We start from the raw sequence: 144,179 nt of genomic DNA, 5'->3' as shown, positions 1-144,179 counted from the left end.
GCCAGCCTGGGCTACATGGATTTAAAAAAAGTTTTGACTGAACCAGTGCCTAAGTTCTCCTTGTCTATGAAAGTTGTAAAGCCAGCGTCGTGATTCAGACTCTGAGGAATGCACGCCGATCAGCCGCTGTTCCGATGCTGCTTTTCCTGCTCATTTTTGCACGTCGATCTTGAAGAAATTATAATTACTAATTTATTTGTGTGTAACTTTTTAACCAAAAGGTTTGTTTAAAAAAAAAAAAAACCTAATGAAGTTTTTGCAAGGCCAAGTTCTGTGATTATATTAGAAGTTAGTTTGATACAGTTAAGTCTTACAAACAGCTAAATTCTGTCAAAGAAAAAATCCATTTTAATGCATGATTGAATATTGATAATTAATGGCAACTATGAGGAAGTCATATGCAAAGATTAATTACCAACTGAGCTCTGCGAACGTTTTTCTTCCTTTGTAATCTTACCTCCTGAGAGAAACAGTCTATATTGGTCCTACAGTGCATTGACAGATACGTCCAGGAAAAAGAGCCGCTGACTTTAATCTTTATTGGTCATGCTCAATTGGGTGCACTCTTTTTTTTTTTCTCCCAGAGACAATATTTTTCAGTTAATTTTTTTTTCTGTAATGCAAGAATCAGAAGGTGAGAACCTGGAGGCCTTTCACTTTGTCATATTTTCTTTTATGTGTCTGGGTGTTTTTGCCTACGTGTACGTCTGGGCATCACATGTGTGCCTGGTACCCACAGAGGCTGGGAGAAGGTGTCCGATCCCCTGTGACTGGAGTTACAGATGGTTGTGAGTGTGGGCGCTGGGATTGTAATTCTGACAAGATGACCTCTGCTCTTAACTAGTGGACCAACCAGTCTGATAGAGACAAGTCTCAAACTAAGGTTCCTTTTCTCAGGGTGACTCCAATTGGCATCAGGTTGGTGAGAACTAGACAGCTCACTCCGCTGTAGGTGTGGATAGAAAGAGACAGCAAGCACAGGGTTTGGAATGCTTGACTTAAGAACCCTGCGATCAGGGTCTTGGACCACAACCTCTACGGATAAAGAGAAGCTGCTCTTTTTTGCTATCACTTCCTTCTAAAGAGAAATCTGACACCAGAGTCAGCTTGATCGGCCGAGGCTGACTCTTCTCATTGATGCCTCTAAAAAGATGCCCTGAGCCGCTCGCTTCGGAAGGAAACTGACTCCTCAAGACCAGGTTCATTAAAATGAGGGGAAACATTGTGAACCCTTCAGATAAAAAGGCAGAGAGAGGCAAGCTGTCTGCGCACTGGATTTGCGCACCCACCTCCGCTTCAGCTCAGAGTCCCTCCCAGCTTAGGGGCCTTGGCAGACCCAGCTGTGACTGGCAGCCTCTGCAAAGGTAGCTGGTGGCTGGTGACTAATTACACACTTGACAACTTGTTAAGGCAGTGCCACATGTGTCCTCCTTGGGCTGCAAATTGCCAGGTTAACTTGGTGGATTTCCTGTATGGGTACTAATTATACCTAATTCAGTCCCAAGATGTCCACATTTGCCTTTCTGTCGCAAAGTTTGGGATGACAAATAGCTCACCTCGTGGGGAGTGAACCTCATGGCTCACGTGCATAATAAAGCCGTTCAGGACGCCAGCAGCAAGAACAAAACAGGCTGTCTTTACAAAAACGAGGAGCATCCTCCTGGGTTTGCCACCCTGAGAAGAGTCTGCTTTGTCCTGTTACTTGTTTTCACAATGAATTAATTACCTGAGAAAAACAAATGTGACAGTGTGTGGATGTATGGGCACACGGTGGCCATTGTGTGACTGAGGGAGAGAGTTTAACCCAGGAGGGCTGGATGGCTAATTTTAACTACCACCTGGCAGATACCCCCTCAGTTCTCCTCCAAGAAACCACCTCTTGCAGGAAGAAGACTTGCAGGAACGCCAGAAGTGTCAGTAAGGCCCTGACAGCTGACTCCTTTGCCCTGTAGGCTGCTTATGAGCTCTCCTTGGCTCTGTCCATGAACCACTGTGCATCTGGGTCCCCAGTGTGGGAGACGGGAGGGAACATGGCTGTCAGCTAAGGCCACTCGCTCCTTTTCACACTGGCTAAATAGCTTTTGTAAGTGATCTCAACACTGGTTCTAAATGTTTTCAAGAAAATTCTAATATTTCCTTTGAAAAGAAGAGTGTTCTGATGCTTGCCTGCTGCTGCTGAGGTAGGATGGGAGGGTGTGGGTGCTGTTAGAGCCAGGCTGCACAGGCTTTGAGGTCTAATCTCATCGAGGGAAACAATGAGAAATGGCATCCCAGTGTCCGTGGCCATTCCGTCCTTGTCAGACCTCTAGGCTGGGTCTCGTGGCTCAGTCTTTAGGTATTTTTAATGACTTACAATTGCCTGGGAGTGGAGGCAAAACCTGGAAATTTGCCTGTGAGAAGACTATGCCCACTAAATCCGTGGGTGTTTGGAAGCTATTTTGAGACAATTGAGCACCGTTAAATGGCTCTGAAGCCTACTTGGGAAGCTGAGGCAAGAGGAGAAGTCAGGAGAATCAAAAGTTCAAAGTCATCCTCTGCTACATACACTCAATGCTGTCCATGGCTGCACGAGATTGTTGTGATGATGATGATGGTGGTGGTGGTGGTGGTGGTGGTGGTGGTGGTGATGATGGTGATGATGGTGATGATGGTGCTGGTGGTGGTGGTGCTGGTGGTGGTGGTGGTGGTGGTGGTGGTGCTGGTGGTGGTGGTGGTGATGATGGTGGTGGTGGTGATGATGATGGTGATGATGGTGGTGGTGGTGGTGATGATGGTGATGATGGTGGTGGTGGTGGTGATGATGGTGGTGGTGGTGATGATGATGATGGTGGTGGTGGTGGTGGTGCTGCTGCTGCTGCTGCTGCTGCTGATGATGATGATAATGGTGGTGATGGCTTCCATGTGACAAACATCAGAAGTTTGAAAGCCTAATGGTTTCTTAATCACCATGTTGCAGGATATTTGGTCGCACTGTGAACCCCACAGATTGCATTATTTACTGAAAAATCCTGTTCCTAGATGTGCTGTGGGCTCCGTCCTAGCACACACCTTTAATCCTTCTGGCTGGAACACAGACACCCCCTTAGTACACGCCCTTAATCTCGAACAGTGAAGGTCAAGTTAGTTTGTAGAAGGAAGCAGCCATGTTTGAAAGTGATGTCTAATTGAGAGGCAGATAAATCGATGAATCAGAGAAAGATTTGGCAGAATAGGATATGCTCAACTCTCATGAAAACAGAGAAATAGAGGCTACTTTAGGGGGAGGGGGAGAGGGAGAGGGAGAGGGGGAGGGAGAGGAAGAGGGAGAGGGAGAGGGGGAGGAGGAGGGAGAGGGAGAGGGGGAGGGAGAGGAAGAGGGAGAGGGAGAGGGGGAGGAGGAGGGAGAGGGAGAGGGAGAGGGAGAGGGGGGAGAGGGAGGGAGATGGGGAGGGAGAGGGGGAGGAGGAGAGGGAGAATGCAGAAAAAGAAAAGGGAAAGAAAAAGAAAAGGCACTTTTACCAGGACAGTTGTACAAAGACAGGTTGCAGAGAGAAAACAAGCTAGACAGGTGAAGATGGATGAAGCCAGAGAATGAGAAGGAGCCAGGAGATTAGAACAAATTGCCAAAGGCAGTATGAGGCCAAGCAGAAGAAGCAGAGAGAAGCCAGATTGACTCGATCAGCTTGGAGAAGAGTTTAAGCCAGAATGGCTGGGTTGAGTCAGCCAGCCAGAGTTCAGAGAGAACCGGGAAGGGGTGAGCTTACTCGGCAGGAAGTCTCAGAGGCTGAAAACACTCTGGGCCTAGATTAGAGTGTACGGAGTTAGAATTTTCTGGGACTAGGTCTAGGTTAGCAGATAGAGACAGTGAGCCTTGGAGGTGACAATTACATCAGGCAAATAAAAGTACTTTTACACTGCCAATGTTAAAAATAAGATAAATTTTTTTTCAGGCCTGAAGAGATGGCTCAGTGGTTAAGAGCACTGGCTACCTTCTCTTCTGGAAGACTGGGGTTCATTTTTCCAGAACCCACATAGCAGCTCCCAACTGTCTATGATCCTGGGAAAACCGATACCATCTTACTACCACCATGGGTCAATGATATCCAGACACACACACAGACAAAACAGCCATACACATAAAATAAAGAAAAATAGACCCAAGCAAGCTAAGCATGTTATCACAGGTGATCCCTGGATGTCTAGGAGGGAAGGAAGGAAGATCACAGGTTCAAGGTCTTCCTGGGCTAGAGAGTAAATGTAAGGCTAGCACGGGTAATTTATTGAAACCCTGTCTCAAAATAAAAAGCAGAAAGAGAGCTGGGGATATAGTTTGGTATCAGAATGTTTGTCTCTAATGGATGAAGCCCTACGTTCAATCCCCAATGTTCAAAGAGAAAATGGGGGGCGGGGAAAGGAATGGGTTGACCTTGGTGTTTGTAATTGGGTCCCACTTGTGTGTTCATCTAATTCCATGAACGTTGAATGTAAACCACAACCACATCGTCACCGTGACCATGATCAGTCACTAGGGCTTCCGAGTCACATGTGCTCTCCTGGCTGGTTTTGGTGAGGACACCATTTGTAGTGGGATTGGAACTGATCTGTAAGCAGCTGATGGCCCAGTCAGCTCTACTCTGTTCTGTTTCCTCATTGGCAGAGGGGAGAAGGGAGCAGAGAGACAGGCTGATGCCTGAATGCGTTCTGGTGTTTTGAGCCCAACATCTTCCACCACTTGCTCATGCTTTATTTGGGCAAGTCCCCTGAACAATGTTCATTCCTCTGGTGCCCTCGTCTGTGGGCAGGACAACTCTTGCCTCTGAGATGAACTAATTGACACCATGGGAGAGCGAGTGGCACTATTGGGAGGTGTGGCCCTGTCGAAGGAGAGCATTTAGTACGGGAGCAAAGCGCAAACCCACTCGCAAACACCATTCGTGCAGCTTTGACGAAAATCAAGCCTGCACTTCGAGGCTTTATTATCTCCCCTCCCCCATCCATCTCTGCCTTCCTTCATCGAGCACGGTTGAGTGTCATCGATTAGAATCTGTTACAACACTCTAGGCTTCTAGGCCTTAAACACGGCTGCAGGTAGGCGATGTTCAAATTTCGCTTAGAATACACCCTGTCCACAAAGAAATCTCAGACATCTCAAGACGTTTGGTCTAAACTTAGATGAAGGAAGGCTGAAACTACATCTTTCTATCTACTCAGGACATCAGATGTGAGGACGTCTTTTTTTTTAAGATTTATTTTATTTATGTAAGTACACTGTACTTACAGACACACCAGAAGAGGGCACCAGATCTCACTACAGATGGTTGTGAGCCACCATGTGGTTGCTGGGAATTGAACTCAGGACCTCTGGAAAAGCAGTCAGTGCTCTTAACCGCTGAGCCATCTCTCCAGCCCGTGAGGGCGTCTTTATTCATTCTTTATTCTCACACCCAGAAAGAGATGGGTCCTAGCCAAATACGTGCCAGAATTCAGCCATTTCTCAGTCTTTCTAGCCCCAGTTAGCATTGTCTTTCACCGGGCCTATACCAAGGACTTCCTTGTGCTTTCTTACTTTGGTCTATTCTTGGTTCGAGACCCGCAAGACTGTGGTAACAAGTACTTCCCACCATATCAGCCCTTGGTTTACAACCTCCAGTAGCCTCTCCAACCCCACCCCCAACTCCTACCCGGCCGAGCTTGCCCTCTGAAATACAAAATGGTTTCCTTTCTCTGGGCCACTGTTGTTCCTGGGCCACACCCTGGTTTTTCCTGATCTTATCTTCAAGAACTCATAGTCAGTGATTTTAAAGTCTGTCAAGGTTAGATTCACTAATTTCTAAATTTAGCCTTTAAGGTAAGAAAGAACTCAAGCGACCTACCTTATCTCAGGTGGGGATTGTCCTCTTTGTCCCTACCTGCCCAGGAATCACTGCTCAGTGGGCCGACCAGCACCTCAGAGCTCTTCCTATAAGACATGCCTACTTCGTTTGAATAGCCCAGCGGCTTTGTTCTCTTGGTTTCTAAACTCCTTTTTCTTCCCAAACTTCCCTACATCCAAAATAAAACCAGCCAAGCAACGACTGCCAAAAAAAACCCCTAAGTCCATTTTAACTTTTGGGCTTGACAGAAGAAGGACTGCACGATAATATTTTCTGGGATCAGTTTTTATGTGTGAATGTGAATCGGTGCTTGCAAGAAGGAGATAAAACTTGACTGTGTGAGAGACTCACTGTAGCAAGCAGCTCCTGCCAGCAAATCTCCAGCACACGACGGAGGCCTGGTCATTGTGAGCCAGGTAGACGAGACAGAAGGAGAGACAGCCCAGGCCTTCCTCATGGGCCTGCAAATGAATCAGTTGTTTGGCAATTACTGTTCCTGACAGCAGATCTGCGTTCGTGAGCTCTCTTAAGATAACATCTGAACTTGCTTCGCCCTCCTTACACAACGTGGGCGGATTCAAATCAAGGAAGCCCCACAGCCGGCAGACATGTTTTATTCACCTCACACTCGAGGGGCTCACTGACTGGAATTCAATAGAAAGTGTTCTCTGTGTGAAAGTAATTTCAGAAACTAATCTAGTTTATGGAAATGAAAGGCATCAAAACACAAAAAAACACTGTTTCTCTACAAGTGCTTTGCCTCAAATATTTGACATGGAAATTTGTATAATCCCTCTGGGGGCACATGGGTCTCACCAGTGTTAACATCTTTCGAAATGAATTTCACAAATGTTTATTTGCCATACCAGGCTGACAAATAATTTAGAATATCGAACTATCTTCCTGGAATCAAACGCGATGATATGGATCTCCAGCTGTGGAGGTTAAGAGGTGTGAATTTTAATTGGGTCCTGGAGATGACGTCATTTTCAACGACTGTTCCCACGGAGCAGAAGGTATCATCACTAACATGATCGGGGGCTCCAGATCTCCTGGCTATTTAGGTAACGCACCTCAGAAATGGTAACAGATCCTCAGCCGGGCATGATCTGCTTCATTTCCCACAAAGGAAACCATTCTTAGTGTACCAACCCGGAGGGACCGGAAAAGGAGGAAGGAAAAAGTAGACAATGTTGCCAAGTGGGACTGTTGCTTCTTACAAGGGCTTTTAAAAGAAGAGCAGCGGGAGATGACCCTCTCAAAATATTCCTGAGGGGAAGCTGAGCCAGGAAGAGGAGGAGCCTTATGGTGCCCCATCATCCACCGAGTCTGAATGTTCCCTGTTTTATTCCCTCGGGAAAGCACTGGATTCTTGTGTGCAAAGAAGGAAGTAAGAACAAGCCACGTAAGGTGGTAAGAAGGTTCTCCATGAAGTAAGAAGGTTCTCCATGAAGCCTGCCTCTGGAACCCACACAATAGAAGGAGAAAAAACCGAAAACAACAACAAAACCAACCCCCTTAAGTTGTCCTGAAATCGCCCAGCATGAGCTCTGACATGCATGTATGATAAATAAATCCGTGGCAGGGGGATGACTCAAAACCCATGTGGCCCTGGGAGAACCTTTGTCCCCTGGTGTGATGAGGGTCTTCCCTGGAGCCACAGTTTTATGAGTTAGAGTAAGAGAGTTAGAGTGGGCACCATCTTTACAGCTGGTCCAGCAATCCCAGCATGCATTTCTGCACACTAGCAATCCCAGCATGCATTTCTGCACACTAGCAATCCCAGCATACACTTCTGCACACTAGCAATCCCAGGATATATTTCTGCACACTAGCAATCCCAGCATACACTTCTATACACTAGCAATCCCAGCATACATTTCTGCACACGAGCAATCCCAGCATATACATCTGTGCAAGGGTCACAGCTTGCCTAATTCTGCTCGGTAGGTGAGGAGCAGAGCCAGCAGGAGACCCAGGGCTCGGCTCCATGGTGTAACATCTTTGCCACCTTGCGAGCATCATTCTCAACCTCCAGGATCTCTGAATACTGAGAATTGTACCCAGCCCTGAGGAGTCCTGAGGGAAGGCCTAAGTTAGGTCAGAGGGGTACATAGATCTGCAGGGATTTTAACAGGGAGGTGGGGCTATGTTCCCTCTTTTTGAGCCTTGGCAGGCCCTGTAACTGACCGCTGAAGCCTTAACCCAGCTTCTAAGAGGACAGATAGTTTTTATATCCTTACTTCATGGAAAGAGAATTCATGGAGCGGCCTGGAGACCCACAAGGCAGGAGAGGGTGCCCGAGAAAACTGTCTGCTAACTGTGGGTGCCGGCCACAGGAGTTACAGGTTTTCACTACTGCATTGAGAAGTACAACAAAAACAGATAAAATCAAATGCTTGCTTTGGTCTTGTTTTGGTTTTGGAGTCTGTCCTGGAGTCCAGACTCACGATTCTTCCTGCCTTGGCCTCCAGAGTTCCAGGATCACATTTACTCGTCTAAAAGTTAAATTTTCATTTGACTCAAATATTGAAAAAAGCTGGAGCTGGAGAGGTGGCTCAGTAGCTGTGAGTGCATGCTGCTCTTAAAGAAGACCAGAGTTCAGCTCCTAGCATCCATGGAGGGTGGGTCACAGCTGCCTGTAACTGCAGCTCCAGAGAATTTTTTTTTCCGGAGCTGGGGCTGGGGACTGAACCCAGGGCCTTGCACTTGGCAAGCACTCTGCTCTACCACTGAGCTAAATTCCCAACCCCCCACCCCCCACCCCCGAGAATCTTTAACCCTTTGCTGGCCTCTGGGGATACCTGCATGTGTGTGGGCGTTCTCACTCACAGACACATATACATAAATAAATTAAAAAAAAAAAGTCCAGCCAATAAGTGTTAAATACTAACATAGCAAAAGCTAACAGTAATAATTATTGTTCTTGGTAATGTTGGGGATTGAGCACAGGGCCGTATCAGGGTCCACTACTCAGCTACAACCCCAATCAACAACATTATCTAAGTGTTTTATATTTCTTTCTCACATGACGTCATCAAGGCCCAGAGATCTTCCTTACGTACAGTGTGCATCTGTCCAGAATAGCCACAGGCAGATGCTCGACAGCCGGACTGAACAGGTGTATTGATCTTGTCACTGCTGTATACTGGGACCCCTTCCCCAGTGCCACACAGAGGAACAGTTCCTCTATACATGAGCTCACATCAAAACGAAAACTCAGGCAATCCTCAAGGTGGAAGCCACCCAGGGTATGCCAAGATGCAAAACTCCCTCTGTGCTGTTTGGAGGCCTGAGGTAGGTGGAGAACTGCTCCACGCTTTTCTATGGGCCCCAGGCCACCCTCTTCCCCAGCGATGTCTCTACCCCTCTGTGTAAAGTGAGCCGGCCCTCCGTCCACCTCGATTCAGCAGAGCACCTGCATAAGCGTGCACACGTGCAAAGGAATTCAGCAACTTTTCCACTTAAGTTCACATCTGTCTTACTTAAACACTTCCGGTTTCTCTTTGTTTTATTACTGTTGTTTATTGTTCTTGGTGTCGTGTGTGTGTGTGTGTGTGCGTGTGTGCGTGCGCGTGCGTGTGTGTGTGCGCGTGCGTGTGTGTGTGCATGTGTGTGCGTGTGTGCGCGTGTGTGTGCGTGTGTGCGCGCGCGTGTGCGTGCGTGTGTGTGCGTGCGTGTGTGTGTGTGCGTGCGCGTGCGCGTGCGCGTGCGTGCGTGCGTGCGTGCGTGCGCGTGTGCGTGCGTGTGCGTGTGCGTGCGTGTGCGCGTGTGTGTGCGCGCGTGTGTGTGTGCGCGTGTGTGTGTGCGTGCGTGTGCGTGTGCGCGCGCACACTCGCGCATAGGCATGAGTGCCATGACAAGTGCATGGTTAGAAGATAACCTTGTAGAGTCTGCCCTGCCCTTCCACATTTCCTGGAGTTCTGGAGACTGGGGTCACCAGGCTTACACAGCAAGTGCCCTTATCTACTGCTCTCTCTCTCTCTCTCTCTCTCTCTCTCTCTCTCTCTCTCTCTCTCTCTCTCTCTCTCTCTCTTCCCCTCTCTCTCCCCCTCTCCTTATGAAACAGGGTCTCATGTAGCCCAGGCTGGCCCTGAACCCACTATATAGCTGAAGATGAAGTTCCGATCTCTTGCCTCAGCCTCCCAAGTGGCAGGATTATAGAGACGCACCGTGACGCCTGGATAATTCTGTGCTGGGGTGGAACCCAGGGTTTTGTGCATGCCGGGCAAACAGTCTAAACTGAGCTAGAACATTTCTCTTCTGTGTCTAGAATAAACCCACCTACTTAAAGCGTCCCATTCCATCTCACGCAGGGATCCCTCTTCCTCTGGGACAGAGCTTTGCCACGTAGTTCTGGTTTGTCTGGAACTTGTGTAGACCAGCCCCTCAAACTTGTGGGGGTCCCCCTGTGTCAGCCTGTCAAGTGCTAGGATTTCTACTGCTCCTGTCCCTCCAGCAGACAGACACCATAGGACTCTGCCAGTCTTTTCTTGGCCACTCCCACCGCTAGGCTTTGTCTATCTGCTTTTGCTGTGGGATATGGCCTCATACCACAGCCCAGTTAGGCTAAAACTTGCTTTGTAACCCAGGTGGCCTCAACCTCACCATAATCCCCATGCCTCAGCCTCCTGAGTACTAGAATGACAGGCATGAGCTACCAGGCTCAACAGTTTCACCTTTGCCTGGCTGATTTCCCTCCCTCCCCCTCCCCCCTCCTTCCCCTGCCCTTCTCCTCCTGTTCCTCCTCCTCCTCTGTGTTGGGGGTGGGGTGGGGGCTTCAATATATAGCCCAGATTTACTGAATTCAACAAGTAGTCCAGGCTAGCCTCAATCTCGTGTGTGACCCTCTTTTTTTTCTTTTCTTTTTTCTTTTTTTTTTTTTGTTTTGGTTCTTTTTTTTTTTCGGAGCTGGGGACCGAACCCAGGGCCTTGCGCTTCCTAGGTAAGTGCTCTACCACTGAGCTAAATCCCCAGCCCCGTGTGTGACCCTCTTGATCCAGTTTCCCAAGTGTTGGGGCCACAGGCTGAGTTATCCCTGGCTTCTGGCCACTGTTCTGAAATTCTCTAGGCTCCATCTCTAGCAGGTCCAGCCACATTGCGTGCCTTGCCTTACCTTACGGGGAGGGAGGCCCCGCCCAGGTTCTTTGCACTGAATAGACCAAAAGCATGACTGTGAGTACTTCAGGGCTACAGTTGTGAACCGATGAGCAGCCTCCGGAGATGCCTGGGCTCTTCCATCGTTTGGGTAAATCTGAAGGCTGAGGAGAGCAGGGGTAGAACTGAGCTGCTGAGCGCTTCCGTCTTGTGACGTCGTTCAACAGTTCTTCTTCCTCTGTACTTTGGTCCCACATGAAGTGGTCACCATTTAATAAGTACCGCCGCCAAATGAGTGTGCCTTGCCTTCTTGGAAAACCCAGCATCTGATTTAGGGGCTGGGCTGCCTCGGCTTGGCTTTCGTAGGCCCGCGGCTCCTAGAGCTGCTGCCCTCTGAAAGGCTCCGCTGCTTTTGATTCAGTGGCCCCGCCTTCTTCGTGTTTTACTGGATCCCACACATTTGTGTTTGGCCCCGTGAACATACACACTTTTGCTTTAGAAAAAAAGCGAATTGGTGCTGAGATGAAGTCAGTGCGGCTTTTAAAGTCTCAGGCGAGGCAGGTACTGGTTCCGGCAGATCCAGAGTGGGACCAAGAAATCCACATAAGGAGGTAAAGAGGGGCTGAGGAGGCGGACCCTTTGGTTTGTTTCTTCTTACGTGACACAGAAGTTCCCTAACTCCCAAATGTGGAGGGCCATCAGGAGTGTCCTCGATTTTCAAATAAACAAGCAAAGGAAGATGAAGGTAAAAAAAAGACGGGCCAGGCCACCGTTGATTGTTCTGCGAGGAGGAAGCATGCGCCATGTTGCCAAAGCCAACCTCTTTTCCCAATTTCCCCAGCTGCTTTGTTGACATAGCAACAGTGGATTCTGAGAGGGTTGTTACAATGTTAATATGTATTTCATGGTGGGTCGGCCCTGTGTTCTCCCCTCACCTTGGGATGCAAGCTGGAAAGGAGGCGCTTTTGGCTCCTGGCCACTGAAAATCCGAACGCCAAGGAGCAAGTGAATCCATTAGCTCTCTCCCACCACTGGGTGAAACTCCAGCCCCGCACCCTCCCAGGACACAAGGCCTTCCTCGGGGAAGGGCTGACTTCTTAGCTATTTGACGTAATAGCTGCACCTTGGGGTACATTTCCGTCCTCCACCTACTTGGGGTGTTAAATGTAACACCTGTGCGCCATTGTGCAGAAAATCAATTATACCTTGGGCCCAGTGATAAGAATTCATCCCCCTGAGCTCAATTTTTTAAAAGGTTTCAAAAGGCCTCCCACCTCTTTCCCTCTTTCCAATGCAAATGAGCAACGCTCGGGAAATTTGCATGCCAAATTCCAGCATGAGTTTCAATGGAGTAAACGGTCATATTTATTAGTCATAGCAGTCGATGAGTAAGCGGTATTTAATAAACGCACGTTGAATGGGCTGGCCTTTCTATAGCACTTAGTTTTCAATGCTCCCTTCTCCCTGCCCATCATTCATTCCATTCTTAAACAAGCAAACAAACAACCCAAAAAGCGGAGTGATGGGGACACTAGGGAATTGAGAGTTTCATTATTACTGAGGAAGAAAATAAGTTCTGAGAAAGATTTCTTTTTTTTTACATTTTTTTTTATTAACTTGAGTATTTCTTATATACATTTCAAGTGTTATTCCCTTTCCCGGTATCCGGGCAAACATCCCCCTCCCCCTCCCCTTCCTTATGGGTGTTCCCCTCCCAACCCTCCCCCCATTGCCGCCCTCCGCCCACCAGTCTAGTTCACTGGGGGTTCAGTCTTAGCAGGACCCAGGGCTTCCCCTTCCACTGGTGCTCTTACTAGGATATTCATTGCTACCTATGAGGTCAGAGTCCAGGGTCAGTCCATGTATAGTCTTTAGGTAGTGACTTAGTCCCTGGAAGCTCTGGTTGCTTGGCATTGTTGTACATATGGGGTCTCGAGCCCCTTCAAGCTCTTCCAGTTCTTTCTCTGATTCTTGGTTAAAACCACAGAGCTGATTCATGAGCTTGCTGTCTGCTTAGAGCTTGAATTTGCCTCCTAGGGCGCCCTGATTTCCTCTGCACTACAATGCCTCGTGCCATTTTCGAAGGGTCCTAGGGACAAAACAAGGGTTATGCTAAGTGACTGCAAAAAAAAAAAAAAAAAAGAGTATATCCAATAGTAGCTAACGTCTATTAAAGGCTTACTCCGCACCTGTCACGGATATGATCATCTCATTCCACTTTTTACATCGAGCTCTTTGGTTTGCACTAAGTGTAGTTTCACAGGCAACGGTGGGACTCAGCAGGAACGATGGCAGAAGCCCGCAGTTCCAGCTACTGGGGAGGCTGCAGTGGCTGGGTTACAAGTTCCAGTATTGCCTAGGCTGTGACTCCATCAAGTTCAGTGTGAGCTTGAACGGCTCAGTTGGAAACAGTGCCCAAAAGAATTGTTTTTAATTAACAAAAGAACGCAGGGATGCCGTGCTGGGTCCCACCCTAAGTTCCGGGTCTCTCCAGTGAGATCCTACGGATGCTTTATGCAGTTTTTCTCCAGATCAGGATCTTGCAGAAATACAAACAATGTCAGAACACTGGCATCCCTAGAGTCAAGAACACAGAATCCCATCAGGACACGGTCCCTCGTTGTGCTCTTTCAGGCCAACCCGCTTCTCTCCTACGAACACTTCTCCCTGCCTGTGACAACCTCGGTTCGCTCTGGGTACCTATAGTCACCGTAAGAGTATAGTTCAGACGGACTAAGCAGGAGGTGGGCTGTCATGTTCTCTCTCACTAAGGATCAGACTCATCAAGATTACTGCATGTGCTATAAATATCTTGCAGATGCCGTGTGGATGTACAGTGCCGGCTCTAACTCGGGATAAAAGGTTATCGGTTTGGTTTTATTTTTTTACCGAGTCACAGAGCTTAGCCGACAGAGCCCTCGCCTCGCATGCCCTCAGCCTTGCGTTTGGTCCCCAGCACTGAGGAAGCTGGATTTGGTGGCACCTGGAATCACAGCACTGGGGAGGTAGAGGCAGAAGGATGAGGGATTCAGGATCATCTTCAACTGTGGATCATCAGAGTCAGCGAGGAATAAGAGTGAAACCGCCCCGGAGTAAAAACTGCTGTAGAAAGCGATATTGTCAAGACATAGAACCCGAGGCTGGGCAGGGCTTCTAATTCAGATTCTTCTTTAGCTTTCCCGTAGCTTTCACTGGACTTTAAAGCAAAGGCTGGAGCTTGGGTTCTTACAATGATGGGCAGCTTGTCACATTTGCTTCTAGCCATTCTAATAGATGTGCATGGCTGCCTTTTTTCTTTCTTTTTTCTTTTTTTCAGAGCTGGGGACCGAACCCAGGACCTTGCGCTTGCTAGGCAAGTGCTCTACCACTGAGCCAAATCCCCAACCCCGTGCATGGCTGTCTTAACAGTGGCTTTATTTTGCTTTTCCCTAATAGTCAACCACAGGACATCTCCCCACATTCTTGTTTGTATTTGGATAGCCTCTCTAATGAAATTGTTATGTCTCTTGTCCATTTTCCATCAAACTGTTTGGCTGTTTTATTTTTTATAAATTGTTGAATTTTGAGAGTTCTTTATATATGCTAAATAGTATTGTTTTGTTTGTTTACTTGGTTGGTTGGGGATTTTGGGGGGGGGAGGTGGAAGTTTCGATAGAGTATGTGACTTTCAATATTTCCCCCTGTTCTGTAGTTTCAAGATAATGTTTCTCTGTGTAGTCCTGGCTATCCTGGAACTTACTTTGTAGACCAGGCTACCCTCAAACTCAGAGATGCCTGCCTCTGCCTCCAAAGTGCTAGGACTAAAGGCATGTGCCACTACCTCCTGGCTCCATATTCTTAACAGAATCTTTATTTTTTTTAATGATTTTTCTAAAGATTTATTTATTTCATGTATGTGAATACACCGTAACTGTCTTCAGATACCCACAAGAGGGCATCAGATCTCATTACAGATGGTTGTGAGCCACTGTGTGGTTTCTGGGATTTGAACTCAGGACCTCTGGAAGAGCAGTCAGTGCTCTTAACTGCTGAGCCATCTTTCCAGACCACGGAGCAAAAGTTTAACTTGGAGAGAGGTACAGAGTTTTGTATCAGAGTCTTTGAATAGCAAAAATAAAGAAATAATTAGTTTATTTTATGTTCTTAGGTGTTCTGCTGTGTGTATGTCTGTGTGAGGGTGTCAGATTCTTCAGAACTAAAGTCATGAGCCACCATGTGGATGCTGGGAATTGGACCAGGACCCTCTGGAAGAATGGTCATGACTCTAAACTACAGAACCATCTCTCCAGCCCACGGAACAAAAGTTTAACTTGGAGAGAGGTACAGAGTTTTGTTCACTTGGAATTGCTGCCTTCTGCCTCAGTTTCCCTAGAGCCGAGGTCATAGGCATGAGCCACCAGACCTAACAACATTTTTAAGTGTGGAGTGTCACTTCTTTTGAAAAATGTATTTGTATATATAGATCTTTTTCCCCCAAAATATGTCTGTGTACCTGAGTGCCTGATGCTCAAGGAGGCCAGAAGAGGGAGTTGGATCCCTTGGAACTGCAGTTACAGTTGGTTCTGAGCAACCATGTGGGTGCTGGGAACCAAACCTGGGTCTTCTTCAAGAGCAGCCAGGACCTTCAATCTCTGAGCCATCTCTCCATCCCTAAATCTAATACCTTAATTTTTTTTTCTTTTTTCTTTTCGGAGCTGGGGACCGAACCCAGGGCCTTGCGCTTGTTAGGCAAGCGCTCTACCACTGAGCTAAATCCCCAATCCATACCTTAATTTTTTCTTTTGGACATTCATGTTTGTGGTGTCAAGCCTAAGATCTCCCTGCCTAGCCCCAAATCTTAAAGATTTTCGTGTGTGTGTGTGTGTGTGTGTGTGTGTGTGTGTGTGTGTGTGTGTGTGTAGCAGTAAGTATTTAAAAAATGAATTCACTATCCCACACTATTGCTGGCTCCAGTGGGCCACACGACATCCTTTGGGTATTTTCATCTCATTCAGTAAAGCGTCTCAACTGCCTTGCTAAGTTTCCAATTTCCATCCCACACTGTCCCCAGCTACTCCCTGGCCCCAGCAGCAGCCACCTTCTTTCGACTCTCTGCTGTCATCTCTGTTCACAGTGCCAGCATCCGCCCCCTGTGATTACAGTCACAACTTCCAGTAACCTATTGAAATCAAAACACTAGAAACTTGTAATTTATCAATCGGATTTATATCGGTAAATTCTCACCCCACCAAAAAAAAAAAAATCCACACATTAAACTCTGAACCAATTAACATTAATATAAACTGCCCACCTAGACAAGACAAATTGTCCCATAAAAATCCATCCCTCATGAAATATTCATAACTACCGGTGGCCCTTTAAGGCCACACAGATCTGGGTCGTCATCGTCCTCCTCCATCTTGGTTCTTCCTCTTCCCTCCTCTCACTCTTCTCTTCAAAGCTCTGTGCCCGCCTTACTTTTCCACTGTCCAATCACAGGCCTTGTCTTATCTTGTGCCTGCCATCACCTGCGTATAGACAACAACAACAGCAGCAGCAGCAGCAACAACACACACACACACACACACACACACACACACACACACACACACACATTCACTTTACATTTTTTTTTTGTTTGTTTTTTTGAGACAGTTGTTACCATGTAATCCACGATGTTCTCAGTTTTCCAGGAATCCTCCGTCTCTGTCTCCTAAATTCTGTGGTTAGAAGCTGTTTTTGTTTGTTTTTGGTTGGTTGGCTTTTGTTTGTTTGTTTTTCACTCTCTACTTAACTCTGCAACTCCCTTTAGGGAAACTGAGTCAGAAGGCAAGAGTTCCAAGTCAGCGAACCTCTGTCCCGCTCTCCATGTTACAGTCGGTGGATAAGGAATATGACTGTGGGGGCTGGGGATTTAGCTCAGTGGTAGAGCGCTTGCCTAGGAAGCACAAGGCCCTGGGTTCGGTCCCCAGTTCCGAAAAAAGAAGAAAAAAAAGAAAAAGAAAAAAAGGAATATGACTGTGGTCGAGGGATTTTTTTTTTTTTTATCAGAGTTTGGGTTTAGCACGAGGTCAGCCAATAACTCCAGCAACAATTTTGTTTTGTTCCCCCCCCCCTCCGTTTTCCAAATATTTGAATTATAGTAGACCACTGCATCAGGTATATGTGATGCTGGGCACTGAGCCCAGGACTTCATGCATGCTAGGCAAATTGTCCTACCAATGGGGCCACGCCCCCGATGACGTCACAGAACCCGGCCTTCCTGGAATTCATTGTAGCCTTTACCTTCTTGCTGTGGAAGTTCAAGAAAATCTCTGCTCTATTCACTTTGTTCACTTTGCTTTGATTTAGAATTTTCATTAGTTGCAACCAAAGTCATCCTGATGGGGCTGGGATGTTGATCTGTGGCAACTGACACGCTCAGTTCCACCTCAGTGCTAGGAAAATAATCCCGATGAACCATGGTAGTTCACTGCCCCTGCCTGCGTCACGTACACGGGACTTACTTCAGGTCCCTGCCATTACTGCTTTTGTGACAGAGATGCTGTCGAATGCTCAGTTTCTCATCTAAGTAAGGGAGAAGCCAACTTCTTAAATATAATTTATTTTACTTTACATCCTACTCATTGCTCCCCCTTCCCAGGCACCCCGACCCACAATCCTCCCCCATCACCCCTTCCCCTTCTCCTCTGAGTGGGTGGGAGCCCCCCGGGTATCCCCCTCCACCTTGGCACTTCAAGTCTCTGTGAGGTTAAGCAGAGAAGCGGAATTTTAAATTAGAAGCCATGTGTGTTGTTACATGCCCATAATCCCAGCACTTGGGAGCCTGAGGCAGGAGGATTATAGTGAGTTTGAGACTTTGTCTCAAAAAGCCAATAAATAAATAAATACCATGACTTTGAAAACTCTGAGAATATCTGGGAAATACTAGTTTATTGTTTCTGAATCTCAGAGTAACACGCTAGGAAATTAAAAACATTGAGAGATTTATTTATTTTCCTCACTGTCTATGAAAATTAATTATGTCATTGTTAATGTCCCTTTTAAATGAAAATAAAAATAATAAACATTTATTTAATTAAAAATTAAATATAATTTAAAGTAAAATTAAATTAATAAATTTTATGTTTAATTTTGGTTTTTCTTTTTGAGCCAGGGTTTCTCTGTAGAGCTCTGGCTGCCCTGAAACTCACTCTCCAAGATGGCCTTGAACTTAGAGAACTGCCTGCCTCTGCCTCCCAAGTTCTGAGATTAAAGGCATTCCCTACCACTGCTGGACTAATTGATTTAATTTTCATTTTTTAAATTTAATTACATGAAAATAATTAAAATTTAAAATAATAAATAAATAAGTACATTGTTTTTAATGTGAAGATTTGCAGTTTTTCCAAGTCTTTCACTATAGTTAACTCTAAAGACAATTTGCTAGATACCATGGAACACACTGCCATCCTGTCACTTCAGAGGTGCAGACAAGAGGACCAGGAGTTTAGGGACATCTTTAAGTGTATTGCAGGTTCAAGGCCAGCCTAGCTACTTGAGATCCAGTTTCTAAAACCAACCAAACAACCGAACAACCCCATGAAGTCCGTGAGAGAATTGTATCTTGAGCTGCAGGATGGTGTCTCAGCTCTGTCATGAAGATCTTGTCCCCGACAAGGCTTTCCTTGCATTGAATTGCATAAAAAGTTATCGTATATAATGTTTCTGACATGAGCAGAGCTTGTGGACCTGTTTAAAAAGATCTGTCCCCTTCTTGCTACTTGCCTACCACAGGATGACTTTTGTCTTTTATCAAGGACTCTACACCGGGCTGCTAGAGCCCCGAGTGGTGTTAAAACCTTCGAAAAAAGACCCTAGCAATCTAGATAGAGTTCTCTTTATTTTCTCCATAGGAATCCTGGAGGAACCTCATATAGAACCAAATTATACACAAAGGCTGTGACTCATGTTTATCTGTCCCACCGGCTATTTATCCATTCATCTACTGAATGAATGCCTTTGATTTTGAGCAACTCTCTTACTTCATGGTCCATGCTGGCCTCAAACTTGGGCACCTCAGTTCCCTAAGTGCTAGAATTATGTTTGTGAGACTACACACAGCTTCAACATGGTGCAGATATATCTCTACTGTAGTCCAGACACTATAGCAGGCATGGGAACACATGAGTATACTGTCCCTAGACAGTGTAATATAGGAGACACAAAAGCAAGTCACGGCAATCCAATAGTAAGTACAAAAGCTGTAGAAGATTGTGCCTTGGTCAACGAGGAGACCTAGAGGTGGTCTACTGCCCTAGCACGTGACCTATGCATGCACATTCTACCCTGGAGGCAGCCGTAATCCTTGTATGGACACCCCAGCACTTAGAAGGTGGGAGCGGCACTTTGAGTTCAAGGCCAGCCTGGGCCACATAGCAGAGCTACGTCTAAGAACCAAATGAAGTCAAAGTACAGGCAAAAAAGACTCCTGGGTCGAGAAGGATTCCCTACCTTTAGTTCTTCCAAAAAGAGCCTGAGCTACAGAAGGATGGGCTGTTGTTGAGAAATGACCCAAGGCACTGGGAGAGAGACCCAGGAAGACACACAAGAAACAGAACAAAAAAACAAAACGAAACAGTATAAGAACACATAACAGATGGGTTGGTTAGTACAGCATGCAAATGGGCTTTACCCTCCCCCGTTACTCTCTTTGCCCAGAGTGGCTTTCTGAAGTTCCAGGTAGAAAGACATACCAAAAGATCTCCCTACACCGGCTCCTCTGTCTCCCCACTGTCTCCCTCCATGCAGCGTGGACTCCCTCACACTTTACAAGTGAGCCAGGTGGCTGTGCTGGTTCATGCTGGCAACGGAGGGAAAGAAGCCCCAGAGTAGAGTGCAAGAGAAAGAGAGCAGAGCTGGGGAAAGAGGGTGCCAGGCTGCAGTCGGGCATGGTGGGGTGCAGAAACAGTTGGAACTATACACTGTGCCTGAATTGACACAAGAAAATGGCGTTAAAGCCTTGAGTGGGGGTGGGGGGTTGGGGATTTAGCTCAGTGGTAGAGCGCTTGCCTAGGAAGCGCAAGGCCCTGGGTTCGATCCCCAGCTTCGAAAAAAAGGAACCAAAAAAAAAAAAAAAAAGCCTTGAGTGGGGCCCGTACCTTTCATCCTGGCACTTGGGAGGCAGAGGCAAGCTGATCTTAATGAGTTGAAGGCTAGCCTGGTCTACATAGTGAAACTTATCCCAAAACAAAACAGAACAAACAAAAACAGAAACAAAAGAAGAAAGAAATGGCATGGGAGGTGCCTGGATTAAAGAGAAATTTAATCTGTGGGACAGTTAATCAAGGTAATACCAGGCTAGTGCCAACCATGAACTTATGGGCATTCATCCACTGCTTGCTTGCTTTCTTCCTTCCTTCCTCCCTTCCTCCCTTCCTTCCTTCCTTCGTATGTGAGCACACTGTAGCTGTCTTAATATTCACTGAAAGAGGGCATCGGTCCCATTACAGATGGTTGTGAGCCACCATGTGGTTGCTGGGAATTGAACTCAGAACCTTTGGAAAAGCAGAGCTCTTAACCACTGAGCCATCGCTCCAGCCCCCCTTTCTTTCTTTCTTTCTTCCTTCCTTCCTTCCTTCCTTCCTTTCTTTCTTTCTCTCTTTCTTTCTTCCATTTTGTTGGGACCCACCCGGCAAGCATAGCTGTAGCCATTTTGTCCCAGCTATTTCATATTGTTGCTGTAGTGTGCCCGCCAGTCACTGACACAGAAACAACTTCACTCAGAGCAGGGTCACGCTGACCACACACCCTGTCATGTTCTGAATGTTATGAGGCTTGCTGGCCTTGAGAAATTCCACAACCATAAGCCTCACTCCTGAGTGACACTCCTAATTAGGACACTGCAAATTCAAGGTCGACATGAACTGTTATGTCTAAAATGGCTTGAGTCAGGGCCGACCACTGGGCAACACTGTCAGCGCCTGTCCATGAGCTCATTGTGGTTTCTGTGGTTTTCTTCTTTATGAGCTGGCCCTGAGAAATGTCCAGTGCACACAGCGTTTAGCTCTCGACTCTGAGCTCTTGCCCTGATGGGTCAGTCTTTAGGTGTATGTTCAATAACCATTCCTGTCTGACATCCGAGTTCATGTGGTTTGTGGGGCGACTCCTGAACCCCAACAGTTCTTGGTGCAGTAATTGAACCCAGGACCTCAAGTGTGTTAGGAAAATGCTCTACCACAGGACCATATACATTCAATTTTAACCAAGCTTTGTACTAGACTGAGTGTCCTGTGGCTTTAGGAAAGCCCTTCATGGAAACCATCCAGGTACAGGCAAGGTTTGATCAGTCAGTAAGGGAAGAATAATGTGGGAGCAGTGAACAGGGTCGGAGAGCCCCACAAGACCTGCTCAGATCACAGATTGCCAAGAAGATTCTGGAAAGAGGCCTGAGGTCTTCTGCGGAGAGGAGGGAAGTGCTACAGCATAACCACCCCTTCCGCCCCCCCAATGACCCCTCTCAAGGAGACATTCAAATAAATCAGCATAAAGACAGGAGGTCATCCGGGGTTTCACACAAAGCGGTCTGACAAGCGTGTAGGCCGTCGGAGAAGGTTGCGTTTTTTAGCGTGGCTTAGCACAGTTTCTCAGCTAACACTGCCTTGCAGAACACAGCAACAACACACGTCTGAAATATAAGCCACGCTTCCTCAGAAGGCAAGGCCAGTTTCTATGAACACTGGTCATGATGAATAGCCTTCTCCCTGCCCAACCGAACTTGGGTTTCACTGGAATTGAGTTACACCGCTGCAGCTCTGAACACACGATACGCCTCAGCTGGGAGGCGGGGCGTCACCTCAGTGGTCCGCAGCTCTGCACTTTAATAGGGTAGCTGTCAGAACCACTAGGCATCAACTCCGACTCCTCTGTCCCTGGTGTTGGAAAATACCTCAGATGCATTCAAAACTAAGTGCCCAACTGTTTACGACAGAAGACCCAACATCGCTGGGAATTCTCCACGGAACCTGGAGAACACGCCCGGCACTGGCAGTGTGCTCAAACCTGAACATTCAGGTTTTTAAAACTTAAACCCAAAGGGGCAAAGACATGTAAATGATTCACAGATTTAAAAGGAGTCCCCCACGTCTCCGAGGTCGTAGGTGTGTGGCTAGTTGGGACGGTGACTTCCTACTTAACTTTCTATGTGCCAGGCCCTGTATGAGATGTAGTTAATTCATTTGATCCTTACAAAAGAGTGGAACGGGCCAGTCTCCTTATAGCATAGCTAAGGAAATTTGACTAAGCAGATTTGCCCAAGATCACACAGCTCAAACAGGACCTGGGATTGGGAAGAATGATGTTTATAGGTCATTTCTAATACCCCTCCCCTATCCCCAAAGAACCAATACCCTCACCCTCTCCAAAAGGGCGAGTTTGTGATGTTTCTAATCATGTATTCTAATGTGTCAGGTTGGTTTTTTTGTCTGTTTCGTTTTCTTGTCTCTAGGGTTCTTGTTTATTTGTTCGTTCATTAGGGTATTTGAGACAGTGTCTTTCTATGTACCCCTGGGTTAGCTTAGAAGTCACTAGGTAGACCAGGCTGACCTTGAACTCACAAAGATCTATCTGTCTGCCTCTGCCTCTTGAGGTTCTGGGGTTAAAGGTTTGTGCCAACACCTGTGTGAGCTTTTGGTTTTATGGGTAGACACATCACTTTTTGTCCGTCATGGCCACTGTCCTGCAAAACTGAATCACCCCAAGGTCCCCATCACTCTTCGGTTCCGCCCTTTTGGAGGCTGTTGGAACGGTGGGGCTATGTAATCCTGATGTATCTTCCTTCTATGATTGGACTTCTCAAGGACTGTCATTGGCTGGCTACAGCTGAGGACAATCGTCTTTCCTTTTGGTCTTTGAAGGATATTTGATTGCATCCTGTGATACTGAGGATGGCTCCAGGTAGACAACTTATGACCTGGACTCTCCTCTCTGAGGAGGTATGACACAATGGGTTTGCCCTCTTTCCTATGGAGCCTCCGTGCTTCACATAGATGCCCACTGAACTCTTCGAACGCCATCTTTCAAGCCCAGCAAGACGTTTGAAATCAACTGAATGAACAACTTCACTTGTAAATCTTTTAGCAAGTTCTCCCATTGTGGTGTTCTTCTTGGTAGGCCCTTAGCGCCATAGCTGTGCTCTGTGGTTCTGTCATGCTCCCCCCCTTACTCCCCCCCCAGCATGTGGTGGGTTTCGCCTCCTCTCACAGAGCACAATCAATATTCTGTTATTCCCTGTCATTTAGACGTTACTTGTGCAACCAGCAGTTTTAAAAGAAATGACATCAGGAGCTCCGCTGTCTACGCAAATCAACAAGCAGGAGAAACAAGGAGTGGATTACTAGAGAAATCCTTTTTGTTCCCAACTGTAATCAACAATATTGGATGCGCAGGTTGTCCATTTTAAAAAATTTAATAATGGGTTTTGGTCTTCTCGGTTCTATAAAAAGGGCATTTATAAATATTAATATGGGATAGAATGGAAAGAACAATACATAACAATAATGAGACTCGCAGAATCCCATCACATTTGACACTACCATGTCACCAGCTTAAGGATTAGCAGGTTAACCTTAGAGTTAAAAATATTGCTTTATGATTAAAAAAAAAAACCCTCAGAATAAAAAAAAAAGCTCCTTATTGCACCGTGTGTTCCCTTTGGTTTCTTTATTCCTCCCCAGGTTATGGGATCATTGCTTCGATTGACATTTTGGGGGAGAGCAAGCAGGCTTAGAGGAAGGTAGGATCTGCATCCTTTCTTGCCCGAGTCACTCTGCGCTCGCTTGCCTTTTGTCTGACTCTAACCCCTGACACCACTTGAGTCAAAGCCCCCCCCCCCCCCCCCCCCCCGCAACTAACACCCTATTTAACTGCGCTTCCCCCACACCGGGCTCCAAAAGCTCTATTTTAAATGATAAAGTTACTCAAGGTGTCAGTTTTCCTCAGTATTTCTAAATGCATCTAGTTTAAAAAAAAAAAAAAGCAGCAATTTCATAGCAAATCCAAGTATTGAGATCTAATCACAGCCTAAGCTGGGGTGTTTTGTTTTTTTTTTTAATTCAAATCCGAATCACCAATATAGCTTAAGATGTAAATGAAGTGCAGAGAGAAACAAAGCAAGAAAATCTCCGATGGCCTTTCTAGCTGCTATTTGATGCGGGGGACCTTATCAGTCACTGAAGGAAGCTAAAAGGCAGTGGCGGTCTGGCTGCAAAGGCACCAATAGCTACCGTCCTCCCCGAGCCCCCGCCAAACAAAACACTCTCAGGAGCCTTAATATAAAACGGGGGTGGGAGTGGGGGGGGGAGGTCAAACCAGACAGGCTTTGCCAAATAAATCCTGAAGATCCATTCTAATTTCCACCTTCGGATCTTTTAAGTCGCCCTGGATGGTCCTTATCATACGCTTTCATTCAAACTTTGTGACTTGGTGTTTTTCAACCCGATAGCTTCACTTAAACTAGTTCTCAAAGTGTCCGCTAAGCCGCTACGCGCAAAACTACTTTGCCGTCATGGCGGCTTCTAATATCACCTAAACGCAGGCAGCGGCTCGGCGAATGAACCTGATCTACATGCGCTCCGTCTGAGCCTGGGAATTACTTCGCTTTGGCTTCGACTGGATGTTTCAGGAGGAAGGGGCACAGTCCTCTGCCGTCCAGACCCTAAGCCCTCCTGAAACCAAACACTAAATTATCTGCCACCCTGTGTTTGTCCTGGAAGCAATCTACACAGAACACGACTTTATCTGCTAAGATTTCCAACTGGGATTAACAGACGGCTAAAACATTCGGGGGAGGAGGAAGGGACCCACAGAGGAGGGAAAAAAAAAATGAAAATGAAGGTCTCCTCCAACAATGGTCGGGGGAATCCAGAGAAGACTCAGGCTAAGCTTCCACAGTGAGGGTTCTCGGAGAGGTGCATGAAGAACCAAGCTTTATTGACGTGAAGTTAGGACCTTTGGCCATCCTGAAAATGACTTCCGAGCTGGCTGGGTCTCTCTGGGTGAGAGTTACACACTCAGCTTCCCTCTACGCTGACTGAGAGGCGCCTTTATTTCTGTTTATCGCCGTGGTCAGGGTATGTTACTGCAGTCAATTATTGGCAAGGAGTTTCCACAGAGGTGGGGATCATTGTTTCTAGGGGGAAAGGGGGATTAAGCACAACATAATCAGGAGGGCAGAACAACAGATCCCAAACCCCTGTTGAATCTACTGTTGCCAGGGCTTCAGCTCATACCATGACCCCAGATGTTCTATCCAACACAACAGGACAGCCTAGTTCAGCATCCAGCTGCTGGGGGCTGGGGGGTGGGGTGGGGGTGGGGACAGAGTAGGAAATCAATGTCTCACAAGCTGGCCTGGCCTCTTTTCATGGGCTGTCTTCAGGTGTGGGGGAAAATTGTAAGCTTTGACACTAAAGCCTGTGATAACATTGATAAGCTCTCAGGTCTTTGCAGTCCACCTAACATGGCTGAAGCCTGTGAGCCATCAGCTGGGCGTTGGGAGTCACAGTATCTTCCTTCCAGGATGGAGAAGGAAAATACCCTGTCCTTGAAGCGTCTAGTCTGGCTCTTAGCACACGATTGATGTTGATATGCAAAATAAATATAAATAAATAAATAATAACATCAGGGTACTTATTGCTGTGACCTCTGACTCTGCAAGTGGCAAGGGCCAGCAGAAGTTTCAGTGCGCAGTGTCTGTCATCCTGTTGGGAAACTTCCCACTGTGGCTGAACCGTTCTGGATTCTCCTCAGGACTTGGGGATGGCAAGCATTTAATGCTCTATCTCTACCTGCCCCCCCACCCCCCAAAGCCTTATCAAATAGCGCACTGTAGAGAAATAAGGCACAGCGAGGCCTGGGTAATTCCCTGTGAACGCGAGGCAAGTGAAAAGGCCTGTGGGAAAGCTCGTACTATATTACTTCCTTCCCTCTTCCCAAGTCTCTTTCTAAGATGGCTGCAGTTGCTTCTCAGAAAGCCAGCAGTTACAGAGCATGCTCAGTGCTGCTCTCCCGGTTGAGTATCTCAACGCTTTTAGGAATTTCATTCAGATAACTGAAACTCTGTGTTGAGAACAGACGGGCACAGAAGCCAAAAGGGTGTGGGAGGAGTCCGTCCCTGGGTGCGATGCTTGCAGTCTGGGAGCACCCGGGTTTGGAATATCACTTCCTAGTTTTGATCCTCTTCGCTGATGCACCAGAAATGGGTTAATCATCTCTCACTACCCCCACAAGATGAAACCTAGAGACCCCTGCATGCTAGGGGAGCCCTTTACCAATTCAGCCCCATCCCCAGCAAGGGGTAAGTCACCTCTTTGAAGACTATAACAAAAAGTTCAAGAGCCTGGGTGGCTGGGAGAGGCTCTTCAAAGAGGACAAAGTCCTGGGCAAGGGGTCAGAACCCCTGGCCCTGGCTGTGTCAGACGCACTGTTGGATCTCTCAACCACATCCACATCCTTCAAATGAGGTGGCTGACACCATTAGCAGGGATTATCTCCGAACGGTGAGATTATAGGGAGAGCTTTCACTCCTCACTCAAAACGGCTTTACGTTTTTCCCCTTTTGAAATGACTACTTATTTTAACGATACAAACTTTAAAAAATGTTATCACCCGTTCACTTAATTGTGTATATGGGTGTGTGTATGCTTTCGAGGGAGCACATATCGTGACACATGTGGAGGTCAGAGGACAGCGTGAAGGAGTTCGTTGCTTCCCTCCATTGTTGTGAGTTTTCAGTATGGGACATGGTCACGGGCCTTGGCAGCAAGCGCTACTCACTGAGCCACCTCAGTGATGGACCCTACGACATAAACTTTTCATGGAATTTTTCTTCCAGGGAGACTACACTGGGTGTTGTGGAGCAGGGATGCCACCAGTGGCTGTCTCTGACCTAACGTGGCTATGGCTGGACATTTCTGTCTCAAGGTAATCTCCTTGGGTATCTCTAGGCTTGACACTTGATGCTTGTACCCTTCCGCCTTAAGGCCTCCGTAAAGTTCAGATCACTGGTTCTCTCAGACGTCTACATCTAGCGTGAGCACCTGCGCAGTGAGCCCCTAAGGATTCCTGAGCCAGGTTCCAGGGGCTGCTAGTTTGGGTGGCACCCAGAAACCTGCACTTATTCTGAAGCACTCTGGCTGTTTCGGTGCCACCAGGCTGCCACAGTGATATTGCCTGTGACATATCAATATTACTAGGTGATTCCTTTAGGGTGTCTCAGACCAGAAAACATAATCAGCCAAGGACAAACCATGCAGGCAGGTGACCTTAAACACAATCATGACCTGCCAGTGCCCCACACACAGGTGCAGGATTAGTGACGGGCCATGCACGCCTGGCCCGGCGTGTTTTGACAATACTGTGCTTCCTTATCCAATCCACAGAGCACTGTTCCTTCTCTGTCCCCACGATGGGAGGACAGCCGGCAGCAAAACTAACATGCAGTTACAACAAACCTCAAACAAACAAACAAACAAACAAAAAATGGCTGGGCACGAAGTGTTCTTGGTTTCCAGAGAATTCAGTCCAATTTGCCATCCATATCAAGGTTGGCTTTTGATGCTGTTGATGGGAAAGGCTGTGAACAAAACAGCCTTTCTCTGCTAATTAATTCCCTTCGAAGAACTCTAAAGATCTTTAATTACACAGTTTGAAAAGCAGCGGTCACCCGATCGGGGCGATCACCCGTGTGGCGTTCCTCACTCTGCCCACCTGAATGAAATATTTTCTTGTTTTCCCGGCTTCGAACACCTAGGATGGGCTTGCAGTAAATCCTGTCAGCTCTGTGCCTTACAAAAGTACTCTGATGTCAGGTATAAAGAATGCCACCTACAGCTTAATGTCTGAAAAAAAAATTCCTAGGGCTGCGAACAAGGAAGGGTTTTGTCTCCTTAATGCCCAGGGCTCGATCAAGTGGAGATACTGCCCCCATCCACAATCTATGAGTGAAATTAAAGTTGTTGAAAGACATGGAGTAAACCAGAAACCTTTGTTTCTTTACCAAACAGGAAAAAATTAAACCACTAAATGTTTTAGCAGATTTACTCAATTTCCAATTAAACCACAAAAATCTATTACTCTAGAGCTTCAGGTAAGCAGCACCTCTCTCTCTCTCTTTCTCTCTCTCCCTCCCTCTCTCTTTGTTCCTCTCTCTCTCTCTCTCTCTCTGTTCCTCTCTCTCTGTCTCTCTTTCTCTCTCTCTCCCTCTCTTCCTCTCTCTGTTTCTTTCTCTCTGTCTCTGTCTCTGTCTCTCTCCCCTCTCCCCCTCTCCTTCTCTCTTTCTCTCTACCCATCTTTAAATGCACACACATGTGCAATATGACATAGCGAAACAAACCATTATATATGTATTTGTGTGTGTGCATGGTGTGTGTGTGTGTGTGTGTGTGTGTGTGGTGGTGGTGTGTGTGTGTGTGTGTGTGTGTGTATCCTCAGTGTTTGACCTGCAGGGAAGTCGGGGTGAAGAGAGGGTTATACAAGCTTGAGAGTGAACGAGGCCAGCCCAGTGGTGGTTTGGGAGAGGGCCTAGATCAGCCTTTGGGAAAACTTGAATAATCTACCACCTCTCACCTCCCAAGTCTGGGAGGTTCCATTGCCCCCAGCAGGTCCAAGCAGCAAGCTGGAGAGCGGGGAGGGCATCAGATCCACTGTACAAGAGCACCCTCTGCCAGCTGGCACAGAGGACTGGCTGGGGAGGCCTGTGGGCCAGAGACAGGGGAAAGGGCAGAGCTGTTCAAAGCCTAGGAGGCCAGGCTGGAGAGAGACCCCATCTTCAAACCTAGACGGCACACTCACCTCTGAACAATAGCCGTGCAGGCGGGGGCAGCGCTCATTTCCAAGGGCTCTTCACATTAATCCTTCCCCAAAATCCAGTCCCTAGGAACCTGAATGGTCCTCCAGACACCCATTCAGTAGAAAATGATGGGTGATTTTTGCCCTTGTCTCCTGAGATCTCCGGTGAGCACCGCTCTTCTGGCTGACATGTGTTTGTGAAGATAAAGTACAGGGCTACTTTAGGGGCTCTCCCAGGCTATTACAAAAAGCAAATGGTGCCAGCTTGGGCTCTGTGTGGCTTTTCAGAATTGAGCTGTTACTTTTTTTTTTTTTTAAATATGCGACTCTTTCTGAAAAGGATTTGAAACAACTTAGAATAAAGACAAACACAATGAGGTCATTCAACCAAAATTAAAAAAGCAGAGCCTTGAAAAGGAGAAAGGGACAAGCCCTGGTTATTAAAATGTAAGGGAGTTCCTAGGAGTTAGCATCAGATCACACCCTGAGCTTCCTGGCAGCCAGTGCGAAAAAGGGTAGCCAGTTAAATAGTTTATACAGTCTACTGGCAGGAAGGAGGATGGTTCCCGGGAGGAGGTGAGTTCTTCCTTTCTGCTTTGTTTTAGACCGGTTTGCATAGGGAACTCTAAAAACATCATACGTATTATGTCTTAATCAATTCATGAAATTATTATTGTAGAGCTCCTTTCTTGCACAGCAAATACAGAAATGGTTCTGGTATACCTGTTTGCTTTTGTTTCCTTCCTTCCTTCCTTCCTTCCTTCCTTCCTTCCTTCCTTCCTTTCTTCCTTCCTTTCTTATTTTCGTTCTTTCACGTGTGTGTGTATTTTGTTTTGTCCTTTGTTTTTTTGTTTTTTGTTTTTTGGGTTTTTTTTTTTTTTGGTTTATTTTTTTGTTTCCCTCTTATTTTGTTTCTTGAGACAGGATCTCATGTAGACCAGGGTGGTTCTGAACTCACCACGTAGCCTAGAATGGCCTTTGACTCCTGGTCCTTTTGGCCTAGCGCCCCCAAGTACTGGGACTACAGAAGTGTGCCATGACGTGACACCTAGCCTTCATATACCTCTTTCTTGCATAATTTTCGGCATTTGTCGAGAGTCTACACCACAGCTCAGAAATGGTAACTTCGGAGGGGCAAAGAGCGAGGGAGGAAGAAACCAACTTGGCCGAGGCGATGCAGGCTTTGGGTGTTTCCTTAGCTGTTTGGGAAACACCTACTAAGTGCCAGGTTCTAGGGAGGTGTACAGATCAACAAAGAAGTAGACAAGCCCTCCTGTAGGGGTGTGGTGTGTAGGGAGGGGGTGTGATGATGTAAACAAATGCTTTAAAGCCCTCTGGGTCTCCCGAGAGGGGCGTGAGCAGGGGGAGCGACAGGGGCTTCCGGATTGAAGTCTTAGAAATCCCCCGCAGACCTGAATGCATGCTGATGATCGCTGGGTTCTGGCTGAGCAGGGTTAACGATGCCTACTCTGTGCTTTACCAACCTCACGGTTGGCTTCGCTCTGCGGACTCAGCAATTCTGGGAGTCTAAAGACAGAGGGCAAGATTCAGAATGAGGCGAGAGATGGTTTCTCCTCGCCTTGTTCTCACGGCTTGGCCTCTACTCCAAGTGGCAGGCTTCTTTTCTGTGTTTTGAGCCAGAATTATCCATTCCTGGTGTAAGTGGACCCGCCTTCAGACCAATCGACTCGCCACTGGCGTTAGCTTTCCTGCAGTGATGGATAAGTGGGAAGGGGTTGCCGGCTCTCAAGTACAGCCGTCGAGTGTTTCCGCGGATTCCCTGGGACTCGGAGATTTGAGTAGCTGAAGACTTGAGGAGTCTTGCGGAGGCTGTTGGGATATGTCTGTTGGACTTCAGTGAAGATATCCTAATCCTTGGCCTTACTTCTACAGTTGGATTTAATTCTGCTTCTGTTTCTTTAATTTTTCGTTTTCCTCTGGCTGACCTTGACCTCACAGCAATCCTCCCGCCTTAGCCTGCTGCCCTGGAATTACGGTTGTGTGTCACCAGTGTTTTCCTTTTGCTTTTGTGTTAGTCTGAGCTCTTTAGCAAAGCGGAACAGACAGCAGAACAGTGTGTGTGTGTGTGTGTGTGTGTGTGTGTGTGTGTGTGTGTGTGTGTGTGTCTGTGTGTGTGTGTGTGTGTGTGTGTGTGTGTGTGTGTGTGTGTGATATGTTCTAGGATTCCCAGAATGACGGAGAACTAATGGGGGAGGGGACGGCTGAGCATCTGCCCACTGGTAGGTAGCCTCTCAGTTTACATGAATACCTATAGTACCAATGTAGTGCTGACTGCCTGGAAGATACTTGGAGAGTGGCTTGTCTGAAATCTTGGGTGGAAGACAGAAGAAGCTAGATTCTGACATCAGTGGAGGATATCTCATCATCATCATCATCATCACCGCTGCCACCACCATCATCACCACCACCATCATCATCAACATCATCACCACCACCATCATCATCCTCCTCACCAGCAGCAGCAATGGTATAGCACATTGGCCAGCAAAGAGTGAAGGCAGGCAGGCACAAGCTGTGGCTCTTCCTTGAAGCTCTTTGTATCTAGGCCGCCCATCCAAAGGCAAAGGTGCTACTTACTCACTCTGGGGAAAGTCTTTTCTCCTCAGCTTTTCTTTCCCAGAAGTGCCCCCAGAGGGTCCAGTTGACCGGCAAGGTTAACCATCAGGGCAACTTGTTTCGTTTCCTCTCTTAGTCCTGCTTATGCCTATCACAAAAGTATAGCAACGAAGTCATCCTGTATCTGATTGTATCCACATTTAGTTCACCTTCCACACTGTCGCTATAATAATATTCTTGAAAGTAAATATATTAAACTGGGGGAGGGGGAGGCCTGGATGGTTTTATATGTCATTGACAAGGTGTCCTTGCTCAAGTAAATAATCTACCATCCAAGCAGGCAAGCATAATTAAATGCAGTGGGACACACACACAGAGAGAGAGAGAGAGAGAGAGAGAGAGAGAGAGAGAGAGAGAGAGAGGAAGAGAGAGAGAGAGAGAGAGAGAGAGAGAGAGAGAGAGAGATCATGCAGTCATGCAGGAGAGGCTAGAGAGATGGACACTGTGTCCTGACTGCTATTCCAACCAACTAAAATTCAGTTCCTAGCACCTACGGGCAGCTCACAGTCCTCGTCTTCTGGCCTCCAAGGACACTGAACATACAGCATAGACGCACCCATACATAGGTAAAGAGAAAAATTAACCTTTTTAAAAAAGAAATAGAAAGAGGATGACTCTTTGAGAAAAAAAGAGGAATTTGGTGGTTTGGGGAAAGAGATCAAAGTAATTCTACATATTATATTGCACATTATATATTATATATAATTATATATTTAATACATAATTCATTATACAAAAATACAATATATGTGTCATATATATAACATAAATTATTTAATATATATAGTATATATACTATATTATATATTATATAATTTTATATTATAAATCTTATAAAATATAAATATATTATAAATATTATAATATATATTTATATTATATCTATTTAAAAAAACAAAATTATGCCAAGTCATCTATTTCAGATTGTATCCATTTAGTTCATCTTTCACACTGTAGAATAGCTATATATTATTATATAATATATTATGTAATTATATATTATATAATACAAATACATATATATTGTATATATATGTATTTATGTATATATATATGCATGACAAGACCTGAGGCTTGAAGGCTTGGAGGTTGGAGAAACGAAAGTGTAGGTGATGGTTCTGAGACATCACCACACCAGGGAAATGGGCTAGACAGACATCAAGACCATGTACAAAAAGATCATTGGAAGAACTGACAGCATTGTCTCATTGGCATCAAAGAAAAACATCATCTGTCTCATGCCCCAGGACAGAGTGGAACACCTAGAAGATCGAAGAAGCAAGGTACCCACCACGCAGACGTGCCGAAGGTTGCCAATGACACACCGGACTCTGGAACATCATTTTTCCAAGTCGAGAGAAAGCCAAGTGGATTTCTGAAACTAATTGCTGTATGTCAAAAGGTTTTATAAAACATACATTTATATAATATATATGTATGTGGGTGTGAAATTGGGAGATAACTTAAAAATAAACATTATTCTCTTACTTAGCTCTTATTTGGCATGCTGTCACTTACCAAGTAAACACCTTTGCAGCCGCATGAAAATGAAATACTTAGGGCCTAGAGAGATGGCTCGAAGGTTAACAGCACTTGCTGTTCTTCCAGGGGACCCAGGTTCAATTCCCAGCATCTGCATGGAGGCTCACAACCATCTGTAACTCCATTTTCAGGGAAGCTGGTGCCTCTTCTGGTCTCCACAAGTGCCAGGCAAACACTCAGGCAAAGATGGTTACACATTAAATATTTTAAAAATGGAATATTCATCTACATACGAAAGTACACACACACACCACACACACTAATACACATACATACCACACACCACACACATATGCACGCACACACACATGCACACACACATATGCACACACACCCACAAACACACACCATACACACACACATGCACACACATGTACACACACGTGCACACACACATACCACATACACACACCACACACACACACACACCACACACACCACACACACACACCACACATCACACACTACACACACACCACACACACACACACACACACACACACACATGTACGTTTAAAGGAAGCTTACAAGACAAGGAAGAAGACCGTAGAACAGCTAGCCTCAAAAGAAGAACAGAGAGCTGATGGCGCTGAGCGTCACGACTCACGTAGAACTGTAGTCAATCAGCAGCATGGTGTAATACAGACGGCAGTCAACAGAACAGAATGCTGCCACAGAAACACACGGACGCAAGCAGTCAGCTGAGCTCTGACAGGAATTAAAGGCAAGTCTAAGACGACATCTACAATTCCCCATGCCAATCGCCATCCTTGAACACAGCCTTTACTTATTCTACAGAAGTTAATTAAAGTGGCCCATAGAAAGTGATAAGAAAGTTACCACGATAACTTCTACTACATAACATGAGAGAGCCCAAGTGACCTGGACTGGGTCAAGATGCTCTCTTTTCTTTCCTCCTCCTCCCTCCCCCCTCCTCTTCCTCCTCATGTCGTTGTGCATTCATGACATCATTGAATTCTCTCCAGCCCAAATGCACACAGTTTATGATAGAGAGGCAGAGGCATAGAGAAGTGTGGCACTGGGGGAGAGACAAATGAGAAAAGAGTTGGGAACACAAATCTCCTGCCTCTGAGCTCCCAACCATACACGATCCTTAGCTCTTCGTGTTTCCTGTGGTTGCCTGAAGCCACAGGAAGCAGGGATGATGCTACCTGAACTTATCCAAGCCCATTTTCCAGTTCCCGTTGGGAGTTTAGGGTGAATCAGAGGGCCACAGGTTTGCAGTTAAGCAGTCCTGGCCAGATGTAGCCTCCCCTCCAGATTTAGTACCCCCCATCTCATCGCATCTCTTTTGCATGCTCTCAGTAAGCTATCAGCTGTGCGAAATCTCTTCCCAGAAACAGGTCCTCCCTCTGGCTGGCACCAGCCTTTTCCTTTTTGCATGTGATTTCTTAGGAAATTCCAATTTCTTGGGGACCGCTGTTTCAATACTCTGACAGCCACAGGGAGGAATACAATGTCTCTTTAGAACATCCTCATTCCTGCCGATGGTTACAATATAGTCCTAAACTGGGTGACAAGGTCACAATTAGTCCTTCGTCTGTCCCATCCACAGCAGAGTAGCGTCGACTCCTGGGACACTTTTCTTGCTTACTCTTGACTTAGAGCTGGGCGGGGTGGGGGTCATGCCTATGCCAGTGGAATGTTGGCAGGGATTAGAGACACGCTGGCAGAGTTAGCCTTTACCTGCTAACTTATTGTCGTGATGGGGAGGGCGTGCTCTGCTGACCCCAGAAGAATGAGACACGGAGCAGCTAACAGCGAGCCCCGGCTGAGTCTCATAGGATCGGCCTCACTCGGTTACAGATGTTCAAGCTAGAAGTAAATTTTGTATGCTGCGTGCCATCTGCCTTTGACTCTCCTTCCACAGGAACAGCCATCCCTTTGGCCTGCTTTGGCTTTCTGATGGCGCTTGTGATGTCATTCAGGGTGACCTCAAACATCCCTTGCTTCATTCTCCAGACCTGCCACTAAGGCCGGCTGTCCTGTTTCCTCTCCCTCCTCCTGTGTATCTTCTTCCCTCTTCGGATTGCACTCTGTATCTCTGGCTAGCCTAGAACTCAATATCTAGAACAGGCTGGCTTTGAACTCACAGAGATCCACCTTTCTCTGCCTCTTGAGAGCTGGGATCACAGCTATGCTCCACCACCCCTCGGTTGTCATTGCTTCTTTTATCTATCCCATGCCCCCCCCCCCCCAAAAAAGCCACAGATTGTGGTTTCTTTTCTGTTTTCTGGAAATTTTTTCGTGTTTTCTTTTACTTACATTTAGGGACAAGGTCTCTTTTAGCACAGGCTACCCCAGAATTCTGTATGTAGCTGATGATGAGTTTATCTTTCCATCCTCCTGTCTCTGCCTTCCAAATGCTGGAGATTGCAGGCATGCCCCACTACTCATCCTGGCTTGTATTCTATAATACCTGGCATGTAGCAAGTTGTTGAAAATAAGTGAGATAATAAGATTAAATGGTCAATGGTAAAAGTAATGAGGATCTTAAAACGTTGGGACATCTGGCCTGCTTGCCTTGAGTACACTGAGATAACACCTAACACAGCTGATATCAGGGTCCCTGCCTCTGCAGGACTCACATGGTGGCTCTCCATGGATGTGAGAAGCTCTGTTAGTGGCCTGCAGGCGTGTGTGGATCTGCAGGACTGCCTCACGGTGGCTCTCTGGCTCTGTGCACTTCCTGTCCCCCTTACAGTCTGTGGTTCTTCTTGTCCTGTCACAGCTGCTACTTTTCTTGCTGACTTCCAGCTTTGGCAAGCCTCGGGGCAGTGTGTCTCTGGCAGTCTCTCTTGGGCCACTGGGGTACCTGGAAGGTATTTTCAGCAGCTCTCTTCTGGGAGCAAGACTTTGCTCCAGGCCTGCAGGATCCTGAGGACATATATACCCTCAGACACAGGGGTCTGAGGAAAACCAGAAGGTGCTCTGTTGGCCACCTTTAGCTCCTCTCCTTTCTAATCAATGTTCTGGTGAGTGCACTCACATAGTGGCCTTTGCTTGACTCTCTGTCACTTACATAAAGGAAACAGAACTTCCCATCACCCTTTGCTTTCTGTTCTCTCCTCTTCCTCACCTCCTTCCTCCCTCTTTCCTTCCCTTTTTGCTTTCCTTCTTATTTATTTATTTATTTATTTATTTATTTATTTATTTATTTATCCATTCACTCATTCAATCATTCATTCATTGACCCACGTGGCCCAGGCTGGTCTTGAACTGCTGATTCTCCAACCTCAGCCTCTTGAATATGATGGTAGCAAGACTTTGCTCCAGGCTTGAGGACCCTGAGGACATATGTACCCTCAGACACAGGGGTAGGTGTGTGTCACCTTGCTCAAATTCACTAATTTATTTCTAAATGCACATTTATTTTCGCTTCTAAAGGGAACTGCTCACTCTTGCACACCGTTTATAAATATTCCTTTTCGAAAACTATGTTTTTATTTCTGCAATTGCGTAAAGAACATGTACTCCAGCCACCTTCCAGATGCTGCCTGTGCCTGTAGAGGGCAGGAAATTAATACTGTGCTTCCCCACCATCCCTGCAGTGAGGCTTTGGACACGAGTGGGACTCCGTCATTCAGATCCATCATGTGGACCTGGGGGTAACTGCATACAACTGACTGTATTTCCTGCAGGCAAGCACAGATAAAGAGATTTGGTTTCCCTCTTGTGTAACAGTTTCCTCTGAGACTGAAACCTTCCATCCTGCAGAGAAGCTACTTAAGAAGGAAGGTAAACTACTCAAAATAGCTCAGGAAGTCCCTGAAACTGACCAGATTCACTAGGCCCCTCCCTCTCAGAGAAAGCAAAATCTGCTGAGAGTTATTTTCAGGAGAGCTAAACTGCTAAGAAGACTTGAGACAGGACAAGCTGCCAAGAAGACTGTGAGACTAGACCAGCTGCTAGGAAGAGTCACTCGGAAAGAATTCTCACCAGCATGTTGGGATGGCGGCAGGTGGTGCAGTGTGCTAGGACTGGTCTTTGGGTCATTTCTATAAATAATCCCTCACCTACACCCCTTTAAGTAATCCCCAAAACCTCAGGTTTGTTCAATTTAGTGGCATCATATTTTCTTTTTCTTCCTTTTTTCCTTTTCCTTTCTTCCTCTTTTTTCTCTTTCTTCCTCTCCTTTCTCTATTTCCTTCCTTCCTTCCTTCCTTCCTTCCTTCCTTCCTTCCTTCCTTCCTTTTTCTCTCTCTCTCTCTTTCTCTCTCTCTCTCTCTTTCTTTCTTTCTTTCTTTCTTTCTTTTTCTTCCTTTTTGAGATAGGGTTTCTCTGTGTAGTCCTGGCTGTCCCGGAACTCCCTCTGTAGACCAGGCTGGCCTCAAACTCAGAGATCTGCCTGCTTCTGCCTCCTGAGTGCTAGGATTAAAGGTGTGCCAGAAAAAACAGTTTTGTCATACACCACTTATGGTGAAGAGTCGCTGCCTGTGTGGTGAAGGGTGAGGCCAGTCCTGGTTTTGTGGGTGTGGGTTCTGTCTGGTACTGAGCTGATTCTGCAGGTAATAGTTTTCGGTGCCTCCCTGACTGTGGTAGCTTCCTGGGAGCGGCCTCGGTGTCAGGCTCTGGAGCACCAGCTCCCGTTGTGTCAAGAACTTCCTGGCTCAAGAGAGCTGCAGTTTCAGATGGTCTGGCCCGGTAGAGTTGAGTGAAACCTCTCTATAATAATCCCAACAGCCATCTCTGCTGTCTGTCTGTCTGTCTGTCTGTCTGTCTGTCTGTCTGTCTGCGTCCCCCACCCCCACCCTGTGCGTGTCTGTGTGTTTGTGACCACCATCTCGGCCGCTTCTTTCTTAGCAAACCAGCTGAGGTCAGGTCTGTCCTTTACAAGAAAACCCATATGTATGGGTTCTCATTTCACAATTCACCGTGCTCCTCGGCCTAAGGCCTAAACCACGGATCCCGCAGGCTGAACTCCTCTCGCCCTACCCTCCTGCTGACAAGCAACTTCTCTCCTTCCCAGCACACACTGGAACATGCTAGTGAAGGAACTCTACACAAGCAAAGTCAAGTCTCGAAGCGACCGTGGTAACAAGATGCGCAGCGCCCAACCCTCGAAGGGAGAATCACTCAGAAAGCACAAGAACAAGAAATCCTAACAGACAGGAGGGGGCCAACGAATCATTCTTTCCTCTGCTGGCCCAGCTTGCACTTCTCTGCCATGTCTGTCTGTCTGTTGGCCCAACTGCCCATCTGCCTGTCTGTCCACCTCCCCCCCTCGCCCCCGTGTGTGTCTGTATGTCAGTGAGGAAGCATGCCTGTGGTTGCCAGAGGACTAGTTCAGTTGTCACGTCTCTGGCTACCTTTTCTCTTAAGACAGGTTTTCTGACTGGCCCGGAATTTGCCTAGTAGACTGGGCTGGCTAGCCAGAGAGTTCCAGGGACCCACTGGTCTCTCCCTCTCCAGGGCGAGGATTACAAGCATGTGCTACCATGCTCACAGGTTTTTTGTTTTTTTTTTTGTTTTTTGTTTTTTTGTTTTTGTTTTTGTTTTTTTTTCCTTTTTACAAGTTCTAGGGAATTCAAGTCAGATTTTCAGGGTCACAGGGCAAGTGCTTCCTTGACCAAGACAACTTCCTTCTTTTGCTCTTTCTCTTAAAAAAAAAATAAAAATAAAAATCCAAAAGAAAACAAACAAACAAAAACCCAACCGTCTATTGTCTTCTGTAATAGCTACTCACAGTGCAAAATTTAAAACTACAAAGAGCATAGAGCACTGGTTCTCAGCCTTCCTAATGCTGCAAGTCTTTAACACACAGCTCCTCAGGTTGTAGTGATCCCCGACCATAGGATTATCCTGTTGCTATTTCATAACTGTAGTTTTCTTACTGTTATGAGTCATAATGTAAATATCCGATGTGCACCCCCCCACACACCTATATATGGTCGGGACCCACAGGTTGAGAACCCTGGCACAGAGGGGCAAGGGGAACTTTGGTCACATTCAGGTGCTCCTCCCTTGCCTTGCAGCTCCACCTATGGTTCTTACATCCCCTGAGGTGGCATCTCCAGATGCATTGCAGAGCTCTGGGGTGTGAGAAGGGGCTGTGGGGGGGGGGTGACAACCAGGATTCCAGGCCCATCACATTGATGTCTGCAGGAGGTTTGGTCAGACAGCATGGATCTGCCCAGTCCCTGCCACCGGATACTCAGGAAATAGTCAGTTCTTGGCAGGAGGAGGCCTGTACTCTTTTTTGTCTTTAGTTTTTGCCTGTTAGGTTTTATTACACTCTGTTTTCCTTCAGCTTTGCCTTGCAGTCAATTAGAGCACTTACGGGTGAATGTTTGTTTGTATATGTCATGTAGCTGTCCCTTCGGGGGTGGCTCTGTGCATCTGAAGCAGGAGACTATGTTTGTATTTTAAACTAAGTGGAACGGGCCAAAAACCCCTCCCAGGCTGTGGAAAGTTACCACCGAGGTGTGCATTTAGAGGGCCTGTGGGTGGCTGGGCTGGTTTAAGGCGCTTGCTGCCGTGCACGTCTGGCCACCTGAGCTGGATCCCTGGAACCCACCAAAAGGTGAAGGAAGAGAGCCAATGCCACCAAGTTGTCTTTGACCTCCACGCACACGCTGTGGCTTACGTGTCCACAGGCTTCAGGCATACGACAAATGAGTACATTTAAAGCCAAAATAAATCTTTAAAAAAAAAAGAGATAAATCTGTGCGGCTATAAGAGAGGGTGAACCTTGGCTAATCAGTGTATTGGCAATTCTCTTGTTCTCCGAGATTCACACCCTGCTTTACAACTCCGTGCCTGTCTGTGAGTCTTCAGGTCTGCTGTGCTACAGGAATTAGCTTCACCAGCCTTCGGAATGACTTGCCAGCCAGCCCCTCCAGAAATCTGAAGACATAATTCTTTTCTTCTCCAAATTTCCCATCTCTAAGCCTTCAAATTCTCCTTCAAATTTTCATCTGTAAAGTTAATGCGATCCAATAAGAAACTAATGTACTCTTGAGACGCTGACACGCTCAGAGCCATTTTATCCTGCCCTAAAGCCTGGAAAGTTTGAATTTTCCAGATTAAAAAAATAGTTAGAAATAATAGAATAATTCACTGTACTGTAACAATTAAATCCGACAACTGAACATCACGCATTGGTAAATACAACGTTCGCGGCAGCCGAAAGTCTCCCATGTACTTAGAGTCAGAAACAAAGTTCTAAATCGAAAGTGTCTATTCCCAACCACATCTCAAAATGTAAATAAGTATTCAAGCATGCGGCTACATATCTTTACAGAAGCAATTACAAACAAGTCTTATTATCAGTCTAGGGTAGTCTCCAGTGCACGGTCTTATCTGTTCTGCCCCCTACTGGAAAGAGCGTGCAAGGCTGGCATTACTTCTGATTAATTTTTGGCATCATTTCTCTGCGTCTGCTTTAGGAATTCAAGGCGTGAAATTTATAGTAGCAGGTTTAATATTCCATCTAGCCAAAATGATTTTGCTATAAGGATTTTACCTTTGGTGGAATATTTTGGGTTTGTTTCCCTCGCCGCCTTAAAAATATAGATTGCTTCTTGCTTTTGTGGCAACCCCCTGTCCAAATTCCTTTTAAAGCTGTCACCTAACTCAGTACGTGGCAGGAATAATTTCATGCTGAGGGAAATGTATTTAATTCCACATCTTGTAAGAATAATTACTTAGCATAATGCCACTTAAAATGTATTTTTATCTGCAAATGCTAATGAAGCTACAAAAGTCTGAATCATCTTTTGAAAGAATTAGGGTATTAAGGGTGCTTTGCCTCCACTCCCTTTTCTCCCTGAAGAAGAATCCAGAACCCAGGGACTAATCTGAGAGTAGATCCTGCTGGCGTTGAGCCGGTATGAGCCTGCTGGCTTTGGGGGCCATTTAGGCACAGAGGCTTCCTCAGAGCCTCCCCAAGCTCTGAGGAACTTTAGGCTTCCACAAGATGCTCTCTTCTCAGCCAGGACACCTGAATGACCACTGGGAGGGAGGAAAGGAGGGAAGAAGGGAGAGAGCGTGGGCCCAGGACCCATGCAGGCCACCTACCCTAATGGCCTGTCTGGTAGCAGCAGGCTGTGGCCCTTGTCATTAAGAATCTTAGCTCTTTGATCACTGGTGTGACCAACTAGCAAAGACCATTGTCCTCTCTATTGTTCTGCCCAAGGCCTGAAAGCACTCAGCAAAAGATGACAGAGTCAGGGGGAATAGCTTCCTGTGTGGATGCTTCCTTTAAACCCCTTTATGTTGGAAAAGTCCTGGAACTACAGCAACGTCACAAAGGTGATTCCGGAAGCACCTGTCTCCCCACCTTCATCGTGGGGATGTCCCACAGAACTCCACAGAAGCACACACCAGCACGAGGCTGTGGGCTGCCCCAAAGGCTTTAATCTTCCCAGTGTACACTTTGCTGCCCTGCCTACTCAGTCTTCTTAGCTCTGGGACTCCTTTCTCTGCTTCTTCTCGTCTTTCATGATGTCAGGACATCTGGACGGTGCTCACCAAGTGTTCTGTTAACTCTCTTGTTTGAGCAATGTTTACTCACAATTAATGAGTGGACATCCGGGGAGAGGAGACTACAGAAGCAAGGATTCTTTGTAGGTGCTCTGTGGAAGCAGGGCTGAACAGGGACATGTGCCAAGGCTACCTGAGATCAGGGGCCTTTGAGGAACCTGAGTAGTGGTTGTAAGGAGAGCAAGGTAGGTATGAGGCTGGGCCAGGGACACACTTGTCGACCCTCTCATTGCTTTTTCTATTATCATGGCAGATGGAGACCTGGGAACACTTCTTTGCTTCGGGAAGACAGCATTGATTTTATCAAGATCTGATGCCGTTAAGATCAGCAGAAGGACAAGAAGCAGCCAAAGAAGGCGAGACACTGAGGTGTGGGTGGTGCGTAGCAATGCACCAAAAGGAACGTGCTGGCAAAAAACTCTTTTTGGGTCTAGTGTAGCGCTTTGTGGATCCATCAGGGCTCCAGATAACCTGAGGATGAGAGGCAGACGTCTCAGTGGGTGGAAGCCAGTGACTGTGTTGAGATGAAATGGTAACTATTTCTTAAGCTGTGTTCCCAGCGATTGGATCCCCGTGCATGGGTCAGGTTTGTTAGTGGTAATGGGATCCTTATATACTTTTATACTTGCATTTATACCTTTTATACTTGCATTTTGCCTTTCTCCTCCCTCCTTAAAGGGCAACTTCCTAGGGTTTAGGGTCCCTGCCTGCTTAGTACCTATCTGAAAGCTGCTACTCAAGCCTGGTTCATTTTAGGGCTCAGGAAATGCTTTATTAAGGAATTTTTCTTTAAATGAGTGGATGAATAAACTTTTCACTTAAAAAAAGATAGGTGGGGCATGCTACTCTTCCCTCCTGAGAAATCTACGACCTTCACCTCAGGCAGGTTGTGAGACCCCAGCAACGGCCATGTGCACTGGACCTTCCTGCCCTAGGTGAGCAAGTATGTGAAGATGCTGGGAGGAAGGACTGTTCTCTTCAAAGTCTCTGGGCTCTAGAATCTGCGTCATTTGTAGGAAGCTGAGTAGTATCAAATGTATAGATGGCAACTTCTGAGACTGAGAAGCCGGGAGAGGGTGACATGGTTAGGTTTCCTTCTGGTAGCCCATAGCTTTGGAAAATGAATATAAGGAGTGGTCATCGTCGTGGGAATGGTACCATGTGGAGTAAATCATAAACATGTGGTTTTATATATACATGCATCTATCTATCTATCTTTTATCTATATCTATCATCTATCTTTTATCTATCTGTATCTACCATGTCCTTTATTGATCACCTATCTCTCTGTTTATCTTTTGTTTGTCCTTACACACATGCAAGGCTGAGATATGTCTCCCTAGCTGATGGGACTAGTTTCATTTACTTGCTCAGAGATCTTGGTTACCCTTTCGTGATTACCAATTATCTATATAATTTTGACAGCCTTTTTATAGTTGTCATGGCAATTTAAGTTGAATTATTAAGATTTTGAACGGGGTTGGGGATTTAGCTCAGTGGTAGAGCGCTTGCCTAGGAAGCACAAGGCCCTGGGTTCGGTCCCCAGCTCTGAAAAAAAGAACCAAAAAAAAAAAAAAAAGATTTTGCACACAGAGCTGGGGAGATGGCACAGTTGGTAAAGGACTTGCCACACAGCATGGAGACCTGATTTGATTTGCAGCACTCATGCAAAGCCCTGGGAATGCTGCATCCTTGAGATCCAGGCCACCAGAGAGATGGATAGACACAGGAGATCCCTGGGGCTAGCAGGCTAGCCAGCCTCATTTAACTAACAGACACAGGTCCCAGCGAGAGAACTTGTTTAGAAAAGCCAAGGTGATTGGGGTTAGAGGGATGGTTCCGCAGTTAAGAGCACTGACTGCTCTTCCTGAGGGTCTGAGTTCAGTTCCCAGAGACCACACTGAGGATCCATCCACACTCAGAACCATCTGAGGATCAATACGTACGACTGACCTCTGGTTTCTATACACATGCATAACGGTGTACTTGCATACACATGAACATGCACCACTCCTCAGAATGTACAAATTTCAGGGTATGTATTTAGTGGGCACATTTAAAGCACGTGAGAAGTAAAGTACCAGAAGGCCTGCCCCTCTTCCCCTTTATTTTTTTTCCCTAAGATGAGGTGATAGCCCTCCAACTCACCATCATGCCTGGCCACAAGGAGGCTCTGAAGACTCAAGGGACATAAAGCAAATAACCATTTTTATTGGTAGCCAACACAGCTGCCAACTCTTTGAGCAGCTGTCGAACAGAATGCAAAACTTATTGATCCTTACAGTCCCACCGTGGAGTCTACTCCAGCCCCGTTTCACAGAGAATAGAATTAAGACATGCAGAGCTTCCCGGGCAGGGGTGATGAATCCCAGCACTCAGGAGGCAGAGGCAGGCCAATCTCTGAGTTCAAGACCAACCTGGTCTATGAAGTGAGTTCCAGGACAGCCAGGGCTACACAGATAAACTGCCTCAAAAAACCAAACCAAACCAAGCCAAAGATGCAGGACTCAAAAAATCCTGCTGCTAAGTGGGGCACCGGGAGCCTAGCTCTAACCGCTGCATGATGTGTTGCTTCTAGAGCAGTTCCAGAAAAGGTTTGTGCTCTCTAGAACAGTCTGCCTCCTGAGACTGTGGCTAGGAGAGCTGGGAAGGATTAGATTCCTGTTCTTGGCTCCAAAGGAGGCAACATGAGCATTGGGGACAGGCTATTTCATGTGCTTCTTCACGCAGTATACAGGAGGACCTTGCAACGTCACCTCTCCCAAAGTCCTCACAGTGAATGCCTGCAGGAAATACTGTCTGGCTGGGGGATGTTAGGAGAGCGGTGAGGGTGTTTTGGGAGGTTTTTCTCAGAGCAATGCACTGTTTTAAGAAAATACAGTCTCAGGGGTTGGGGATTTAGCTCAGTGGTAGAGCGCTTACCTAGGAAGCACAAGGCCCTGGGTTCGGTCCCCAGCTCCGAAAAAAAGAAAAGAAAAAAAAAAGAAAAAGAAAATACAGTCTCACAGGATTCATAGAGCTGTTCAGCACTAATTCTGTGGGATGTTAGGAGACTGCCTTGAAGTAAAGCTGTTTGAATTTGTTCTTGGATAAGTTCATATCTTTCCTTGGTGCCAATTAACTAGCAATGTTCAACAGAACTGGGCCCTTTAAAGCAAGTACTGATTTGTTCGTGAGAGAACAAGCGAGAATAAGAACACTGTGGTATTAAATGCTGGCCCTGTGAAGCAGGCTAGCTCTATGTCTTTATCAAATACACAGGAAGCACACAGTACAGTTTGCATGGTTATAGACGGGAGTCTTAATTTCATGCGAGGCACCAAATTTACTTGCCTCCCAAAGATGAAAAGCCAAATTACTTTCAATTCTGAGTCAATAAAAAACTGATGTGGCCGCTGAAGCAATTCAACTGATGGCTAACGTCACCAAGACTATTGTTACAATAGAATTTACTACTATATTTTTTACAAACCATATATAAAACTCAGCCAGATTTGGAAGTAACACTCACCAGGATGGAACTGAAAGCTAGATGGTTCATTAATTAACAGCACTTGATGTTCTCTAGCAGAGGACCTGGGGTTTGGTTCCCAGTACTGGTACATTCTTCTGACTTCCTTAGGTACCACACACACACACACACACACACACACACACACACACACGGTACACATATATACATACATGCAGGCAAAACACTCATACACATAAAATGTTAATGTCTAAAAATGATTAAAAGCTAGATATGTATTATTTTAATATTTTATTATTATGTATGTGTACAATGTGTGTATGCATGTGTGTGTGTGTGAGAGAGAGAGGGAGAGAGAGAGAGAGAGAGAGAGAGAGAGAGAGAGCACATACATGCCATGATATGTGTGGAGAGAGTCAGGTCTCTCTTTCTACATTTTCCTAGATTCTCGGAATTGAACCCAGGCTAATCTTGTGCAACAAGCACTTTATCCACTGAGTCATTCTCTAACTCAGTGTCCTTACATTTTAAATAAAGTGGCTGAACCAATCAGAAGTCATAAATACTAGCACATGTGTTTTCAGCTACTGTGGGCAAAGTCAAACTCCAACTGAATGACCAACACAAGGGTACATGGCTTCCTCAAGTAGGTTGTGTGTTGAAGTTGACTTAGGCAGGACGAAGAAATGGAAAAAGGAGCCCAACTGTTTTCAAATAGAGCACCTGGCTGCTGAGTCAGCTGGAACATAATTTATGACAATAAGTCCTTGGATCGAAGTGACTCTTATCACACAGAACCCTTTTAATTTGGATATAGATCCCTGAATCCAGAAAGAGCAGGGAACTTTCCAAGGAAAAGCCAGGGATACATCTGGTCCTGCTAGAAGAAGAAAGGGAAAAGAAATCACATGCTGGGAGGTTGGACTACAGAAAGAAGTTTATATATTGGTCTACATACTCTCTCTCTCTCTCTCTCTCTCTCTCTCTCTCTCTCTCTCTCTCTCTCTCGTGTGTGTGTGTGTGTGTGTGTGTGTGTGTGTGTGTGTGTAGGCCAGAGGTTGATAGAGGTGTGTTTCTTGATTAATTCTCACCTTATTTTTTGAGACAGGATTTCTTACTGAAGCTGGTGCTCCCCAGTTTGACTAGACTGGGCCAGGCAGACCCGGGCATCCACCTGACTCTGCTTCTCCAGTGCTAGGATCGCACACACCTACCCCCTTTCTGTGTTTGTTTGTTTTGTTTTGTTTGAGACAGGATCTCACACTAGTGTAGGCTGACCTGAAACTACATAGCTCAGGCCGTTCTTCCACTCTTGGTAATTAATCTTCCTGTCTCCTCCCAAGTGATGCGATTAAGGTGTGACCCACCATTCCTGGCTTCTGTGGACAGAAAAGATGTGGAAGTCTGTATTCAGGGATCCCTTACTGGTCATTCTGGCATTAAGTTTTCCAAAACTGGTGTCTATGAAACATTTATGTTTACCATGACCCTTAATAAGAAATAGATATCTTATTTTTAAGGCAGTGTATTTGCTATGTAGCCAAGGCTAGCCTCAAACTCACGATTCCTATACTTCTGAGTACTGAGATTACAGATGTATACTACCATGTTCTGCAAGGGGTAAATTCTATGTTGCGACTCAATCCATACACTCAGATGTAGATATTAATAGCTACGTTTAGTATGATGTTATATATACCCATGTGCATATATGCAAAGTGAACTGAGTTTTATAAAATACTACCTCAGCTCAGCTTCTATTTCGTTAGGAAAAAGCTGGCTGGTTCTTATTATGCTGGCTTTATGATCCACAGGTTGACAGCCACTCCACCTTACATACGGAGAGGCTGTCCTGGCCAGGGCAGCTAAGTGCACAGGTCAGTGCTTCCTGCTCTGATTGCTGAAAGGTACGCGGTGGTGTCAAGACCAGTCATAGAAAATGAAAACGCTCTGACTTAGAATTCAGCAAGTTAAGTCAGAACCACTGAGAGGAGGCCTTCTCCACCAGTGAGTCACGCTACCATATGTTGGCCTCCAGCTGTTTTCCTAAAGATTTATTTTCACGTGCGAGTGCTTTGTCTGCATACACTTGCAATACGTCCTCTTTGCTTTTTTTTTTCTTTTTAATTCAAGAGCTTTAAAAGTGTCCTTTTAACTTTAGCTTCTTCCTTTCAAAGCTGATCTTGAAGGATGACATGGTAAGACGATTTGGGTCCTCAAAATCTTCAATATTTCCCATATTGGGGTTCAGGACTTGGTACAGCTGTGTCAAGGGGCCTTCTTGTCTTTTGGGATACTTGAGGTTCTGGGTGGTGGGCGATTCGCCAGGGCAGAGAATCCTGGTCTCATTTCCCAAGCTGTGTGATAGCTTTAGTTTTTTAGCACTTTCACAGCTAAGCCACAACTGCAAGCATTAAAGTTTCTTCCAGTGGTTCAGCTGCGTAAGGGAATAAATATTTCATTTAGTAGAAGAAATTTAAATTTTCCACTTTAAAATATTTCCTTACAAAATAATCCCTTTAAGGCACCACTTCTAAATAGACAACGTGGATAAAAAGGGGCAAATTTCATACTGTGTTTGTTTACTTTGTAATATGCAGCATAGACCAACATAAAGACTTGGTCCGAGGCTGGGGATGTGGCTCTGAGGAGGGAGATTGGTCTACTGTACTTCCGTTCTTCTAACAAGACTCAGACCAGACATAACCAACTCCAGACAGCAGTTTTGAGAGGATGAGCTCCTGGCTTGGGCTTAGGCCTCTGGTTTTGTTGTTGTTTGTTTTTTGTTTTTATTTACATCTGAATTTGTGTGTGAGGACACATGGGCAGAAGGGCCAGTGTTTGGATGCTGTGAGATGACTGGGGAGCAGGGGAGCCCCTGACCTACATGCTGGGCTTCTGACTGTTATCTTGAAATGAAAGCTGAAAACTTTAAGCCTCTTCAAAATATCTACATGACTGAGAATTGGTTTCAACCCGTAACACACTGGTTCTGCCAGGAAGTTGCCCTTTAGAGGCTGACAATTGCTGGCTTCACGTTCATGGTGTGGGGACCTCTATCTGCCCTCCCACCAACCAGTGGCCGCCTTTATTTTTTAACGGCATGAGCTAATCTTTCTAGCACCTGCTGTGTTGGTGAAGTTACTTCTTTTTTCTGCTGAAAAACAAAACAACAGCCTTTTCAAGATCCATCCAGGTTAGCGAGCTTCCCTACAACCAGGTAAGCCCACTGCAGTACTCTCTCACTTTGAAAGATATCACCCATGCTGATCCAAATCCAACAGGCCTTGGGAGAGGCCTGGCAATGACGTCTTCATTGAGCGCGAGCAGGGCTGAGCCTCCTCCCCTTGTTTGCTCTGCAGGGTTGTGCCAAGAGCTTGGCTTTTAATGTCCCCAGCATCCCTGGAAACCTCACTTGTTTGGCGGGCAAGCTTAAGAATGGTTTTGCGTCCACAACAGAAGTTGAGGATAAGTGGAAGCCGTGTGAGTCTCTCGGGGGTTGGGAATGACTTCCTTTACCTAGCTACAGCATGGAGTACTACAGAATCTTATTACCCAGTGATAGTGCATTTGTAAAATTATATCTGAAGTAGAACAAAAGCATTTGCTGTAATAGGATTCGTTTTTAACCTTTGAAATTGAAGTGTTTTTTTTTTTCTCCTGGATATTAAAAGCACTCATTTAACTGCTGACAGATATTAATGGGAAGTATGATTAAGGAATCACAATGTTTAACTTTTAATATGGAAATATAAAAATCTACTCTTCATACCCTAATCTGATGACACCGAGTTATTAGCAGAGTATAATAACTTGACCCACCCCCCAACCTGGCTTTAATTAAATCTCTTAATGGCTAAACATCATAGCTTCATCGTCAGAAAACACTGAGAATACGAGTAAAGTACCATTTGCAGACTCTATTGCAAGCTTTCAAATTTTTTAATACATTATAATTAATTTTCTTTTCTTTTGGCTACAATTGGAGTAACAGAACGAAACACGTATTTTTTTTTTAATGGTTCTTTTAAAAAAACAAGAGGGAACAGGCTCTAGGAACTGCGCATGCTCTCGAATTCACACGGCAGGAAGCAGAGAAGGGTGGCAGGTAGGATGTGTAGGAGCTTTGCTAGTGAATATGACAGCCACAGTGTCCTGTGCCCTCTGGTGTGGGCTAGCCCCAGGGTCCAGGCAGCAGGCACTGTGGTGTGGAGAGACAGACAGCTCTGCTGGCTCCTCAGGCTAACCTGCAGGCAGAAGTTGGCTTTGTGGGGTTCCTGTAGATCTGCCAACCCCTGGCACTCCGGGGACACGGAGGAGGATGCTGGCCAAATCCTATACAAGAAACCATCTCCTCACGCCCTCCTCAGCCGGGGGCTGGACTGAGGGGAGCCCTTTATCTGATTTTATGCTGTTATGCTCCAGCCAAGGAAAAGCGAGAACACAAGGAAAAGCAACTTTAGCTTCACACAGGAGAAAGGAAAAAAGTTCTTCCATAGCTGACTGGGAATGCAGGCTAGCAAGGCTAACCGTCCTTAAATGCTAGTTCCATTCGAAGGTTTTTCGTTTCCAGTTGGTTTTAAGGAATTTACATAGTTGTGGTGATTTCGTCTCACACTATTTATATTATTGCTTTGTCCAAGCCGTCTAAAGTCAGTGCTGTGCCAATATCAACCTGTGCCAAGCGCTAACACTCATGTGCAAAGCACACTCAGCGGACACGCCTACACGCCGGCACACATTTGAAAGGTGTTCTCAGGTTGCCACTCGTGAGGCCAGATGGAAAACGCTCCTTTTGATCAATCCCGGGTGCATATGTAGATCCTCAGAGGAACAGCCACACATATGAAGGATGTTCAGAAACAAACATGGTTGCCACACATACTCAAGTGATTTTTCTGAACCAATGAAGGCTTTCTGAAGAAACGTTTGGATTTTATTGTCCTTGTCCCCTAGAAAAGCTAAAGTCATAATCTTCCATAATTTCTTTGAGTCGATAGCCTTGGACAGTTTACCGACGCTTCCTCCGATTCTCACAGCACACTGAGCTCCAACAGGTTTTTGTTTTAAGGTGAACCAGGTTTCTGGCTCGTCCCTGTGGAGAAGTTACTTTCAAGTCAGTGAAAGTTCTTGGCCCATGATTAAAAGTCTTTGCCAATTAGTACTCAACAACTTCAATTCGGTTTTTTCTGGTTCAAGATGAGCAGGAGCCTAATAAGGCTGTGATAAAAGGGCAAAAGGCACCGAGAGCCAAAGCGGATTAATGAGCTCCTCCACGTATTTGTCTTCCTAACAGCTGAACTGTTACAACTATTGACACTCTTCAAAAGGCTCCGCTCTGAACCCTGTCCAGGCACTGCAGGCTCCAATGGACATCTTCAAATCCACAGAAAGGAGGAGCAAGAGCTTCCCCTGTGTGATGCCAAGACCAACAAAGCCCCACGGATCAGGTAATGAAACTGCAGCTCCCCCCTTTGAGATTTATTTACTGGCAGCTGACAAGGGGCAAATTCAGCTCGAATTGTGCAGTCAAGGCCCTGTCAAGCTTTTAGAGGTACCCTTGTCTTGAAGCACCTTCATGACTGGCATTTCACTCAAAAGCCCTCGGCACTGGTCCTTAACAGCTTATGACATCACAAAGGACACTCCAGACAGATGCCTACATGGCATCCTGCAGCATTTTAAAAGAGAATTAGTGGTTTTAATTATGGTCGTGGTATGAAAGGGAGCCATGCAAGCTCCACGGGGGACCTTTGATCAGACCCTTTTGCTAGTACAATGCTACGGAACTGTGACTATGCCTGGTAAGGGGCCTTTTCTTGCTGAATGACTCACCAGTGATCTTTGAATGCAGACAAGCTTCTAGCCCTCCCTCTTCATTAGTGAGCATTTCTATACAGGGGCCTAGATAGTGCTCGGAGTCTAGGAGCTATACAATCAGGGGAAGAATCCCTACAGACTCGGGCCTCTACTTAGGAAGTGCTGAAGGACTCTGAGTGACTTTATTCATTAAAACAGGTTGCTATTAATTAACTGTCATAATAAAATAAAGAACTATTATTATTTGCATTTCTTGCTCTGTTCTCTTTAGTAATATGTATAAAAGATGTTTGAAACAGAAATGGATTTAGAGAACAACTTCCTCACTCCCGCTCTGGCCCACGCCCCTTTGTTCATCAGGGCAGCCACTTACTAATTACTGGTCTAGATCTGTGAATCCAAAGAGGAGGACGACATAAATATGAAATTAATTAAGGATGTATAAAATGCCTCTTTACTTTGCCCATTTCTGCAACAGAAAGAGTGAATGTGAAACCAGTTTTCCTTTTCGGGGCCACAGAACTAAGATGGTCAAACTCAAAAGTTTAAGACAAGTCAGATACTTGGTATGTAGTATAAAGTTTAAGACTAAGATAATTATAGTTAACAAAGAGAAAAGAAATGGTAATGAGGTATATAGCAAGAATCGTTTTTTAGAAACGATCTTACTTTCAGGAAATAGAAAATGGCTTTGGTCTGCAATGAGTATTTCTTGAGAGTTTACCTTTGGATCCCAGTAAGGGTGGCCAACGGTTTAGGTCTGTGGAGACAGTTCCTTCTCATCTAGAACCTATGGTCAGTCGCTCTGTGAGGACTGCAGATGCTTATGAACGCTTCCCATGGACATGCTAATTTGGCAACGTGAGATAAAGAGGATTTTGCATAAGGCCTACATTTCAGCCATTACTTTCTTTCTGCTGCACTTGATAGCTTTACCCAGGAGATGCTGAGGTCTCCCCTTCTGTGGTGCTGCTTCTTTACTTGAGGGGAAAACTCTTGGACTAGAAACTTTGGAAGTGGAGCGGTAAGCAGAGCTACCCCCTGGCTGGCTCAGACCTCTTTAGTATTTCTCAGACTTCGCAGTTCTCGTCTTAGATGCTTGAGAGCAGCCATGATGCTTGCTCGCTGGGGGTCATTCTGTGCTTTCTGAGTATAGAGGTGAAAATGTCTGATGGTTTCAGACAGCAGGACTTCAGGGTCCTCGCCGGTCCCTGGAAGGCGCAGCATCCGCTCACAGGCGATGGCGTAGTTCTTGTGCCAATTCACTGGGTGTTCCTCTTGCAAGTACACGATCTCCTTATAAAGCTAGAAGACAGCAAATGTTGGGGTTCCATTGTTATCTTGGTGAATTTTCTCATTTCAAAACCAGAAAACAGAGAAGAATTAATAACACGAGGGGAAAAAAAAATCCAAGCAGCCTACAGTAAAAATCTAATCACTGCCAGGTCATGCAGAAAACACAGGGATGCTGCGTAATTACTGCAGTCGCAGGAGGCAAATGTGCTTCGTCTGAAGCTGCTTCTGGGCCTTCGAATGCTGCAGGACCCGAGACTCAGTGTGTCAGGACACAGTGCTCTTCCTCCAGAAAGCTGTTCTGGGAAAGGAGTTAGTTCTAACTGGAGACAAGCTATTTACTCCCAGGCCGAGTGGCTGAACCTCTGAATTTAGCTGCTGGGGGGAGGGGGCGGGAGGGGCAGCTTTCTTTAGTAGATAGTGTAGAAAAATGAACCTGGCGGAATTAAACTTCTATTTCGCATTATTTATGTGGATTTTTCTCTACATGAAACAATAGGAGTATTAGCAACAATCCAATCCAAACAATTCCACTGTTATCAAGTGTAGGAGGCATAGGAGAGTGGAGAGATTCCCTGAAAGGGCAATACTGAAAATCTTCACAGCACCCTACAATTTACCATCTTAATAGCCAAAACCTTGCTCATAGAAACTCAGAACTGTGAATTTCCCAATTGCAGAGGCAGTAGAAGCAAGCAGAATAAATTAAAAAAAAATTGCGTGTGTGCTCACGCATCCATGAGGGTGTGTGAGCACCACGGGGCACACATGGAGTTCAGAGGACAACTTTTGAGGGTTGGTGCTATCTTTCCATTACATAGGTTCTGAGGATCAAACTCTGGTCATCAGGTTTGGCAGCTGAACTATCCCACCAGGGGTCTAGAACTTTTGATACTGAATTTTCCAGAGGGAATGCATTAATATTTAACAAGGGGCTAAGTGGAGGCTAGTTTGCAAAATAAAACAAGATAACACGATGCGTCCTTCCTTAGGAATTTCACTGTCAAGTTGGCACTGGTTAACTAGGAGCGCTCCAGTGGACTCTCCGGATAGACCAGAGCAGTGGTCCTTTAATTAGGGCTGTGCTCATGATATCAGGTAGTTGAAATGGACCAATTAGATCATCTTCCTTATCTCCCCCACAGCAGCCAGATAAATGCCTACTGTGAGACAGTGCCCTTGTCAAGAACTCCACAGTCTGTGACTGCCCTTTGGGGATTTAATAACCCCGTCAGTCTCCAAGCTCCTTTCAGAACAGTTTCCTTTATTCCTGCACATTGAAGACTCACAGTTGACATTTAGGCTGGAGTGGGCCTAGACTCTGACCCTCTTAGCTGCTAGACAGAACTCTACAGGCTGCCTTTAAAAATTGAATCCCTCACTGTTCTTGAGTGGGGTACCCTGGAGGACTCTGCCTTTGCTCCTGTAATTATCTCCTGTGGCCCACCCTCCCTCCTTCCCTTTCTTGATCTACTATCCTATTTGGCTAGCTCATCCTGATATTCCAACATGGCACCTCGTGACCTCTCTTCCCAGCACTCAGGCTCAGTCTTTTAGGTCCCATAGCACTTCTGTCAGCACATGTAAGCATCATCTGTGAGGGAGGGGTGGATCATGCTCAACATCCTTTCTGAAGCCTGCCGCCTTTGTGATAGCAGGGACAAGACCATTCCTAACACACTGTGCAGCACGGACGGAGTAGGTGCTCAACAAATGCCGGGAGTGAGGAACGAATAAAAGTGAGTTAATGTTCAAATGTAGGAGCACAGTGAGTCCTGCTGACTGGACCCATGCTGCTTTACGTCAGCAGCAAGCAAATGCACTGGCTGATAGAACCACGGCAGCTGACCAAGAGGGAACTTGGCTACTCATGTAGCCAGGGCCAGGCTTGGTGTGCATGGGCCCTTATCTGGATGTAAGCTTCTACATGGCAAACTGGCTGACCTCGTGGTGGGGCCAGTGCTAGTACTGCCAGACTACCTCAGACCAGTGCTAAAAACCAGAGGAAACCAGAGCTCTGTCAAACGTGCTACTGCATGGCTCTCCTCTGTGCGCCTTTCCTGGGGAGGCTGTACGATGTCTTCTGAAGGTGTGATGGCCCCCAAGGCTAGTCAGAAGACAAGGCTCTTTCTGTGGCTTATCTGTCCTCAGGACTCCTTTATCAGCCATGGCCTATCATCTCATGGGTAGCCAACGTCAGGTTTGCATGAGGTGACATGGCGGAACTCGTTCTAGTAAAGCCATTATGTAAGTTTCCTCTTGATGCTGTAACAAACAACAGACTCTGGCTGAAAACCACAAAGGCTCACTGTCCTGCACCTGAGAGAAGAGGCTGAGGGTTGGCAGGGCTTCACTCCTTCTGGAGCTCTGGGGAATCTAGTCCTTCCAGAACCTTCTGCACCTGTCACCACAGTCCTCCTTCCATCTGCAGGGCTAGTGGATCCCATTTCCAAACCTCTCCTGGTTTCCCTTTGTAAGGCCCCTATGATCACAGTGAACCAATGGGTTACTCCGTGATAAGCCTGATCTCAAGTCCTTTAGCTCAACCACGTGTTCACTGTGCCCTTTGTCACAGAGGCAGTGGCACAGTGACCAGGCACTGTGGGGTGAAGGTGTCATTCTACTTACCCTGACATTGTTTACGACAAACTGAATGGTTTCCCCATGTGTGCCGCTTTATAATGCTCAAGATAACCTGGGCGCATACGAGGGTAAACATTCCCTTACATGCCCTGCCTCCACCCCAGGCACTTCCGCCTCCCAGTCCATGCCCTGCAACAAAACTGAAATGTACTTTATATGCGTGAGTGTACAGTTGTGCTTTCACGTCTGCAGGAACTGCGGCAGACTCTGCCAGGCTGAAGATGAAAAATGGAGTCTTCATCCTGCGGGGTGGGGGAAGAACCCTCATTAGAATCATCAAGATGGGGGATGGACACATATTTTTGTGTGTGCATTCTTCATTCTCTCACATTTATGGACATTTAATCTGAACCAACAGTAATCCAAAACATCAGGCTCACAGCACTCAGGCTCACAGGCTCACAGCACTCAGGCTCACAGCTCAGGCTCACAGGCTCACAGCTCAGGCTCACAGCTCAGGCTCACAGGCTCACAGCTCAGGCTCACAGCTCAGGCTCACAGCTCAGGCTCACAGGCTCACAGCTCAGGCTCACAGGCTCACAGCTCAGGCTCACAGCACTCAGGCTCACAGCTCAGGCTCACAGCTCAGGCTCACAGCTCAGGCTCACAGGCTCAGGCTCACAGGCTCACAGCTCAGGCTCACAGCTCAGGCTCACAGCACAGGCTCACAGGCTCACAGCTCAGGCTCACAGGCTCACAGCTCAGGCTCACAGCTCAGGCTCACAGGCTCACAGCTCAGGCTCACAGCTCAGGCTCACAGGCTCACAGCTCAGGCTCACAGGCTCACAGCACAGGCTCACAGCACTCAGGCTCACAGCTCAGGCTCACAGCACAGGCTCACAGCTCAGGCTCACAGCTCAGGCTCTCAGGCTCACAGCTCAGGCTCACAGCTCAGGCTCTCAGGCTCACAGCTCAGGCTCACAGCTCAGGCTCACAGCACTCAGGCTCACAGCTCAGGCTCACAGGCTCACAGCACTCAGGCTCACAGGCTCACAGCTCAGGCTCACAGCTCAGGCTCACAGCTCAGGCTCACAGGCTCACAGCTCAGGCTCACAGGCTCACAGCTCAGGCTCACAGGCTCACAGCTCAGGCTCACAGGCTCACAGCTCAGGCTCACAGCACTCAGGCTCACAGCTCAGGCTCACAGTTCAGGCTCACAGCACTCAGGCTCACAGCACTCAGGCTCACAGCACTCAGGCTCACAGCTCAGGCTCACAGCTCAGGCTCACAGCTCAGGCTCACAGCTCAGGCTCACAGCTCAGGCTCACAGGCTCACAGCACAGGCTCACAGCTCACGCTCACAGCACTCGCGCTCACCACCAAAGGCCTCAAAGGCGCAGAGGGACTCACACTCAACACTAAAGCTTTTGGGAAAGGTTCATCTCACCACTGTGGTTCCCTGCAGACGCCCATTGCTGTTACAGAAAAGCAGAGACGGGGAGCACTGCTAGGCTTCCCAGTACATCCCTGAAGGTGCCCATCCCATGGCTCACGTCACGGGCAAGCAGTTCCTCAAAACAGTGGCTGGGCATTGTGAGCACCCAAACGTCCTAACTGTGTTCCACACACCAATTAAATCAGTACTGTTCGGATGATGTCCCTCTTTCTTCTTTTACGTGATGTCTTTCCGCTCTCCCAGATTCAATCACAATGAACAATTGTGCTGAGAATCTGATCAGATCTCAATGCAAGTATTTGCCCCATAACTAGACGGGCAACTTTATGCCATTCTCTAACTTTCTCAAAAAGCCCTCTGCACTACAGCTATTTTGTGACCTTTATATTGGAGCCATGCTTCTTTCTTTAAAAAGAAGATTTTTTATTATGTTTTATTTATTTATTTTGGGTGTATGTGGGGGGACACACCAGGCTGACACACTCGGAGGTAAGGCACCTTTATCTGGTAAGCCATCTTGCTGGCCCAAGGAGCTATATTTTTTGGTAATTCTTAATAAATGTTTACACATATATAAATGCTTTGTACCCTAACTCTATTCTCAGAACATAGTCTCTGGCATAGATTGGGCATCGGTATATTTTTTTGCAGAAGGAAGAACTCCAAATGCACGAGAGACCCCATTCTCTATTGCCTAAGACTTTTGTATTAATGTTTTGACCAAAGTTTGCTTTGTATTGGTTTTATTTATTTCAATTTCTTTTTAGTTCTCTCTCTTTTTTTTAAGATTTATTTATTTATTTTACATATATAAGTACACTGTCGCTGTCTTCAGACACACCAGAAGAGGGCACTGGATCCCATTACAGATGGTTGTGAGTCACCGTGTAGTTACTGGGAATTGAACTCAGGACTTCTGGAAGAGCAGCCAGTGCTCTTAACCACTATAAAAGTTGGTTCTCATTCCAACCTGTGGGTTCCAAGGATCAAGCTCAAGTCATCGGGCTTGGTAGCAAGCGCCTTTGCCCTCTAAGCCATGTGGCAGGCCCTCGTTGGTTGATTATTTAAAAACAATGACAGGGACCAAGAAAAGCAGCAGTGCCACCAAGAGCAACCCGTCTGGAACAGAGTGTCTCTCTATGAGCAGTCCCAGTAGGGGTGATGTCTTTTCATGTGGCCTGCTATGACCAACAGCTCCATGAGGGCAGGGACTGTGTCACATGTGTGGTGTGTAGCTTCTGGCCCCTGGTAAGTATTAGCCGAGTGCTTTAACGACAAACTGGCATAGCACGAGTGGAGCCTTGGCTGCAATGCCTAATTACAGCACAGAAGCACAGGAGGCAGAGAGTGCCTCGGGGCTGCACTGCGAGTTGGACTCCATCGCTGTCATTAAATGCCCTTGGAAATCTGTCTGCCTCCTCCTTTTATAAAATGGAGAGAACAGAGCTTCACAGGTTATTATGAAGCTTATTAATGTTATTATGTATTACACATACATAATAATACACATCTTGAACACATATCTGTTCTGAAGTTATTTTTATACCACTCATCCACAGAGTGAAGAGCACGATGGGCTATTTCTTGACCATATTAAAAACAGGCTGCAGATAATAAAATGTGTATCGCTCACCTTGCTTGCCACATCTCCTCGTTGGCCACGGATTCCCAAGAAGATGGATCAAATCTGTAGTTACAAAAACCAAACCAGTATCCTTCAGTTGGTTACATTACAGTATGAACGCATAATGCCTGCTTTACAATCTTATAAGGCCACTGGAGCGGGCTGGCTCTGGGGTGCTGATAGTAATCACACCACAGCTTTGCATTTTAGTGGGTGCCTCAAGGGGGCAGAGGACAAAAGAGAAGAGAGAGGATGCAGGCAATGGGCAGTTGTCCCTGAGGCACAGGACTCACTAGGACACAGCCAAGAGCCAGGGTGAAGAGAGGCTTCCCTAAACCCCTGCTGGGCCATGGGCTTATTGAAGAATTCCAGCCAAACAACTGCTAGCCATAGTTGTATAATTAAAAATGTATAATAAAAATTAAATTTATAATTAAAATTTCTGTATGTGTTTAGGGAGAATGGTGCTAAGAAACTCTGTGTGTGTGTGTGTGTGTGTGTGTGTGTGTGTGTGTGCAATCTTCATGGCTTTCTGAAGAAAATGTAATTTTAAACTTTTTTTTTGAGAAAGGTTCTCACTATGTAGATCAGGGTGGTCTTGAACTCACGATCCTGACTTTGCCTCCTGGGTGGTGGGATTTTAGGCATGCACCACCACAACCAGCTGGTTGTAATTTACTTTTCTTAGGAATCAAAGTGGGTTTCCAAGCTCTTGCTGTTACTCAACGACTTGGTGCTGTCTCTCATTGTCTCACCTGTTAACACCATCTTTCTTCTTGCTATTTATTGTTAAATAATCCAGTAACATAAAACATTTCTATTTACTTGTGTGTGTGGGTATGCACATATGAAGGCAGGTGGCTGTGGAGGCCACAGGAGGACGTTGGACCCCCTGGAGCTAGACTTACACCACAGTGGACGCTGGGAACCAGAACTGGGTCCTCTGCAAGAGTGGTGCAGACTCTTAACCCAGCCCATAACACATAATTTAAAAAAAAAAATCAGTTAACAGGGGAGATTTGTTTCCATGGACTTATTTTCTACATACGTAAAGATAAACTTTATATAGAAATGTTTAAGAAGAAATTAATAATGCCCTAAGCAATATAACAAGGTTGACGACAAAAAAACCATGGAAAAGGTTCTCAGAGTCAGCCTTCCTTACAGAAACTGTCTGTCTCTCTACTTTTGTGCTGGAGACTGAGTAACCAAGCCATTCTAACCTCATGCTAGGGAAGTGCTGCCCCACTGAGCCACATGCTAAACTCACATCTGTACTCTTTTTTTTTTTTTTAAAGAGTTATTTATATTATGTATGAGTACACTGTAGCTGTCTTCAGACACACCAGAAGAGGGCATCAGATCCCTTTACAGATGGTTGTGAGCCACCATGTGGCCGCTGGGAACTGAACTCAGGACCTCTGGAAGAGCAGTCAGTGTTCCCAACCGCTGAACCATCTCTCCAGCCCACATCTGTACTCTTGAAGCAGGAACATGGCAAGTTCACACTTGTGGAAATTGCCAGAAGAGGTCCCTGTAAAGCTCAACCACAGCTCCTGAGTCCCCATCCCCGTGGAGGGTAATAAAGTCCAGGCTGCTGGGCCATGTGGCGTCATGGCCTGAAAGCAGAAGGTGCCATGCATCAGACTTAGGGAGCCCGTGCATCAGACTTAGGGAGCCCGTGCATCAGACTTAGGGAGCCCGTGCATCAGACTTAGGGAGCCCGTGCATCAGACTTAGGGAGCCCGTGCATCAGACTTAGGGAGCCCGTGCATCAGACTTAGGGAGCCCGTGCATCAGACTTAGGGAGCCCGTGCATCAGACTTAGGGAGCCCGTGCATCATACTTAGGGAGCCCGTGCATCAGACTTAGGGAGCCCGTGCATCAGACTTAGGGAGCCCGTGCATCAGACTTAGGGAGCCCATGCATCAGACTTAGGGAGCCCATGCATCAGACTTAGGGAGCCCGTGCATCAGACTTAGGGAGTCCGTGCATCAGACTTAAGGAGCCCACTCATCATCTTCCCTCAGATTCCCTAGACAGCAGGAAGAGAGAGAGAGAGACCTTCTCCTTCTGATCATGCTTTATGATCTGTTGTGGCCAGAAAATAATTGATTAAAAAACAAAGTCAAAAAATTATGAGGCATCTCAAGAGCCAGATGTGGTGGGTCAGGCCTTTAATCCCAGCAGGGGAGGGTGATGGCAGAGGATCCTGAGTTCAAGGTCAGCCTGCATAGGGAAAATTTGCCTCAAAAACCCAAAACAACGAAAGGGTATCTCAGAATGTAGCCCTTTTCCTCTATAGACACAGAGAACCCACATCTATGTAAAAGCACAGTAGCCACTCCTACCTTCCGTATTCCTCAGTCCAATTGTAGATGGTTCTTGTATGCTCAATCCACTCCTCTGGGTTGAATACAATCTTTGAGGGCACTAACTTGTCACAAGATCCCCACGGCCAAAGTGAATAGTCCTTTTTCCAGGTTGGGTCACCTTCATGGATCCCTATGCAAACAAATGTTTCTTTTCTACCCAAAACAGAAAAGCACACAATTCTAAATGTTACATTCCTTTAGTTCACAGAAGGTAGTTTTGGAGGTCGTTTGCCTTGGTTATTTATACACCATTTGTGAATACGTTGGTTTATTTAAATCTTCCCTAGGTAGAGTACATGAATTGTGTTTACTGTAAAAACAAAATGAAACACTACAGGAAGGAACAAACTGGAAACAGATAAGAAAGGTCTTCCTGCCCTCACCCTAAGACAGGACCTTATCACCAGGAACTCTGGTGTGGTGCTGTGTCCAGGTGAACCAATGCTTTCTTTGACGTCCTTTCTTACTTTACAGGTAGTTATGGGTCCCAGTCGGCACAGCCATTGTGCTTCCCGGTCTCTCTCCTCAGTCCTCTGCTTATTATTTGCATTTGTAAGTCTCCCCAAGAAGCCTGGAAGCGTCCCCAGGATAGACTCCCTGCATTAACTTTGAATGCCACACAGCACGAGGTTAACACATAATAAATACTGGCTGGAATTAAATTAATCAGATTTGAATAACTGTTAGAAACCTTAGAGCCTACAAAAGTTAGAAACAGAAATGCCTTAAACAATAGCTCTCTTCCAATTTGTGGTTGTTAAGAGGAAGAAGAAAAAAAAAAAGGTGGGTGGGAGGGAGAGAGGGAGCACGGTATTTGGAGATTTGAAAGTAAAAGGCTTGGGTAACTTTGAAAGAAGACAATGGGAGTGGAGATCTTACTTCCCCCTCACTCCTTTCTGCCTCTAAGATTTGAGGGGAGTTATTTAACTTGCTGCCTTCCCATCTGCCTGGTGTCCTAGGGCTGTGGTGGAACAGGTCACTCTGGGGAAGACACAGTTACATTCAGCTGCAATGGGCCAGGCTCTGGGAGGAAGCCAGCAGCAGCCATCTGAGGGGCCTGATGAGAAGGCCCCAGAAAGAACCCAGATCCAAATCAGCAGGGCTCCATCCCCTCTCCTTCCAGCACTGAAACAGGAAGGATGGACAAAGGCAGCTCCCAGTTTTCAAGCCCAAGAAGTAAGAAAAGGGCCCTGAGGATGGATGTTTAGCCGTGGGGGCTCCCTGTCCTCAGGCATGGGAGCGAAGCCCCAGAAGTTGTGGGTGCAGCAGTGTGGTGATGGTAGTTGTGGTTGGTTAGGAGCCCCAAATCCTGAGTTCCGGGAGCAGTATGAGCTCAGTGTGATGCCTGATATAGACAGAGTCTCAGGAAGGAAGGAAGGAAGGAAGGGAGGGAGGGAGGGAGGGAGGGAGAGAGGGAGGGAGGGAGGGAGGGAAGGAGGAGATGGCAGAAGATGAAAGCTTTCTGGCCCAAAGTACCAAGAAAGTCGGCCCCAGGGAACTGGAAAATACTGGGGTGACTGAGCCACCTGTTCACTGTGCCATGGAGTTCTGGCTCCAAGTGGGGCTTACACAATTGGCCAAAGTGCAAACCACACTCCCTAGGACTTGGACAGACTCTGAGTAATGATGAAAACTGGCCAGGCAGGGATGTGGGGTCAAAAGTAAGCCAAAAAAGTCCTTGGTTTTCCCAGCCGAAGGACAAAAAGACTAGAAATATTTAAGGGTGCTGGTGTGTGTTCTGGTTTGTTTAAATCTTCCTCTGTTTGCATAGCAATCTAATGAGAATAGCTTCCAGGAAGCTGCGAGGAGTCAGACCCCTTAGGTGCGCCCTAACTCCAGGTCAAAACCAGGATGGGGAAGAAAATGAACACCTTGTATGGAGGGGACAGCTGGACTGACCAGGTCACCCACACAGAGCCTCAACCTGATAAAAATGTATTGACCTCTAGAGCTGGGCACTCAGTGGCAGCCCTCGCCTGGGACCACGCTTGCCATATACACCTGAGCTTACTTCCTTTCTCGTAAGCCCTTACCTATAACAAAACACAACCTCTCCATTATCTGTGAAATTCACTCTGTGAGTCTGTGAGTCACGGGACCCAGAAGCCAGTGGCCTGGGTGGCTACGGTGGCTGTGGACTGTCTGTTGCCTGAACCGTTGCTCGCTTGAAGTGAGAAAGCCTCCATGGCACTCAAGGACTCCGGCCCCACCCCTGCTCCCTTTCTAGCACTTTGTGAGCCACTGAAAACTGCATTATTGTGGCTTTACCAAGGGATAGTAGGACAATAGATTTATAAAGTCCTTTTCTCAAGTCCTCTTCACAAGAAAACAAAGAAACAAACAGCCAGAACATGAAATAAATGCTTCTGTTTCAAGGCCTGGCCAACCCCACGCATCTCAGACAGAAGCAATCGATGCTCAGGCCTTAGCACATTCCTGACCTTACCTCCAAATCATTTTACGTTCTCAAGTACAGGATTCACAGTTCTCTTATTTTGTCCTCAGCTAGCATACACTGGAGGTGTTTTTCTTATTTATAAAAATGTTTTATCCTTTATAAAAATGCTTAAGCTATTTTTATATAGTGATTATTCCTGGGAAAAAAAATGCTGTACGCTTGAAAGGGGCCACAGTGCCGATCAGGAGGAACCTGTAATTGCTTGCAATTCACCTGCAATGATTTCAAGTAGGCAGGCACATCTCCAATTTCTCAGAATTGTGCTAAGATCTTATTTGCTGTTCTTGCTAATCTGTCTTGATTTTTCTTTTCCCCAGAACAATACCATTTATTTCTGCCTGGCCTCATTTATGCACAGATATTCAATTTAATTACAAAGATAATCTTACTGGTGACAGGGAAATAGGTAGAAAATTGGTCTTGGATGAGGCACACAGCTGCTTCAGAAACAATTTTAGAAAAGCTTCAGAGTTGAGAAAAGCTATTATATGAACAGAATGCTTACTGTTTATTCATTTCAAGAAAGTGATAAAGATTGAATGTGACCATTCCACTCGGTAACACTCCTTCCACAGGGTTCCACCGGTCCCCAGGAAAGTGCACTCCTGGCAAATGCCTTGCCACCTTGGGTAAGTACCACTCATAGGTCATCATCTGTCGGAAAGATCACACAAGGAGCCACACCTCAGCGAATGCTGCAAAGACTCAGGTTCACCAACACCCTGGGAAGGCTCCAAACTGTGATTATACTTGTTAATAATTGGGAAGAAATACCCATAAGGCAGTTTCCATGTCTTAGGAGATAACCACAGCCAACGACGTCATCACAACCTCTTCACACAGTTCCAGATGGTGGTCACCAATCTTAGACCTAGAGAACTGAACTTGATTTTTAGAACCACTGCACACACAGCCCTTGAGAGCCCTCATATGCCTCTGCCTCTGTACCTACCTCAGGTATAGTTCTAGGCCGACTCCTTCCTAGCCTAAGCTCCTAGGGGAAGAAACTGTGTCATTTCATCTCTGTGCCCCTAGCACACTGCAGAGCACACAACATGTCCCACTGGTTTAAGCTGTGGTTGGAATGTCTTTGATGGACAGACCAAATAACCTAGACAAGATACACAACTGCACAATTACCACACTCTTGTCTTTTTAATCACTGATCACTTATGATGGACATAGAACTCTGCCCTTGAGAAGCTCAATTATATACTTAAACCTAGGCCTCAAAGCTGAAAACTTTTTTGGCTAAATAATCTGAATTTATTAGTAGTACCTGATTAACCACATTCCTTCCACATCTTTTGTTTTTATTTTTGAGACAGGGTCCTGTTATGTAGCCTAGGCTAGCTCTTTTATTTTGTTTGAAACAGAGCCTCACTATGTTACTCTGGCTGGTCTAGAATTCACTTTTTAAACCAGGCTGGCCTTGAACTCACAGAGATCTGCTTGCCTCTGCCTCCTGAATGCTGGGATCAAAGGCCTGCACCACCATGCCCAGATGGCTTCAAAGTCTTGCGCCTCCTGCTTCTGATCCTGGGTACGTACATGAATGTGCCACCACACCTAGACTCGTATGTCTTTTCATTAAAATAAATTATCAGAAAGAAAACCACTATTGCTAATTGTATACTTAATTCTCTATTTTCATAGCGAAGACTACTACTTACATTTTGAATATGATCATTTAAGCAACTGTGCTCATACTTTACTTACCCTGAACGAGTCATTTAATTAACAAATGATGTTAGTTTTAAATGCATATATTGTACAACTCAGAGATTTTATTTCCCAGTGTTCTCGGTACTTGGGGGTGTTATTCACATCAGTTGAGCAGCAGGTTATGAACTTAATATTCTGCAGTTAATTCTCACCGTAACCTTACTATGATTCTGTCAGAAACCACTGATGACCCATTCAGTAGCTGCTACCTTCTTCATTATACACATCTCCTGACTGTGGCCTGCTCTCGGCCAGCCATGTGCCCAGGCACAGTGACTTGCTCACCTTTGCTCCTGAGTGTCTAGGAGTGGGCTTAGGAACCGAACTGCTGGGGTCTGCAGGAGCTCTGAAAAGCTATGCCCAACCCAGAGCTAGGCAGCAGGGCGAGAGGCATCCTGCTTTGCTTTAGAACATAGGATTTGAAGCTAGGCTCTGTGCTGGTTAGTGTTTGATGACTGGACACAAACTAGACTCACGTGGGAGGAGGGACCCTCAAAGAGGGACTCCTTCCATCAGGCCAGTCATCGGTGGCATATGTTCTTGATTAACGATTGATGTGGGAGGGGCCAACCCACTATGGGTGGTACCACCCCTGGCCAGGTGGTCCTAGGTGGTAAAAGAAAGCAGATTGAACAAGCCAAGGGGCAAGCCAGTAAGCTGTGTTCCTCTGTGGTCTCTGCTTCGGTTCCTGCCTTAAGCTTGTGCCTTGGCTTCCCTCGACGTGATGGGATGATAACATATGAACGAAACAAACCCTTTCTTGAGTTCTTTTAGTCAGTGTTCTATCACAGTGACAGAAAGCGAACTATAACACCGCTGACATCATTCAACTGTTTGCATCATCAGTCCTGAAACCTCCTCTCTGGATCACCTTGTGACGTCAAAGTTTATGTCACAGTTTAAACTGCTCTCAGTTGTGCGTTCTGTTTCAGGTAGGCAAAGGCCTCTGTCCCTCTGTGACAGAGGAAGAATAATTAGTCCTATCACACATCCGAGAGGTGACAGAATCAGAGTGTGATGCTGGGATCCATGGTTTCCAACCGCAGCCGCCGCTGCTTCAAGCAGTGTTTACAACTGTACTGCGTACCAAGTCACCTGTGTAGCATCTCATTCTGAGGAGCCGAACTGAGTCCAGGCTTGTCAGACTGTACAGCTCACAAACTGCCTGGACACATGATGTGCAAAATCCCCACACAGGGCATCTGCGAGCCGAGGTTCCTGAGGATTCCTGTCACTTCTCAAGTGACTGGGATGGCTCTCTCACCCCGACTAGTCACCCTACTCCTTCACGATCCAGCTTCTCTTCTCCCTAGGGACTACCTGAAAACTGGATTTGTTCCAGTTTTGCATTTATGATTAAAATAATCACTCTTATGATTAACTATAGTTTTATACTTTCAGATATTTGCTCTGTTTTGTAATTCGTTTCTGTCTTTTGAGACAGAGTCTTGCGTACATGAGGCTGACTTTGACCTCCTGAATAGCTAAGGACGACTTTTAACTTCAGATCTTCCAGGGTTTCCTCCTAAGTGCTGGGATTACAGGAGTGCACTCCCATTCCCAATTTATGTGGTACTGCTACATTTCCAGTCCAGGAAAACTGTCTTAATAGCACTTTAAAAAAAGTAATCACTTTTTAAAGCTTAACACTATATATACAAGTGTTTGGTCTGCACGTGTGTCTAGATCACGTACATGCCTGGTGCTTATAGAAGCCAGAAGCGGGTACTGCATTAGACGGTTGTGAGCTGCCATGTGGGTGCTGAGAATCCAAGCTGAGTCCTTTGGAAGGGCAGCTAGTAGTGGACTTAACGACTGAACCATCATCCGCTCTAGACATGAGTTTTTACAGACACCTCTACACAGACTTCTGTCGTAGAATCAATACTTTACAGAAAAGTTCTATCGCAGTATTAGAACCAATCATTTCTAATCTAAATGAAACATTTATTTGCCCACTTTTTTAAACATCCAACGAATCTAATTTTCATAGGTTGGCCAGGTGCAATGCTTTCTGCTGGGTGAAATGGCTAAACATAAAGATCCAGTAGGTCTTTTAACTGCAATTACTTGATTCCAAGATGAAGGAAACATTGATAAAATCATTTAAATGAAGAGCAAGTTATAAGTCAACCCAAAATAAACAGGTCTGTGATCTATCTATTCTAAGACTTTATGGCTGGTGGTACACAGTGGAAACCCTAGCGCATGTGAGGCCAAGGGAAGTATGGCTACTTGCTCTACACCGTGAGACCCTGTTAAAAGCAAAAACCAACTTCCTTTCTCCATAGAAAACCCACAAAAAGGAATGATTATGACAAGTACCCCAACCACATTAAAATGATGTCTGTTTATCTACATGGCATCATACTGTTTGCCTAGGCTGGTTTCAAAGTCTTGGCCTCAAGCCGCAGGCATAAGCCATTATGGATGATGTGGTTAAACATGGCTATGTGCTGAGGACATTTTTCATACACTTACTTCTTGGTCCACCAGGGAAACATCTGGCCTCAACCCCTCGCAGTAATGCAAGTAACGGAGCGCGTTCCCCGGAAGGTCTCCTCTCAGTAGGATGATAGCATCGGGAGGCATGGAGTTCAGAAGATTTCGTGCAAACTGATCAATCACATTATTGGTTCTTTGGTCACAAATGCTAAATAAAAAAGATTTTTGGCTAATTAAAACAGAAGTCTTGCTTTCCTCTGTGCACATACACTCACACTTCAGAGTTTCCCATTGGTGGCTCTGAGAAGGCACACACACTTCAGCAGAGCAGACTATGACCTCAGCCGTTTGTCTGTCTGTCTGTCTGTCTGTCTGTCTGTCTGTCTGTCTGTTTGAGACAGGGTTTCTCCATATAGCTCTGACTGTCCTGGAACTCACTCTCTGTGGACCAGGCTGCCTGAACGCAGAGATCTGCCTGCCTCTGCTTCCTGAGTAAAGGTGTTTGCCACCATGCCCGGCTAGCGTTCGCCCAGCTTCTTTCAAGGCTGCTAACTGAAACTAGAGAAGGAAAAGCCCACTGTATGACTGCTATCAATTTATAATCATGCCCATGAAAAGCAAAGTCTGTTCTCATGTGTAATTCTCCACCCTAAGCAATCCAATTACAGCTAACAAGAGTAGTTTCTGACTCTGTAGAATTAAGGCAATTTCATCTTAATTCCATTTTTTAGCAAAGACCTAGTCAGAAACACAAGAGGAATTCTGCTGACTTCTGACAAGAATTTATATAGCATTTGTGTGACTAGGGTGTGTGCAGGGTGAAGCCTTCCCACCACCTCTCCCCACCTCAGGCTTTCTGATCCCTGATCCCTGGAGTTCAGGGCCTCACGTTGGGGTTGGGGAGATGAGACCACTGAGAAGGAAGTGAGGTGCAGGTGCTGAGCTGTCCGCTCCCTGGTAGCTGTCTGCTGGTGCCAATGCTAACTCAAAGAATGGGCAGCAAAGCTCAAGATGAAGTGGGCTTTCTGATGTCAGAGAAAAGGGGGACAAGTTTGGAGGATAATACATGAAGGAAGAAAAGACTGAGAGGAAAAGCACCAAAACAACAAAACAAAACCAGCTGATGGCATTCCCTGTAATTCCTTGTTTTACTGTCCATCCATCTGCTGGGCCAAGGAGGGGCTGAGTTCAACTAATAAGTTGTTGTCACAAACAGAGGAGCCCTTCTAGAACCCAGTACCACCCTCGCCCTTGCACTCCATACAGCAAGGATGGCTTCCTACTTTGCTCATGATAACTAACATCTTGCCACCAGGCAAGTTGCCATTCCTTCTATTCTCCGGGGGCAAAGAAAAGAAAAGACAAAACCCAACCTAACATAACGGACAAACTGCCTGGCCTGTACAGTGTTGTCACTAGCGCTGAGACTGGACATCCCTCAAAGACCTGAGCCAGAGGATGGACATGAAAGACTGAGACCGGGCTGGGCAAGGCTAGAAGACAAGCAGTTTAGAGACCTCTCCCTGGGATCACGTGGGATGGACAGCTCTTCTCACAAGATCTTATCCCAAAGAGAAAAACAGAAAGTAAAAAAGTACCGGAAAAGGGCTCAGCACATGACCTGGGACTGGCCCAGAGAGTGCCAGACACAACCTGGGCGGTCTACCCTCTAGAAAGCCCACAGCTCTCCTGGTGCGGGGTTTTGTGAGACAGTATTGCTCCAGCAGCTAAGAAAAGAAACCCCATGTTGTCATTCTGTATGACTCAAACGGCGTGGCTGGGCACTGTCTTGACAGAGAGTCCTTTCTTAAATATCTGAGCTACCCTGTGAGCAGAGGTCATGGAACAGCCATAGGCCAGGAGTCTCAATTTGGCCAGCCACAGCCTGTGGGTGAGGGAAGGCTGAGAGAGGCAGTTGTGGAGAGGTGGAAGGACAGATAGACACTGCAAACAGACGGGGTAAGTGGCAGGAGGCTCAGGCTGCAAACTGACAAGGGCAAGGGTAGGAGGAAAACTGGGAGGGAAGGAAGGAGGGAGGGAGGGAGGGAGGGAAGGAGAGAGGGAGTGTGCGTGTGTCAGGGATAGAATCCCCCAGCACTTACCCTGGCGTTGGACAGCTCTAAGTCTGAGACTGTCGGGGTTAGAATCTGGAGCTACCTGTCTCTGTCCATGCTGCAGAGTCTGAGAACTCAGGTTCCAGGGATGTGCATGATACAGCCGCACCCATCAACAGGGAGCCGCGCTGAGGAGACTGTGCAAGTAGGAAGGCAGGCTCTCTGCCCACGTTCCTGTCAGCACTGTGGCTGCCTCCCACACTGCCAAGACACATGGGAGACACTCCTGCCTGCAGAGAGCATGATGTGGGGAGTCTCAGGGTCAGAGACTTCCCAGCACACAGACCGCAAAGCCAAGTGTGGCCAGCAGAGGGCCCTGACACATAAAGAAGGAAGATGGCTGCTGTGAAGACCGCTCTGGTGGACACTGGACCTGTTCAGTACAGACTCCTCAACAGCACAAACAAGGAAACACGGGAGTCTATGAGTTCAAACCACCCCGCTCCTACGAGTAAGCAGGAGTCTCCAATTCTCAAGGATCCCCACGAGAGACTGACGTAACGCCTCATCCCCCACCCCACGTGGCTCTCTTTATTTCCACATATTTAGTAGGAATTGTACTTCAAATATGTTTAGTCTGCAGAGGGTAAAGGGCTTGCTGCCAAGCCTGATGGTCTGACTCTGACCCCTGCTACCTGGAGAAACGATGGCAGGAGAGAAGCAGCTCCCTCAAGTTGTCCTTCAATCACCCTGTGCATGTGCATGTCACCTCCCAAAGAGAAAGAAGGCGCAATATGACTAAAGCCTTTTCAAACAAACGGTTTAGAAATCAAAGTCTTCATTTGTTATCCCCCTCAAACGCTCACACACTTTTGTCTACACGTTTTCTCATGGGCAGCAACGCACTTTCTGAGTTTATTCTTTATCTCCACTCTCTTTCCCCCTCTGTTGACATCACGAGCTTTTAAAGTTCTTTCATCTCTTTCTGCTTTTATCTCTTCTCGCAGCTGCCTAATTTCTGTCCTGAGCCTCTTTACTACCCAAGATCCTTTGCTGCTGCGTCCTCCCCACTCCCTTCTTTCTCCCTTTATCTTTCTAATCTGGCACCCGTTCCTTCTCTCTTCTTGGTTTCCTTCCTTTACCGTTTCCACACTTTCTCTATAATTGCTCACTTTATTATCCCTTCGCCATGGTGTGGTCATCGTCAGGTCTGTGGTCACTGGCGATGCTGTAGTGGACTTGATGTATTTAAATGATTTGATGATATCGCTGCCACAGCTCTTTGTTGCCTCCTAACTGGAAGAGTTAAGCGTCTCAGTAAGATCCTCCCCCAAATCCAGAAGAGACATCCAAACCAATAGCTACATAAATTCATTGCAGACATTCAAGAAACAACATGGCCCCCACAAAAGATCATAATCCCGCCATCACTAAACTCAAAGATACTGAGATAGGAGGAGTGCCAGGTAAAGATTTCAAAAGTGTTCTGGTAATGATGAGATAAAAGAAGATGTCAACAAGCAAAAGAATTTAATCCACAACCTAGAGTAGGAGGCCAGTAGCCCAGAGGGAAGCAAAACGGATGAGAAAATGAGCAATGTGGAAGAAAACTGGAGATTTTGGAGGTGGGGGAAGGAAGGAAGTGGGAAGGTTGGAAGAGAAACCCTCAACGAATCAAACAGAGCACAGTGGAAACCATCACTAGTAGATTTGCCCAAGCTAAAGAAGGACCAAGGGAGACGGAGTTCAAGGTTGATGAACTACAGCATTCAAATGCTAATAAGGAAAAAATAAGCAGAAGTGACCACACTATTCATGATCTCTGGAATACAATCAAGAGGCCACATCCAAGAACCCACAGTTGAGGAGGAGGAGGGCACGTAAGAAACGCTGAAGGCTCAGAAACCTATTGGATGACATGATAGCAGGGCATTACCTAAAGCTAGAGAAAGAAGTGGACATTCAAACACAAGACGCGTTAGAAGCCATATACACATGACCATAGAAGAACCTCTCAAAGCCATATTTGAATAGGCAAGATGTCAAAACTTAAAGAAACAATGACAAAAGCTGTAAAGGGAACACACCAACTCATCCATAATAGTAGAACCATGAGGCTAACGTTGGCTCTTTCATCAATAACCCTCAAAGCCAGGAAACCATGGAAAGATATCATTCAAGCTCCTAAAATAAGCAACTGCCAAGCAAGAATGCCACATACAGCAGAGGTGTCTTTTAAAATTGATGGAAAAAGCCCAGTGTGGTGGCCTCACCTTTAATCCTAACAGTGTGGATGTGGAGGTAGAGGCAGGCAGATCACTGAGTTCAAGGCCAGACCAGTCTGCAAAGTGAGTTCCAGGACAGCCAGGGCTACAGAGAGAAATCCTGTTTCAAACAAAGAAGCAAATACATAAATAAAATTGATACAGAAATAAAGAAGTCTCAGGAAGGCTACTGACCATTAACAAAGAGGAATTCATCAAGATGAAACAACTGTAAATACATATGCATCATATGTTGGAGAAAGGTCTCGATTTCAAAACAAGCCTTAGTGGACATAAAAGTCCTGAGACAATGACAGAAGATGATTTCAGTGTTCCACTGCCATCCAAACAAAAGCATCCAAACAAAACCAACAAAGAAATGTCGCAGGTAAACTATGCCACAGGTCAAATGGACTTAACATGTACATGTGCAACAAAATCAGAATGCATAGTCATTTCAGCAATTCATGGAACCTTCTCCAAAACAGATGACATTCTAGGCCATAAAATCAAGTACTAACACAAAATACAACCAGATACCAAATACAAAATAACAAAACCCTCTGATAGCTGTAAGATCACAGTATAATAAAACTAGACATCAATACCAAGAAAAATTACAGAAGCCACAGTTATATGGAGACTGATCTTTATACTTTTGTATGAATAGTGGGTTATTAAAGAAATCAGGGTGGAAATGAAAACGTTCCTGGAACCATCAAAAATTAATGTAATTTGAACTGAAAAGGGAAGGATTATCACAGATGCCAACCAAATCCAGAGAATCATCAGGGAGTAGTTTGAAAACTTATTTAAAAAATTAGAAAATCTAGAATAAGTAGATAAATTCCTAGTCACATATGACCCAACAAAGATTAAATCAAGAGGACATAAACTTAAACAGATCCATTAAAAACTGCTGATATTGGACTAGTAATAAAAATCCTACTACAGGCCTGTCCACACAGGTTCACTGGGGGAATTCTACCAATTCTTTATCAATGTTCCTTAAACTATTCTATAAGACAGAAAGGGAGCAAACACTACCAAACTAGAATAAGATCAGGGCACAGCACAGAAAACTAGAGAGCAATTTCCCTGGTGTTCAAGGGTGCAAAATTTCCCAATAATTTTTTTGGAAACTGACTCAGTAGTAAAGAGCACACACTGCTTTTTGAGAGGATCTGAATTTAGTACCTAGCACCTAGACTGGGTGGCTCACAAGCCTCTATTGCTCTAGCTTCTGGGCAATCCAACATCTCTAGTATATGTGGGTCACTGTACTCACAAAGTTACAATTGACACACAAAATGTCACAATTTTCAACATTCCACCATAATAAAAGCCATGAAGTCATTAAGAATAGAAGGCGCATATCTCCACACAAGACTAGAGACAATGCTGTACTAAATGGGAAAGACTGAATTTCCTCGAAGACCTACAGACAAGGGTGCCCACTCTCTCTTCTTCAGTCTTACTCAGTGTAACTCCTGAAGTCTTAGCTAGAGCAAACCGACAACAGTAACAAACAAAAGGCATACAAATAGGAAGAAGTCAGTTTACCTCTATTCGCAGACAACATGGTCCTGTATTTAAAAGACTCTACCAGGAAGCTCTGAAACCTGACAAACACTTTCAGCAAAGCATCAGGTACAAAATCAGAATATAAACACTCTCAGGTTTCTGTGTGCCAATGATGAACTTTCTAAGAAAGAAATCAGTAAAGACAAAAGCAACAACAACAGAAACACCATTCAGAATCATTCTAAAAAATACCTAAGAATCATCCTAATCAAGGAGGAAGAGACCTACTTATCTACAGTAAAAACTTAGCTACCGAGGAATTTCTTGGAGTTACTAAAAGATGGAAAGACTTGTGATTAGGCAGAATTAATATAATGAAAATGGCGGGCTGGAGAGATGGCTCAGAGGTTAAGAGCACTGACTGCTCTTCCAGAGGTCCTGAGTTCAATTCCCAGCAACCACATGGTGGCTCACAACCATCTGTGAGGGGATCTGATGCCCTCTTCTGGTGTGTCTGAAGTCAGCTACAGTGTTACTTATATAAATATAATAAATAAATACATCTTAAAAAAAAGAAATGGCTATGGTATCTAAAACAGCTAAGTGATTTTGTACAATGCCTATCAAAACCCCAATGACTTTCCTCATAAAATGAGAAAAAGTCCTAAAGTCCACACGGAAGCACCAAGGACCCGGATAACTGAAGCCATCCTGAAGGGAAAGAACAATGCTGGAGCTGGCACAGTACTAGTCTCCTGTTACTGAGCCAGAGTCAGAAGAGAACGAAAGATGGTAACGGAACAAAAACAGCCAGGTAGACCAGTAGGATAGGAAGACCATCCAGAAATAAATCCATGTTCTACAGCTACCAAATGTTTAAAAAGCTATCAAAGACAAACTTGAAAACAAAAAACTAGATTTCTGTATTAGAAGAATGAAACTAGATTCGTAGTTTTTCACACCCCCTACCCCAACACACAATTCAAAGTGTATCAAAGCCTGTTATGTAGGACTTGAGACTTTGAAACTGCTAGAGGAATGCACAAGTAGACACTTCACAATACAGGGATAGGCAAGGATTTTCTGAATGAGACAGTAGCACAGGAAATAATCCCAGGAGGTGACAAGTGGGATTACAGGACGTTAAGAAGCTTCTGCAGAGCAAAGGAAACAATCATCAGAGCAGAGAACTGAAAAACAATGTTGACCAAAGTGCACTGACTGAGGATCAATATACAAGATATACAAAGAACTGCGATCAATAAACAGGCCAATGGATTGAATGCAGTTTTCAAAAGAAGAAATACAAATGGCCAATAAACAGCTGAAAAAATATCTAACCTCCTCAGCCACGAGACAAATGCAGATTAAAATAGCTCAGAACAGTGGTTCTCAAGCTTCCCAATGCTGTGACCCTTTAATACATTTCCTTATGGTGAGGTGACCCCAGGCATAAAATTATTTTTGTTGCTAGTTTCCAAATGTAATTTTGCTAACTATTATGAACAGTAATGTAAATATTTATGATTTCCCACAATCTTAGGTGACCCCTATAAAAGGATGGTTTGATTTCCCAAAGGGTTGAGAACCGGTGGCTTAGGCAGTCCCATCTCACTCTAGCCAGAATTGCTGTTCCAAAGAGAGCAGCAAGTCTAAAGGAAGCAAGGATAGAGGAATCTTTATTCACCTTTGGAAAGTGAGCTTGTGCAGCCGCAGAGGAAGAAGTATGGCGCTTCCTAATATCTGAAACTAGAGCTACTGCGTTACTCAGTTCACGGCTCTGGAGCATGGAAGCAAAGGACTGCATATGATCACAACAGATATGCGTACACATCCGTGCGTGTGGCCGCACTATACTTGTTAGCCAGGACAGGAAACCAGCATAGTCCACCCACAGGTCGGAGGGTAATCAAAGTATGGTGCGAGAGCTCGTGGGCACACACACACTCTCACACACGCACACACACACACTCACGCACGCACGCACACACACGCACGCACGCACACACACGCGCGTGCACAGCTGTAAATCACTTTGATAACTAAACAGCCATACTCAGAAGGACACGTGCTGCAGCTTCCTGTCCCAAGTGGATTGTAGACCTAAAATTATGTGTGTATGTACCTGTGTATGTATACATGCACATGTATGTATATGTTGTATATGTATGAATCTACATGTATGTACATTATATACGTGTGTATATGTATATGCAAGTATACATATATGTAAACGTGCATGTATGGGAGATAGTATATAAGTATAAATATATATGTGTCTGTGTGTTTGCAAGTCAAAAAACTAGAAAGGGTTCATAAGAGGAAAAGAGTTCTTTTATCGCTTATCTCTTTTTTAAAGATTTATTTATTTATTTTATGTATGTGAGTACACTGTCACTGTCTTCAGACACACCAGAAGAGGCCATCCGATCCCATTACAGATGGCTGTGAGCCACCATGTGGTTGTTGGGAACTGAACTCAGGACCTCTGGAAGAGCAGTCAGTGCTCTTAGCCTTCTCTCTCGCCTGGAGGAGGAGGTCTTGAAGACAATAGGGAAGTAATGGGAAGGAGAAGCTCAGGGAAGAGCAGGGAGGGGACTGAGAACAGAGGGCCATGGGGCACGGCATGAAGATGCTAACCAAAGTCCACTGCTCACCGGCTAACCCAGAGCTTACTTACTTAACTAGGTATCACTTCATTTATTTTCAGACAAGGTTTCTCTGGGTAGCCCTGGTTGTCCTGGAACTCTCTATGTAGAGCAGGCTGGCTTCGAACTCACAGAGATCTGCCTGCTTCTGCCTCCCAAGGGCTGGAATTAAAGGCATGAGCCACCATGCTCCACAACAATTAATTTTAAAACGCTAAGCTGCAAGAGAAAATTCAGTCTCTTAAAATCATACTAGTCAAAATTGCTATACAGAATTAAGGAGCTCTGTCTTCTGCTTCTGTAACTTGATCCTGACAGAAATACGTGAACTGCCATGCAGTACTTGAACAACTGTCAGTTACTCTGGAGTTTTCAGGTTAAGGCTACTTAAAATTTTTGAATAAAAACTTGTAATACCATCAGTAATAGCTAACTTTTAGAACTTAACTTTAAAATAACAAATACTTTACTACAAGGTAAGTGGAAAAGGGCCGGGCCTTACTCAAAAGATGAAAAATTTGAAACATAAAGGGAATTATTTTAGAACACACAAGAACTCCAAATCTTTCAGTTCTCCATCTAAGGGTATTTTAGTTATGAATTTTACATATACCCAGACTCTTCAGTGTGTATCCCGAGTTCTTTAGAGGCAAGGGCATGGCTACTCATTTCCCCAACCAGGCATCCTGCCCAGCTGTTTTCACTGGCTGGTCTCAGGAATCAGAAGGAGACAGAGCAGTCCCAAGACCTGCAGTGTCTCAGGTGTAAGTCCCACGCTTCGTAAGGTGGCCGTGTGCTGTTACCTGTAGTTTGAGTACACTTGATAAGCAATGAAGAGGGCCGCTGACAGCCACTCCAGGTTCCGAACCCCATTCCAGCTGAGCACTCGGCTCGTCTCAGACACAAGCGTGGCCAAACCAAGGCCAGCGAGAACGGCCACCACCGCATTGCTCTGCATCCAGAATCGCTCCACCTGGAAGGAGACAAACAGTGCGTTCAGCTGACAGGTTTACGGTCAACTACAACAGTTGTCGCTCACACTCAGCTGCTACAGTGCGTTCAGCTGACAGGTTCTCGTGATCAATCGTAAGTTATTGCTCACACTCAGCTGCTTATATCTATTACCGTTAGGCATTGTTAATTCCCTTTTCCAGCCCAGTCCCGCGTCATTTTCTTTCCCAGTTTCCCAATGTTCCTCCTTCCCCACTGGGCATGGGCTTCATTTCCACTCTAGCAATATGCAGGAGGAGGAGATATAGAAATGACTTGGCTTTCCTCTGGGGAGAAACACTTCCTCCTTTCCCTATGTACTCCTGCATGTCTTTTGTGGGGTGAGGGGGACTAGTCCATGGAGAACTGGCAGCTTCCACTGGGCCAACACAGCCTTCTCTTTCCCTCTCTATGTCTTGAAAGTGAGCCGCCCGCAACAAGCTCTGGTTCATAGTGGATTCTCCTGGAGGTCCCAGTGGGTGGGGCTGACTGGTGTGCAGCACTGCCTTTCAGTGGTGGCTAGGACTGTCTACCTGGGAGGACAGCACAACGCAGCGCCTTGCGCACATGAAGAAGTACATTCTCCAGTCTCAGCAGCCCCAGCACTAAGGTACCCACCCCACCAGCTCAGGGGAGCCTATCTTCTTTCTCATTTGGTTCAAAGCTTGGAGGTCAAGAAGCGCATGGGAAGTTAGGTTTCGAGGACATACACGCAGGAGACCAGGCAGGGCCAGCTTTCTAAACAGGGCTACTTTACATCTATGGTTTCTAGTATGAGAACTAATAGAACCAGAATGGATGGCTCCTGACCATGGTCCTAGCTCTCAGGAACCTGAGGCGGGAAGATAGGAAAGTCACTACAGAAAGACTGGGCTATGGCGAAGCCTTGTGTCAAACAAAACAACCACAAACAAAAACCCTTATCTCCACCTCAGAGATGGCTGCCAGAAACAACACAAGAATCGTGCATGCTGTGCCATGCGTGCTTGCATCATGCGTGCTTGCGTCATGCATGCCTGCACGGCTTGAGAGAGCTGACAAAAGAAGACATGACAGGAGGCCCTTCCTCCCTCCTCTCACAGCTCTTATGCTATTCTAAAAGGAATTCCAGGCAAAATGCAGCTGCTCCCTGTATTTTCAAGAATGCACACATGAAATTATTAAATCTGCTTTGGGTTTATTATTATTTTTTTTATTTAACTACTCTGTTAACTAAACAGAACATTTGCTGGCCTGCTTGCTTGCCTGCCTGCTTGCTTGCCTGCCTGCTTGCCTGCCTGCCTGCCTGCCTGCTTGCCTGCCTGCCTGCTTGCCTGCCTGCTTGCTTGCCTGCCTGCCTGCTTGCCTGCCCGCTTGCTTGCTTGCTTGCTTGCTCGCTTGCTCGTTTTGAGACAGGATTTCATAGCTCCCAGGATATCCTCCAACTCACTATGTAACGAAGGCTGGCCTTGATCTCCTGCCTCAGCCTCCTTAGTGCTGGGATTATGTGTGTACATTTCATATGTTTACTAGTTCTGAATTAGTTTGTCCTTTAATAAGGTTCATGAAGGGAAAAGTTGTACAGTCTTCACAAATTTACTGTGTAAAAGGTATGTTGAATACTTACCACCCCCATGAAAAGTGGTTTTGAAATATCTAAATTTGCTCGCCAAGTGAAGAATAACGAGTACACGCAAAGCATCCCAGTGAAAAGCCATACTACTGACGACTTCCGTCTGTCCCTACAAAACCCAAAATGCATCCAAAATTACCCACATGTATGAATATCAGTAATATGAATGGCTTTAAAGTACAGGGGAATATATGAAGCTTTGAAACTTTCTATTTTTAAGAGAAAGAGCAAAATCTCCGTGGGACTGGTGAAGCCAGAAGCCAGAAGAGTAGCAAGCACAATTAGGCTCTGCAGCCAAGTTAACTTGCTATGGTGTGAGAGCAGAAGGGAGTTCACAGGAAGCACACACTAGTGGTTCTGTCAGACATAAGTGGTCATCAAGCACTTGAAAATACAAACACACCTTTCTGCTAAAAAAATAAGGGTTTAAAATGGCAAATTTCAAAGTAAGGAATCAGCGGTGCTCTGACAAAGTACCCTCCAATTCTTAAGGGAAGAAGGAGACTTGGAAATCTCTATCAATCTCCTTAACTTACAGGCACTGGCTCGGTGACCTGGCGTCCAGATACACACCTCCAAGCAGTAACCAGAAAGGCAAATAAACACCAATCCACGAGTGCTTTAGTTTAATGAGCCTCAAACAGGAGAACACTTAATTCCCCAGTACATCTGCAGATACAGCTCAGCCCAGGCAGAATACTGGCTATGCATGGACAGGGCCCTGGTTCATTCCTCAGCACCACAAACAATATATAAATTAACTTCCCCACCACTACAAATGGAATACATTATATAGACATTTAAACAACCTAAGATTTTTCTTTTTTTTTTTTTTTTTTTTTTTTTTTGGTTCTTTTTTTCGGAGCTGGGGACCGAACCCAGGGCCTTGCGCTTCCTAGGCAAGCGCTCTACCACTGAGCTAAATCCCCAACCCCAGGTTTTTCTTTAGTATGAGAAAAATGTTAACACTCTTTTATAATGTTAACTGTTAAGCAAATCTTATATGTGTATATATATATATATATATATACACACACACATATATATATTCTATATATGGATTTATGAACAAATACATTTATATTCAACTGAACAGAATGTAAATGAATAAAAAAAGATAAACAGGGTTTTCTTATGTAAGCTGGCCTCAAATGCGTGGTGGTTCTGCCCCAGCCTACATACTGGGCTTACCGGCATGTGTCACCGTGCCTGAGAAGAAGGCTCTTTTTTTCTTTTTTAAAATTACTGGAGGGATTATATGGCTGCAGGCTTCTTTTGCAAGTCAACAACATCAGCTATGGGCAGAGGAATGGGTCCAATCCAGGGTGTGAGATGCTCAAATCTTTTAAGTCACACACACACACACACAAATACACACAGACAGACAGACAGACAGACAGACACACACACACACACATTCTTAATAGAAAAGATTGGGAGTCATTTATTGTAAATCTAAGGCAATGCTGGCAGCACCCTATAGTGATCTATAAAACGCAGATTCGACGAGAGAACATGGGAAAGCAGCAGCAAAGGAGGCATCACTCACTTTCTAGGTAAACATACATTTGCCCAAACGGCAAGAGCTTGGATATTGAATGAAAGTTCGGTCTTCATATTTATTATCTGTGAACTGAAAAACAAAACAAAGCACTTTATTGTTGGCATAAAAGAAGTTCAGTAAATTCCAAACAAAATATTTTACCAATAATACATTCATGATAATAATACATGATAATAATACACCGAGATGCTCTAAGGACTATGGTCCTATTTTAAATTATTTTTTCTTCCTTCCAGTTTTGAAGCGGGGTGAGAAGCATCACTGAAAGGTGCACAGTTCCAGCAGTGTCTGACCGTCGTACTTGGTCTCAGCACGTGTGATTTGGGACTGACACAGTGTAACGGCTCAGGTGAGAGTCATTTTGAACTTCAGACAGTTTCCCTGCTGTCACTGGCAATTTAGTAACTGAAATAAAAATTAATCTAAACTCTTTTCTGAAGATCCAGTTATGAAGGGACAAAAGGCCAAGAGAAGGATTTTGTTACTTTTTCCGGGGTTTCTTCTTCCTTAAGCAGCTTCTTTTTTTTCCTCTATATTATGTGTTTTGGAAAATGTTGAAGCAATCTCAGAAATGTGTTCATCTTATTTTGTATAATTGAGCTAAATTCTTCCATTAGCTAGCAAGCAGCTTTAAGTGCTGAGTCCTAAGATCGGAACACTAATTTCTATAAAAAGAAATCGCTCTACACACTATGGAAAATTCATTCTCCCTACTGGCAGTTTTCCTGGAGAAAATGCGATGCTGTAATTACTGGAGCCACACAATGAACATTTGACTAATGGAGACACAGCCGCCATGAGACGCTACCCTCCCTCATTTACAAACACACATGAAAATTTGATTCTGGTGTGAGGTCTGTTTCTTCTAAAGAAATGCAGTCTTGGAATTAATTCTTAGAGATCTGCTGCTTAAATGTAAACTCTAAAAGATGCCCGTTGCCTAAGGTTAGATTCAGTAATTTCCTTATACAGAATTGCAATGTACAGATATGTGAAGGGAAAGGACCTAATTTGCTTGACTGGGAAAGGGTAGGTGATTCCATCCCATCACTTTGTGGAGGCTTCTCTTGTAAGTTAATTCCGCACCTCCTTTACAACAGCCCACCAACTGAAACAAGTTAAGTCCAGAAATCATCTCTCTCAGAGTGCGAGGGTTCTGTCTCCAACCTGCAGGACCCACGGTTCATGTGTGGTGGGAGTGCTCCTCTCCTGTGTCACCTCTGTTCTCCAGGTAACACCTCGAAGCTCCTATCTAATGTCAGTGCCCCAACAGATGACTTTTATGTACAACTTTAACAAGCCGGATGTACGGTCTAGGACACTCTTGGAAATTCTTTGGAGTTCGTGTGGGACTCGCCGAGGGGGAATACAGCGGTGATCCCAGAGGCAGAAAAGGACAGTGAGTCTCTGGGCATGGGGAGAAGCAGAGGCCAGGAAAGCTCAGAGCCAGCAACAGTGTCTACAGAGGAACACTGGCTCTCTCCACCTTCCCCTTCTCCACCTCTCCACAGGAGAAGAGAAAGAAGTGCTGTAAAAGTCTGAGGCGAACACCAAAGGCAGCATCATAAACCAGTTGTGAGAGAAGTAGCTACGGCAGAGAAATATTTTCAAAAGCTGCTGGAAAGTATAAATAAACCAACAGAATTGTATGTGTCTTGTGAACCCATTTTAAAAAATTTTAAAAATTGCCAAATATACACAAAATATCAATGAGTTAGTAATAGCGTTTATCTCTGCATGTTCAAATTACTGGTCATTTAACTCTCTTATTTTTGCTTACTTGTATTTCAAAAATGTCTATTATTATATATCTTATTTTGGAATTGGAAAAAAAGTTTAAAAACAAAGACTATCAAAGATAGAGGTACACCAACACTCTGGAAGCCGAGACAGGAGGATTGTGGGTTCAAGGGCAGGCCGGGCTATATATTAACACCCTAACTCCAAAAAACATCCAGAGAGTGAGGGGGCATCTGTTGAGGACCACTGAGCATGGAAGCCAAGGTGTACAATTCTAACTAAGGCAGGGGGATTGCTTGTTGTAGACTGGCTTGGGCTACGAGGCTAGGCCTTGTCTAAGACACACATACAGACAAATGGATTTTTCTATCGTCAATCTCTTATTTGTCTGTGTATCTAAAGATAGAAAAATAGATACAGATGGGCAGACAGGCAGACAGAGATCTAGGTAAGTAGGTGGGTGGGTAGGAAGGTAGATCTTTCTTTTACATAATCCAGAGAGTTCCAAACTAAAAATTAAGAGAACACTTTAATGTTATAAAAACTTATTTTAGTCTAAAATTTCTATTTGAAGAATTATAACTGGTATTGATACTTTTTAAAGTCGACATGGATAGTTTTCAAGTGCCTTAATCTCTGTAGGTTTTAAAGCAAACATTAATCCATTCTTCAAAGAAAGCCATTGGTTAATACATATGACATATATTTGCTTAAGCTGGCTCTAATAAGGTTGCATGTTAAAAATATAAAAGTCAAAAATAAAGCTTACGACGGCCAAAAGGGAGTCATGAGCGAGAGTACATATGCTCAGCTCTTAAGGATTAAATGAGCAGAATTCAAATCAAAATAACAAGAAATTGTTCCAATCGCGAGGAATGCTCCGAGAACGTCCCTAAGAGAAAGATAATAGGAAACCATAGGGAAGAGCAAGTCATTTTCAGAGCACCACGTACGGGCAATTTTACACGCAGGCGGAATGTGCGGTGTGAGGCACCGCCAGGCTCCCACTGCCTCTGCTGTGCTGCGGCTTGCCTCAGGCCTGCTCTTAGTGGAAAAGCTGAAGTGCTTGGCAATACGGTGCGCATTAATTGTGGAGGGGAAAAGTACTTCTCAGACAGACTTCTTAAGAAAGGGACTAGTAAGAAATCTCCCCCAAATCATCTGAAATAGCGAATAGGAAATTCATTTAAGATAGTTTTGAAATCATACTCACAGCAGCACTGTAGACGCGCTTGATCCTACTTCAGACTTGGCCTAAACACAAGAGAGTTCAGTTGTGCAAGCATTAAATCGAAGCTCTGTGAGATGACTACGTTTTTAATGATCTTGAGTTAAGAGCTTCGTATTTTAAATATACAACCCAACATTTTCCCTTAGTCTTTGAAGCTTTCAGAACCTATGAAAACTAAACGTGGGCACCCACTAGGAAGCTTTTAGGATAACTGGTTAAAAACCAGTTCAACTGTTTCTGAAGCTATGAGCTGGCCCACAGAGAACTCCCTCTCTCTTACATGTCTGCTGCACCTCTCTCTGTTCTTTGGGCTTTAATGAGAGTCTACTGTAATCTGAGAGCTCGCATTTCTCAACAATGCAGGGATGATGTGAATCTTAGGTCTGGAAGTGCCCTCAAGCTACACTTGCTGAAAAACCGACTTGGAACAACCAAAAGACCTGAATTCACATGAAATCTGGGGGGAAAAATCTTTGGCGGTGGTGACACCTTTAATCTCAGCACTTGGAGGTATAGGCAGATGAATCTTCATCAGTTTGAGGCCAGCCTGGTCTACAGATTGAGCTCCAGACAGCCAGGGCTACACAGAGAGACCCTGACTCAAAACAAACAAACAAACAAACAAACAAACAAACAAACATCCCCAAAACCTTGCACATATTTATCATGTATGTGTGCACAGGTGTGACGCCATGGCCACCATGGCCTACATATGCAGGAGTCAGTGATCTTTTTCCACCATGAAGGTTCTAGGGGTTGAACTCAGATCAACAGGATTGGGAGCAAGCATCCTCATCTATTGGGCCGTCTGCATTTTTATAGACTAAACCCATAGTAAGTAAACAAGAGTATAGATTGAAAGAGACAAACTCCCTATATCAAATAGTAAGTAGCAATCATTACTTTATTAATGTCTTTGATAATGAAACATGTCCTAGATATGTTACATATGTACACACACACACACACACACACACACACACACACACTCACTGTACACAGACTTTGAACCCAGCATTGGAAGGTTGGGGCAGGAGGACAGTGAGTTCTAGGCCAGCCGGGGTCCATGGGGAGACCCTGTCTTTAAAAGCAAACAAAAGAAAAGGAGATAGAGGAAGGAGACTCATCAGTACCCCAGGAATCTCACAGACCTGCGGCTCCTCCTTCCTTCATTATTCCTACGTCGTTATGTATTTACTCATTTATTCATTCAGATGGCCTCACTACCGCCCGCTGGCCTAGAAGTTGTGACCGTCCTGCCTCGGCCTGAGTGCCATCTTGCCTGGCCTCTCCCCACTTTTCAGAAGGCTTCACTACTCTTGCCCATAGCCTTGAACAAAAATGTCAGGTTTTGAGGTTTGGAATTCTGCCAGTGGTATCGCATATGCTCCTGAAGTTTATTTTCTTTTGTTTTTTTGTTTTTTTAATTATATATTTATTTATTAGGTACACAATGTTCTCCCTGCGTGTATGCCTGTGTTAGAAAAGGGCACCAGATTTCATTACAGATAGCTGTGATCTACCATGTGGTTGCTGGGAATTGAACTCAGGACCTCTGGGAGAGCAGCCAGTGCTCTCAGCCTCTGAGACATTTATTTTCTTAACCAACACAGAGAACAAGACCCACTATAAAACCCCAAGGCCAGTGTCTACATTACAATAACCTACTGTCCACTTTCCCTTTCTTCTTTTCATGAGTTCCTCATTTTTTCCTTTAGTGGGTATTTTTTATTTACATTTCAAATGTTATCCTCTTTCCCGGTTTCCCCTCCAGAAACCTGCTATCTCCCCCTGCTTCTCTGACGTTGCTCCCTCACTGACCCACCCACTCCCTCCCACCTTCCCACCCTGACGTTCCTTTACACTGGGGCATTGAGCCTTGATAGGACCAAGGGTCTCTCCTCCCATTGGTGCCCAACAAGGCCATCCTCTGCTACATATGCGGCTGGAGCCATAGGTCCATCCCTGTGTTCTCTTGGGATGCTGGTTTAGTCCCTGGGAGCTCTGGGGCGGGGGGGGGGGGGGGGTGTCAGGTTGGCTGATATTGTTGTAATTCTTATGGGGTTGCAAACCCCTTCCGCTCCTTCGGTCCTTTCTCTAACTCCTCCATTGGGGACCCCGTTCTCAGTTCAGTGGTTGGCTGCGAGCATCCACCTGTGTTTTCGCCATGCTCTGGCAGAGCCTCTCAGGAGACGGTTTTGTCATCACTGTGGTTATATTTATCTTTCTCCCTACCATGTCTCTGGGAAGCAAGGCCTGCTGACTTTCTTAAGCACAGCATCTCTAATTTATCAAGCTTGCATTTTTCTGAGCACTGACAGATTTTCCACTTAGAACTAAACAGTAACATTAATACTATTCATCAAGTACATTTTTTAAAACGGAAATCATGGGGGTGGAGAAAATGGCTCGGTGCTTAAGAGAGGACCCAGATTTGACTCCTAGCACCCACATGGTAGGCAGTTCACAACTGTCTGCAACTCTGGTCCCAGGAGACTCAACATCCCCTTCTGGTCTCCGTAACTAGTACACACACATGGTGTGCAGACATACGTGCAGGCAAAACAGCCATGCACATAAAAAGAATAATCAAAGTTTTAAAAATGAAAAGAAAATGTTAAGCCAAATGTGGGCACACAGTACAGTCCTAGCACCCAGGAAACAGAGGCCTGAGGATATAAGGTAGAAGCAAGCCTATGTTATGTAATAAGAAGTTGGCTCATAAAATTAAAACAAAGTGTGTGTGTGTCTGTGTGTGTGCGTGTGTGTGCGTGTGTGCACGTGTATGTGTGTGTGTGTGTGTGTGTGTGTCTGTGTGTGTGTCTGTGTGTGTGGTATGTCCTTGTCCCAGTAAACTGTACAGATGAAAAGTCACACTCCACAGGACTAATCTAGTAACTAGAATGACAGTGTTATCTGCTGCTCTGTCAGTCATGGTCCAGACCAAGCACTCAAGCTTCAACATTTGTTCCCTTCCTCAGCAGGACTTTAACTGTAAGTTTACCAGGCTGAATGTTCCATATTCTTCCCTGAGAAAATGTGTTAGAAACCCTCGCAGTGTCGTCTGGTCTCCCCAGGTCCAGCGGGCATGACTGAGGTAGGATGAGACTGGCAGGTAGACGTAGGGCAGCAGGCCAGCAGAGAAGGCCAGGGCCAGCTTCAGCAGCAGGCTAAGGGTGAGTTCCTGCACAGGAGACACAGCAGGGACATTCAGCTCATTCATCCCAGAACTTAAAAAACACATCAGGGGAAACATCAAATGTGTTTGCTTAAGGCTGATCTCTCCATTTATGTTGTCACCTGCAGAAGACCATATTAAACCTGATTACTGCAGATTAACTAGAAAATTTCATCAGCCTGGATACCTTTTCGTGGCAAAACCTAAGTGAAGCAAATATTAGCAAAGATGTGTGAGTATCAAGTGTAGTGCATGTTTTACATTTAAACCATGACCTGACACGCAGCGCTACACAGCTCAGATGACCCACTCGGCAGCGACTGCCTGTCATCTGCTCCTAATATCATTTTAATGCTAATTCACTTCACCACCGTCATTAGCAGGGGCTTTAGTGTACACTTCATTACAAGTACACAGATTCTTTCCAAGACCTCGGGATAGTTCATGCAAGTGTTTGGTGTAAACAAAGCTAGCTCTTAAAGACCGCCAGGGGCACCCACGTTTCTCTCCTCTGACTACGTGGTGGAATTTGTTATTACGTGTGACTGTGTTGTCTCATATGCTCTCCTTGGAGGAGTCCTTCACCTGTACATTTATTTCTAGAACAAAATGATATGAAAACGATTAGGTCCTAACGATGTGAATTCTGGTTTCTAGAGACATTCGAGCCTTGTTTGCCTTAATAGGTGGGAAAAGGATCCCTTACAAACATCATAACTGCCAACTCTCTCCCTTACAAAAACAAGAAATTCATCAATGACATAGGAGCCAGGACTCGGGACCGGCAGCCAAGTGAGCAGCCGAGCTCTCTCTGCACTTTCCAATGAGCATCCTTAGTTGAAAATGAAGTGTTTGTTATAGCACGGACCTCATTTGTGATTTCTACAGCAGAAACTAGATACGTGAGAGTGATGACAGGAAAGCAGAAAGGTCTCATCTGTTCCTAAAATGTGGGTCCCGGGAAATGAATGTTTACATTTCTGGAGGCACAGCACGTTAGGAAGTTGAATTTAGAATGGAAAGAAGCAGTTGTTATATTTATTGTTTTCCTTTTGTATGAGAAATAAGCAGGGGCAATTGCAGGGCTGTTCCAGACAGACTGCAGCTTCCTAGTCCTCCACTGTGACCGCCCGACAGGGATCAGGTCTCAGTGTGGTGCACAGACACACCTCTGTATGCACACAGAAGCATGCACATGCGCATACACATTCTACCGAGGCTCCTTTGACTTCCCTTCTGCTGTTTAACAGAAATGAAGGAGGGACACTGAAGAGTCACGGTTGCCAATCCAACTGTTCATCGGTGGCCTACCTGAGGACATGATAGGTCCTTACCCAGGCTCTCTCACTGTTAACTCTGAGTCCTGAACACTTTACACAAATTACATGGCTCTTCTTCCAGTCAACGTCAGGAGCTGTCCAGACAATAAACCTGTTGTCTCTGCTCAGGTCAGAGGTCGAAGCTAGAACTGGCAGGGATGTTCCCCTCCCCCATCCGGGTGCCTGCTCCCCTCCCCCATCTGGGTGCCTGCTCCCCTCCCCCATCCAGGTGCCTGCTCCCCTCCCCATCCAGGTGCCTGCTCCCCTCCCCCATCCAGGTACTTGCTCCCCTCCCCCATCCAGGTGCCTGCTCCCCTCCCCCATCCAGGTACTTGCTCCCCTCCCCATCCAGGTGCCTGCTCCCCTCCCCCATCCAGGCGCCCACTGATGCTGGAAGAGGAGTGTGTGCTACTCAGTTTAGTAGTCCACAGAGAAGCCTTTGCTGAATTATATGATTAAATGTTATCTCTTTGCCTTACATTCATATATGTTGGGATATAAAGCTAGCTGGCCTCAAACTCCCTGTAGTCTGGGCTGCTGTCAAACTCTCTGTGTAGCCTAGATTGGCCTTACACTCTCAAACCTTCTGCTCCACACTCCTGAATGCACCTAGTTATGTCTTCAACTATTATCAAGGGCTTATACCACAAAGCATTATTGAAAGAACTTTCTGTGTACTCTATAGAACTACTGTTAGGCACCCTGAGACCCCCGTGTCAAAGAAGCAAACATCAATAAACAACTATCTAAGGAATATGCCACTGGCTAAGCTGTTTAATGTAATGTCCCCACGGAAGGACTTACTCCGTTGACGTCACAGATGTAAATTCTAAGAAACAGTTGTTTTTTGTTGACTATTGTCTCCTTTTTATTTAATCACATAATAAGAATTTTATAATCTCCACATTACTCCCTTTGCCTTGTTACCAAGATGTGTTAAAGTCCAGTAAATACAATTATTTAAAGCTTTAGTACAATTATTTCTTATTTGCACATAATAGTTTTATTATATGCTTTATGTGTTTTCTATTGCAATCCTGACTGTAGTTGGGAATAACTAACAAATAATAAAATGAGAAATAAATATCACTGAGGTTCTTAACAAAGACACAATAAGTAGTGTGACCCCCAGCTCTGCCTTATAGCTTACCTTCTAGAAGAACTCTGATGATAAGGACATTTATCTTCTCAGAGGCCCTGTCTAACACACTACCGTCTTTTCCTACTTGAATCTCCCAGTGTTTAACAAAGTCTCCAGAACTGCTTTCTGTCATTTTAATTAACCTTAATGTTTTTTCCAAAGAAAGATAAAAAGTGAATGAACAGCTTCAATTATGAGGAGGAATTCTTGGATCCGAGGACACAGGACTGAGTCTGAGTTCAGTGAGCTCACTTTAGCAGATGCCATCTCCAGCACGGGGTCGCACACACAGGACGGTACTTTAAGGACCGCTACTTTCTTATTTGCACATAATAGTTTTATTATATGCTTTATGTGTTTTCTATTGCAATCCTGACCGTAGTTGGGAATAACTAACAAATAATAAAGTCAAGTAGCATTGCTACTTGACTGTTTGATTCTTACGCTGTGCAAGAAAACCAGTTAGGAAACGTGATACTGCTGTTCCCAGTCCCTTCTGCCCCTGTGCACGGAGGCGCTGTCAACAATCATGGGGAAGATTATGGAGTCAGCCAGATACCACCATAATCAATACTGCATAATTCGGTAAATCCTCTTTTTAAAGTCAATATTGCTAAGGCCTCGGGTCACTTATACTTTACATAAGACTCAAGAAACACCGAAGCCCTAAATGTTTAGATAACACAAAAGTTGAACTGAACCTATGTGAAATAGTAAGAATTTTAGTCTTTATAATTAAAAAAACAAACCTACCTTCTCTTTCAGGAGTCGGAAAAGAATCCAGGGTATTATGCATAAAACATAGAGGACTATTGTGTGCTGATTACACAAGCTGAGGCCACATGAGAAAGCTCCAATGGCTGCTATCTGGGAAAGAAAGAAAACACTAAGTCAAAACTTCACCCCAAACTAAACATCACAGTAGAAGGCCCTCAGTGCGTGCACAGCTTCTGTGTGCCAGCTTAGAGCCATGCCCTGAGGTGCCAACCACCACATAGTCACCATTAGTGACAATACGGTCATCACTAATATTCATCAGTGGCAGCTTTGGGTAATTTTCCCCCATTCTCACAAAGCCCTCCAGTTTGAGCTTGAGACTATCTTCAAAGTGACTACCGAGAAGCCCTTACAATGACTGCCAGTAACAGGGGGCTGTATACTCCTAACTGAAATCTGTCATTAAAGTCCAACAATTCTGCTTCACCCGACTAAATAAATAAATGTTATTTAGAACTTCAGTTATCTCATAGGAGGCTTTGAGCTGTTACTGAACATGCATGTTTCATAATTGAGAGTCTCTCCTTAACACATAGCAATTAGGCCCTTTCAACTATTCTCCACTGTCCAATCACAGGACGGATCCTGAGCACCGCCCCCACTCCACATCCCACCTTCCACAGCTCATCAGGGGCCTGCTCCCTCACAAGCATTTGGTTTGACCCAAACCTCCCTTTATCTCTATGTTTCCTGTCCCTGCCAGCTCCTTGGCTATAGATTTCTACTTCTCTTTGTACCTGGAGTTAAGTCTGCTACCATGGTCTCTATGGCTGAATGCTTATGTCCCCAACGAGTACATGGTATATATGTATATATATGTGTTTTTCTTTATCATGATCAGAAAGGGAGGTTGTTTTACATAGAACACTAATGGCTCTGGAGCTTCATGGGAACCACGGATACCCATGGTAGCCTTTGTTCTGTGCTCTAACGGCAGGCTGCTCGGAACTGAGACCATGCAGCCTTTCTTTTTTCTTTTCTTTTTTTTTTTTTTTCCTTTTCTTTTTTTTCCGGAGCTGGGGACCGAACCCAGGGCCTTGCGCTTCCTAGGCAAGCGCTCTACCACTGAGCTAAATCCCCAACCCCCATGCAGCCTTTCTAAGGCACAAGGCTACCAAGTGCGTAGATGACAAGGCTCCTTCACATTGCAGGTGATGGCAGTGGCCATCTCTGAACCACTTGGGATGCTACATTTGATGCTCTTTGTCTGGCAAAAAATAATTTATTACTGTGCTCTTTCCCGTAATTAATGAGGAATCCATGTACTACCATTGTATTTACCTAAGGTGGTCCATTCTTGGCCTCACACACACACACACACACACACACACCACACACACAGATACACACCACACACACACACCACACACACAGACACATACCATACACACAGACACACACCACACACACACACACACACACACACACACACAGAGTGGTGTATGAACCAAACACCTTCTTCCCTCAGGACTCCGTAGACACTCTGTAATTCTCATTCTCCACAGCCTTCTGAACTGGAGCAGGGTAAAGCGCCACACTTGAGAGCTACCACGGTTCCCTTCCTAGCAAAGGGTCTGAATGTGACAGTCTCCACCTGCCAGATTACCGCTAACAGGAATCAGGATAGATGAGTGTGGTCTAAACCAAAGTTAAAAAGGAAGACATTTCTGCCTAAAAACTGAAACAAAAACATATTTCACTTTGATCAAAATAGCTTACCTTTGATCTCTCCTTTGCGGCTGTTGCCTCCTCAAAACGCACGGTAAGCGCCATGAGCAGCCCCACAAACAGATTGTTTAAGCTAAAAACCTCGGCTGCAATGGACCACTGCCATGTTAGGCGAGAAAACGAAAACACCCCCGCAGCAAGGATTCCTCCGGCACGTGAGCCAGAAAGCCTGCAAACACAGATAACATGAAATCTCTCTCCACACAAAAGGAGCTGACTTTTCTCTCAGAAACCCGCCCAGCCCTCTCCCAGCACACTACACCCAACACTCTCCTCATCAATAATTCCAACAGATTCTAGTCAGGAAGCCCACATGTCTACGGACAGAGGAGGCTCACCCCTCAGATCGAAGGCTTGAGCCAGGTCAGACAACCTGAAGCGATGGCTACGGATAGCCCTGGGTTCATCCTCCACAGCCACAAATGGACTAGCTGACACTGACACTCACCAAAAGGCCAAACGCCCACTCGGGAGCATTCCATGTCACTCCTCATGGAGTGCTGGAGCCTAGGGCCTTCTACCAGAGGTCCATTTAGAGATGTGACTTGTGACTGGTAACATGACCCAACCCTAGCCATATCTCGCCAGAATAAGTCCCACCTTGCTATAAATCTACAACTACAAAATTTAAAACAACTACTTTCAGGAGTTTTGGAACTGCATTAGCCACCACTGAGTATATCTATAGTAACCCTTACTCGGCCTAGCAATCGATACTAATTGCTCTAATTGTTAGCGTTCAGATAGTTTATATAAAAATATGAAGTAATTTCAATCAACCGCTGTAGAAAAAAGTAAAGTAAAGTTTCAACACGGAGTTGGAATAGCGCCCAGGGGTTAAGGGTGCTCACACCTCTAATCCTGGCACTCAGAATTAAGGTGCAGAGTCCCCCACGGAATCACTGCATGGCTCTGGTTGACATTTACGGAGTGAGCACTTTGTTTCCTGGTGTAGCCTTTGATTCTTTACATTTGTTGAAATTTACATTCCCATGGCTTCTTTAGAAAAATACAATTTATCTTTACTTTGTCTAAAGCAACCTCAGACAGAGGCAGGTGAGTCTCTGAGTTCAAGGCCAGCCTGGTCTACAGAGTGAGTTCCAAGACAGCCAGGGCTACAGAAAGAAACCCTGTCTGGGGGCTGGGAGTGAGGGAGGACAGGCATGCTTACTTTTCTTCCAGAGGACCTGGGTTCAGTTCAGTCTGAATGTTGTCATAGATGAGTCAGCCTGGAATCCAGTCCTCCAATATACTGGGCCCCATCCTTTGGCCAGTAGCAGCAATCTGATCTCTGCTGACTAGCTGTCTGCCTCAAAGCTCCCTAATGTGCCATGCGCATCAGGGCTCATGTTGTACCCCTCAATACAATGTCTGCCTTTCTCCCTCCTCCATACTGGTTTCTTATTCTTTTCTAACTTCTCTTCAGTTCTCAGACTTCTAGTCCATCTCCCGTTTGCTCCAAACACACAAAGGAAACAGGAATGAGTGGGTTCGAGTGGATTAGTCTTAAAAGCATTTTTGAGTTTTGTCTTCTGAAATAGGGTCTCACTTTGTAGCCCAGGCTACCCTCACACTCACCATAATCCTGACTGCTGGATCGTAGGTGTGTGTCACCACAGCTGGCTTTACTTACAACATTTTAATAGAACTTAGTTTCGTCCATGAAATTCAGTTTTGCAAAGTTGTCAGAAGACACAAGCATCCTTCCTTTGGTTAACACATAAATTAGCACCCAGGGAAAAATGACAGACTCAAGGGTAAGGATACAGTGAGTCTGAAACAAATTCATTTCTTTAAAGTTTTCGTATAGTCTAGATACTGATCAGTAAGTGGGCAAATGAATCGAAGGATCCTTACGTGAAGAAGTACAAATGCCAATAAATTATGAAAAAGTGCTCGCCATTCTTTGCCATTAGAAGTATACAAGTCAAGATTATATTGAGATTTCATCTCCCCCCGTCATTATGATTATAATGTAAAAAACCACAACAGACACTGGGAAGGATGAAGGTAGGAGGGTGCCCTCTACACTAGGTAGGGATGGCAGTTAGTGCAGTCAGACATTCCTCAGAAACCAGGAACCAGAACTGACGTAGAGGTCAAAGTCTTCGACACTTGCACAGTGCCTAACCTCCATACCTGCCACTTCAGGAATGATACAAGAAGATGGCTCTTGTACCCACGGAGTTGTCGTCAAGTATAAAGAAGAATGAGAGCGTCCTCTTGTAGAAAAGGTTGGGACTGGGGCTACTGTATTAAACAAGACAAGGTAAGCCCAGAAATATACTGCATTTTCTTTTATGTAGCATTTTAGACCTAAAAAATAAAAAAGGTAGCCAGGCATGCTGATCACGCCTTTAATCCCAGCACTCAGGAGGCAGAGGCAGGCAGGTCTCTGAGTTCGAGGCCAGCCTGGTCTCAAAGGAAGTTCCAGGTCAGTCAGGGCTAGATAAAGAAACCCTGTCTCAAGAAACCTAATTACCCGATTAATTAATTTATTTATCAAAAGGACTTGAAACCAGAGGGGGAACTACGGGTGGGGGACAGAAGAGAATAAGGAGGAGTAAGATCAAAATATAGCTACACCTGTATGAGACCGTCAGAGTGAAATCCATCCTGTTGTGCCTTACACACAATACCCTTAAAGAGTAACAATTTCCAATTTCAAACAAAGAAAGTGGGGCCCACTTAGGTCGGGTTATTTTTCCAAGGTCCTGTGGTGACTTATGGCTGGACCAGCATTCACACTGTAGCTGCCCAGTGCCACTATGTTGTGGATTCAAAGACAGGTATTTGGGGTTGGGGATTTAGCTCAGCGGTAGAGCACTTGCCTAGTGAGCGCAAGGCCCTGGGTTCGGTCCCCAGCTCCGAAAAACAGAAAAAAGAAAAAAAAAAAGACAGGTATTTGGGTTTTGATATGAAATGATTTATTCGGGATTAGTGGCAAATTATGTTTTGATTACCGTGTACCTTCCGGAATGAGGAATGGACTAGAATAAAGTTTTGGTAGTTACTAGAATTGTATCTGTTCCCATGTTACATTGAAACAACATTTTACTGTGTAAGACTAAATTATATTTAAAACCTCTGTTTACTGGTTTAATCTACTTTTTTCTGGTAGAAAAGTTTGTCAAAGTTTAAAACCACCAGATGGATAATTAAATAGAATCAAAGAGACTGATATTACTGATATCAATAAATCCTCAGGAAGAAAGCCACGGATCCCCTAATGTGCAGTGATTTTATATCTAATATATATCTAATGTAGGTACTTTATATCTAATATATATCTAATATAGATATTATGCTCAGGATACCCAGTTGCTTTTCGCTCTTTCGGATATTTCACAGCATTGGAATATTGAACAAAACAAGGAACATTACTGACGTCACTAGAAGATGTAGCTAGCCACCTTAGACTTACCCATGCTTAGGTACAGCTTTTACTGAACATTAACCTCATGCCAGCAAAATCCGACTGCTTCAACCTCAGATGAGAACGGTTTGGCAGTGAACTGTAGTCTATGGCACTGAACTGTCCTCAGGGCCAGAGGACTACTGTGCGAACCTGTTAAGTAGAGTTACAGATGGCAAAGGAGGTGCTTCCCATAGAGGGGATGGCAGAGATCTCGTCTATAAGCTTCATCTTTAGCATCTGAGGAGCTGGCTCAGAGTTGGACTAATAGCTCTGGGCTGTAGTTCTAAGGCAAGCTGATGACAGAAGGCCATGGGTCTTTTAATGTGTCTGTTTTTCAGCAGCAGAGTATGAGAGGCTGGATTTTTATAGTTCAACTCTGTTGTTTCCCAGACAGGGTTTCCCTGTGTAGTCTTGGCTGTTCAGGACCTCACTCTGTAGAGCAGGCTGACCTTGAACTCACAAAGATCTGCCTGCCTCTGCCTCCCCAGAGCTGGGATTAAAGGTGTATGCCACCACTGCCCAGCATTCTGATCTGAATTTGTAATCCAAGCCAGTCTAGTAGGTGTGGAGTAGCTGGTATCCTAAAGACACCATGCATCTTTCTTCTGTCTGCCTGCCTTTTGCATACTTGTTCTTGTGCCACCCCATTGGCCCTGTCACAATTCTTAAAATTGGGTCACTTGCCCTTCTAAACCAAACTGTAGAGTTCTCCTCAGCTTCTTTTGTTGTTTTAGACATGGTCTTATTATGTAGCCCTGGCTGGCCTGAAACGTTCTGTATAGACCAGGCTGGCCTTGAACTCACAGAGATACACTTGCCTTTCAGGTGTGGAGATTAAAGTCATATATCATCTTACCTAAACTTGACTCTTTAAAAGTATACTTCTTTTCTACTAAACACAGCCAATCAAATGGTTGCAACCAAAAATGCTCACAAGACACCATTCCCCTTTGTTACAATTGCCATTTTTTCCAGTCCTACTGTGAGAACACTGCCTAGAAAGCAGAGAGGCAGACGTGCACATGCAGGCAGGAAGTTATGTGTATAGCACAGACCTATTGGGCTCTGTTTCCTTTTTTGAGCCAGGTTCTTGTGTAGCTCAGGCCGGCCTTTGAATCTGTGATCTGCCTTTTACGGTCTCTTTAGTTATCGCTACACGTATTCCAACATAGAACTCGCCAGGCATGACGGCACAGACCTACAATCTCAGCACTTGGGCGTGGAGGCAAGAGAGTCATGCCTGAAGGAGCCAGCTGGGCTTCACGGTTAGTTCCTGGCCAGCCTGAGGTACACAGCAAGACTGTGCCGTAAGAAAACCAAAGAATAAAGGTGTAGTCTGTTGAATATTTTGGAGGACTTATCATTTGAAAGACTATTAATTTTATTTTTCATAAAATAATCTATATAGGCTGAACTTAAATGCATTTCTTTGATTTCAACATCATTTTATGGAATCAAACTGAATTTCCCCTAAAATGCCCATTTTTTTTCTTTTTTTGATGGCCTCGAGCTCAGAGATCTGCCTGCCTCGCCTCCCGAGAGCTAGGATTAAAGATGTGTACCAACAATGCAAGGCTCTAATGCACATATTTTAACACTGTTTTTATGCTAAGATTCAAAATCAGTATTACGGACTGCATAATACAGCATGCATGAAGTGGTGCATTAAGAAAAGGAGGTAATTTGACATACTTCCTGTGAGAAAGGTCAGCACTCAGGAGTGATATATACAAGACTGTCCCCCAAACACACACACACACACACACACACTCACACACACACACACACACACACTCTCACACACACACTCTCACAGACACACACACACATATACACACACATATACTCTCACAGACACACACACACACTCACACACACTCTCACACACACACACACACTCACACACTCTCACACACACATATACACACACATACTCTCACAGACACACACACATACACACTCACACACACATACATACACACATATACACACTGTCACAGACACACACATACACACACATACACACACATACACACACATACACACTCACACAGACACACACAGACACACACACTCACACACATGCACACAGACATATATACACTCACAGACACATACACACTCACAGACACATACAGAGACACACATGCATACACACACACTGTCACAGACACACACATACACACTCACACATACATACTCACAGACACACACACTCACACACATGCACACAGACATATATACACTCACAGACACACACATACTCACAGACACATACACACAGAAACACACATGCCTACACACACACACACTCACACACACCAGGTTGGAGCTTGATCCAAGGGCCTCCTGCTTGCTAGGCAAGTGCCCTGTTGCTAAGCTACATGCCCTGCTGAACACAAGGCTTTGTGGACAGTGAGGAAGAAGAAGGTGCAGCTGAGGTGGGAGACTGCAGGGCCTACAGCTGTGGAGTAGCCTGGAGAGGAAGAACAGGAGGACAAGGACAGAGTTCAGGCAGGAAAGGGAAGGGATGGAGACTGGATTGGCTGTAGGAGGATGTAAAGGCAGTCACGAAAGGCTGGAGACTAAACATGTAGAGCAAAAGGCCCAACTGAAACCTGAAGTACGCTAGAATCGTGTTGGAAAACAAAGTACAGAATTGTTAAAGGCTGGAGTAGGCCGGTTACTGAAAACTGGACTCTGACTGAATGCATATCTGATAGAAGAGTCTCATGAGACAATTCTCAACTTTCTAAGGCTTCATTAAAGTTTGTATTGAAAGGCAAGTGGCTGTGAGAGACGGGCTCTCTACTCCAGGCACGGCAAGTGGAGCCAGCGGTGTTTGCTGACCAGCCAATCGGGCAAGGACCAGGTCCGTCTACAGCTTTGGAGATGGAGCCCTGACCACCCTGCCCAGCAGAGCCTGCTTCCATCGCTCAAATCCTCCTCCTTGGCACTTCCTGCTGCATCTTCCTGCAGTGCAGCAGGGATTCTAGTGAAAAGCAATCTGGTCTCCGGATGCATTCAAGAAGCTCAGCGCCTATCCTATCTGCCTCGTGGTCTTGCCCTCTAGTTCACTACTGCAAACCACTTCCACCCATGCCCCATCCCAGTGACAATGGGCGCTCTGGTCCTCTACTGTGCTGTCCACTGGTGTGAGAACTCTTCAAGGCCCACTCTGTAGGTCTGATATGTGGGACCCCACGCTCCCCTGCTCCATCGTGCATAGTCCTAGATATTCCTTTGCATTTTCTATCCATGTTTCCACTTTCCCCATGAATTCCTAACACTGATCTTTGCTCTAGTTTCAAGCTCTTCAGGCTGAGAGGATTGCTCCTCATTCTGCATAGACTGGTTTTATCTACTGTCTCACTTTCAACTGGAAACCCCACATTGAAAGAAACAACCGAGCATACTTCACCCCTTAGTTCCAAACTTATTATGTCCAACTGGCTACCGTTACTCCAAGTCGGATGTCACAAGTCAGCCAATACCAACCGGAACAAAATGAGCCTCTCCCTCTCCGCCAGCCATGCTCCTGCTATGTTACTGTCTATTTCATGATTTTCGTTACTTATTTTCCTTGTCTGAGAGAAATGAAGGGCAACATTTCCTCTGCCTCTCTCCCTGCCAAACATTTTACAAGTCACCAAATTTATTCCTAACGACTTTTAAAAAATACTTATTTTTATTTTAAGTGTATGAATGTTTGCCATGCAGCTGTGTACCAAATGCATACAGTACCCACGAAGGTCAGTGCCCACAGAGGTCCACGGGGTTGTCAGGGTCCTAGAACTAGGGTTACAGAGCCACCGTGTAGATGCCGAGCATCGGAGCTGGGCCATCTGCAAGAGCAGCCAGCACTCTTCACTGCTGGGCCACCTCTCTAGCCAGCCCCCATCACTGTTAAACCAACTCCTCCACCTGTATCATTAACTGCCTGGTTCTGGCTCCTAGTAATCACCCTGAGCTCAAACCAGTCCTGGAGCATGACAAACCACCCGGGTGAAGGAGTCAAAACAAACCCAGTCTGATCTGTTGGCATCTGACCCTTCCTCTTCCTTCGCAGCCATAATCGAAGGCCATGACCACAGTCAAGGTCTGTAATGACTGTGTCAGCCTCCATGCACCCTCTTCCTCCTTCCCCTCTTCCTTGTGCTATCCTCTCCCTCCACAGTCCTCCTGATCCCTCCCCTCTCCTCTCCCACTGAGTCAGGGCCAAGCTGAAGCAGAACATCACAGGAAAAGGACATGGCAGTAGGGAGCTGGTTACCTCCTGGCAGCCAGGCAGCAGCAGGAGTGGCAAGAGTGGCAAGAGTGGCAGGCCTTCCAAAGGCTGTCTCCAGTGACCCGCTCCTCCTACCAGGTCCCACTGCCCAGCTCCCATCACCTATAAATAGTGCCGTCACACTGTGAGCCCTGGGGGAAGCCACAGATGATGCTAGAGAGGACCATCAGCACTAGTGGGAAGGAAAGGGTTCAGAGGGAGACAGAGCGATGATGAGAGGAGTTGATGCAGGGGCATGGGTATCATTAAAATACTATATACATGGATGAAAATATCAAGAAGTAAATTAACTAAAAGTAATTAATACCCATCGGCTGGCCTTCAGCACTCAAACCTTTGGGGGGCATATTAGAGTCAAACCGTACGACAGGCTGTTTCCCCAACTCTGGGTTTCTCCAGGGCCTCTTTCTCCAGAGCACAGCTTGCATTCACTTAGCTACCTCACTGCATATCTTATACAGGCACCGGGTTTTCTAAGTTTTCCCTAAAATACTTTTACTAAGATTAAAAAGTCTGCCTGTCCTCCAGGAGGTCAATAATAAATGTATTAAGTGATACTTAATAGTTTTTTTATGTTTCTAAAAATAACCAATCCTTAAAAATATAACCTTTTTACTGTAAACAGTCAAAAGATAGGAAAACCATTGGGTAACTTAAAATCCTCTATATACAATATATTACAAAGCAAAAAATACAAAATTCCGGACTACTGATCCCACGGGATAGCCATGCCAACGTAACAGCGAGTCACATACATCTCTGGGGAGTGCATGTATGGAGAAAAGCTACTTGACTGTTTGACGATAAATGCTTTTCGTACTGTGTATTTTATGTGTAAAACATAACCTTAAGCTTCAAGTGGGCTCCGAAGAGCAATGGCTCTAACTACCTCAACCTCAGCCTAGCAATTTGTCTTTCATTCTTTTTCTTCCCCTTTGAAGTACTGCGGATTGAACCTCGGACCTTGCACATGCTGGGCAAGTTCTCTACCACTGAGCAACACAGCAACAACATCTTTCAAATCAAGTTTATAATTATCCCATTATTTAGAAAGAAATCTTAGTGTGACAAGACGGCTCAGTGGTTAGGCCTGTTTGCCAAGCCCAATAACCTAAGCTTGATCCCGGAAACCCACAAAGGGTGAAGAGAGTCTTTTAACTGTGAAAACAAAATGTATCTTAGGCTTGGGGTAAATTTTGTTTCCTTTAGGAATCATGCTCTTGGGGGCTGGAGAGATAGCTCAGTAATTAAGAGCATTTGTTGCTCTTGCTAAGGACCTGGGTTCAGTTCCCAGAACCCACGGGGAGGCTCACAATCATGGTAAATTCAGTTCCAGGGGATCCAATGCTCTTTTCTGAACTTTATGTGAACCAGGCATGTATGTGGCACACATACATACATTTAGGCAAAACACTCAGACATGTAAAATCAAATAAATAATTCTAAAGACATAAACAAAACCATACCCCTACAAGCTTGTTCTCTAGAACTATAAAATGTGGTATCTTGGCAACAAGTAAGGCAGAAAACTAAAGGGTTCCCTCTTTGTTACGTTGATGCCCGTGTGGACGCAGCTTCTGGACGCCAGGGTATGCTCACTCCTCTCGTTATTCTGTTCTTTGATTTCAGATACTCTTGGGGAGGGAATGGGAATAACTTATGCAAAGAGCACCTCTGTCTTTCATATGACTTGACTTACTCTTTACTTACAAAATTATTATCCAAGAGGATAATAAATACAGAGGGGTCACAATTACACTGCCTTTCACACAGATGTGTAAAAACGTTCCTTCCGGTTTCCCAATGTTTTGACAAAGTCACACCATTCCCATTGTTTGTTTTACTGAGTCACGTATGGGTGAGGACTCCATATCAATAAAGCACAGCCATTAGAGGCACAAAAGCATTAATCGTGCAGCGCGTTTTCCTACATGATGCCACAAAGCTTTTAATGGTGAAACTGTCCAGAGTGGGTGTGCTCTTAAATGTGTTAAGAAAAGAAGTGACGAGAATCCTAGGACTTTACAGAAGTCCTCCAGTCGCCAAGGATTTCACTGCCCCTTCTGATGACTGAGCCCTGGAATTGGCCTTCCCAACAGTGAGGGAGAGGCCTGTGAGAGATTAGATGAGTTAGTTGAAATCTCTTCTAGGAGAAACCTTGAGCAAGAGCACACCATCTCCTCTGCCCCACAGAACTACAGCATGTCATTTCTTCAGTAGAATAAAATGTCCTTAATAAATGTCCCTGCATATGTAACTGCTCGATGACTTAATGGTCCTAAAATCTTTCTAAGGAGTCTTTCTTTTAAAGTGGTAGGAAACTGAGCTGGATAGTACACGTTTAGAATCCTAGCATTCAGGAGTCGGAAGCAGGAGTGTGCAGTAAGAACTAGTTTAAAAACAAAAAACAAAACAAAACAAAACAAAAAAGAGGGCTCCTCCAGTCGAGCAAGATGCCCAAAGGAAAGAAGGCTAAGGGGAAGAAGGTGGCCCCAGCCCCCACCGTCATCAAGAAACAGGAGGCCAAAAAGGTGGTCAATCCTTTGTATGAGAAAGGGCCTAAGAACTTCGGCATTGGGCAGGACATCCAGCCCAAAAGAGATCTCACACGCTTCGTCAAATGGCCCCGCTACATCAGGCTGCAGCGGCAAAGAGCCATCCTCTATAAGCGGCTCAAAGTACCTCCTGCCATCAACCAGTTCACCCAGGCCCTGGACAGGCAAACAGCAACTCAGCTTCTTAAGCTCGCCCACAAGTACAGGCCAGAGACAAAGCAGGAGAAGAAGCAGAGGCTGCTGGCCCGCGCTGAGAAGAAAGCTGCTGGCAAAGGGGTACGTCCCAGCTAAGAGACTGCCTGTCCTCTGAGCACGGGTCAAGAAGGCTCAGCTGGTGGTGACTGCCTATGATGCTGCACCCCATTGAGCTGGTGGTTTTCCTGCCTGCCCTGTGTTGAAAGATGGGGGTGCCCTACTGCATCATCAAGGGAAAGGCCAGGCTGGGGCGCCTGGTCCACAGGAAGACGTGCACCACTGTTGCCTTCACACAGGTTAACTCAGAAGACAAGGGTGCTCTGGCCAAGCTGGTGGAGGCTATTAGGACCAATTATAATGACAGATATGAGGAGATCCACCGTCACTGGGTAGACAACGTCCTGGGTCCTAAATCTGTGGCTTGCATTGCCGAGCTGGAAAAGGCAGAGGCTAAAGAACTCGCCACTAAGCTGGGTTAAATGTACACCAAGTTTTCTGTACATAAATATAATTACAAAATTTAAAAAAAAGAGGGAGGATATCTAGTCTGGCATTAAAATTTGACTATGACTTTTAAATGAAATTATTAATCTAAGCCTACAAAACACGCTGTCATGTACTACCATAAAGCCTACCTGGCACATTAACTAGGAATATTTCCCTAAATAAAACAAAACAATAGTCACCAATCCAATGACTAAGTTTGATGATTAAAACAACAACTCGACAACAACAATGACAACGACGACGACTTAACCAAAAGCCCCATTGTTGGGCTAGGGAGGGCTCAGTGGTTAAGAGAACCGGCCATTCATCCAAAAGGCATGGGTTTGATTCCCAGCACCCACATGGCAGCTCACAACTTTTAAGCCCAGTCCCAGGGCACCCAACACATTCCTCTGGCCTCCACAGGCTCTGTGAGCATGCAGGAAAACCACCTGAACACAAAACCCACATTCACACAGTCACACCTGCACACCCCCACGCTCACTCACACACACACTTGGACACATGCACATGTGGACAACCCCCCCCCACACACACACACCATTGTGTTTCACTTGGCAATCCATAAACTCTATCTCAATTTTTCTTTCATTTTCTTGAACAAACCTAAATAAGTAAATAAATAATCTTTCCAAAAAGCAAATAGTTAATAATGTGCTAAGTTAGGATCTTGAAGTTAAAACTTAGTTAAAACTAAAAGACATACAAAAATGTTTGACGAATTCATAAGCCTTGGTCGCATTAGTATTGATCACAGACTCATTAAGATATTGGAAACAGTCTAAAGACACTATTTTCCAGTTTAATTTAACACTTTGTGGTGAGGCAAATATAGTATTTATTAATCTAGTATTTTTATAAAGTGAAGTCAAAGAAAGTATTGCTTCAAATAAACAACACACTTTTAGAATTCCTGTGACTTACAGGAAGGGATAACCTAAAGAGCCATACACTGCTGCGATAATTTAAATAAAACAACCACTGTGTTGTAAAGGGAAGACGCATATCTTCAATAACCAAAACCAAGTTTTTATTCTGCTGAAGTGGTATACTTAATTCTAAGGTGTCCCACCAGTAGAGAAAAAATACCAATGATTTAACAGATTCAAGTCACTGAAGAATGTTTTTTTTTTTTTATTATAGTGGGGTTTGACGACAGGGTTATAGACACAGTAGTCAAGTGAGCTGTCACTGAGCATAAAGTCCAGCCCTCTTTGAATTTAACTTTTGAGAGAGACAGAGAGAGAGACAGAGACAGAGACAGAGACAGAAAGAAGACTCTGTGTGTGTGTGTGTGTGTGTGTGTGTGTGTGTGTGTGTGTGTGTGTGTGTGTGCATGCGTGCGTGCATTTTACTAGGGACTGAACTCAGGGTCCTTGAACACACTGAGCTACATCCCAGGCCTCTGTAATTTTATTTTGGGGATAAAGTCTCTTTAAGTTCCCAGACAGGCCTTGAATTTGTTGTACTTCTACTCTATTCTCTTGAGTAGCTTGGATTATAGGCCTGGACTGTCAGGCCCAGTTTGTCTTATTTTTATAAACATATTCTATGTATAAATATATTATGTGATGTATTTGTGGTAAATCATCTTGATTGGGGGGGGGTATCACTAAAATCATGTGGTTCACAGCCAAACATCAGGCAGAGAGAGATCTCAAATTAGATGTCTCTATCAGGTCCCTCCACTTGGATCTCTCAGAACCCTGTGGAAGAGGGGAGGAAGAGTTGTAGGAGCCAGAGGGGTCAATGACACGAGGAGAACAGGGTCCACAGACATCAACCAAGCAGGGCTCACAGGGGGCTCACGGAGACTGGAGTGGCAGTCGTGGAGCCTGCGTGGCTCTGAACTAGGTCCTCTGCATGTGTGCTATGGTTGTGAGCTTGTTGCTCTTGTGGGACTCCTGACAGTGGGAGACAGTGGGTCTGACTCTTGCCTGCTCTTGGGACCCTTCTCCTCCTACTTGGTTACCTCACCCAGCCTTGATATGAGGGTTTGGGCCTAGCTTTATTGCATCTTGTTATGCAGTGTTCAGCTGATAACCCAGAGAGACCTGCTCTTTTCTGAAGGGAAACAGAGGAGGAGTGGATCTGGGGTAGGGGAGGAGGAGTGCAGGGAAGGAAATCTGTGGTTGGGATGTATTGAAAACAAGAATAAAATCATGTGGTCCACAGGTTAGGAGAATGCAGTGCTCCTGTACAATGCAGACAGACAGGCAAAGACAGTATGGGAAGGACCCTCAAGTCTTTTCAATTTCACTGAGCAACGCAAATGGCAGATTTGCTCCACTGAAAGAGAGCAGCTGTGGTGGCTTTACGAAAGTCCATCCTAGCAAGTGTGAGCATCCTAAGACCCAGAGAGGGCTCCTAAGAAAGCTACTGACTGTGTAGGTGTTTTCTGGCTGACAGAAAAGCATTCGTCTGTTGACTCAATGGATAAATCAGGAGGTTACAGTTTACAGCACCAGCACGGATTTGCTATAGATGATGCTGTGCATTTTCTCTTCCCACTACATGGTATTTGATTTTCATGTGTAGTCACATACTTGTCTAACCCCCAATCAGAAGGCAAATAACAGAAACCTGAAATTCGTTCCAAACACACAGTTGATGCGCCTCATAAAATTCATGAATCCATTTGATATCAGGGATACCTGCATACAAAGAACCCTACCGGATGCATGAGCTTTTATTGAGACTGAGCGCGCCTACTTCAAGTAAGTGGAAGGGGAAGCAGGCCAAGCATCAGCATATGCACATCCCTGGTTACTGAATTACTATAGTGTCACTTCCTCCTGATAAGGAGAGAGGCACAATGGATTAGGGGAAGGAAGAGTGCTAAAGCAGGCTAAATCAACTGCACCTCTCTCTCTCCTCACTCTCTGTCTCTGTCTCTCTCTCTGTCTCTTTCTCTCCTCTGTCTGTTTCTCTTTCTCTCTGTCTCTGTCTATCTCTGTCTCTCTCTTTCTCTCTGTCTCTCTCTTTCTCTATCTCTGTCTCTCTCTATCTCTATCTCTGTCTCTCTCTATCTCTATCTCTCTGTCTCTCTTCTCTCTGTCTCTGTCTTTCTCTGTCTCTCTCTGTTTCTGTCTATCTCTCTGTCTGTCTGTCTGTCTTTGGTTTTAGTTTTCTGAGATGGAGTTTCTCTGCTGTACTGAAATTCATTCTGTAGAGCAGGCTGGCCTTGAACTCAGAGATCAGCCTGCTTCTGCCTCCCGAGTGCTGGGATTAAAGGCATGAGCCACCACTGCCTACCACATGCATCATTCTTATCCTTCCATATTCTCATCTTCCTAGGCTTTAGTCATGAAAACGATGTGAAAGTTTCCTTCTGGCTCATTCACATTATCGACATCATAGTTTCTCATCTCTCCAGGCTATGTGGAGAATGGTCAAATCAGCATCTCAGGGAACAAAAACCCAAGCACTGTTACATTTCTTTCTTTTGTTGTCAGTCAGCATCCTTGGAGCAAATGTTCTCTGAGCATCAAATGTGTCAAGTTCTAGGCAGCTGAGAGCAGGGGGACCCAAACCTTTCCACCAGATGAACAAAAGGCAGCAACTGGGGACACAGTATATTCAAGTTTTATCTCCTCAGCCACCACCACTAGGCTTCAAATGTGATAATCTTTAATAACTTTGAAAGTAAGTCCTTATCCAACATTTTATAAGAAAAATCATACCAAGGTTACTTCACTTCCTGAGCCAACCAGGAATTGTTTCCCCAGTAATAACTAGTGATGGTCAGAAAGGAAAACCGCCACGCGTTAGTCGTGATTTAAAACCATAAAAGAGTCCAGGAAAAATTTAAAGCCTCAAAAAGAAAAGAACTACGTAGCACAACTAAAATGGAAGGAGTCAGACCATGAAGAGTTTCCGGGAGTAAATACAATCAACCAATTTCGGTGGGAACTGAGCTCTACAGGCTGGCACCATGGTTCAGCAGGAACAGCGGCTTGTGGCCAAGCCTGAAGAATTGAGTGTGAGTTCCAGGACCTACGTGGTGAAGGGAAAGAACCAACTCCCTCAAGCTGTTCTCTGACCTCCAGAGGTAAACTGTGACATGCGCCCATGCCTCCACTTCCATAAGATTTTTTTTTCCAAAAAAGATTAACCTAAATATAGCTATATAATAAAGCTATAAAGTCTAAAACAGTTCATTTTCTCACTATCTTGTACCTAAACAATCTAGAAAGAAGCACTGTACTGGTCTTTAGTGTCCCGCTGTCTCTTGTACCAGGCACTTGTATGAGGAGAGCCAATGCCTGCTGAGGTGCGGCCGACTTCGAAAGGCTTACAGAGCACGCGAGCTCAAACATGCAGTGCCTGTGAGCCTGCTACTCAGCCTTGACAACACGCTTGGCGTTCAGCAGGTGAACTGAGACCGCCTCCAAGCGCGTTCCAGCACATAACTGTCAAAGGTACAGACCAGGACACGTATCCCAACACCCGAAGTCCTTCTAACCGAGCACTTAGAAGGTGTAGCCTCATTGCCACACTAACACGGCACCAGGGTAGGAAGGAAACACAAAGCATCCAAATGATTAAAACCAACATAAGAACCAGGGAAAACAAGAAATGGGGGTGAAGTCCCTGAATCACCCGAAGCCATGAGGTGCATGCTTACATTCAACTTGTTAAGGTCATCAGCTATCTCTGTGAGTCTGAGAAGCTGCAAGTCTGTGTGAGTTACAAGTTATCGTTTTATTTGTAATTTTTAGAAATATGTCCATTTATTGGCCGGCCAGTAATAACTGATGACTAGCTCCAGTAGCAAGGATCTCGGCAGGAGACAGATTTAGCAATTTGAATGTTTTATAAGTTTTTGTAATTGAGGAAACTTTTCATAATCTGACATTTGTTAAAACCACTTATTAGAAATTATGCAGCACAGTAGCTGTGGAAATATGAGCTGGCTTCACAATTATGAAGTCAGCCTATGCAGCCCTTTCCTTTTGTACAGAGTGGCATAAGCCCCACGGCGGCCTATCAGCTAACTGGCAGGCAGGGGGCTGCTCTATTCAAAGTGAGAGATACAAGCTGCAGGGCAAAAACCTGGCAGCTCCCATCTGACCCCACAATCCCCTACTGGTGACAGCTCCAAGCTCCATGGCAAATTAGGCCTTCTCATATTACAATTGGAGAAGACAGATTCCATTAGCAGTATCTGAAATTGAGTGGAGAGCCGCACTGTTATCAGACTTGACTCATAAGCACTGCTATTAATCAGAGCTATGATAGCATTTATATATTTCAAGCTATCTGCTGCTGCTGTGATATTCTGCTACAAAGGGTTGATGGGACTTAGGAAAGTGAACAATAGCGCTTTCTGGGAAAAGCAGAGTAAATCAAGAAAGTCTATGACTTCCGCACATTCTGAAGGGATTGCGGTTTACATAAATTTTCTCCCAATTGGAGACTGAGCTCTTCCTCATCTTACACACGGGATTTAGTTGTCACTCAATGGTAACAGCTGTGGAAAGGTGACGCGGCCCACCGCTCAGAATACTGCCTTCGCTTTTAAAGCAATTAACCCATGAACAGGAGGATACCTGGTGATATCAAAGGGATTAGGCCAGGCAGTGCATTATTAACATCTCCTTGAACTAATTCTAACTCTGACTAGCTGTCAGAAAAGACTCTACAGTCTTAAAAGAGTTTTGGCCTGCTTTTCTCCCTTCAAAATGAAGCACTGCTATTTGAGCCTAATATGTCCCTCAACTTATAAGAAAATGCAAATGAGCTGGGCTCTTAATGTGCTTAACCAGCCAAAGTCAATGCAATTTTAATACGAGTATGAGAAAAATATATGATCAATTAACCAGGGATCAAGACAGATATTGCCCTGAAAGGAAATGAATGCTCTGGTACTTCCCATTCTTTCCGAGCTCGAAAGCTTGGTGACGACTTGTTACTTATGCACTGTTACTTCCGAAATTAGGGAGCAGGCGCGTTATTCTCTATGGCAATAATCTAAAACACTCTTTGAGTTGGAAAATCCAAATGTCCCTTAAGCAGGAGATCTGCATTCTCGAGGTGTGGCATTTTCTTTATTGAATGGCATCTTAATAGGAGCTGTAAGAATAGCGGATGGACTGCTTAGAATCAAGCACTTCCCCAAACTATAATCAAATTAATTTCAGCAGTGAACTGATGCTTAGAAATAATAATATAAAATGGCAAAATCCCATGCATAAAATATGGACCTCGAATAACCTGTCAGAAGATACTCGACTATTATTGCTATAATTGATGATAATTTCTTTGGAGTTCCAATATACCACTGGTTATTAATATGCAGATAGTCTACATTTGACACTAAGAGATCTGCTTACTTACCACACAGTGCTAATGGCCTCGGTGTATTTTATAAATTTCCAGAACAAGGACTTTTAGAATGTCTGAAAATATGTTGATTTAACAGAGGGTTTATCTTAGTTTCTATAAAAGTGAATTTTGTTGTAAAAACTAGAAGTGTTTTACTTTCATTTCTCATTGGGTGCTCAATAAGTACCATGGCAGGCGTTTGTGTGCAGTTCTACCTGGCGGTGGCACCACCACCACCACCCTTACTGGCTGACTTTCAAGGCTACTGAGAATGGTTTTCTTACCTTATACCTCCCCAAACAAATGATACGGATGTTCCCTGACCAGAGACTAAACAGTTCAAGTTTCCTGAGGTGTTTGTACAACACCATCCGTCCGTGTGCTTTCTTCTATTTAAATGATAGCAGCACGCAGGAAGTGTATTTGATGTAGATGCTTGACGAGGATGACATTGGCCCTCTTCCTGGGTCACTACATAGCATTAGCTTGATGTCTCCTGGCAAGTAACTTTGAAATTCAAATAGTAAGTAAAGTTGGATAGCATTCATATTTGTGATCAAATTACCTATAACTTTAAAAAAAATTATATATAGCATCTAGGGGTAACAAATAGGATACTTAAAATTACATTCCACCTCATTTTAAAATGATTTACCTCAGTGGTCTTAAAAAAAAAAAACCAAACCCTGTTCTTTTAAAACACTAACTTAATTACATAGTCTTAATATAAAGATATAAGGATGAGCTGAGAATTAGTTCATTAAATTGAATATTAGTTCCTCTGACAAAACGCATGCTTTCAAATGCCCCAAAGGGAGCGCTACGGACAGCAGTGCTACCAGGCTCTTCCTACTTCTACTTCGCCAACTGTGATGACAGCACACACTGCTTTCAGTGTGCTTTTACCCATGTGCTTCGACGTTAGAGCAGATCAATACAAACGAGGCTCTGCAGCCATTAGGAAGACTGACAAAAAGTGAAGTGTTAATGATATCTTAGGGCTTTTCAAAAGCAAGAGACGGATGCGAGAAAAGCAAAGATTACATAGTAACTGGAAACAAGGAATAAATTGTTCTTTCAATATAAGCCATGTTTACCGAAAAAATGGAGCTTTTTACATCAACACATTTAAACAGAAATTTCCTTTTGAAACACATTCTTTGTTTAAAAGGTACAGAAGGTCTTTATGTCCACCCCAAGAGCTAAATATAGTGAATGCTATGTGAACAATTACCTGAAGAAAAGAAAAAAAACCCTAAACCTATTAAAAGAATTAATTTACTGCACACCAGTCAGCACGAACCCACATGTACAGAAATTCTCTAAGTGTTGGGGGGAAAAAAAGAAGCAAACTGCTTCCTGGGTCAAAACCCTTCAATATTCAACAACAAAATAGAAAGACAATTCTGTCTGTAAGTGAATAAGTAGTGAAATGCCTCCTAAACGGATGTTAAGGAAGGAAGGAGCCTGTAAAGGAATATATTTACTGTACGTCAGGACTGGTGGAAAGCCTGGTGTGATGGTTGCACAAAACCTCTCCTGCTGCTGGGTTTATGTTCACAGAAGAAAGGTTCCAGAGGTTAAGTTCAGGTCATACAACAAATGAAATTGTAACAAGCCAGCTGACACTGTATAATGTCTTCTTCCACTCAATCAATAGGCTACTGTTGGTCCTATTACCATAGAGATGGCTTCTCCTTTCTGAAGGGTGTCTATTGTTTGACAAAACAGATTTGCCACTTGAACTGGGTTGTTCCCAAAGGACGTGTACCTTGTCAGTTATCTGTGTTCAAAATAATGAAGTATTTTCCATCGTAAAGTGTATGTAAGCAGTGATGTTGTTACACTCCTTTTCAGGGAGAAACAACTTTTCTGAAGTACTATATCTGTGACACTACTTAGAGGGCCAGTTTGGTGGCATTAGAATTCTGAACTGAAACGTCAGCAAGTGTAACTGTTCACCAACAATGCTGTGTATTAAAATCAGAGTCACATGGTAATATGCTCATCTTCACCTCAGATACTCAAGCACAGTAAGTGAGAAAAGCTATTTTTAAACTGGGAAACTAAAGGGAAATTATTGTCCAAAGCTATTTGGAGTAAGAGGTTTTTATATTCTTTATCTTTTTTTTAGAGTAATGGCATCCTGTGGAATGGTATCAGTAATATGTGAGAAAATATGAAAAGTTTTAGAGCACCAACTGCCTTACTTGCCTCAGAGCATGCATACATACGTACATGTGCACACACAAATTCATAGTACTGAAGTGTCTGTCTTAAAAGTTTCTTGTAAAAATTAGTAACTCGTGTATTCAATATTGAACAGGTTGAATTTCAAATTTCAACACAAATATTTAAAAGAAAAAATATCAATTTTTCTCTCAATGAAAACACTGGGAAGTACTTAGTCATAGAATATTCAGAAGAAATAGTTTTAATCAAAATTATCCCCCCTTTTTGAAAAAAATATTCATAGCACTAAACAAGCCAGCAAAGCCCTTATTTCACACACTTCCTAAGGACTATCAGTGAAAATATAAGATTAAATGGAGACAGGTCAAGTGATATGAATTACATGAATAATCAAAACTGTAATGGTTGATTCTGAACCCTTTCTTTTTTTTTTTTTTTCTTTTTTCTTTTTTCTTTTTTTCGGAGCTGGGGACCGAACCCAGGGCCTTGCGCTTGCTAGGTAAGTGCTCTACCACTGAGCTAAATCCCCAACCCCTTCTGAACCCTTTCTACAAATAGGTTTAAAAGTAAATTTTAGAATTATTATTATGTTAGCTTTACCACTTCTATAAATAATTCAAAAGAAATTTAGAACGAATTTAAAGGGCAACACTGTGATTGTTAATTAAAAATCCTAACTGCCAAAATTATCAGCAAAAATGGAATCTACTCAAACTATACTACATAATTTATTATTGTTACTGTTATTGTTATTGTTATTGTTATTGTTATTGTTATTATTATTATTATTATTATTATTATTATTATATTTAAGGAAGCTTACAAAAGCTTTTGGAAGCAGTATTTCCCCCTCCATTTTCTACAACATACAATTTGTATTTTTTGAGTCATCCTCTTAGGAAACGAGTTTAGATTAAGTTAAGAATGGAGACAGAAACATCGAAGGCAGATGAGTTCACCAAGATTCCAGATCAGTAACCAATCTGTTACAAGCATAGTAGCTTCCAACTATGAATGGCCCCATCAAAGAAGTCAGCAGGATCCATACTGTCTCCCTCTCCAAGGACCACAGTGGACAACGTGAAACATCACTAAAACCATACCCCAAATGTGATTATCTTGGTTAACAGCCTCATTTCCAAAGCATGCAGTTATGTTCATATTTATAATATAATTGGGTATCGGGCATGAGGGGCAGCTGCCCGTCCGTCAGTAGCACGGAGGGTAATTAGGTGAACTGACCACGTCTAAGACAAACTTGGTGCTGCTGAGTTCAGTCAGCCCACCCTCATCTGTGCAAAGTGACAAACCTCGTTAGTTCTGCCTAACCGGAGAAGTGTGACAATGAAGGGACAGGTGACATGCTCGCCCCACTGTACAAAGCGGAGCCAAGCCTGTACATCTGAGGGGTAAGGAAGTGAAATCACGTGACTGAGGGAAGCCACCTATGCAACCAAGGATTTTACTACTGCCTGAAGCTGGCCATGAGGAACCCGCAACTCTAATTCCTCAAAGTTAACTAATCAACCACTTTACCTGAAAACGGTGAAGAAGAGGAGCGAAGCCGCTACCGCCCCGAATAAGCCACAGAGGAGATTGACGCGGTAGGCGACGGAGCCAAAAGGAAAGAGGGTGATTGCCAGGTTAGCCACCAGTGTGAAGAGCGGATAGCCGGGGGGATGGGCGACCTACGGAAAAATAAGCAACAGTTAGCTGTTTTCATCTAAAAAGATGTGTCACTCTGGCTTTAACTCTGGCTTTCTCGGGCAAGCAATGACGGAATGTCTCAACGGAGGCTCCCTACTGTAATAGTCTCTGTCAATATGGTTATTTTCTTTAATGGACCTGGCTCGTCTATCCTATGCTACCTCGCCTAACTAAACAAAGGATGACAGATTCCACTGTGTCCTTACGCAGTCTGTGCTCCTGGCTCACAGGACATATTCGGGTCATTTAAAAGGTTACTGAGCAGGCAGGTCCTGAAATCTCATCTTGGTTAGAGTTGAAAGACCACACTGCTACCGGATTACCACCACGCTGACAGTCATAAGGTCTTGACTAAAGGGATCACACACTATAATAAAGTTTATTAAATAATAAACTTATTAAAATTGTTAACCCGATTTATTCTCCACGGCTTATACAAAATTTGGGGTGATAATAAGCCAGCTACTGTATATATAGTAAAGGCTTTGCCTTATAATTTCAGCTAATTGGATTTAAAACTTAAAGTAAATTGTCACGTACTGTACTTATAAGTTACTAAAAACTAGGCTTGAAAATAAATTAATCTACTTTATTCCATGCTTAATTAAACTTTCTTAATTCCTAAAACTGTTAATGAGAGCATTGATTAAACAATAAAACTAATACTTACTCCAAGCTCATGTGCGGCTGTGATCAGTTCCCCTGTGAAAAAATAATGGAAAACCAATAATTACTATTACAGGATGACACTCCTCCAAAGTTTTCAAAATCCGGATGCTTGCATTGGGGTTTTGCATTAATTTGACTGGATAAAACTGTAAATCTGGAGAGATTTAACAGCATGAAACGGTCTAACAGGACTTCCCCCATAGGTCTTATTAACTCTCTTCCATAACTTCCATAACTTCTTAAATAACTGGTCAGTAGAAATACAGGTGAATTCTCATTTAAAAGAAATCATCTTCCTTCCTGAAAGTTGTACTCAGTTGCACATATACAAACGCACTTACAGAGCATGACTGAGACCTGGTGAGACTGCCCCTCCTACAAGAACAAAAAAGATGCAGCTGTCTAACATAAAAAAATGTGCAGAGGCTTGAGGATTGGACACTATCAGATGGGTCCTGTTACCCCACGGAGGCCCTTGGATAACTGCTTACTGAAGTTAGGTATCTTTAATCAATCATTTTGGTAAGCAATCCCAGACTACTTTGCTTTAAACCAGTAAGTCATTGCACCCTTTGCATGGGGCTCCTCAGTGTGACTGGTGCTAAGCTCACAGCACTCACAGCACAGTAGACAATGCAGTGTCTGCTACTGGCAGTAACTTGAACGCTACTTTTGACTCCCACCTCTACACAGCAACCCAGTAAGACATTAGTGCATAATCGTGAGTTGTGGACACTACTGCTTAATAGGAAAAGCCCCTGTGTCCAATTTCTATTTCCTGACAGATATCAATACTGAGCCTTTAATTTCTACTGTCCTAGTTACATTAGACCACCACCTTGCCTGGCTTGGGTTTTTCTACTTTAATGTATCTTCCGTTCCTAAACTACTCTTGACTACAGCACCCTTCCTCCCATGTGTAAAAAAACCAAGAAGCTGGATTCTGGCCCCAGTCTATACTTTCAATGGCTGCTGTTACTAATGAAGTTCAGGTATCTTAGCAAGAATAAGGGCTTCTTAGGTCAGGCCCAATGGCTTCAAGGTCCCTTTGGCAGCCTTGTTTCCACACAACCTATGCTCCCTGAATGACATATTCCACTAGGGTAGTCCTTTATCCACACACACATCACCATCTCTCATCTTCTCATCCTGAACTATTTCTCAACCTTTCCCCCGCCCAAACCTGTCACTTGAATAACACCTCTCCTTACACAGCTCCAGCCCCAGCATCCTCTTTGCGCTGTAATTCCTTCTCCTCCACAGAACCCGTCTGACAATTTAGCACTTTCCTATATGGGATTATATTCCAGCTGGTTGCTTTCATTTCCAAGTTTAAAAACATCATCATATCCGGTTTCAGGATCCCGCCAAGAAACCACCACCAGTCCCTTCTCTGAGCACCCACAAAGGATCAAACACAAATCCTCTGTGATTGGAGGGTGGTTACGGCCTAGCACCTTGTCATCCTTACCACTCACAAACCTCTTAAGTGAATGACAGCCTCGCAGAAGCCTCCTAAGGCAATCAGATACATGTTGCCTACGTAAACCAGTTACTGATGTTGGCACCTCAGAAGCGAAAGGTCTTTTTGTGCCTGAACCTCTTTCAGAGAAATTGTTGCTAGTCTAAACTGTTTGAACTGTTCTCTGTGTAACTACTGAGACAGTGATCCTACAGTTTTACTCCATGACAAGCATATCTCCGTCCTCTTCCACTCAGAAGAATGTATTTAAACTACACTTTAACATTGACACCCTTTCCTCTGCTTTCACACACACACACACACACACACACACACACACACACACACACACACACACACATCTGTATTTTTTTGCAAAGTCCATCAATTCTTGGCAATTTCAATCTAAACAAAAATATGCCACTGTTACAAATCTATAATGTCTTCCTGATCAAGAGCAAAGGGAATGTTCTTAAAGTGAATGTGAAAGAGAAGGCAAAGTCAATACGACATAAACTCAGTGCCTCCTGAGCTCTTGTTTTCTCCCAGCCCTTGTCGGTAGGCTTTCCCCAGTCAAAGGGCTGTAAGTATCAGAACCAAACTTCCTGAAGGTCTTCTAACATTACCACTTGAACCTTCTGGGCAATTCTGAAGTATATTCAGGTTTGAGACACACAACTTTGTTGTCCCAAGTGCAACTCAGAAGCAAGCCCAGAGCTGTCTTTAGATGCTTCAAGTGCACATATGTTTAATGTGGCCATGTATCACCCATTAGAATAACTATACTCAACATACATAAATCCACCTGTAAGGATATGAGAACTGTCCGTGAATATGAATGTCTAGTAATGCAAAAATAACTTTGGCAACGCCACTCACTGCGATATCTCTCTAGAGTAAAACTTAACACTAATCAGAAAAAAAAAAATACATGTTTTATTTGGTTTTGAGATGTGTTCTGTTTATTGACAGAATACATATTCATAAATATTCAACACAGAAACAATATAACCAAAAGTAAGCATAAACAGAATTTCCACATTGGTACGTAGTTGAAAAATAGCTCACTGATGATTCCTGAAAATGACCATAAAATATCAGAAGCAACCCCTATTTAGCATTCGAGTAAACAAATCAGAACACATAAGAAGGCTGGTAATTAGATAAATACACAACTTTATTCTTTTGGTAACACATGAAATACAGAATTTAAGACCGCAACAGTTTCAAACTTATTATCGCTATGTGTGATGGGTAATTTAACAATGTCACAAAACTCTTTTGAGTGAGGATTAAGAAGAATGTTCCAGCATCAATCCGATTAGGTTCTTTTCAGGAGACCCTCACTCACTGTGACTTTGGATGGAGGTTAGCCTTACTTTTCTCATCTACGGAGATCTCACCTATAGCACCTACCTTCTAGGGCAGCTAGAACGTGGCACATATAGCAAGGGCAATGGTATTCTTCTTAGCCCGCATCTGTGGCTCAAATAAGTTGTAGATCGTTTGTAATGGGTACAGAGCTGACCTCTAAACTCTCCAACATCAAATCCCTTCCTACCCTGAAACTACTTCACTGTTTAGTATTAATTTTAGGACAGTGGTAACTCCGTTTCCAGCATGCTAATGAAGCACCACCCCCATTAGGTGCTCAGTGGAACCGGAAGGAGGAGATAACCTGAAAATGGAGCATCAAGGATTCTTTCCGAGGCAGGCAATCTTGAAGACAGACCTGGTAATCCCCATCTCCTGGCTTTCTTGCCGTGTAATCCTCTCCCCTTTGAACTGGTCTAGATTTACTGACTCCTCCAATAAAACAGGACAGTGGCATATCACTTCCAGGATTAGGTTTCAAAAATGACAGAGGTGACAGAATGCGCTCTCTCTTTTGACAGGAATCAGCTATCTTATGGAGAGAGCCACACAGCAATGGGCTAGGCTTAAGTTTGGAAGTGGATGCTCCCTAAACGGGGCCCTGAGAGGTTGCAATCCTGCCTCCCACCTTGACCCGTGTTAGTGAATTCAGCTAAACTGCATCCAGAGCAGACTAGTCCACAGACTAGGAAATGATAAATGCTCCCCGCTTTAGCCACCAAATCTGGGTGAACGTGTCAGGCAATGAAATTATAAACATGTTCTTCAGGAAATAGTTTGACTATGGTCCATTACAGCACCATTCTCAAGACACTGTTTATTATTATGAGGAATTATTGATCACTTGATCTGGCCATAAAAACAAGTTGGGAAAAAAGGAACTTGTTTCCAATCTCAAATATGGGGCAATTATCCCCTGGCTTAATCTGTGTGAAACATGCTTTTCGTTTTCACAGAAAGAGCCTTAAATTGCACCTGGCATCCTCTTTTATGAGTTCCCCTCTACATTTTCTGCATGACCCTTTCCTTCGTAATATTCAGGTTCTAACTAATACATCCCCAAGGAAGTCTTTCCTGACCTTCTGAAGGACCTACTCCTCATGACCACTCTCAACCATGTGCCTCCGTAACTCACCACCACTTAGAATGTAGTTTATTTAATAACCCGTTGTGTCGGCTCTAAAGAGTAGAACGCTATTTGTTAACTACTGTCAATCTTTTCCTCTGTGATACTGTAAAGGCTCGACAGTGATATAGGTAAAAATGGTCCAGGGAAAGTGGACAGTGGTTAAGTTTCAGCAGCTGAAACCCCCAAATGCTGGACAGCTCGAGAACACAGGGGCCAGAGATGCAGAACCGGAAAGAGAACTAGTTTTGGAACTCAGAACGTGCACGGAGCTCTAGCGATGGGACGCGGGGCCGGAAACCCAGGCGGCACCCGGAGACAGGGGGGTCGGGGAGGAGGGCGGCCTGCGAGTACTTTACCCGAGTCTCCCCCCGGCAGCGAGCGGGGCAGCGTGAGGGTGAACACGGCAGCCACGGCGGCGAACACGGCCACGCTGCCGCAGAGGCCCCCGGAGCGCCACGGCCCCGCTCCGGCTGCCGGGCCCCCGCCGTCGCCATGGAGACCCATGGGCCCGGACGCGCGCAGCTCGCGGACCGCGACCCTCGCCGCGGCGCGGACCTTCCCCGGCCGAAAGGCGCACGCAGCCCGCGCGGCTTCCGGTCTAGCGGGACGGAGCGGACCATACCTTCGCCCGTCGGGTGGGGGAGAGGGAGATGAAAGGAGCGCCCCGGCACGGCCTAGGAGTCTTCTGGGGGTCACCGTGCACGGTAGTGTGTCTGCTTCAGTGTGTTTTGAATAACGAATCACAAAGGAGCATAATTCCCGACGACATCAACCATGTGCCAGGCCTACTCACGCTATGCAGTATCTCTCCCCCCCTTTCCGCAGTGATTTGGTCGGTTCCGACAGAGACGGAAGTGGCGTCGAAAACAACGAGCCAGAAAGCGCTGCTCTGCCCCCTGTGGCCTGGGGTGGAACTGCACAAAAGAGCTCCCTAGTCACCCAACAAGGTCCCAACCACACAGAGTAACCCACAAATACACTAATTGCTATTCTGTTTTTCAGTGGACACATTGTTCGCGGCTATGTATGTATAGCGATTTGCCTCATTGAAATTAATGTAAATCCACGTGCTAATTATTAGTTCACTAATCTTAAGATATTAAAATGTGCTAGTCGATTTTTTTTTTTTTTTTTTTTGTGGTTCTTTTTTTCGGAGCTGGGGACCGAACCCAGGGCCTTGCGCTTCCTAGGTAAGCGCTCTACCACTGAGCTAAATCCCCAGCCCCTCGATTTTTTTTTAACACGAGAACTCAGCGGGTGAGTTGAAATAGTTAACAAAATTAACTTCATGATAAAACTGTCTCCTACTTAAGCGAAGAGGAATGGTTTTGGTGGAGACTTGCTCTGAAAGTGGGAAATGAAATGGAGACATCACATAAATAATGCAAATGAAATGTAGAAAGAAAAATGGGAGCTACTGGACAGCTACACTACACACTGCTGAGAGTTGAATCTAGAGCCTTACACAGCTAGGCAGGCACTCTGCTACTGAGCTATCCTCCCCGCCCTTAGTAAACATTTCAAGCTTACAATTTGCGTTATTAGACTAGGAAGGGCAACCTCCATAGATTATATGTCAGAATACACGGAAAATGAGCAGCATTCACAAATGTGCTATATGCAGTCTGACAGGAACACGGTGTCCCAACTGTGAAGTTAATTGGCAGGAACCGTGCCAACCCATCCTAGTCTTTTCCTGGTGTTTATAAAATGTTTAGTCGTCTGAGCTCCTGGGACATGGGTTGGGCAGTATACTTTCCTTATTGCGTGAGAAAACACTACGACCAAAGAAACTTATAGAAGAAACAGTTTATTTGGCGTTATGATTCAAGAAGGAGAAGAGATTGTCATGGACAGGAGACGTAGTAGCAAGTTCACCAGTGATCTCCATTAACGCCTTTCCTAGTAGCAAAGGAGGCTGGGAAATATACCTTTCAACTAGACAGCTTGTCCAGGATTTTCTTGTATGTGTGAGTGTAGTGTGTGTGTGTGGGGGGGTGTGTGTCTATGTCTGTGCGTGTAGATACCAGACGTCAATTTTGGATGTCTTAGACTATGGCTTTCCACCTTGGGTTTGTTGGTGGTGGTGGTGGTGGTGGTGGTGGTGGTGGGTTTTTGTTTTTGATTTTAGTTTTGGTTTTGGTTTTTCACTTGGTTTTATTTCGTTTTTTGATAAACTGATTAGCTGGATCTTCCATTGAGCCCACAGAATCCAACTATGTCCCAATCCCCACCAGTTCTAGAGTTACAGGTGCCAACACCATGACTTGTATAGGTACCGGAGATCCAAACACAGTACCTTACTTTTTCACAGCAAGCAGCATACCCACTCATTCACCTTCCCAGCCCCAGCGTCTAAGTCACTGTTTCATGTCGGGAAGACACACCGTGACCAAGGCAACTCTTACCAAAGAAGACTTTTAATTAGTAGCTTGCTAGCGGTTTCAGAGGGTTTGTTCTTTATTATCGTGGTGGGGAGCATGGTTGCAAGCAAGCAGGCACTGGAGAAGTGGCTGAGAGCTTTGCATTCTTATCCCCAAGCAGGCAGAGAGTAGGACACTGGACCTGCTCTGGGCTTTTGAAACCTCAGCGTCCATTCCCAGAGGAACACCTCCTCCAGCAAGGACACACCTTCCCCAGCAAGGACACACCTCCCCCAGCAAGGACACACCTCCTCCACTAAGGACACACCTCCTCCACTAAGGACACACCTCCTCCACTAAGGACACACCTCCTCCACTGACACACCTCCTCTACTAAGGACACACCTCCTCCACTAAGGACACACCTCCTCCACTGACACACCTCCTCCACTAAGGACACACCTCCTCCACTGACACACCTCCTCTACTAAGGACACACCTCCTCCACTAAGGACACACCTCCTCCACTAAGGACACACCTCCTCCACTGACACACCTCCTCTACTAAGGACACACCTCCTCCACTAAGGACACACCTCCTCCACTAAGGACACACCTCCTCCACTAAGGACACACCTCCTCCACTAAGGACACACCTCCTCCAGCAAGGACACACCTCCTCCACTAAGGACACACCTCCTCCACTAAGGACACACCTCCTCCAGCAAGGACACACCTCCTCCACTAAGGACACACCTCCTCCACTAAGGACACACCTCCTCCAGCAAGGACACACCTCCTCCACTAAGGACACACCTCCTCCACTAAGGACACACCTCCTCCAGCAAGGACACACCTCCTCCACTAAGGACACACCTCCTCCACTAAGGACACACCTCCTCCAGCAAGGACACACCTCCTCCACTAAGGACACACCTCCTCCACTAAGGACACACCTCCTCCAGCAAGGACACACCTCCTCCACTAAGGACACACCTCCTCCACTAAGGACACACCTCCTCCAGCAAGGACACACCTCCTCCACTAAGGACACACCTCCTCCACTAAGGACACACCTCCTCCAGCAAGGACACACCTCCTCCACTAAGGACACACCTCCTCCACTAAGGACACACCTCCTCCAGCAAGGACACACCTCCTCCACTAAGGACACACCTCCTCCACTAAGGACACACCTCCTCCAGCAAGGACACACCTCCTCCACTAAGGACACACCTCCAGCAAGAACACACCTCCTCCAACAAGGACATGTCTCCTAATATTTCAAGCAATTCACCAATTGGGGACCAAGTATGCAAATATTTGAGCCTATGGAGGCCATTCTTATTCAAACCATCACACTCAAGGTTCTCCTACAATGAATAAGTGGAGAATATGTGCTGGGAACTAACTACAGCATGCCCTTAATAATTAGATTTGGGGGTTGGGGATTTGGCTCAGTGGTAGAGCGCTTGCCTAGCAAGCGCAAGGCCCTGGGTTCGGTCCCCAGCTCAAAAAAAAAAAAAAATTAGATTTGATGACCTGTGCAATTTTGAAACTTGGATTATCAAAAGCTCAGTTCCAGTAGAGTGGTAGATATGGAAACCAGGTGCCAGTGGATTAAAAAAACAGATGAGTGAAAATAGAATATATTTGTAAGGAGTTTAAGGAAAAAGAAGTGTGGAGATTCATTCAAGTGCCAGGCAAGGTTCATTCTGTTTTCTCTCATAGTTTAAAGGAGTATCCGGAAAAAAGATGAGCCTTTAGGGATGGAGCCAAGGGAAACAGAAGAAGGTTGAAGTTAGAAAGAGAAGAGGAAGGGACAAGAGAACACCCTGACTTACACATGACAGATGGGCTTGATTCTGGCATAGACCAAAAGATACAGACAGAACATTATTGTTCAGACTCTACTTCATCTCACTGTAGTTGTGTTAGCATTGTCTAAGCTCCGCCCCACAGTTACCTGGCAACAGCCAGGTGTGCCTGACACTATAAAAGGGGCTGCACATCCCCTGCTCTCTCTCTTGCCCCCTTGCTCTTGACCCCCCTTCATCCCTCTCTCCCCAAGTGCTCATGGCTGACCTCTACTTCTCTACCCCTCTCTCCCTCTCTCCCTCTCTCTCTCTCTCTCTCTCTCTCTCTCTCTCTTCCCCCTACTACCCTCTTAACTCCTTTCCCCATGCCCTGAATAAACTCCATTCTATACTATACCATCGTGTGTCTGGTTTCTCTCCAGAAGGGATACCTCAGCATGGATCAGCAGAGACAACCCCTTCCCCCATACCTCACCATACCTCCATAGAACATTATCTCTTTATCTTTTTATAAACACGTCAAGCTGGAGGCCAGTACAATAAAGACCACAAAATGGAGAAATGTGTAAATCAGAGGACATATGTACTGTGAGGTATTTTTTGCAAATCATTATCCAGTGAGATTCTGGGAACTGGCCAAGCAGGTTTGGAACCCACAGGAAAGGCCATCAGAAAATGCAGGCTGGACTTGGGCTTGAGTACAAACTTGCTGTTCAACTGAAATGTTAGGGAATGTTGCTAAAGCCATGTTGCATATCCAATAGCCATCACAGAGACGATCAGAACATGAGTTAGAAACAGCCATCAGACTAATGGGAAAATCACTTCAAAGTAACTATATTTTATGCAAAATGCTTAGAGCTAGGGATTCTAGAGAGGTGCCTGGGCAGTTATGAGCGCTCGCCACCCCCGTAGAGGACCTGAAGTGGATCCCCCAGTGCCCACGTCAGGCAGCTCATGACTGCCTGCAAGTCCATCTCCAGGAAGCCTTCTCACTGCCTTCCATGGATGCCCACACTCCTGGCACTTGCATAAACTGTTAAAACCCAAGGGAGTTTCTGATGCTGATTCCTGTTGACCATCTTTCTTCCCAGGAGGCCTTTGGTGCTCCCTGTCTAACTGGGACAGGTAGAAATGCCTTCTCCTGATTTCCTGTGACATCCACTGTCACCACATTGTGGGTGAGGCAAACAGGGGGCTCTTCTGAGATGGTAATAAAGCCCCTAACCCTCTAGGCCCCTCTGATTCCATCCATCAGGGAGGTGGAGGGCATTCTATTACTGCTGTGTACGGACAGATGTCTGGGAAGTGGACTCCAGTGGTGCCATTGAAACCAAGAGCATCACTTATTACCTGAGGAGAACAATTTGCACCTTCCTCAGCCTTCTTTGGTACCATCTTGCAGGTTATATTGGAGCCCCGGGAGATGGCAAAGGTCTAAGCTTCCTCCCCACTCAGCCCTTGTCACAGCTTGTGCAATGATTTAGGTCATAGTAGAACCACGTGTCTTTTTTCCATCGATTTCTCGATCCATTTGTTAAGCAGAGTTAAACGAGGGGCCTTTGTCGATTCATACTTCTTGCTTGCTTTTGTCCACGCCCATTGGCACCTGTGAGTTGCCAGCCCCTCTAGCAATCAGTCTGAAAAATAAGGCCAACACAGAGCCAAACAGAAACAGCAGCAGCAGCAGCAGCAGCAGCAATAACAACCCCTTCCTAGGACCTCACTACTGTGCCATCGTTCCAAGAGTAAAGCCATCCCCTCTGCAAATTTCCTACGTGTGGAGAAGTAGCTTTCCGTCCATCTTGTGTACGGCGTCAGGCATTTCCTTGTATCCCACAAGACCTGCGAGCATGTCTCCTTTCTGTAAGAAGCCACTTACCCTGTGTTTCATTCTCTCCAAGCATTGAGGATCGCTTTACGGGGGCTTGAGAGAGATGGCTCAGCAGGTAAAGATGTTTGTCACACAAGCCTGAAAGCGTGAGTTCAAACCCCAAACCCACTGCAAAAATGGGGTGCAGTGGTGTAGAGAGGTTAACTGTAAACACAGGACTTCTACATCGAGATGGAGACAGAAGCAGGAAAACAGCAAGAAATAACAAAGATAGTCTCTGAAAGAAAAAAAAAAGACAGAGGGAGGGAACTGACTTACAGATAACATGTGTATGCCATGAACTGCAAAACAGTTACTTTATAGACATTAGTGCACTAGAATTCTACAAAAAACTCAAGTCTACTCATCCCCAACCACAACTAATACAAAACCAAATATGTCTTTATCTCCCTAACACCAATGATACTTTGCATTAAAAACTTTAGAATGAAAATTAAATATCTGGAGTACTCTTGCATAAACCTTCAGCAATAGAATAACATAAAAGACACAAACATCCCTGCCAATTGCCTTAAGAAAAAACATCAGAAATTCAAAGAGTTTGGAAAATAAAGCCTAGTTTTCACCTTTCAGTTTCACAGAGATATTTAATATTCATAAAGTAATGAAGGAAATTGGTATACCATTTGAGAGATCAACTTAGCTAGGCTTATCAGAAGTCTGTAAAGTTAATGTGATTTTTATCTAGAATTGCCAGTGAACACACAAGAAGAGGTGAGCAGAGAAATGCAAATAAGAACGATGGTGACATACGGTCTGCCTGCTAGGTTAGCAAAACTCAAGGCCTGAAAACATATAATGTTGGTAGTGTAGGGAGCAATGTGACCTGGTGTGAGCAGTTTAGAAAACACGTTTTTCTGACAGAGATGAAGAGGCAGACCTTCAAATCTAGACGTGACACGTGAGGCGCCTACCAAGAGAGGACAGGAGACAGATCCAAATATTTATAGCATCGTTGCTCATAGATGCCAAACAGGAACAGCTATGGACATGGAATAGATTCACTCATGTAGAATACACAATGCAATGGAGAACAACAAAAAGACAGCAAACTAAAACCGTAGTATATATAGTATTATAGGTAACCGTAACAAGCAGACTATCGAGCAAAGGGAAGAGTTATAAAAGCATAGAATGATTCTGATGTTTAAAACACTAGAAGATGGCTCCTCAGATATTTGTAGTGTTTAAAGAGAGCATTCTTATTGTTTTTGACCACGTGTGTGTTGTGTCTGTGCACATGAATGCAGGTTGCACACAGAGGTGAGAGGCGTGGATCCCCCAGAGTTCGTGTTATAGGCGGTTGTGAGCCACCCAACATGAGTGCCGGGAACCAAACTTCTGGGAAAACAGTAACAGCCTTTAACTGCTGAGCCATCCATCTGTGCATCCCTATCCATGGTGTTTAAAACTGTAAAGGACACAAGGAAATCATGACCATAGATGGTCAGTCAGTCACCGTGGAGCTGATGAGTAAACACAGCTATGAATGAAGAAGGTAGATGCGTTTCTCCTCAGCACCCAGCTGGTTTTTGTGTTCTTGACTTAGACTCCATCTATGTGGGTCCATCCTTTGAAACCATTCTTTTAATGCTTTTTAGATCTACTTATGTGTGTGTGTGTGTTTATGTTGGTAATGCAGACACCACAGTGTACATATGGAAGTCAGAGGACAACCTGACAGAGTTGGTCTTCATCTTCAACGCCTGGGATTCTAGGAGGTCAACCTCTGATTGGCAGGCTTGGCAGGAAGCACTTTAACCTGCAGAGCCATCTCATCAGCTCTGAAATGAGTCTTACATGTGCTTCTCTGTATCCTTCTACTGATAGGATGCATTCTGAGAAAAGCAGACAGGAATAAAGATTCTGGAATGCCTGCCTGTGGCATCGGCCAAGGTTCTTTCTAAGATCAGAACCATTGCAGGGTGTGCACAAGTGGGTGCACGCACGGGGGCACACGCACTTCTGTACACGCCTGCATAATTACATAAGAGGATTATAAAAGGGATTATGAAACATTTTAAAGTTATTAACTCGTTCTTGTGCGTGCATGCAGCTGCGTGTTTGCGCGCGCCCTGGTGTGAACGCGGAGGTCAAAACACAACTTTGGAGACTTGGTTCTCACCTACCTCCCTAGCTAGCAGCATCTCTCTTGTTTCTGTTGCTGTGCAGCACACTCCGAGCTAGCTGGCCCAAAAGCTTATGGGTGATCCTCCTGTCTCCGCCTCTGTCATGCCATAGGAATGCTGGGATTGCAGCTATGCTACTACACCTGGCTTTGTACATGGGTTCTGGGGGAGGGGGATTTGAACTTGGGTAGTCAGGCTTGTATAGCTACTGCCACAGGTGATGGCAGCAGTAGGAGCTGGACCCCTTTAGGAAGAGTCATCCTTGCATGCTGGATGGCTTCCTCCTCTTGTCCCTCTATGTCCCCAGCCTATTGGATGTTACCGCCTACATTAGAATGTTCATCTGACCATAGCAGAAGACTCTCGCAAGTGTAAGGCCCTGCTCTTGCAAAGCATCAGTGATTTATTCTTAGAAAATTAAAATTTCAACACTAAAATTTTTTAGTCTAGATCACATTGAGAGACATTTTACGTCTATAAGAAGGCGCCAAAGTGATCTATCATACGGACAATGCCATGTTGAGCCCCAGGACGGTGGATTCAGAACATGAGTTCTCAACAATTATTTGCTGGCTCCTGGAACTGGCGTTACAGGCAGTCGTGAGCCACTGTGTGCTTCCGGGAATCAAACCCTGGTCCTCCACAAGAGCCGCAAGTGCTCTTAACAGCAGAGGCATCTCTCCAGCTCTGGTTTTGTTTCTAATGACAATCAAATACACACAAAGTTTACCCTCTTCACTACTTGTTTTGGTTATGTCCCTTAGAGTTCCTTTCTTCCCGTCCCCAACTGCACCACAGCCTCATACTACAGGTAGATGAGGCTGTCCCCCTTCAGTTACTAAACTGTATTGTGTTACAGTTTCCACATAGGACTTTCATCAGCCAGAATTATCTTCAGATTTACCCCATTTCACATGTTATTTGCTTTTTGACATATCGATATTCACACAACTCAAACTAATGGGTCTCTAGGACGGTTTGATACACATTTGTCATCATATTTTGTCCTAACACATCCCTTTCCCACTGTTGTCCCTCAGGCCCCCTGCTACCCATGGCTAGTTTTCTTTTTCCTCCTCCAAGAGTTTCCTTGTCACATGGATCACCTTACTGTCCTCTTTTCCTGCCCTTCCTTAAAACTTCTTCCTTTCCACTTGTGATCTCCATTCCAGGTTCAACACACATGCATGTATGCATGCACTGACACACGTATGCGCGCGCGCGCACACACACACACACACACACACACACACACACACACACACGAGCACATGCACACCATGAGATGGGGTAGGGGAGGGAAGAAGAGAGAGAGAGAGAGAGAGAGAGAGAGAGAGAGAGAGAGAGAGAGAGAATGTATATCTATGAAGACGTGTAATGCGGCAATAAACATGGATGTGCCGATACGTCCTAGTGCACACCCGTACAAACAGTCACTCACACATCTTTAAGTCAGTATTTCTGGGTCATATTGACTCTAGTCTTTTCTATGCATACCCAGGAGTGGGACAGCTGAATCTAGGGTGCTTCTTGTCATTTCTGAGGAAGCTCCATCACAATTTCCACAGTGGCTGCACAACTGTGTCTTCTCAAAGGCCGAGAATAAGAGTCCACATCCTTGCAGACATTCGTTGTCCTTGGATTTCTTGATGACAGCCCTTCTGACTGAGGTGTGTCAGGGCCTCACGGAAGTCTTCATTTGTACTGCCTTGCCCGCTGTGGATGCTAAACTCCCCTCAGTATCTATCAGCTACCTGAACTTCTTCTGAGAACTGTCTATTCAGTTCACTCACCCATTTATCAAGTAGTTGATTGAGTTTCTTCATGTTTACCTGTTACAGTTATTTATATATCTTATATATGAATCCCTATTTGATGTGTAATTGGCCAAGATTATTATTGTTATTATTTTTGTTTGTTTGTTTTTACTATTCTGCTGGCTGTCTCTTCATCCTGCCGATCGTTCCTTTGCCATGTAGGAAAGTTTCTTAATGTCTTGCCATCTCATCAGTCAGTTCTTAGGGTTATTTCCTGTGCTTTTGGGTTCTTTTCAGACTTTGTTTATGCCATATGCTGGAGTGTTTTAACCTGTGTTGTCCCCTAGAAGTGTCTACTTTCCAGGGCTTACTATGTCAAGGTCTTTGATCCACTTTGCATGGATTTTTGTGAAGGATGAGAGCTATGAACACTTTTTTTATTCTTCCCCATGTGGAAATCTAGTTTTCTCGGCACCAATTGTTAAATAGACCATGCTTTCTCCAATGTTTTGGACTGCCTTGTCAAAAATTGGGAGTCTCAGGCTGCTGGGTTTCTTTCTCAGTCCTCTCTTCTACTCCATTGGCCTATGTGTCAATTTTATGCATCACCATATGTTCTGTCATCACGGCTCAGGAATATAATCTGAGGTCAGGTATTGTACCAGCTCCAGCATTGTTCTTCCTTTGGTTATTCAGGGTCTTTTGTGCCCACATGTGAATTTTATGGTGTTTTCCTAGTTCTATGGAGAATGTCACAGCATTGAATTTATAGATACTTTTCTGTAATTCTGCCATTTTTACAATGAGAGGAATGAGAGGTCTTCCCACCTTCTAGTGTCTTCTGAAGTTGCTTCCTTCAGTGTTCAAGCTTTCCATTGTGTGGGCTTTGTCCTCCTTGTATTTTTTGGGAGAAGTTAACTGTGAACAGGACTTTCCTTCTTTGGATTCCCTCACGGTGAGTTCGTCGTGGGCACACAGGGAAGCTATTGGTTTTGTGCTTTGGCTTTGCATCTTCCAATGTTGCTGAAAATGTGATGAGTTTTCTGGTGGAGACTTTAGGACTGTGTTGTCTGCAGGTAGGGATAACTTGGCTTCTTCCTATTTGTATCCTTTTAAATCATTCTCTTATTTTATTGTTCTAGCAAAGACTTCAAGCACTATACTAAACAACACTGATAAGAGTAAGAAAAAAAAAACCTTCTCTCCTTCCAGATTTAAGGGGAAATGTTTTGCTTTGTCCAATTAGCGTAATGTTGACGTCAGGCTCACTATGTGTAGCTCTATTGTGTTGTGGGCCATTGACTCTGGGCCCCTCTTGTTCAGCCTTATTATGCCGAGGAACGGACTCTCTAGTCTTAATTTTTTTTTTCAGGGCTTTTACTATGAAAAGATATTGACCTCTCTTGACGGCCCTTTCTACATTGATCACGTGACCTCTGTCCTTGTCTTTTATATATCGTGTTATACTCACTGATTAGCATATGCTGAACTGCCAGTGTGTCTCTGCAGTCACTTCATGATTTGGTTTGAAGCTCTACCCACTTAATGAATATACCTATTTTATTTACATTTTGTTTTTACTTGGTGTTCCTCTGAAAGGGCGGGCTCGTGGAGATTATTCAAGGGGTTTCCTAGGCTAGCTCTCTATGTGTCCACCACACAGGAAAAACCTTCAGTGGAAGAGCATTAGCCAGTATCCCCCACAGCTGAACACGGTGTACTGTCTGTGATCTGTGTGTAGCCCAGACTGGCCTCCTCCTGCCTCTGCCTCCCTGTTGCTGGGATCACAAGCACGCAACTGCCTCCCCATCTTCTAAACCCACTCAAAGTTGCTGGGAGTAGGGGTGTGTTATGTATAATACACATGGTAGGGCACCTATGGGGACCCAGACCCATCAGTGTCAAAAGAAGCATAGCACACTTGACTGCCTCAGCTGGGTCTCTGCAATGAGATATTCAGAGTCGATCTGTTTCTGAGTGACTCGTGGAGCTAGCCTCTGAGCTGCCACTGTCCAGGCAGAACCAGTGACATACTTTTGTGAAAGTGGACTCGGGTGAGACAGAGCCCGTGAGCCTCAGAGGCAGTCACCACTCCACCCTGAGTGGAAAGACTTGGACATCCATAGAGTAAAGTGTTCCCAGGTGCGAGAGCCACATTCTAGAATATATTGTAGCAGTGAGTGTAACTGGCACTCTGGAGGAGAAGTCATTTGGAAGGTGTGAAGCTATTTAAAGGTCTGGGATTGAAAGGATTACACATTCCTGGAGATATCAGGGGAACTGAAAGGCTATAGGGCTTGGGGAGCCCTCTTGACCTGTTTGTTCCTGGAAACAGGAAGAGGAACACCCACATCGTGGTCTCAAAGGAGGGTGCAGGGGAAGACGTTGCTGGAATCACGAAGAGGAGCATAGTGTTGCCACAGCACGTGAACAGAGCACATTGGGACCATGCTGTCATCACACCCAGAGCGCTGGAGACGGAGGGAAGGTCTTCTCCCAAGGGCTGGGGACAAAGACAGCAGTCACTCAAGACAAATCTTTTCCTTCCCGGCACTGTATTAGTATTGGGAAACCTCAACTCCTCAGATGGTGGTTGAGCTGAACTAAAAGGCTGGGAAGTAATGCGTAGCTGACATTTAAAAAGAAGAAAAGGTGGCGTTGATAAAAATAGTATGTGTGTCAGGTGGTGGTGCACACCCTTAATCCCAGTTCTCAAGAGACAGAGCTCTATGAGTTCAAGGCCAGCCTGTTCCTACAGAGCTAGTTCCAGGACAGCCAGGACTACATAGAGAGACCCTGTCTTGAAAAAACCACACACCCTATTCCCCAAAAGGAAAAAGAAAAAAGGTAGCTGCAGTCTTGCTTGCCTCATCTTCACTCTCTCCAAAGCGGTTAATTCTGGCCAAGTAATTCTACTCTCCACTCACATGCTGGGATCACTGGGAGTTTGAAAACATGAAGTTAAAGACTTGGTGCCTGAAAATGTAGTTTGTAGATGGTGGGAAGTACCTCTTTCCACTCTATTAGAGCTAAGTGAAGCTAATTCAATGACACACACACACACACACACACAGAGAGAGAGAGAGAGAGAGAGAGAGAGAGAGAGAGAGAGAGAGAGAGAGAGAGAGAGAGGTTGCTCAGGCTAAAACCTTTCAATTCTGCTGTAATCCACTGATAGGCATAACCCAGTCTACCGGAGACCATTAAGGACATGTTTGTAACTGGAGGGAGAGACTCTTCTAGGCACTTCACCCACTCACCCTGCCCACTGTGACAGACCCTGTGATCCTGTGGCACTAGAGCAGACTCTAGTGGTGGTGAGGAAAAGCAGTATCTCCCAAACTGCACAGCCTCTGCACCGCTGGGGAGTCCTATGAGGGAAAGGTCCAGCGGGCTTGCTTCGAAAAAGAGCAGAGGAAACCAATAGGCTGTTTCAGAAAGACAACTCCCCACCTTAGAATAAGGAATCCCCGGGTCTCACAGTTCTCAAAAAATAAGGCAAATTCCCTCCTACCCTTTGCTCAATACCAAGAGCAAACAAACAAGAATTATTAAAAAAAAAATCTTTCGACAATCCAAAATGGCATCCTACGTAGTGAAGCTTCAGAAAGTCTTTGCTTTTGTTTTCCTTCTTAAATCCGAGCCACATTCAGATTTTCTCCTTGAGAATTCTTTAAAGAAGGGAGAAGGAGCAGATAGGAGATGTAATTCGAAAAGCAAACTCCCTCCAGCCTCGACTGCTATTACAGACTCCAGTGAGTACCATTATTTTAGATAAATAAGAACAATGGACCAGAACCGATTTTACATAAGGAGATACTGTTCAATCTGCTGCCAGCTTTGCTAAAGTCTCCTCTGCTCTGTGGAGTGATAGTTAATTAGAAATAAGAATGTTTGCTTTTGCTTAGCGATAGCACTGTTAGGAAGTCATACTGCAGACATTTAACCAGGTAACGACATTGTCTCATGTGTGCGTGTGCGTATGCATCTGTGTGTGTGTGTGTGTGTGTGTGTGTGTGTGTGTGTGTCCAAACTGAAGGGCTATCTTCCTTTAGTTTTAAATGTAAATTCTACTCTCAAGAATAAAACTCACATAAACTGGGAGAAGAAGAAAATTCACCACCTCCACTACACACCTAAAGAAAAGAAAATAAACTCTTAAGCCAAATGCTTTGTGTACTATTGTGTTTAGACTCAAAATATAGAACTGTTTAGGACGAATTAAAGAGATTATGTTTACGTGACTTCAAGTTATCTCAGCAAGAAGCACATTTTTCATACCTCTTTGGTAGAACAGCAGGTCAAATCACATTTGTGAGTGACTTTGAGATATTTCAGCCACACTGCAGGGTCCATCTGACCCAAGCTCCGTAGCTTGAAGCAACAAAAGCTTATGTTTAAGTGTTCCTTTAAGAGACTTTCTCGGGGTGGGAGAGTTAGGACGCTGTCACGGGCATTTTTTGTCTTATAACTATTCGATTTAATTATATTTCCAACTTACGACTTGGGATCATAATTAATTTCTCCAAACGCAAACATTATATAGTATAATTTTGCAGCTTTGGAAGAATAAGCATGATTTCCTTCAAAGTCACCCACATCCTCTAAACTCTGAAGAGTTCCCCACTACGTGCAATTTCTTTCTCTTTTTGACTAGCTTTTTCCTTTTGCATTATGTTCAGTGGCAAAGATGGGTCTTTATTATTAATGCTAAAACAAGGAACCAAACAGGTTTGTTTCAGAGGAGATCTAAACTCCGAGAGAGCAGTTGGCTTTATTATTAAAACAAAAGGCACACACTACTGTGAGGTTAAATGGGTCCGCAATTCCCTTATTAAATGGTACAATTAAATTAATGTCACACAAGTTTGAAGATCATGGGCAGCAAGACTTCATTGACTGTTTCCGAAAGCAATTATTCTGAATAGAGGGAAAACCTCTGTTCAGAGTGTAACTCAATATAAGGACTTATGAGTCAAACGTTGAGCTCTAGAACTATGAACCTTTGTTCCTGTCTTTATGAGAGCAATTCTGCCATTTCCATTCAAGGGAAAGATTGCCAAGGTTGAAATAAAAGGCCTTAATAGAAAACAAAAGCAATTCTGACCTCCTTGCTACACCTGATGCTTCCAATAGTGATTTCCTCTGACTCCTGCTTTCTTCACCTCCCTTGCCCCCGGGCTTTCATAATCCAGAGAGAGAGGGAAAAAAATGAATTTCACTTCCCAAATGCTAGAGCTGCTGGTGCAGAACGGAACTAAATACCAGCAGCTGTGCCAGGTCACCTGGGGCCACAGAAAGAGCCTTACAAAAGACTCAGTGATGAACAGGAGCCCAGCTCCCTGCTTCTCCTGGTTTCTTGTTTTAAGAAGTGGAGGGAAGATTGCAACCGTGCTCTGTGCAAAGCAAAAAAGGGTGTGTTTGGTGGAGGCTGTCATGCAAAGGACAAGGTAAAACAGATCTTCCTAATACTACAAAAAGGGACTTGATTTTTGCCTCTACTGCTCGTGACTTATGGCTTCTTAACCGAGTGTACAAATCCATCCCAAGAGGGTTCATTTAAGATGCAGATTCCAGTCCTGTAGGTGGGGCCTGGGACTCTGCATTTCTAACAAGCTCCCATGTGGTGTGGGTGCAGCTTGAACAGGGGCTGGGACAATTCTCTGCCTTTCCCATCAATTTGCCACTGTCGCAGTTACACCTGCTACTCAACTCAGTAAGAGATTTTTTTTTAGAGACAGTTGTTGTACTGTACAGTCTGTTCCCTTGGTGCTTACCTTAGCTCCTGGCACAGCACAGAGACAACAAGGAGAAAGACAAGCATGATAACAGTAAACTTTGCAGAGATGTTGGTGACATAAACTTAGGCTCCAGGATAGCAATTCAGTTTGAGCAGAAAACATGTACCAGAACCTCGTTCGTGTCGATACGGTCAGTCTCATTTTAAGAACACAACCCACAGTCTCCTCCCACCTCTGTGTCCCTCTGTGCTGACTATGCCATCTCCCAGGAGAGGCAGCAGGTATGACAAAGAAAGGACTGGGTTTTCAATGGGAGGACTCTCTGTGATCTTAATTCAGCCTTTAAAATGAGTATTCTTACCTAGGAGTAGATCTGAAGGATGAGAAAGGCAATGTAAACTCGTTATTCTAGCCAATCAGGGGTTGAGGCAAGAGAATCTCAAGGTTCTATCCTGCCTGGCCTATGGGGTGAGCTCAAGACAGGGTGGCCAAATTAGCCAGACTCTGCTCTGAAATGAAAAGGCTGGATATAGTCCAGCGGCAGAGCACTTGTCTAGCACACGGCCCTGTATTCAAGCCCCAGTCAGTACCACAGAAGGAAGGAAGCACCTATGTAAAGCACGGTAGCTACTCATTGAGGTGTAGGGCAACTCTCGGGCTTTTTTAGGGTGTGTAGCCCCACACACTGCAGCCTAGGCTGGCATTGAACTCACATTCCTCCCATCTAAGTCACACGAATGCTGGATGTACAGGCATGAGCTCACCTCCATATTTCCTCCCCGGCTGGCCCAGCCGGCTTTCCTGTGCATTCTTGAGCAAATCTAGTTAGCAGCTCTCCTTGCTATCTCCTTGTCATATCGCACTGCATCTATGACATCAAAGTCTACCGTGGTACAGTGACTAGAAGATAAAACAGGGCATGCACAGTACATTAGCTTAGTGTAGCGTCAGCTATGTTTGATCAGTGTCCAGGCCTTCTGATCAGTAGGTAGCCTCTGCAGCATGTGGTCACCCTGGCCGGGTGCTACATTTGCCAGGCTCTCTGGCTTCTCCCTTACAGGTCCGGCTCCCAGTCAGACTGCCTGTTTTGCTGTTCACGTGATTGTCTGCAGATTCCCTGGTAGGAGGTGCAAAGAGTTTGTACTTTATAGGCATGGAGATCCCCAGACAGTATTTTGGGGAGCTACAGCATCTCACTTAGCTTCCTGTCTTCTCCTTTTCTCCCACTGATCAGGAATAAGCCTTATACTAACCATTCTACACCTCATCCCTGACATACTGTTCCCAGACTGTACTCCCTGACTCACTATCCATGTCCTTTCCGGGAGAACTCAGAGGGCCAGCTGCACAGGATGACCCAACATTGCTAGAAACAGATGGCTCTTCAAGGAATAAAGTTTGGGTCCTACATGGGGCATTGAGGGGTTTGTTGACAAGGGGCCAAGGCCTTTAAGGGACAGTGGTCTGTCTCTACGGATATCATATTTTGCTACCAATGACGATCACTGTCATTTGGTAGGTGAGCCATAAATATATTCACATATGTATTTAAAGAAGGGCTAATTCAGAACCACAGAGTATAATGACAATAAAAGGCCATATAAGAAACTGCTCAAAGCCAGGCATGGTGGTGCATGCCTTTAATCCCACCATCTGGGAGGCAGAAGCAGGAGGATCTCTGAGTTTAAGGCTAGTCTGGTCTACAGAGTGAGTTCCAGAACAACCAGGGCTATAAAGAGAAACCCTGTCTTAGAAACAAACAAACAAACAAAAAGTCAAAGAAGACATTATATGTGACATAGATCTAAGAAAATCTCCAAAAGAAAGACACTAATGCCTTAAACAAGAGAAACACGCTAAAGAGCACGTCAGCGCGCTAGCAAAGCAAAAGCGCACTGAGAAGTGAGGAGAGCAGGTAAAAGGCAGGGCACCTTTTATTCTCACCACACACAGTTCTGGAACATACAAAATTAGCCTATTATCACTGTGGTCTATCTACTATTGCTTTAGTAACTGCCGGCAAACCGCGGGAGAGCTCGGCGCTTTTTACGTCTCACCGAGAAGTTAGGTATCCTTTTTGTCTTCAGTGTTTAAACCCCCATTGCTTCTGTCAAGAAAAGTAATAAGTATGGCTGTTGCTGCCCACTTTAGACCATGCCTAAGTGTTAGTTTACAAGATGGATAGATGGGTGGGTGGATGGATGGGTGGGTGGGTGGGTGGATGGATGGGTGGGTGGGTGGATGGATGGGTGGATGGGTAGATGGATGGGTGGGTGGGTAGATCGATGGGTGGGTGGATGGATGGATGGATAGATGGATGGATGGGTGAGTGGGTAGATGGGTGGATGGATGGATGGATGAGTGGGTGGGTGGATGGATGGATGGATAGATGAGTGGGTGGGTGGATGGATGGATAGATAGATAGATAGATGGATGGATGGATGGATGGATGGATGGATAGATAGATAGATAGATAGATAGATAGATAGATAGATAGATAGATAGATAGATGATAGACATACAGACAGATAGATTCCTGATGACAAACTACACAAACAACTTAAGGGAGAAAGGGCTCACTTTTGGATCATGGTTTCAAAGGCTTCAGCCATAGTCCTTGGCTCCATTAATGGTGGGCTCCTGGTTGGCAGGATATTGTAGTGGCAGCAGCTTGTGGTGGAGGCTTCTCATTTCATGGGAGACAGGAACCACAGGAATAGACAATCAAGAAGCCAGGAAAAAAACACCTCCGAGGACCCACTCCAGTGGCCTACTTCTTCCAGATGGGCCCCTGTCCCCCAAATTTTTTTGCATCTCTTTGACCACCACCAGCAACTGGGGACAAGCATTTAATGCATGGCCTTGGGTGAAGGGCGGGCCACTTCATATCCATATCCATAGCACTGAGAACTTTGTGCTTTCTGAGAGTCCTTTCTGGAAAGCATGGTGCTTTGGGAAAGTTGAATCCTGTTCTGCTTTAGAACAAACATGGGAAGTTGTAAAGAAAACAATGCGCATGTGTGTGATATTTGTGAGTTATGGATTCCCAGAATTATGCCTTCACCCTCACGGGATCCCTTATATAACCTGCAGTCCCAAACAAAATCAGGCAGCCCCCAGGTTTTGGGTGGATGGAGCACAAACTCAAGAGAGCAGGAGCCTTTGTTTCCTTCCCTGACACATTCCAGGAATACAGCTTGGTTAAGGGAGCTGATGAGTGTTTGTTGTCCCAAAGAAAATGCAGAGTCCAGATGACTCATGTTTAAAGTCTTTATCTCCTGATAAAGGCCTGAATCTGAAGACCTGGGACCCCCCAAGATGAAGCAGTATCAGGGTCATCCACAAGAAGAGAGGCCTCAGTGTCCTGGGAGCCACGGTACATTGCTTGGGGTCTTTATGCCTCCTGCATGAGATGGCCGGAGCAGGAACATCTCAGCAGCTGTCACAATTGTTCTTTCATGGTCTGCTTCTACAAGCCGGTAGGCTGTTTCCTAATGAAGGATGATGGGGAGGGAAAAAGTAGGGAGAGGGGAGAGAGGGAAGAGGGGGAAATAAGCAAAAGTTGAAGCTAGAACAACTAAGATCTATTTTAATTCTTCAAGAGTCGAGTGAGCTAGCAAGGGACCTTCCCTCTCCCTCCTCGACCAGGAATTCTCACCTGGACAGTTGCTAGACACGGGCAAACCATGCTAATTTCATTAGATGGGAACGTTGCCCAATGCTGCTGCCACTGAGATTTGCTTTGATTCCAGAGTTGCTATTTTGGCAACCAGGGAATTGAAGTCAGACTCATTGGAGGCATTTTAACATTTCCTTAGCAAGGGAATTTGGACCTGGTGCACTTTGAAACACATAGCCAAGAAAGCAAACCAGACAAATTCTACCAAGTCCAACTCTTTGTGCTGGGAATGCAGCCTGAATATCCCAACCAAGTCCGATCCCTGGAAACATGCGCTTATAAGAGATGCTGAGACACAAGGGGAAATAAGCTGGGCTAAGACCATCCCTCCCCCAACCTCTAAGGCCCTGGGAGCAGCATCTCCATGCATTGCTAGCACCAGGTCACTATCAGCTCTCAGTGTTTGAAGGTATTCAATTGATAATTGGACCCATACTCAGTCAGGAATTGGGAAGGCAGGGTTAACAGGCTGTGGTGATTTGAAGGTGGCCCCCATAGGCCCACAGGGAGTGGCACTATTAGGAGGTGTGACCTTGTTATAGAAGTATGGCTTTCTTGGAGAAAGGGTGTCACTGGGGTGGGCTTTGGGATCTCAGAGGCTCAAGACAAGCCAATGTCTCTCTTTCTTCCTGTTGCCTGTGGATCTGAATGTAGAACTCTCGGCTACCTCCCCAGCACTGCCTGCCTGCATGCCGCCATGTTACCCAACATGATGATAATGGATGAGACCTCTGAACTATAAGGCAGCCCCGATGAAATGTTTTGCTTTATAAGAGTTGCCATGGCTATGGCATCTTTCCCCAGCAAGAAAGTCCTAACTAAGACACAGGCAAGTGACATTTTACTTCGTGGAAGGATTTAAAATCCCGCCGCCCTTTCTTGCTGAAGCAGATAGAATCCTCTGTGTTTGCCAGTCTCCCCGTCACCTATCTGGGGGGACTGTGCACTGTCTGAGGAGGTCGGCTGTGAGCAATTTTCCTGCTTTGAGTTCAGGATGTTAGCTTGCTAATTTTAAGTCAGTCATAGTAACGATCAAGCTTTTCTGTCCCGACAGATGTGTTTTAGGGTATGTTGTCGGCCTTATTCATCCCTCACGAACCAGAGCGATGCCTGTGCTTTTTTTTTTTTTTTCTTTTTTTCGGAGCTGGGGACCAAACCCAGGGCCTTGCGCTTGCTAGGCAGGTGCTCTACCACTGAGCTAAATCCCCAATCCCGGCTGTGCTCTTTGAAAACATAGGCAGACTACATCCCATCTACGGATGATTTCCTGCCTGCCAGGAGCCTCATGTAACTGATTCCATTCATTGGCACCAAGGTAAAATGTCACTTCAGCGTCATGTTCGTAACCCACCACCATTTAACCTGTAAAGAAGGAGTCTTGCAGACGGCAAGCTTCGTGAAAGCAAGGGCAGGAACTAGACTTCTATGTAGTTACAGTTTCTGTTAGAATGAAAGCCATCAGAGATGCTGATGTAAAGAGTCAAGAAGTGAGACAACCAGAGAGACTTAGGATAAAAGCCGTTTTCAATCAAATGGAAAATGAGAGAGATGCGTCTTTAATAATAAGTAAAAGTTTATTTTCAAAAACAATTAAAATAAAACACATGATCTGCAGTCCACAAGTTCCACATCAGAGTCAATCAGCTATGAACTTTATACACACACACACACACACACACACATACATATATATATTCATATATATATATATATGAATATATATATATAACAAAACCCTCCATCTGTATTATTCAGACAGAATTTCTTTTAGTCTTTATTCTCTAATGACACAAACACCATTTGCATTGCATCTATAGTGCACGATGTATAAGTAAGCTGGGCGTGATCTATTTAAGGTATATATGGCTGGTGCACATCTGCTATATACACATAGTTTGCCATTTTTTTTTTTTTTTGGTTCTTTTTTCCGGAGCTGGGACCGAACCCAGGGCCTTGTGCTTCCTAGGTAAGCGCTCTACCACTGAGCTAAATCCCCAGCCCCAGTTTGCCATTTTATAGAAGAAATTTGAGCATCCAAGGATTTCGCTGTGTGCGTCTGTAGGGATGAGTTGCTCAGGGGATGGCATGGGGGGCGTGGTCCTGGAACAAGTTCGCTGGGCATAGCAAGGTGTGATTGGCAATATGGAGTGTCAGTTCAACTTGTAGTCTTGAGTCACGACGGAAGCACAGCTTTGAGTGCGTCAATGAAGTTGTTTCTACAATGGTTTAACTGAGCTGGGAGACCTACTCAGAAGTGAGAGGTACCACGTCACGGGCTGGAGCCATCAACCGACTCAAACAGACAAACCTGCCTGCATTCATAGCTCTCCGCCTCCCTTATCGGCTGCCTCGTACTCAAGCGACTGTAACTTCCCCCACCACAATGGACTGCGCCTTTCAAACCACACGCAACACAAACCTTAAAAGTTGCCTCTGTCTCATCTGACCTCAGCAGCAAGGGACACAACTGGTACTCGAGGACAGTCCCAGCTGCTCCCGCGCCACTTCCGACTGACTGGGAACTCAGTTGTGAACCCCGTACACAGGTGCCTGGCGTGCTCACGGTCACCAGCAGGTCACCAGCAGAGCGTGAAGCAAAGCTGGCCTTAGGCCCCCTCTTGTGTGACACCCCGTTCACTTATCCTTTCTCAAACGGTCATCGCGGCTTTTCCTCTGCTGCTGAATGAAAAGGTGACCTAAGTCTTAATTAGCATTCCCTACCTAGTGTCACATATAGTGACGCCTTCTAGAAAAAGGTTGGGGGATAAAGAACTAAAGCCCCATACATAATAGCCAGTAATGGGCGCACATGTTTGTAAATGTTTGTTTTAATACTAATGTCAGATTATTTAGGACCTAATCCTTCCTGTTGATTGGACTGAGTATACGTGGGGGGATAAAGATTTCTATCCCTACATTAACACATTTTATGGGCTTCAAAGCCACTCCCCCCACCCCACTAAAACACAAGGTCGTGAACTAATAGAACCCTCATTTTCCGAGTGGTTCGGTAATCTGCCGAGGAGCCCTGTAGATGTACTAGGTAAACAAACTGTCTGAATTCTTACGAAATGCATCAAACCGGTGAGCGCGCTCCTCAGAGCATCTGCGGGGACTGGAACAGAAGGAAACGCTAAGAAGCGCTCTGCCCCAAGCCACTTACGTAACCTGTGCTGCCACAGATTAAAATTAAGCTATTCGAGGCAATCCCAAGCCCCAAAAGAGACTAAAAGGAAAGAGACTAAGATCTTCTCATGCCTTCTCCCCGCCCCAGAGGATTACAGTGCCAACCTTATAATCGTTAGGAGCTGCAATCCTATGTGATCTTCTGCTCCTGCTCCACCGTTTAGTCTGTTTCCCCTTCCCTCCGTCACACGAGTTTTCGTTAGACATCTGTTTTTCATACCACAGAATCACCATTTCAAGGATTAAAAATTAAAAAAAAAAATAATGTTCAGGAGTCTGGCGAGATGGCTTAGAGGGTAAAAGCACTTGCTAAGCCTTACAGAGTTCAGATCCAGCCCCCGTATAAAAAGCCACGCATGGTGGTAAGTGCCTGTAACCCCGTACGTCACGTCGTCGGGAAGCCAAGTAGGGGAGGCTGGAGAATCATGGAAACTTGCTGGCTGCTTTCAGCGTCACTGAAAAACCCAAGGTCTCCAGATGGGGTGAGAGATCCTATCCAAAGTAACGGAGGACCCCTGACGCCTTCCTGTGTGTCAGCGCACAGACATGCACACACACACACACACACACACACACACACACACACACACACACACACACACACCCCACACACACTAAAGCGCAGAGAGGAATATAATTATCTCTTTAGTTTTTAAAAAGCACTGTGATCAGCTGTCTTCGCTGTTCAACTACTTCCTACCCGACACCACAGGAAGTTTCTTCTCTCCCTCCTCATCCTCAGGGCTTTGCTGCTCTGGAGTTTCAGCAGAATCGCCCACTTATTATTCTTCCTTAGAGATTGACTGGGATGCGTTAGACTCTGAGACCAAGAGCCGAGCTCAAGAGGGTTACCTGTCACTTTCCGTCATCTGTCCTTGCTATCTGTGACTCACTGCCCTGGGACACCCGACAGTCCTTCCCCCAGGAAAGTCCAAAGCCAGGGGTGTCTGTTCCCAGTGTAACCTCTCTGAATCATAGCCTCACTAGCACTGCCAGGGCTTCCCATCTGAAGGAGAACAGCCTGCTGTAGGGTGTTCCCAGAGCTGGAACAAGAGGGCTTCACACGCCAGAGGCCCCAGGTCAGTTCTGTTTGTCCAGGCAGGAACTTTAAACATTAGAGTTTTCCTTTTGTGGGGTGAAAAAAGCAAGTCTGCAATGTCAGATGGTTTCTCGCAGTTATTTTATTTCTTCGTCTCCCATCCAACCTGTTCCTCCCACCCTGTTCTCACGCTCTACCTCCTGCTCTCCCTCCCACTCTGCCCCTCCCATGTGCTTCCCACTCCTCTCTCCCATCCTCTCTATTCTACGGTCTCCACCCTTTCCTCTCTAGCCCTTCCTCTCCATTCCCACCTTTGTCCACTCTGTCCTTCCTGTCCTCCTCTCCCTCACACCCTCTCTTCCCATCTTTTTACTCCTTGCTCTCTGTTCTCGTCACCCTCTGTTTCTGCTCAATCATCTGTACTCGTGGCATTGTAACCAAGAGTATCCTCCACAGGGCTCCTAAGAAGTCTTTCAATAGAAACGCTATTAGGTTGTTTCACTCCCAAAGAGTCTTCAACATTTAACACCATTTAAGGAATCAAGAGCCTTGCCCATTGAGAAAGCAAAACGTGTGGTGGACAGCTTAGCTTGCGCCCTCCCTCCCTGAGCGCGTGCCATGCTCACAGAATAGGAGCAGGTAACTTCCCTCCTCCATCAGATTAGAAAAGAGCAAAGGCAAAGAGGCTCTGCTGACAGAGATGGCTAGGCTAGCCCCCTTCTCCAGAGACGACTAGGCTAGCCTGCTTCTCCAACAAAACAAAACAAAAACAACAACAAAAAAACCCCAAAACAACAAAACCCGAAACTGTACTCTTGGCCTAGCCTTCATCCCCTCTTGTTCTGGTATTCAATTACTGAATACCCACTATAAAACCATCCCTGTTCTTGATTGTTCTCATCAATCAAGTGCTTCTTTAAACCTCTCCAGGACCTCCCACAACAGCTCTGGTCCTGTCCCCCAGCTCCCTGTCACTGAAGTGTTCTGTACACCAGCTTTTCACTGGTTCGTCCCACAATAAGCTGAATACATTTATCTACCCGGCTTGGGAGTGGTCATCAACGGCATTGGCCCATTCTCTTCCATGTATTTCTATCTTTCGCACTGCATGCTCTGGTCATCCACAGCAAGACTACGTGTAATACCCCAAACAGACCCTTCGGCATGGAAGGTTATTCCAACACCCAACTCTCATATCAAGTCCTCTGTAAAGACTTGGGGGAGTGTCCGTGTCATCTTAGTTCGATCTCCCGTGCCTGGAGCCTGTACAGAGACTCCACGTCTGTGGGCGGAAATCAGAGATTAGGTTCCAGTTCTGGTTTTGCTAATGCCTGGCTTCAAGAAGCTTGCTCATTGCTCACAACGGGCTAAACCACCATTTCCTCCAAAAACTAGGCCACTCGTTACTTTCCACTGACGCTTAAAGTGATGCCCAGTGAACCCCACTGCACACACATCAATATTGCTATGCTCAGCTCAGAAGACTTCAACTTTTTTTAAAGATTAATTAAAAATTTTTTTTTACTTATTCACTTTATGTCCTGCTCACTGCCCCCTCCCAGTGACCCCTCCCACAATCCTTCCCCCATCCCCCTACCCTGGGATACCCTCTCTGTATGGATCAGGGCTCCCTGGGTATCCCCCCTATCCTAGCACTTTAAGTCTCTGCAAAGCTAGGCACTTCCTATTCCACTGAGGCCAGACAAGGCAGCCCAGCTAGAAGAACACATCCCACGTACAGGCAACAGCTTTGGCCATCCCCACTCTAGTTGTTCAGAATCCACGTGAAGCCCAAGCTGCACATCTGCTACACATGAGAGAGGAGGCCTAGGTCTAGCCTGTGTATTCTCTTTGAGAGCCCCAAAAGTCCAGGTTAGTTGACTCGGTTTGTCTTCTTATGGAGTTCAATCCCCTTCAGGGACCCACAAGACTTTCTCCTATTTTTCCATAAGAGTCCCCAAGCTCCATCCATTGTTTGATTGTGGGTGTCTGTATCTGTTTGGGTCATCTGCTGGGTGGGGCCTCCCAGAGAACAACATGCTCCTGTCTGCAAGCATAACAGAATATCATTAACAGTGTCAGGGGCTGGTGCTTGCCCATGGGATGGGTCTCAAGTTGGGCCACTTATTGGTTGGCCATTGCCTCAGTCTCTGCTCCATCCCCCAGGCCCGTATTTCTTGAAGACAGGATAAATTTTGGCTTGAAAGTTTTGTGGGTGGGTGGTGTCTCCTACTGCTTCTCTGGGGTTCCTGTCTTGCTACAGGAGGTGGCTTCTTCAGGTTTCATATCCCCAGTGTAGTGAGTCACAGCTAAGGTCACCCCCATCGGTTCTTGGGTGCCTCTCTTATCCCAGGTCTCTGTCTCATCTTGGGCATGCCCCCCAGCCCCACCTCCTCATCCTGTCAGTTGCAGATTTCCATTCATTTTCATGGCCATCTCGCCATCTCGCCATCTCTACTAGGCAAAGGACACTGTCAATAGGGCAAATCAGCAGCCCACAGGTTGGGAAGGGTCTTCAACCCTACATCTGACAGAGGGCTGATATTCAAAATGGATAAAGAACTCAAGAAGGACCCCAACAATTCTAATAACCCAATTAGAAAATGGGATACAGAACCAAACAGAATTCTCAACAGTGGAGTCTCAAATGGCTGAGAAGCACTTAGAGAAATGTTCTAAGTCCTAAGTCATCAGGGAAAAGCAAATTAAAACTATCCTGAGATTCCACCTTATACCGATCAGAATGGCTAAGACCAAAAACTCAAGGGATAGCACATGCTGGTGAGGATGTGGAGCAAGGGGAACACTCCTCCATTGCTGGTGGGAAAGCAAACTGGTACAACCACATTGGAAAGGAATTTGGTGTTTTCTTAGAAAACCCGGAATAGTTCTACCTCATTCTTTTAAACTGGACCTTTCTAGGTAAGTTGTTCTCAACCTGTGGTGTACACTAGGGTCATCTAAGGAATTTAAAAGCATGTCTGTGCTTCCTTCTCAGCCCCCACCCCCTAAATTCTGCACAGGGCTTGGGTGCTGGCAATTTTCAAAAGTTTTCATAGTTTCAAGCATTGGCGATCTGGGTCCAGAAAGGATTCTATGGGCTTTATAAACACAAAGTGATTCCCAACACTGAAAATGGGCACTAGAAAGGGACAGAAACGCTATTTTAAAAAGTGAAGACCGTAGGGGTTGGGGATTTAGCTCAGTGGTAGAGCGCTTGCCTAGCATGTGCAAGGCCCTGGGTTCGGTCCCCAGCTCCGGAAAAAAAAAAAAGTGAAGACTGAGAAGTGAGCAAATTTTACAAAGCCCCTAAGTATGTCTGTGTAAGCACCAAATCTTCCCAAAGGCAAAGGGAACAAAGTATCTCAGGGTCACAGTGAAATTGAGGCTGCAGACTTTAAAACATTGCACACCTTGGAAATATATATTGTTGCACAGGTCAGAGAATAGTGAAACGGAATGGGGTCAGAAGCTAATACATGGAAGCATTTCTGTCTGAACATTTCTCCCAAGAGGCACAGAGATCACAGCCGGTTTGTCTACACAAGTGACAGGCGTACCAAGCATGCTGCCGCCATTGCCAGGGCATTCGGCTCAGGTTCCTGTGAAGGTGAGAGTAATATCGGACTCATTAATTGTCTACATTTCCGATATGATAAGACTTCAGTGGATGGTGTTAATTAAACGGCAAAACAACCCCTCTTGTGGTGGTGTGCATTCCAAGTTAGAGCAATTAATTCACTCACTTAAACTGATCAAGATTTAATTACCATCACTCCGTGCAATTACTCCATAATTAAAGTAATTTGGTTCCTTCCACTTGCTGACGGTGTCACTGAACAGCCATTCACGGCACCAAAAGAAGTGATAATTAACTTAAAGAATAGCTCAGGGCCGTTTTACCCACACAGGCTCACTGCTGATTATCCCTAAAGACCCTAGATGGAGTTAAGCATGGAAAGAAGAATCCTGGGATCATTTTAAAGTAATAATAATAATAATAAAATAAACAACACCTTAAGTCTTCTCCCCACCCCTCCCCAAAATGAGGTCCCTTAGAAGCTTACGCACTTCTTAGAAATTTAAATGATGGTGGTTGCCGTCACTATAACCTAACCATAAATTAGTGTCATGGGCAAAACAAACAGAACTTGAAAAAAATTAAGCACTTAAATATCGGTTAGGGCTAATTACTGTGGGAGAGTAGAGTCTACTTGGCAGTTGGTAGGGGTGGTATAAAATATACTGGTACAAAAAGAACACTCGGGATCTTTGGGAAAGGACAGAAAAA

At 45.2% G+C, this 144,179-nt stretch overlaps 1 protein-coding gene and 1 pseudogene across 15 annotated transcripts; one reads left to right on the top strand and one right to left on the bottom strand.

Moving 5' to 3' along the window:
* Positions 1–45,690: 45,690 nt before the first annotated feature.
* On the bottom strand, positions 45,691–116,878 carry Tmem260 (transmembrane protein 260). 14 transcript variants are annotated; one of them, XM_087586083.1, is made up of 16 exons: positions 116,640–116,878; positions 112,320–112,351; positions 111,479–111,630; positions 90,451–90,628; positions 88,708–88,821; positions 85,321–85,500; positions 82,299–82,339; positions 79,331–79,414; positions 77,776–77,890; positions 75,983–76,152; positions 66,726–66,897; positions 63,025–63,173; positions 60,038–60,214; positions 57,696–57,749; positions 54,818–54,908; positions 45,691–47,347 (listed from the first exon to the last, which is right to left on the bottom strand). In XM_087586083.1, exons 1-16 carry the CDS (start codon positions 116,785–116,787, stop codon positions 47,324–47,326), a joined length of 1,881 nt encoding a protein of 626 aa, XP_087442209.1. In that variant the 5' UTR covers positions 116,788–116,878; the 3' UTR covers positions 45,691–47,323. The 14 variants fall into 14 exon arrangements, 7 of the variants coding, with proteins under 7 accessions (XP_087442209.1, XP_087442210.1, NP_001163946.2 ...); XR_015638072.1 differs by having other exon boundaries at positions 46,948–47,347; positions 60,038–60,191; XR_015638071.1 differs by lacking the exon at positions 45,691–47,347 and adding an exon at positions 48,834–52,035 and having other exon boundaries at positions 60,038–60,191.
* LOC148000910 (large ribosomal subunit protein eL8 pseudogene) lies at positions 95,382–101,394 on the top strand (annotated as a pseudogene). Its single transcript, XR_015638706.1, has one exon. The product of XR_015638706.1 is annotated as a large ribosomal subunit protein eL8 pseudogene (transcript).
* Positions 116,879–144,179: the final 27,301 nt, after the last annotated feature.

Source organism: Rattus norvegicus, chromosome 15, assembly GCF_021556685.1.
Source record: "Rattus norvegicus strain SHRSP/BbbUtx chromosome 15, alternate assembly SHRSP_T2T, whole genome shotgun sequence".
NCBI classification, from domain to species: domain Eukaryota; kingdom Metazoa; phylum Chordata; class Mammalia; order Rodentia; family Muridae; genus Rattus; species Rattus norvegicus.
This window is presented reverse-complemented; position numbering and strand designations above follow the sequence as displayed.

What these genes read in the sequence shown, in the direction of transcription:
- Tmem260 (NM_001170475.2), bottom strand. Translation starts at nt 116,787, where the DNA reads ATGGGTCTCCATGGCGACGGCGGGGGCCCGGCAGCCGGAGCGGGGCCG. An exon ending in GCTGCCGGGGGGAGACTCGG is followed by an intron (nt 112,352 to 116,639) that starts GTAAAGTACTCG and finishes ATTTTTTCACAG; the next exon opens with GGGAACTGATCACAGCCGCA. An exon ending in TTTCTTGAAATGAATAAACA is followed by an intron (nt 60,215 to 63,024) that starts GTAAGCATTCTG and finishes TGTTTTGGGTAG; the next exon opens with AAAAGAAACATTTGTTTGCA.